General features: G+C 39.7%; 2 protein-coding genes, 1 long non-coding RNA gene, 2 other non-coding genes and 2 pseudogenes across 7 annotated transcripts; 4 read left to right on the top strand and 3 right to left on the bottom strand.

Annotated features, from left to right (window-relative positions):
- Window positions 1-64, top strand: part of LOC118627878 — a 1801-nt pseudogene extending 1737 nt beyond the window's left edge.
- Window positions 65-18127: 18063 nt separating this feature from the next.
- On the bottom strand, window positions 18128-22119 carry LOC118627939. The gene is made up of 3 exons (XR_004959229.1): window positions 22075-22119; window positions 20219-20320; window positions 18128-18210 (listed from the first exon to the last, which is right to left on the bottom strand). It is a non-coding gene; the product is annotated as an uncharacterized LOC118627939 (long non-coding RNA).
- A 2178-nt stretch (window positions 22120-24297) lies between these two features.
- Window positions 24298-112401, bottom strand: LOC118627938 (prolylcarboxypeptidase). 2 transcript variants are annotated; one of them, XM_036258503.1, is made up of 9 exons: window positions 112210-112401; window positions 76272-76412; window positions 71578-71679; window positions 68743-68924; window positions 67894-68051; window positions 66810-66982; window positions 56798-56962; window positions 55623-55810; window positions 24298-24343 (listed from the first exon to the last, which is right to left on the bottom strand). In XM_036258503.1, the coding sequence occupies exons 1-9, from the start codon at window positions 112384-112386 to the stop codon at window positions 24313-24315; spliced, it is 1317 nt and encodes a 438-aa protein (XP_036114396.1). In that variant the 5' UTR covers window positions 112387-112401; the 3' UTR covers window positions 24298-24312. The 2 variants fall into 2 exon arrangements, with proteins under 2 accessions (XP_036114396.1, XP_036114395.1); XM_036258502.1 differs by lacking the exon at window positions 24298-24343 and adding an exon at window positions 43223-43904.
- On the top strand, window positions 40309-40439 carry LOC118629183. Its single transcript, XR_004959420.1, has one exon. It is a non-coding gene; the product is annotated as a small nucleolar RNA SNORA48 (small nucleolar RNA).
- Window positions 74708-74811, bottom strand: LOC118629101. The gene has a single exon (XR_004959351.1). It is a non-coding gene; the product is annotated as a U6 spliceosomal RNA (small nuclear RNA).
- Window positions 91062-91477, top strand: LOC118627721 (annotated as a pseudogene).
- Window positions 112402-113644: 1243 nt separating the features above from the next.
- DDIAS (DNA damage induced apoptosis suppressor) lies at window positions 113645-137433 on the top strand. 2 transcript variants are annotated; one of them, XM_036258500.1, is made up of 7 exons: window positions 113686-113754; window positions 116065-116128; window positions 118162-118256; window positions 127228-127356; window positions 132651-132812; window positions 133795-133912; window positions 134831-137433. In XM_036258500.1, the coding sequence occupies exons 3-7, from the start codon at window positions 118237-118239 to the stop codon at window positions 137411-137413; spliced, it is 3012 nt and encodes a 1003-aa protein (XP_036114393.1). In that variant the 5' UTR covers window positions 113686-113754; window positions 116065-116128; window positions 118162-118236; the 3' UTR covers window positions 137414-137433. The 2 variants fall into 2 exon arrangements, with proteins under 2 accessions (XP_036114394.1, XP_036114393.1); XM_036258501.1 differs by lacking the exon at window positions 116065-116128 and having other exon boundaries at window positions 113645-113754.
- The last annotated feature ends 6746 nt before the right edge of the window (window positions 137434-144179 follow it).

Raw genomic sequence — 144179 nt, 5'->3', positions numbered from 1 at the left:
CTACCTCCCGCCATAAAAAACAAACAAACTCATGTGCAAGAGAGAGGGACCTGACTCAGACTGACATCCTCTGCTTCCTGTCCCCCACTGATGCCCCACCATTGTCCCCCTTTCCTGGCATTTTTGGGGGCTTAGGAGCTTAAACCTCTGCTTGTACAGGTGTGCCTCAGAAACACCCCAGAATTCCTATTTCCTTGGTCTATGACTCTGCTAAAGAAGTTGGCCTGCACTGGTGGTTTTGGGGGCGGGGCACTGCTTGGATGTTTTAGTTTAGCTTCTAAGATTTTTACTGTGAAAACCATTTGGAAGAGGTAGGAAAATGTTCTTGCATGTAAGGGTTAGGTTTTAAATCAGCCATACACTGGGTTGGAAGCTAGACAGGGAAGCTATCTCAAGTTGTTTAATTTCTCCTAACTTCATTGCCCACATTGACTAATGCCAATAATCATACCTAGCTCACGGGTTAACCCATTGTGAGGGTTAATGAAAGTATGTACATTTGGGGCTAGGCTCCCTCAGGAGCGCTTGTTTCCTCTCCCTGTTGGTGGGTGGGCTAATGATTTCTGTGACTGGGCATCTGGTTGAGAGGAGGGAATTTCTAAGTCCCTTCTCTGCCGACCCAGCCAAATTCTGTCTAACCTCCTAGTGAACCTCAGCACCTAAGAGGAAATTTCACCCTCTCACACACCCTGGAAGATCCCATCCCTAGTGCAGGATCTGTATCCTCCAGTCCCAGAAGGCAGCATCCAAAGACCCTGAACTCGCCTCCTCCCATGAACACATTGAATTCACACCTGCAGACAGTGCAGCTCCTACACAACAAACAAAGAGAGAAACCACATAGAAACAGGCAAGAGAAATGGAGAAACGACAGTATAGAAATTCCATCCCTACAGCACCAACGTGCAGTAGAAACGGATCCCGGTAGGGCCCTCACTAAGACTTGCCCATTCTGAGTCCAAAAAAAGTGATTTAGCCCTGGCCAGTTTGGCTCAGCAATTAGAGCATCGGCCTGCAGACCAAAGAGTCACAGGTTTGATTCCAGTCAAGGGCACATACCTCAGTTGCAGTTTGGTCACAGCCCCAGTTGGGGTTATGCAGGAGGCAACCAATCGATGTGTCTCTCTCATTGATGCTTCTCATTGATGCTTCTCTCTCTCTCTCTCTCTCTCTCTCTCTCTCTCTCTCTCTCTCCCTCTCTCCCTCCCTCCCCACCACCACTACACTCTACCTGAAGATAAATGGAAAAATATCCTCAGGCGAGGATTTTTTTTAATGTGATTTAAAGAGCACCTAGATTATAAGAGAAGAAAATCCATGTACTAACCCTGGAGCATTTGCCAATGGGAGAGGAACTGTGGGAAGACCCTCAGGCATCAGAGGCACCAGAGAGCATCATTTGTTGCACTCCCTGTCCACCCGATTGCACAGGCAGGAGCACAATTCAGGTACTCTAGCTGGCCCATTAGTACACCCCAAGTCCCATGCCCACAACGGCACTATAGCTTGCCCCCAAGATTCTCTGTAGCCCATGCCCTCTCTAGGCACAGCTCTGGGCCCCAGGGACTTCCTATGGCCCTTGCTCTCCCCTAGGACTCTGGGTGGCTCATAGCCACTCCAGCTTCAGCTCCGGAACCCAGTATGGCTTTGGCCTGCTACTGCCAGCAGTCCATGCCAGCCCCAACTACTGCTCCTGTCCTGTGCAGCTTATCTCCTGAACTTCCCACAGACCATGCCCACTTCAGCTTCAGGCCCAGGCTCTGGCATGGCTTGCCCTTAGCACTCCCACCAGCTCCAGCTGCAGCTTCAACCAGCTTGCCAAGGTGGCTCTGTACAACATGCCCCAAAGTCTCCATATGACCCATGCCAGCTCCAGCTCCAGTGGTCCAAAGACTACTGGTACATGCAGTCTACAAAGGGGAAGCTATTACACAAGGCTACTCTAAGACCAGGAGTGGTTGCTGTTTTGCCTAATTCATAGACACATACACAGAGAAACAGCCAAAATGAGGAAACAGAGAAATATGTTCCAAGCAAAAGAACAAGACAAAAATCCAGAAAAGAACTAAATGAAACAGAGACAAGCAATGTAACAGATAAAGAATTCAAAACACTAGTTATAAAAATGCTCTTTGAACTTGTAAAAAGAATTGATAAACACAATGAGAACTTCAACAAAGACATAAAGATACATACATACATACACAGAAATTATTTATTTATTAACTTTTTCATTTAAAAATTTTGTGCCATAGTTGACCATGTATAACTGAAATTACCTAAAGTGAAACCATGGACAAGGGGGACTACTATAGTTCTCATTTGTTGCACACTATGTGATAGGTACAATTTATTTTTACAATGGGGAAAAGATATTAATGAAGATAAAGTATCTTCATTAAATAGTATTGGGAAAGCTTTTGTGCACTGAAGAAAACCATCAACAAGACAAAAAAGCAACGTATGAATAGGAAAAGATATTTAAAAATGACATATCCAATAGGGGTTAATATCCAAAATACTTAAACTCAACATAAAAAAAAAAAATCTAATTTAAAATGGGCAGAGGACCTGCACAGACATTTCTCCAAAGGAAACATACAGATGGCCAACAGACACATTAAAAGATGCTCACCCTCACTAATCATTAAGGAAATGCAAATCAAAACTACAATGAGATATCACCTCACATATGTCAGAATGCTATTATCAAAAAGACAACAAATGGGCAGAGGACCTAAATAGACACCTCTCCAAACAGGACATACAAATGGCTAAGAGACATGAAAAAATGCTCAGCATCACTAATCATCAGAGAGATGCAAATTAAAACAACTATAAGGTATCACCTCACACCTGTCAGAAAGGCCACCATCAACAAATCATCAAACAACAAGTGCTGGCGAGGGTGTGGAGAAAAGGGGACTCTATGTCGGCCTGCGGTCCGGAGAGACCCGGGTTCGGTTCCCGCTGAGGGCACGTACTTCGGTTGCAGTTTGTCCCCGGCCCTGGTTGGTCGTGCGGGTGGCAGCCACTCGATGTGTCCCTTCACGTCGATGTTTCTCACTCTCTCTCCCTTCCTCTCTATCTGTACAAAAAATGGAAAAATATTCTCGGGTGAGGATAAAAAAAAAAAAAAAAGGGGGACTCTAGTACACTGTTGGTGGGAATGCAGACTGGTGCAGCCACTATGGAAAACACTATGGTGTTACCTCAAAAAATTAAAAATTGAATTGCCATTTGACCCAGTGATCTCACTTCTAGGAATACACAGAAACCTGATGCACCAATCAGAAAGAATATACGTACCCCTATGGTCATAGCAGCACTACTTACAATCACTAAGATCTGGAAACAGCCTGTGTCCATCAATAGATGAATGGATAAAAAATCTGTGGTACATATACACAATGGAACAGTATGCAGCTATAAGAAAGAGAGATCTCTTATCCTTTGAGATGACATGGAGGGACCTGGAGAATATTATCCTAAGAAAAACAAGCCAATCAGAGAAAGACAAATACCACATGATCTCACTTATTTGTGGAATATAATGAACAAAATAAGCTGAGGAACAAAATAGACCCAGAGACGTGGAAGTAGGGTTCAGACTGACAAACCTCAGAAGAGGGGATTGGTGGGGGAGGAGGGAAGAGATAAACCACAGAGCTTATATGCATGTATGCATAACCATGGACATGGACAACAAAGTTGGGGATGGGATGGGGCGGGATCAGGAGGAGGGTGTCAATGGGGGGAAAAGGAGCAACATCTGTAACAAAAAAATTAATAAAAAAATTTAAAAATTAAATTAAATTTTAAAAAGACAACAAATAACAAGTGCTAGTGAGGATGGGAGAAAAGGAACCCTCATGTACTGTTGCTGAGATTATAAATTGGTGTAGCCACTATGGAAAATAGTATGATGATTACTAAATAAATAAAAATAAAAGTACTATATGATCCAGCAATTCCATTTGTGGATATGCATTTGAAGAAAAGAAAAACAATAATTTAAAAAGACATATGCCCCCTATGTTCATTGCAGTATTGTTTATAATAGCCAAGACATGGAAGCAATTAGGTGTCCTTCAATAGATGAATGGATAAGGATGTGGTGTGTGTGTATATATAATGGAATATTACTCAGCCAAAAAAAGAATGAAATCATGCCTTTTGTGACAACATGAATGGACCTAGAGAGTATTACATTATGTGAAATAAGTTGGACAGAGAAAGGTAAATACCATATGATTATACTTATATGTAGAACCTAAAAAACAAAACAAATGAACAAACAAAATGAAACAAAAACAAACTCATAGAAAGAAAATAATTGATGTTTGACAGAGGAGAGTGAGGGTGGAAGGATAAATAGAAAAAAGGGAGGGGATTAAAAAGTACAAGCTTTCAAGTATAAAATAAGTCACAGGCCCTGGGCAGGTAGTTAACTTTGTTCAAGTGTCGTTCTGATACACCAGGGTTGTGATTTTAATCCCCAGTCAAGTTACATAGAACAATCAACCAATGAATATATAAATAAACACTAAACAAATCTATGCTTCTCTCTCTCTCAAATCGATAAACTTAAAAAAAGTCACAATGATGTAATGTACAGCATAGGGAATACAGTCAATAATATTATAATAACTGTGTATAATGACAGATGATTACTAGACTTATAGTGATCACTTCATAAAGCAAATAAATGTTGAATTACTATGTTTTACACCTGAAACCAATATTTTATTTAAACTATAATTTAAAATAAATTTATAAAAACATTAAAAAATATATTTTATAAAGGGAAATAACTCAGATGTGAGGCTTAACATAGCTTCATAATTAACGTCTATGATAATTTATCTGCAACTATACCAATTTACATTCCACCAATCACCTACCAGGGTTCCCTTTTCTCCACACCATCACCAATACTTGTTATCTCTTGCCTTTTTTGTTGTTGTTGTTGTTAATCCTCACCTGAGGGTATTTTCTCCATTGATTTTTTAGAGAGAGGAAGGGGGGTGAGAGAAACATCGATGTGAGAGAGGCACATTGATTGCCTCCCCTACATGCCCTGACCAGGGCCAGGGATTAAACATGCAACCCAAGTGCATGCCCTTGACCAGGAATCAAACCCTGTGTGTGGGACAATGCTCTAACCACTGAGAACACTGGCCAGGGCTCTTGTTTTTTTTATTATAGCAATCCTTACAGATACGAGGTGATATCTCATTGTGGTTTTTATCTGCATTTTCTTGATGATTAATGATGTTGTGCACCCTTTCATATACCTGTTGGCTATTTGTATGTCTGAAAAAATGTATATTCATATCCTTTGCCCATTTTTTTTTTAATCTTTATTGTTGGATGTAAAATGTATTACAGATGTTCCACATTTTTCCCCAATTGACCCCCCCCACTCCTTCCCCCCCCCCACCTTTTCCCACACTATTGTCTGTGTCCATTGGTTATGCATATAAGTTCTTTGGTTTATTTCTTCCCACCCCCCAACCCCTTTCCCTTTGAGGTTTGTCAGTCTAGCAATGAATTTGTACTTCTTAATCTCTTCACCTTTTTCACCCATTAACCCAACCCCCCTCCTAACTGGCAACCAACAAAATGTTCTCTGTATCTATGAGAATGTTTCTGTTCTACCTGTTTATTTTGTTTGTAGATTCCATTGTTGATAGATATGTATTCATTGCCATTTTGTTTGTTCATATATTTTATCTTTTTCTTATATGTAGAACCTAAAAAACAAACCCTTCATCATTTCATATAATAACAGTTTGGTAGTGATGAAATCCTTTAACTTTTTCTTGTTTGGGAAAGTTTTTATATGGCCATCAATTCTAAATGACAGCTTTGCAGGATAGAGTAATCTTGGTTGTAGGTTCTTCCTTTTCATCACTCTGAATATTTCTTGCCACTCCCTCTGGCCTGCAAAGTTTCTTTTGAGAAATCAGCTGACAGCCTAATGGGAACTCCCTTGTAGGTAACTAGCTGCCTTTCGCTTGCTGCTTTTAAGATTCTCTCTTTGTCTTGAACCTTTTGCATTTTGATGATGATGTGTCTTGGTGTGGGCCTCTTGGGGTTCATCTTATTTGGGACTCTCTGTGCTTCCTGTACTTGTATGTCTGTTTCCTTCACCAAGTCAGGAAAGTTTTCTACCATTATTGTTTCAAACAGGTTTTCGATTTCTTGTTGTCTCTCTTCTCCTTCTGGCACCCCCAAGATGCGAATGTTGGCACACTTGAAGTTGTCCCAAAGGCTCCTTACACTTTCCTCATTTTTTTGGATCCTTTTTTCTTTTTGCTGTTCTGATTGGGCATTTTTTGCTTCCTTATATTCCAAATTGATGGTTTGCTCCTTGGATTTACATACTCTATTATTGAAGCTGTGTAGATTATTCTTTATTTTAGTTAATGCCTCCTTCAATTCTAACTGTGCATCCATGATTTCTAACTGGTACTTTTTTATGCTCTTGATGCCCTCCCTAAGTTCACAGAGGTTCTCACTAAATTCATTGAGCATCCTTATAAGCAGTATTTTGAACTCAGCATCTGTTAAGTTGCTTATCTCCATTTTGCTTAGTTCTTTTCTTGGGGTTTTGTTCTGTTTTTTAATTTGGGACCTGTTTCTTTGTCTCCTCATTTTGGCTGCCTCCCTGTGTTTTTTTCAGTGTAGTACTTAACGAGAGGTATGGGGCTCGCTGAGACCAGATGCTGCTAGTTTGAAAGAATTTAGGAAAAATCTGAAGCAGGATCCAAGACAGGCCAATCCTATGGTTAAACAAGTGGCAACAGCTTGGGTGGGCTTGAAAGTTGGGTGGGGCGGGGCAGGGCCTCAGGGAGTCACAAGGGCGGGGCTACCAGTGTGAGCCAGGTTGCTGGAGTCCCAGATATGGCGACTGTCTGCCACCCCAGGGAAGGGCTCACCAAAGGAACAAAGGCCTCTTACAGCACGTTTGTCCCTGAGAAAGCCCCCTCTCCAGCCCTCGCTCCAGTGCCAAACAGCTCAGTTCTTCCCTGTGTGTCTCTGGTGCCCCTAAACTGCCTCCCCTCCAAGTTTAGAGGGAAAGAGTCCGATAAGTCAGTGTGCGGGCCCTTTAAGGAGCTGCCTGGGGCTCCAGCCAGGTCAGCTTCCCTGAGCCTCAGTTCCCGCTGGTTTTTCCAGCCAGAAGTTATGGGGACTTCTCTTCCTGGCACTGGAACCCTGAACAGGGCACCTCGTGTGGGACGGGGACCCCTCAGTCCTCAGGAAGTACCTTCCCAGCCGGGGTATCCTCCTGATTTTTATCCGCCACACTTGGGTGTGGGACCAGCCCGTCGCGCTGCCACCTCCTCAGCCTTATGGCCGCTGCTGACCCTCGCGCCCCCCCCCCTCCTACCAGTCTGGATGTGGCTGCTGCTTTAATTCCGTAGTTGTAGGACTTCCTTTCAGAATGATTTCAGGTGGTTTTGAATGATGGTTGTTCTGTAGTTTAGTTGTAACTTTGATGTGGTTGTGGGAGGACACGATATCGCGTTTACCTACTCCACCATCTTGACCGGAAGTCCTTTGCCCATTTTTAATGAATTATTTGGTGTTTTGCTATTAAGTTGTATGACTTTCTTATATTTTTTGGATATTAACCCCTTTTCAGACATATACTTTATAAATAGTTTTCTCCCACTTAGTAGGTTGTCTTTTCATTTTGTTGATTGTTTCCTTTGCTGTGCAGAATCTTTTTAGTTTGATACAATCCCATTTGTCTATTTTACTTTTGTTGTCACATCATAAAGAATCATTGCCAATGATTCTTTCCCCCTATCTTTTTTCCTAGGAGTTTTATAGTTTCAGATTTTACATTTAAGTCTTTAATACATTTTCAATTGATTTTTGTGTACAGGATAAGATAGAGATCCAATTTCAACTTTTACATGTGAATATGCAGTTTCCCAACACAATTTATTAAAAAAGACTATTCTTTTCCCATTGTGTACTCATGGCACCTTTGTCAACAATTAGTTGACCATATGTTCGTGGGTTCTGGGCTCTATATTCCATTCCATTGGTCTATGTGTCTATTTTCATGCAAGTACCATACTCTTTTGAATACCATAGCTTTGTAATATAGTTTAAAATCAGAATGTGTGATGCTTTCAGCTTTGTACTTCTTTCTCAAGATTGCTTTCGCTATTAAGAATTTTTTTGTGATTCTGTAGGAATTTTAGGATTTTTTTTTCTATTTCTAAAATTAAAATAATGTCACTTGATTCATAATACAAACTACAGTAAATCTATAAATCACTTTGGGTAGTGTGGACACTTTGACAATATTAATTCTTCCAATCCATGAACTCAGGGATATCTTTTTATTTATTTGTAGCTTCTGCTATTCCTTACATCAATGTTTTATAGTTTTCAGTCTACAGAAATTTCACCTCCTTGGTTAAATGTATTCTTAAGTAGCTATTTTTGATGCAATTGAAAATGGTTTTTTTTTTTTTTTTTTTTTACTTCGGGAGACAAAGAGGATGAGTAAATTCATCAAGGTCAAACCACTAATAAATGGAGGAACTATTATTTAACACTGGTTCTAACAGACACCTAAATCCATGCTTTCTATTAAAATGCCATTGCTTTATAGCAAATCAATGACAAACATGTACATCTTCCTCCAAAACTTCATTCTGGCAAACTCTTTACTGTTTTTACTAGGTCTAAGTCTTTGATAACCCCTAAGAAGAGGGAAGACTTACAAAAACATATATAATTTTATTAACATCAGAACCAATTTCACTACAAAATACAGGCATCCTAAAAGTTTCTCTTGAATAGCTGTAGCCTAATGAATCCCAATGAAGATCCTCTCACCAGGGTAAGTTTTCAAAAGGACAGGGAAGTGGATGTGTTGGCTGAACACCTGAGTCTTGTAGGCCCAATTAAAGCAGGCTAACTCACGTGGCAACTTGAGACTTTTTCCAAAGCCCTTTTGTGTATAGGACTCCCCAGCTTACATCCCAGTACAAAATTAAGCCTTTTTAAAAGGGAAAAGAGTATTACCCACTTCTATTTTTCTAAAAATGGTCCCAACAGAATAAAAGGGGGACAGTAGCCCTCACCAATTTGGCTCAGTGGTTAGAGTGCTGGCCCTCAGACCAAAGAGTCACGGGTTCGATTCTGGTCAAGGGCACATACCTCAGTTGCAGTTCGGTCCTTGACCCTGATCAGGGTTGTACAGGAGGCAGCCAATCGATGTCTCTCTCTTACATTGATGTCTCTCTCTCTCTCTCTCCTTCTCTCTCTCTCTCTCTCTCCTTCTCTCTCTCTCCCTCTCACTTACTCTCTCTCCCTCCCTCCCTTCCTCTCTCCCACTGTGTCTGAAAATAAATGGAAAAATATCCTCAGGTGAGGATTTTAAAATAAATTAACAAAAGGGGGGACCATGAAAGTGATTACACTGATCTAATTACTTGCGGGCCAGTATCACCAAGTACCTGAAGGAGCCCACAGAATGGCCTGACATAGACACATAAAATACAGCCAGGAAACAATTGGGACCTAAGCCACAAGGCAAAAACTGACTCCTCTCCACATAAAGAGCTGTTTGATGAGCATTTGTGGTTACTTTCAGTTAGGTCCCACCACCTCCCCAAAGGAAGTTGCAGCCCTTTTTTTCCTAGCTTTACTGATATGTAATTGATATTAAAACACCTGTGTAAGTTTAAGGTGTATAATGTGTCTAATTGATATGCTTACATCTAACAAAATAATTGCCACCATAGTATTAGCCAAAACCTCTATTCTGTCATGTTATTACCATTTCTTTTTTATAGTGAGAACTTTCAGGATCTACTCTTTTAGTAATGTTCAATTATAATCACTATGCTGTACATTAGATTCCCAGGACTTTTTCATTTTTTTAAATATGTTTCATTGATTTTAGAGAGAGAAGGAGGCAGGGAGAGAGAGTGAGAGCAAGAGAGAGAGAGAAACATTGATGTGAGGAAGAAACTGGGGATCTAGCCCACAACCCAGGCATCTGCCCTGACCAGTCATGTGCCCTGATCATGGATCAAACCGGCAACCCTTCAGTGTATGGGACCATAGTCAACCAACTGAGCCACACTGGCCAAGGCAGAACTGGTTAATCATACAACTAGAATAGAGGTGTATACTTTTTTTAAACCCTCATCCAAGGATATTTTTTCCACTTATGTTTAGATAGAAGGGAAGGAGGGAGAAAGAGAGAGAAATATCAATGTGAGAGAGACACATTGACTGGTTGCCACCGGCATGACCCCGACTAGGGCCAGAGACAAACTGCAACTGAGGTACATGCCCTTAGCCAAAATTGAACCTACGACTCTCTGGTCCGCGGGCCAATGCTCTAACAGCTGAGCCAAACTGGCCAGGGCTAGAAGTTTATACTTTTTGATCACTATCTCCCCATGTCCCAAGTACCCAGTCCCTGGTAACCACCACTCTATTCTCTGTTTCAATGAGTCCAACTTTTTACGTTTCCACATGTACATGATGTCATACAGTATTTCTCTTTCTCTCTGTCTTGGTTCACTCAGCATAATGCCCTCAAGGTTTACAAGTTATTGCAAATGGCAGGACTTTCTTCTTTCTCATGGCTAAATAATATTCCACTGTATGTATATAGTTGTTTTGTTTTGTTTTTTATCCATTCATCCATAGACATCCACTAAGGTTGTTTTCAGGTCTTAGCTATTGCAAAGAATGGTATAATGAACATGGGGGTGCTAATATACTGTCAAGATCTTGTTTTCCTTTCTTTTGAATATTTACATGGTAGTAGGACTGTTGAATTGTTAACAGTAGACATTACACATATGAATAATATTTCAGGGGCTACAGAGCATCAGCATCCAAACAATGTACGTCATAAACTTTCACCTGATCTTTATAACCACAGACTAAGGCAAATGTTAAAATTCCCACGGTAGCAGAAGATGGTTTGACTTTGGATAGTGGGCACACAGTGCAATATATGGCTCTTGTATTGTAGAAATGTACACAGAAACCTATACGACCCTATTAACCAATGTCACTCTAATAAATTTTTTAAAACCTCCCACATTAAATATGAGGGAAATGAAATTCAGAGAGATGAGTCCACCTGACCAAACATTCAAAATAGCACGTAGGAAGAAAGGAGTCACAAATCTGAAGATTCTTTACACTATACCACACGACAGCTATGTTGTTAATATAGCAGCAAAAGGATGAAATGAAAGATGAGCTCTAAAAAGCAACATTCAGTGAGGTTCAGCAAACAATTTAGTTTCCTGAATCCAGACCATTTGGCCTGGGTTTCAAAATCCAGACCATGAAGTTTCCTCTCCCAGTGGGCAAGTCCTACCCTGTGTTCCTCACCACTACCTTCCCGACCTGGAAAGCTCTAGTCCTACTTCAATTCCTGTTGCTGCCTTATCCCAGGATCATCACTGCCTGTTTTCCAGATAAAAATCTCTGCCCCCTGATATCAAGTAGGATCAAATCCGACTTCCTAGGTTTTTGGCCGTGTCCGTCAGGCACCAGGCTGACAGCTTAACTTCCTCTAGCTCCAGACCTGGCTAAGTCCAACTCCCTCCACTTCTCCAGAGCCTGGCATTAAGGTTCTGCACCTTCTAGCAGAGGCAGAGTGGGGTAGGCAATGATCATAGGCTTAGGAGTCAGGTAGACAGACCTGGGTTTGAATCCCATTATATAAACTGGGCAAGTTATTTCAGTGCTATAAACTTCTATTTTCTTTTCTGCCAGTGATGAATGATACTATGTACCTTGAGAGGAATCAGCAGAGTGTGTTCAAGGTCATCACTCTCATTTATATTTAATCAAAATTCTTCCTAATGTTATTTAAGGATGCCTTGGGTGGTTTGGCTCACTGGTTGGAGCGTCAGTCTGCGGACCAAAGAGTCTCGGGTTCAATTCCGGTCAAGGGAGCAAGGAATGGTGGATTGGAGTAAGCCCATGGTGATGTCCAAATTGATTGTGGAGACCAGGGACCAATCCTTTTGTATCCTCATATCACGTATTTGAGTAAGTAGACTCAGATTAAAGGAACAGAACTACGTAGACACTGTTACCTTCCCCAGGGTCCAAACAAAATTTGGACCAGTTTACTGAGTAAACTTGAGAGTGGCCACCCATTCCCGGACAGGAATATTATTAGCTCTGGATGAACTTGACTAAGAAAATGAATTCAATCAGTTTTCGGACACCTGTACAAGCAGGATGTGCCAGGGTGTCTTCACTTTATTTTTCTGATGCCACCGTTGGGGGAAAGACAGATAATAAGAACTAACAATAATTTGCACTTACGAGGGATGGAGAACAGGAAGTTTAGATGCAACTGCCTCACCTGTCAGAGCGTGTAGCTGAAGATGATGAACACCTGAGAGCATGTGGATTTCAACTGTTTCACAGAGGAACCCGTCAGAGTAAATGGACTTAGTAGGTTGTTTCATGAAGCAGACAGTAGCAGAGCTCGTGTGGCTGGAGTGAGGATATGAGGTCTGAAAGGCTACCTGCTCAACCTCTCCTTGTCCCCTGCAGTTGGTAGGGGTGGGAGAAAGGGAGCAGGCAGGGAGAAAGATGGGAAAAAGATGAGGAGTTTGTGGTTCATAAAGAAAAACCACAATGCTGCAGAGCACTGGGGATTTGATATTCTTTCAGGGTTTTATATGTCAAAACAATGGAGAACGAGAATGATCAGGAATGAACAATAGCTGGCTGCCAGGATCCTCGTTAACCATGGTGATTATCTCCCGGCCAAAGTCAACAGGCAGCATACTGATAAGAGACACATCAGTTCTCCTGTTCAATTCATTTAGAGCTTTTTTTTTTTTTTTTTTAATGTGGAAGCCAATTTATTCAGACTTGCAGGTTTCTAGTCAGCAAAGGGGCATTTGTTCCTCATCCCTCATCCTCTCTGACTTCTCTGAACCAGAGGAAAAGGTGCCAAACCAGCTGGTCAGAAAGGTCTGAGTTCACGCAGAGCCTTCTTTCAAAAGCTTTGGAAGCGGGAGCCTGTGTAAGTGCATTCACCTGTGGCCAAGCATCCTCAGGGGCCCCCTGGCACCACACCCAGTTCTGGGCAGCTGCTTCCCAGCTACAGTGGCTGCCAACCCTCACACTAGAGAGAGAAAAATACACCACTGCTATTTAACACGTGTCAAAAAATTCAGACTCCACTTGTCCTGAACACAGCCAGACTCAAAAAAATCAACCACCAGTCGGAGGACAAGAGGACGTGAATGAGAGCCAAGGTGCCTGTGACCCGCTTGTGGGGAAGAGGACAGGAATGTAACAGAATGTTTCGCCACTCCTTTCCTGTCCTAGAACTACATAGGAAGGCCGAGTCTTCCATGTGTGTCTCTCTGAGAAAGAAAAGCTGGCTGAGGGTCTCCATTCCACCCCACAATGGTATGTATGCCTTCTGAAACTTACTTGATTCTTCTAAAACCTGGTTCCTTCATCTGTAGAAGGAGGATAGTATGAACACCGGCTTTGGGGTTTTGGTGAAGGTCAACTAAGATATGGGATGAGCTTTTTGAACTATAAAGCACTATATATGTATGTAATTATTAAGAGTATCTAAAGGCTTTCTGGAGATGATCTGGTTCTGAGTGTGTTAATCATTTTACCATCTTGTTTCTGCTCCTTCTGTGTATGACTCTGTTTACCCAGCCTGACTGGAGTCAGTGACTTCAGCACTGCCTGGGGCGACAGCTTCATTAGATCCCCACACAAGGTACAGCACAAGGCTTTACAGGTCGATAGGCTGGGGTCCAGTGCTGCCTGCCTCTTACCAGCTTAGTGACTCTGATTCAATATGTACCTCAAACTTTCTGTGCCCTTCGTTTCTGTGTAACATAGCGCTAATGGCACACTTTCAAGTAGTTCAATTGACTCACTCTCATAGTATTAAGTAAAGAGAAGTATAATCTTGCTTACCAAAGTTCCTAAAACAAAACATCTAGAAATTAGTATACCTGTAATAGGGATGCATATTTAACATCTACATTTTATATATTTTTTTAATCCTCACCCGAGGACATTTTTTGCACTTATCTTCAGATAGAGCAGGAGGGAGAGAGGGAGGAAGAGAGAGAGAGAGAGCAACATCGATGTGAGAGAGACACATCGAGTGGCTGCCACCTACACAACCCCAACTGGTGCCGGGGGAAAACTGCAACCGCGGTACGTGCCCTTAACAGGAACCAAACCCAGGACTCTGGTCCTTGGGCTGATGCTCCAGCCGCTGAGCCAAACCGGCCAGGGCTCATATTTTTTTAATTGCTCCAATCTTCCCCAAAATTCACCTAGTACATAGAAGGAAACCAATAAATAGTCGTTGAATTTTCATTGCACGTGACCGCAGTGGGTCCTCCTAAAGACCCAATTTTTCTTGAAGAAAAGTCCCAGGTACATTCCCAACTGGACTCTAAGCTCCACGAGGGGTAGAGATTGCCTGCCTCAGTCACAGTTCTGTCTTCAGTTCCAAGCACGATGCCTACTGCCTTTGGGTGCCAGGTAAACAGCAGCTGAATGGATACATGAATAAATGAGTAGTGAGTGATGAAATAAAGATCCCACAGCGCAGGCCCAAAACGCCACTGTCATCTCCAGAACACCTCCCTGTACTTTTCTGAGGAAGGCTTAGAGCTGTTCATTTCTTTTCCCAGTGCCGAGTTGGCAGACAGAAACTGCTAGCTACATTCCCCGGGCCCAGCTGGCTGGACTTGGGTTTGGGGAGAAGGAGAAGGGCAACTGTAGATTACTGTTCCAGCAAAGTGAGCAACACTTGCTTCCGCGAAGAAAATATCTTCTTTATTCACCTTCACTTCAACTCAGAAGAGCTCCCCACCAGCCAGCTTTGTCCCCGGACTCTTTCTCTTCAATCTCAGGAAGCCAGGAGCCAGACCCCACTCCCTCTTTTCTGGTGTGTGGTCTGAGTTTCAATTCTGTCTGGCAGACAGTATGGAGGACTCCAGGTCAGCAGGGTCATCAGAATGCTAAGAGGAAATCTGATTGATGAGCAAGTGTCAGAAGGAATGAATGGGAGCCTTAATTAATGACTTCTGCCCTGTTTCAAAGAAAGGTTCCCTAACACCCAGTTCTCGCTTTTCTCTGAAATTTAAAAAAAAAAAAATTGGGGTGGGGTGAGGAACTGAGGAAGAAAAGGAGGGAAAAACACCCCTATAATCCAAAGTTTTCTAAACAACATAAAGGAGACTTCAAAGACAGACATGGTCAGTTTTTTATGTGAGACCGGTTCAGTGATTCTCTCCTCTCTTTGTTTCCATGGACAGCTAGGCTCCATTCCAAAGCTAAAAAATAAAAGGCCACATTGTTCTGAGGGGAGCTCGCTTTTACAAGAAATTTCCTCCTCACCACTGGGACAAATTAACTGCCTCGGCCCTGGGTGCTCGGCGAGTGTTCTTGGTAGCGCCGGCCGGCAGGCAGGCCAGCCGCCCACTAGTGCTCTGCTCGCTCTCGCCAGAAAACAAGCCCACCCAGCAGGCGTGGAAAATGGACAGGTGTGTTGAGAGAGCCCAAGGTAGCGTAACACGTATGTTAACAGAAGTCTGATCAGGTTCATGTGCAACAAAGAGGCAGCAGTAGGTTACAGAAGCATCCCTGGAAGAGGAGGTGCCACACTGAGGCTTACATCCAGTAGTATTAGTGTGTAAGTCAGCATTTTATATGGCACGTGTCTGGCTATGGAGCTGGACCGTACCCCAGAATAGGAAGAGGAAAGGTTCCAATCACAGCTCAGGGGATCCCGGAAACTCTGCTCCTGGAATCCGCTCCTACACAGTGGATCTCACACTATCTATGTCCAGGGATTGCTGAGGCAGCGATACAATGAGGTAACAGGTACAATTCTCATACAGGACTTGGCACTCAGAAGTTAATCAATGACAGTTTAGAAAGGGGGTAGGGAACTTGACTCTTCCTGGAGGCCCTTCCAGCCTAGTGAGAACAACAAACATGAAAAACAAGTAATTACATTGTCTTAGTAAGTTCTAGCTATAACAAATTAGCATAGAATGAGTGTTTTATAAACAACAGAAATTGACTTCCCACAGTTCTGGGGGCTGAAAGTCCAAGATCAGCAAGCCAGCAGTCAGAATCCAGTGAGGGTGCCACACTTACGAAATAATTACCTCCCAAAAGCCCCTCCTAATACCAGCACATTGAGGCTGAGGACTCCAACATATGAACTGGGGTAGTAGGACACAGACATTAAGTTGATTGCACAGCCCTGGACAGTTTGGCTCCGCAGTTAGAGCATCGGCACGCAGAACAAAGGGTCTCAGGTTCGATTCCTGGTCAGGGGCACGTACCTGGGTTGAAGGTTCTCCAGCATGGTTGGCGTCGTGTGGGAGGCAACCAATCCATGTGTCTCTCTCACACCCATATTTCTCTTTCTCTCACACTCTTTCTCCCTCCCTTCCACTCTAGAAATCAATGGAAAAATATCCTTGGGTGAGGATTAACAACAACAAAAATTGATGGCACATTGTACTATTCCAAATATTACAAAGGGTGTGCATGAAATCTTGGGTACAAAATATAAGTATAAAGTATAGCCTAGAAAATAGAGTAACACTCAAGGAGAAGTTTCAGCTCAGGTTTAACAGAGGCCACATTTAATCTGAGTGTTGAAAATTGAAAGAAGCGGGAGGATGATCCAAGGAGAGGGCAGTGAAATCCCAACTGCTACTAGGGGCAGTATGAGTAGAGATTCAGTAGCAGGTGAGAGAGACATCAGGATGACAAAAGCAGCAAAAGTTGGCAATAGATTGGACATGGGTTGAGGGCAGAGGAAGAAGTCAAAGATGACTGAGGGTGGGCTTGGTGGCAGGAAGATGGCAATGCTCCAAATCAATCTCCCAGGGACCAAGGCAGGGTTGTTCATTCAAAGCACAGGTGAAAAAGCAGATTGAGTGGCTCTATAAAGCCAATCCCATAGGGTACATAGATGCCCACATGCTTCTGGAAGTGATGAGCCAGAGGGAGGACACCTGACTGGCTTTGGCCTGCCAGCCTCAAATTATAGCAGACCCCCTCTGCAGTTCCATCACTTTTAAGAATTACTCTTGAAACTCTCATCAGATGTTCCTCTAGCAACCGTGTCAAGCAGGTGAGCACACTTGCTGTCAGTTTAAAGATCAGAAAGCTGGAACAATGAGTAGCCTTTTACTGAAAAATTACAGGTTTATTTTAATTAACTTAATTGACCTAACTGATTGTGTTTGCATTCGGTTCCAGGAATTCAAGTTGCTGAATTTTGTGAAAACACCGGAAACAAGTAAGTCAAATTGTCTTCCGCCCTGGTCAGGTTCAGTTGGTTAGAGTGTCATCCCCATACACCAAGGTTGTGGGTTCAATATCCAGTCAGGGCACATACAAGAAACAACCAATCACTCTGGCCAGTTTGGCTCAGCGGTTAGAGCGTCGGCCTGCGGTCTGGAGAGACCCGGGTTCGGTTCCCGCTAGGGGCATGTACCTCAGTTGCAGTTTGTCCCCGGCCCTGGTTGGTCGTGCGGGTGGCAGCCACTCGATGTGTCCCTTTCACGTCGATGTTTCTCTCTCTCTCTCTCTCCCTCCTGCTCTATCTGGACAAAGAATGAAAAAGTGTCCTCAGGTGAGGATAAAAAAAAAAAAAAGAAACAACCAATGAATGCATAACTAAGTGGAACAACAAATAGATATTCTCTCTCTCTTCCACTCTTTCTCTAAAAATCAACCAATCGATCAATAAACAAATAAGTAAATTTGCATTATTACAAAAGAATCATTGTTCAATGACAAATCTACATAAAGTTAATATACAAAATTACTTTTTACAAATAGCTTTTCTTTACCTTTTGTACTTATTTTTTTAACTAGTAAATACATGCACATAGTAAAAAGAAAAAGTTCTAAAGCAAATCTACCTGTCCCCTAGCCACCCCCATTTAACCCCTCTAGAGGTCACTACCAATTTCTTGTGTATCCTTAAAAAGAATATATTGTCTTAAAAATATATATTCTACACACAAAAGCTTGTTTATATTTACATAAGTGATATTATACTACACGCACAATTCTGGTCCTATTTTTTCCCCACTTAGAAATTTATCTTGGACATCATTCCAGATCAGTAGAGACAGAGTTATTTCTTTTTCACCATTTTACCTTTACCAAAAAAAAAAAAAAAAAAGCTTTATTAAATATTCTGCTATATGGATCACTGTATAGGTTATAAAATAAAGTCCAAGAAGTGGGATTTCATGAAAAGATGATATGTACATTTTTACTTTTTATAATTATTGCTAAATTGCTCTCTGGTTAACATTTCTATTAGCAATATATGAAAGTGGTTCATTTCCCTGACCCTCACCAATGCAATGGCTTCTCAAACATTTTCATCTTTGCCGGTCTGGTAGGTAAAAATTATATCTTATGAGTGAGGCTGATAATTTTTTTATATAATGAATATTCACTTATATTTCCTTATCTATAAATTATCTATCCTGATTATATATCTTTTTCTTAGTGAATTATAGATATTTTTATACACTTATTATGTGCCAAGCACTGTTCTAAGTGTTACATAAATTAACTCTTTTTGTCATAATAACACCGTAAGGCAAGTCCTAGCATCCTCATTTTCTTAAATGAGGAAGCAAGCTCAGAAAGGAATAGTAATTTGCCAGTGTCACACAACCACAGGGTCAGAGTGTCTTTTTGAACACTGGCGGTCTGGCTCCAGACCGCAAGTGTTAGCTACCATCATGCAGTACAGCTTCTTAGCAGCATACCCTTCTTTATGTCGCCCATGAACGATGTAGCACTAGAGGAAAGAGGCACAAATGAACATTTAACCCAGTGGGGAGACTAAAAGAGGAAGAATAGTCCTGGCCCAGTGGTTTAGAAGGTTGGAGCATCATCCCATACAACAAAAGATTGTGGGTTTGGTTCCAGATCAGGGCACATATGAAGGTTGTGGGTTTGATCCTGGGTTGGGGCTTTACAGGAGGCAACTTATTGAGGTTTCTCACATCGATGCTTCTATCTGTGCCTTCTTCTCTCTCTAAAAAAAAAAAAAAAAAAAAAAATCTATAAAAATATACCCTCGGGTGAGGATTAAAAAATAAATAAATAATTTTAAAAGAAGAAGAATAGAACTACTTAGAACAAAAACGGTGCTTCCCTTTGTGCTCTGTCAAAAAAAAAAAGTGAGAAATTGGTAAATCGGTTTAGAGATCAGCCTGTTGCCACCTCACAGCCAGTGGGTCCTCAGGCCCAGGGTGGCTTGCTGTGTCTTACAGTCCCTTGGGGAATGCCGATGAAAGGACTTGTTTGTGCAGCTATGTCAGCAGGGGTCTGGGGCCACTGGAGCCTCTGTCTTTTGGAGGATGTACTCCTGTAAGCTGCTCTCACTCTGCCTTTCTCATCCCTCCATTCTCCCCAATCCACTATCGCCAGTGCATGTTCATTTAAAGAAGAAAAGAAAGAATTGAGAGCTTTAATTTCCATAGGACGTAGAATGGTGAGATGTGAGGGTGATCTGGCTGCGACATCTGTCACCCCATTGATCACCAGGGTTGATTCAGCTGATCTGGCTGGATAGGCGGGTGTCCCCTCTTCCCTCACCGATCTGTCGCTCCCCAAGCTGCGTGCTGGGTGGAAGAGGACGACCTTCCCCCCAGAGAAGAAGACCGGTCTTAGGTCAAGGGTATAGGAGTAGCTGTGCTCCCCTGCTAGAACCTCCAAACAAGCTCTCAAGGATGTAGAATTTTGAAGAAATCACTGAATCCCGACCAAGAACAATCTTTCACTTGCCCAAGACTGGGAAATCAAGGCCCCAAAGATGAAGTGACTCAGAGAGCCATTTGAACCCAAGGCTGCATCCTCCTACACCTCCCCCAGATGCCAGTCTTTACCCCTGAACTCTTAAGGGCGAGAAGGAACCACAGAGCCTAGGCCCTCCACATCCACCATGGACCCACACCCCGGAGCCACAAGCCAGAAACCCCACGGAGGCTCACCGGGAGCCCAGCCCCCGACACCCGCCAGTAGGGGAGTCTCCTTAGTTGCTGAAGATAACTGCAGTGAATAAAATAGACAAAAATCCCTGTTTTTGTGTATCCTATTAGGGTCGAGCAATTTGACGGTGTGAGGCACCACCAGGGCACCTCACCTGTATTACTCAATACTTTTGCTCAGTTACTTCCTTTGGTTGATCTGGTCACCAGGGACATCTGGTTCTGAAGAACATCTGAAGTCTTCAAAGAGCACACACCTGTAGTTAAGGAAGAACTTCTTCAGCCGCCTGGCAAGAGAAATGGGTGTTAAATTCACTCGTGCCTGGGACCCTGTCAACTCTACAAGAGGCAGCAGAAGCAGGTATCTCTTTGAGGACATCTGTCTCCTCTCCCCACATGCTGGCCCTGTAAATCTCTTTCCCAAGGATGTGCAGCTGGCCAGATGGATCCCAGGCATCCAGGAAGGGCTCAGCTGAGATGCCACCTGTCCCTGGATGATATCAGTGACTCTCTCTGGAGCGGGGACCAGACCCATGGAGCCTGAGGTGCTGCTTGGACTTGATGTCTCTGAGTCGGGTGTGCGTGTTGTTTTGTATTTGGTTGTGTTGTTTTTTAAGAGGCAGAGCATGGCTTTCCTCTGCGGCAGAGGTGATATATGAGAAAATCAACATGTTCCAGAGGCTGAGAATTATTTTCAGATAAAGAAACTCCAAGGCCGACTGCAGTTTGTAAATTGTTCATACAACTGCTTATTATTTTTTCTCTATCTGTACCATTTACATTTTTACGATATGTATATTTATATCTATTTAAAACATAAGGGAAAAAATAAGAGATGAGCACTTCAGTCAGTTGCATGGGAGATCCTGGCATGTCTAGCGTACAAATCTCTGTCCTTCAATTAACTTCATTAGTGGCAGCAGCAAGTGACGATGTAGACTGTGCCTGCCAATGAATTACAGCTTTTCAAAAACTCAATTGGGGTGAAAATGGAAAATCTTAAAGGTTTGATGTTCTGGTTCTTCTTAGTAAATTTCTATCAAAATCATTTAGAAATTCTAACTTGTAGTATTGTATTGTTTGTAAACCACAGAAGATGTACCTAGTTTATACTTTAGAATTTTTCATTCCAGGATTTTAAAGTCTTTTCGATGTATTTACAGCTATCTTTATAGCTTCTTTGTGGAGAGATAATAAAAATAAAAGTAATTCTTTGATGAGAAAAAAGAAAAGAAAAGAAAACAAGAAGTAATTCACGCAGCTCCTTTCCACATGAGCCAGACCTCAAATCTTTGCCCTTAGCTCCTACCTTGGTACTTTTTATACTGTTGGGGAAATATAATTAAAACAAAATCTCTTCCCAACCCAAACACTTCTCTATAAAGGTTGAAGAGAAAGAAAACCATTTTAGTATTGAATAAGCATGAAATCGGACTGTGATGCACATCATAAGCAATCCCTAAGACATAACAAAGACAGAAGGAAATCTCATATAGCTGCTATGAGCTGAATATTTTCCCTTCAAAATTCTTAATTGAGGTTGTACTTCAGCACCTCAGAATGTGACTGTATTTGGAGCTAGGGCCTTTACAAAGGCGATTAAGCTCAAATACAGCCATTAGGGAGGGCCCCAATTCCTCTGACTGGAAGCCTTACAAGAAGAGGAAATGTGGACACAAACAGCTACTAGGGATGCCTGTGCACAGAGGGAAAGGCATATGAAGTCAGGGGCGACCTCAGAAGAAACCAAACCTGTTTATACCTTGATCTTGAATTTCTAGCCTCCAAAACTGTTAAAAACTAAATTTCCATTGCTTAAGCCACCAAATCTGTGTTATTTTGTTATTGGTTTGTTTAGCAAACCGATAGCCAAGCAGATGTACTCCATTTCATACCTGTTCTCACAATAACTAGTCCTCAGGTAAGAAGACCTGAGGGTACCATTTGACACAAATAGTTCATCCTAGATTCATCTAATAATTCTTAGTATCTAGAGCAACATAATACAGACCCTTAGAGATGTCTCAACATTGGGCCAAGCACCAGGATCTTCTCCTCTAACCCCTTCAAGATTGGCTTCCTCTGCAATGCCTTCCACGGGGCTTGTCCTGGGCCTAGAAGCAGATGAGGAGTACAGAACTTCCACCATCTGTCCATGCCAAAATAAGAAAGGGACACAGAAGAACTTCCTTAAGCACCATGGCTGGATACTACCTGCCTCCTCACTCTCCTTCTCCTCGCAGCAGGGAGTGAGGGCCCTAGAGAGAATTCTAGGTAGTTTATGTTTGAGTCAAACTGAGATGAGTCGTGTTGACTCCAGCTCTACAGATGCTGCCAAAGGACACTGCCTCCTTAATATGCACAGTATCCAGGCAGTGAGCTGCAAGATAGGATCCTGCTTATTCAGATACAGGTGTAAGGCCTTTATTGTCTCCAGAGAGATCTTGGAAGTGAATATTAGTCTGGGTGTCAGAAGACCTAAGTTCAAGTCCAAGCTTTGGTGTTCACCAACTATGTGACAAGCTCTTTCATCTCTCGGGGCCTCGGTTTCCTTAACTGTGAGATTAGGGAATAGGATTTAGATTATAAGGGCAAATACAAATTAAAAATAAGTGACTCTCCAAAATTAAATCCACATATATATGATCAACTAATTTATGACAGAGGGACCAAGAATACATAATGGGGAAAGGACAGTATCCAAAAAAATATGTTACAAAAACTGAGCAGCTACATGCAAAAGAATAAAACTTGACCACTATTTTATAGCGTACACAAAAATTTACCTAAAATAACAAAACTTCTAGAAGAAAGCATAAGTGATCATTTCTTTGACATAGGTCTTAGCCATAATTTTTTAAACCTGACACCAAAAGCAAAAGCAACAAAAACAAACACTAAAAAGCTTCTGCAAAACAAAAGAAATCATTTAAAAAAAGAAAAATAAAAGAAGAGTGAACTTACTGAATGGGAGTAAATATTGGAAAATCATATATCTGATTAGGAATAATATCCAAAATATATGAAGAACTCAGGTAGCTTGGACAATCACAAAGGTTTGAGAGATAACTAATAGCTAGGAATCAGACTGAACAATAAGGATCAAATCCTTCACAAAATCATTTCATCAAGACTGGAAGAGGTAGCTATTTTATCTAATGAACAAAAACCAACATAGACAGCCAAGAAAACAAATGAAAATATATGACTATGTTCAAAATAAAAATAAAATAAAATAAAACTTCAAATGAAATGGAGATAGGTGATTAACCTGATAAAGATTTCAAAATAATGGTCATAAAAATTATCACCAAGTCAGGAAACAATGCATGAAAAAAGTGAGAATTCCCCAAAAAACATGAAAAATATAAGAAAGTACCATACAGAAATTACAGAGCTAAAGAATATGATAACTGAACTAAAAAATTTCATGGAGAGGTTCAATAGTAGACTAAATCAAGCAGAAGAAAGATTCCGCAAACTTAATGACAGGGCAGTGAAATTCATGCAATCAGAGGAACAAAAAGAAAAAAAAAATGAAAAACTAGCTTAAGGGACTTATGGTACATTATAAGAGAACTACACACATTGTAGAGATCCTTGAAGGAGAAGAGAGACTGAAAGGGGCAGAAAGCCTATTCAAAGAAATAATGAGGAAAGAAACATACATCCAGATCCAGAGAGTACTGAATAAAATAAATCAAGCCCTGGCAGGGTGGCTCCATTGTTGGAGTATCATCCCATGCACCAAAGGTTGTGGGTTCTATTCCCAGTCAAGATGCATACCTAGGTTGCTAGTTTGATCCCCAGTTGGGGCATGTATGGAAGGCAACTGATATTTCTCTCTCACAGTGATGTCTCTTTCTCTCCCCAACCCCTCTCTAAAATCAATAAACATTTCTTTGGGTGAGGATTAAAAAGTAATAGTATAATAAATCAATTAATTAAAAGAGACCCACACCAAGACACATTATAAATTGTCAAAAGTTAAAAACAAGAAGAGACTCTTAAAAGCAGCAAAAGAAAAGCAACTCATTACATAATAGGGAACCCTCACCTCTACCCTCAAGACCATCAGCAGATTTTTCAGCAAAAACTGCAGGCCAGGAAGGAGTGACATTCAATGTTCTGAAAGAAAAACCTGCCAACCAAAATACTCTACCTGGTAAAGCAGTCCTTCAGAATTTAGAGAAATAAGAGTTTACTGGAAAAGCAAAAACCATTGGAGTTCATCACCAGTAGACCAGACTTACAAGAAATGCTCAAGGAAATTCTTTAGGCTGAAATAAAATTTAAAAAATGCTAATTAGTACAATAAAAATGTATAAAATTTAGTAATAAAAATAAATATAAGCCCTGGCCGGGTAGCTCAGTTTGTTAGAGCATTGTCCCGATAAGCCAAGGTTGCAGATTCAGTCCCCAGTCAGGGTACATACAAGAAGCAAGCAATGAATGAATCAATAGATGGAACAACAAACTGATGTTTCTCTCTCTCTCTCAAATCAATCAATGAAAAATAAATAAATATATAGTTAAATTCAGAATACTTACATTGTAATGGTGATGGGTAAATCACTTACAACTCTCATATGAAGATTAAAACACAAAAGCATTAAAATAACGTTAAGTACAATAGTTTGTTAATGGATACACAATGTAAAACATATAACTGTGACATTGAAAATATATAAAAATGTAGGGCTTTTGTGTGCCTTTGAAGTTGTTATCAGCTTAAACTGGACTGTTATAGATATGTAATGTTTTATATAAGCCTGATGGGTACCACAAAACAAAAACCTATAAGAGATACTCAAATAATAAAGAGAAAAAAGAAATCAAAACATACCACAATAGAAAATTATCAAATTACAAAGGAAGAGAAAAAAGGAACAAAGTAATTATAAAACAGCCAAAAAACAATTAATAGTGGCAGTAGTATGCCCATGCTTATCAATAATTACTTTAAACATAAAAGGACTATGCTCTCCAATCAAAAAACCTGGAGAGTATTATGCTAAGTGAAATAAGTCAGTCAGAGAAAGACAAATATCATATGATCTCACTAATATGTGGAATCTAATTAACAAAATAAACTGATAAATAAAATGGAACCAGAAGCATGAATACATGGAACAGACTGGCCAGTGCCCAAGGGGAGGAGGGTGGCAGGTGACTGGATAAAGAAGGTGAAGGAAATAGCTAAAGAACATATATACACATCCCATGGACATGGAAGGAAAGGTGGGGGAGGGTAGAGGTGAGCAAAGGAGTGGGGGGAGGGGGACTCCTGCAATAATGTCAACATTAAAAAAGTTTCTTAAAAGGCATAAAGTGGATGAATGAATAAAACAATACCAACTTTTAATTAGGGAGCATTTTCTTTTTAGTCTGTATTTCAGTCTAGAAAAAAAAATGAGTAAAACAAACTGCATTGTTAAAAAGATGATAGTGAAATATTGTCTAAAGTTAGCATCACGTGAACTGAATTGTTTGTCTAGACTACATGTATTACGAATCTACATGGAAAGTTCACAGCAAAACCATGTGCATATCATTCCACTGTAAAGCGACTTCAAAAAATATGGGAACACAGTTATTTTTGCACAATTCTTTTTGTTTGTGAGTGTGTGTGCTGTCATTCATCAACAACAGCTTTTTTATTTCCTCAAGGAGTGTTGGTCATTTGTAAGCCTTCATTACCTCGAAGTAAAATGATTAAAAATATTTATCCTATTACAATAGGCTATATCTTTTTAACAACTCATTGAAAAAACAAAACTTGCTTTAGAGATGATTTTATACTAATTTACATTTTTTCCAAGCTGTAGTGCTTTAAGAACATTACTTAAAAATCAAAATAAACATGGTTTACATTTTTTTAAAGAAAATTTTAAAATAATCTAACTTTAACATCAAGGAACCAGAAAAAAAGGACAAACTAAGCCCAAAGTTAATAATAAAGAAAGGAAATAACCAAAGAATAGAGCAGAAAAAAATGAAACAAATTAAAAAGACAATAGAGCCCTGGCCAGTTTGGCTCAGTGGTTAGAGCATCAGCCTGTAGACCAAAGAGTCGCGGGTTCAATTCCAGTCAAGGGAACGTACATGTTGCTGTTCGGTCCCCAGCCCCAGTTGGGGTCATGTAGGAGGCAACCAATTAATATCTCTCTCTCACATCAAGGTTTCTCTCCCTCTCCCCCCCTCCTACCCTATCTGAAGATTAATGGAAAATAATGTCCTCAGGTGAGGATTAAAAAAAAAAAGGACAATAGAAAATATCAGTGAAACTAAGAGTTGGGTTTTGTTTTTTTTAGGATCAACAAAATTGACAACCCTTTAGCTTAAATTACCCAAAAAATAAAGAAAATACTGCCCAGCCAGTGTGGCTCAGTGGTTGAGTGTTGACCCCATGCACCAAGGGGTCTCCGTTTCAATTCCTGGCCAGGGCATATGCCCAGGTGGTGGGCCCAGTCCCCAGTGGGGAGCATGCAGGAGGCGGCCAATCAATGTTCTCTCTCATTGATGTTTCTGTCTCTCTCTCCTTCTCCCTTCCTCTCTCTGTAACATCAGTAAAGAAAAAAAAAAATTTTAAAGAGAGAAAAGACAAATAAATAAAATTATAAATGAAAGAGGAAACATTACATCTAATACCACAAATACAAAGTATCATAAGAGAGTATTATGAACAATTCTATACCAAAATTGTACAAATCAGAAGAAATGATTACATTACAAAAACATACAATCTACCAAGACTAAATTATAAATAAATAGAAAATATAAATGAACCAATTACTACTAAAGAGATTAAAAGATTAATCAAAAACCTCCTGACAAAGAAAAGTCTAGGACCAGATGGATTCACTGGTCCTAGACTTTTCTTTGTCAGGAGGTTTTTGACAAGCAAAGAATTAACACCAATTCTTCTCAAACTCTTCCAAAAATAGAAGAGGAGAGCACACTTTCAAATTAATTTTACAAGGCCAGTATTACCCTAATACCACAACCAAACGAGGACAATACAAGAAAAGGAAATAACAATCCAATATTGCTGATGAACTTAGGTGCAAAAATTCTCTGCAAAATATTAGCAAACCAAATTCAACAATATATTAACAGGACCATTCACCATGATCAAGTTGGATTTATCCCTGGGATGCAAGGATGGTTCAACATATGTAACTCAATCAATGTGAGATATAACATTATCAAAATGAAGGATAAAACTCATATAATTATCTCAATAGATACATAAAAAGCATTTGATAATTTTCAACATTCACTCATGATACAAATGCTCAACAAAATGGATGTGGAGGGAACAAACTTCAACATGAGAAATGTCATATATGACAAGCCCACAACTAACAGAACTCAATGGTGAAAAGCTAAAAGCATTTCCTTTAAGATCAGGAACAACTCAAGGATTCCCACTTTCACCACTTTTATTCCACAGAGTTTCTGAAGTCCTAGCCAGAGCAATTAGGCAAGAAAAAAATAAAAGACATACAAATTAGAAAGAAAAAAGCAAAACTTCCTCTGTTTGCTGATGATATGATATTATATATAGTAAAACCCTTAGAAATCCACCAAAAAACTGTTAGAACTAATCATTCATTTCATTGAAGGATATAAACTCAACCTACATAAATCAGTTTGTTTCTTTATACTAACAATGAACTACAGAAAGAGTAATTAAGAAAACTATCCCATTTACAATAGCATATTAAAAATATTTAGGAATAAATTTAACCATAAAATTCAAAGACCTATACACTGATCTATATTAAAAAAGAAAAAAAAACTTTAGACACAAATATATTAAAAAGATATTCCATGCTCATGAACTGGAAGAATATTGTTTAAATGTCTGTACTGTTCAAAGCAATCTACAGGATGTAATCCCTATCAAAATTCCAATGGCATTTTTCACAGAAATAGAAAAAACAATCCTAAAATGTGCATGAAACCACAGAAGACTTTAAATAACCAAAACATTTTTTAAAAGAACAATTGAAGGTGTCACACATCCTAATTTTAAACTATATCATGAAGTTACAATAATCCAAACAGTATGGTACTCGCATAAAAACAAATATATTGACCAATAAAACAGAATAAAGAGCTCAGAAATAAACCTAAACATTGATGGTAAACTGCTCTTCAATAAAGCTGCCATGGGGCAAGGATAATTTTTTGATAAATGGTGCTGGAGAAACTGGATATCCACATGCAAAAGAATAAAATTGGATCCCTATTTTACACCATACACTAAAATAAACTTAAAATACATTAGAAACTGAAAAGTAAGTCCTGAAATGGTAGAACTTCTAGAAAAAAAACATAGGGAAAATGTTTCTTGAAATTGACCTTGGCAATAATTTCTTTGATGTGACAACAAAAGCAAAAGTGACAAAAGCAAACATAAACAAGTGGGACTACATCAAACTAAAAAGCTTCTTTCTGCACAGCAAAGGAAACAATCCACAAAATGAAAAGGCAAAGTATGGAATGAGAGAAAATATATGTAAATCATAGGACTGATAAAGGCTTAATATTGAAAAATATATAAGAAACTCCTACAACTCAACAGCAAAAAAACAAACAAAAAACAAACAAAAAAAAAACAATTTATAAATGGTCAAAAGACCTGAATAGACATTTCTATAAAGGAGAAAATATTTAAAGATCATGATATTGAGTTCAATGAAAACACAAGCCATAGAGATATGATGCTTGCACCCTTTCTCAACAACAGTTCCTACAGTAAAATCCTACAGAAAATATTTTGAATGATTAAAAAAAATTTTTTTTAACTTGGTGCAGAGCTAGGATTGTTTCTGGATGCAATGGAGGAAAGCTAATTCATTACACACAATAGGTACTTTAAGCACTGGGGCATAAATGCTTTCCTGAAATACATAAGACAAATAGCCTGAGAAGAGAGAAGGGTCAAGGGAATAAGACTCTACTTGAGTACAGCGGGGTCTTATTCCCACACCATGTCAGGCTTGGGACATGAAGAGCTGAAAGTTCCATTTACTAAAACAAACCAAAACAAAAAAACAACAGCCCACCCCCACCCCAACCCCTCCGTGTGTAGAAAGTTCTACCACATCTAGACTGCTATTTCTTGTCCTTCCTGCTCAGTCTGCTTGGATATCCCGCAGCAGAATCATTCCTCAAGTCCCAAAACCAAGTTTCCATTTTCCATTCCCCTAAATCCCTTTTCTACCCTCAGTTGATTGGACTTGATTCTGGAGATGACAGAAAGTTCGTGTTTTGTATCCATCTATTCAAGGGCAAGTCTATGTAGCTGTATCTCTGAACTCTCACACAGTGCCTACCACACTCTTACATAATGAGTGATAATTAGGAATGCATTTATGATGATGATGGCTAAACAAAATGGGACTTTTTAAAACAAGAAAATGACTTAAGATTTGTATTTTAAAAAAATTACAGTGGCTGTCGTGTGCAAAATCTCCTGTGGCAGGTTTTCTCAGCCACAGCACTCTTAATATTTGAACTAGATAATTCTTGGTTGTGGGAACTAGCCTGTGCTTTGTAGGATGTTTAGCAGGATCCTTGGCCCCTACCCACCAAGTTCCAGTAGCACTCCCCTCCCCGATTATGACATCCAAATATGTGGCTCCAGACATTAGCAACATTCTCTGGGAAGCAAAATTGCCCCCAGATGAGAACCACTATCCTAGAGGGAAAAAGAGATAATGATCTGTCAGCCCATTCACTGATAATGTTATAGAAAAAAGAAGGAAGTACACTCACATTAATGAAAATATCTACTGTGTGCTGAGACTTCACATATGGTTTCATATTTTAAAGAGGGATGTGGAATAAGAGAGCCCCATTCCCACACCAATTGCCCCTGAAATCTCTTCAGGGTTACCTGAGGTCAAGCTCCCTCCCAAATGATTAAACCCTAGAACAGACACCATTGCTTTCCCTGGCCCCACTTGAGTGCAGTGAAGTCATATTCCCACGCCATGTCAATGAGGAGTGTTTGACACTGCTCCACGGATATTAATCTAAGTTATTCTAGGGAGGCCTCAAAATCACTTTCCAGTTAGTTCCAAGGGGGGATACAGCAGAGGTTCTTTGACATAAGCTGGTCAAACTCCAGGACTTGGGTGTCTTCTTCCTTATTCCAAGCCCTCAGTCACCCTTGGGGAGCCTCTCCCTGGGGACTGTGCAACAGCTGAGCTAAAATCTGAAAGCGGGAGCTGGTTGGTTTTCCTGGTGAGGTCCAGCTCAGAGGCCCTGGCAGGTGCCTCCACATTCACCCAGCAGCCTAGGGACTTGGTTTGCTCTTCTCTGCTCCCACCAACACCCGCTGGTTGCTGCTGGTATTAATAACATAAACAGCAGGAGGCTTTGCACCAGAATCGGGGCTGTCTGGATAATTATCTAGTGGCCAAGGACCAGTCAGTAAATTACTCTGTGACCTGGGAATGCAGCAGGTTACCGCCATCACTCAGGCCTGCTCACTTTATTGCTCTCCCCTCCTGCTGCACAGACACTTATTTATCTCGTTTACATTCAGAGCATTGATTTTATGCCTTTTTGTTTTCCATCTTAGAGGTGAGAAGTAGCCCCTTTGGGGAGAACAGTTCTCAGGTCAGTAGGATGGCTGTACTGATATGTGGAGGGGAAATATTGGAGATTTTGTTTTCTGCAATCATTTCGTGTGTACTCAACACATCAGCACCTGCTCTCTGTGGCACTCCCAAATGTATTTCAATCTTTCTATACCAGTTGTCACACTTTCTAGTAAACTGCCTCTATATGTAACCTTCATATTGGGAAAAGGGAGGTCAGAGAGAAAAAATATATATGTATCATCACTCCCACCTCACACACTACACTTCAGCTAACTCAAATGGGAATAGCACATTCAAGGTGATTTTCCCAAGTGCAGTATCTGTCCTGGGGCATTTGCAGCAACTGTTCCCTTTACCTAGAGTACTCTTTGCCTGCCCCTTCATCACACTCTTAGCCATCTTTCAGATCTTATCTTCGGTGTCACTCCCCTCCCAGAAAGCTTTTTCTCACCCATCCAGAATATAGTTGAATTACTCATGTCCCTTCTGAGCTGCCATAGCATGCTATTCTTTATAACTCCAATTTATTGAAATTACCTGTTCTCTTCCCCTTCCTGTCTTTTAGATTGTGAACTCAGTGAGAACAAGAACGAACATGCTGGCCTGTTCTAGGCCCCCATTTAAAGTAGCCAATGAAAGTGAATAAATAGACATAGGAAGATATTCCCTAACTCTACCCCCAGGCAAACCTGATTCCCAGCTTCAGCTCAGCTAACTCACATATCCAACACCACTCTCCGAAGAGAGAGGTCACAGAGGTTCCCAGTGGGGATCTTACAGCTTCAGCTAAGGACTTTATTTTCAATTCCCTGGAATTACTCACTACATCTCTCCCTCTTTTGAATTCACAAATTTCCATAAGTGCACCTGAAGATAATTCTGGACCTCTCATTTAATGTTCACTTTAGCTCCAAAATTCATCTAAAAAACAAATATTCTTGGCTCCGCTGATTAAACTACTTTGTAACCTTGATTAAGACATGTATATGCATTCAGCCTTGATTTGCTCTTGCATACAATGAGTTCATTTTCTCTCAAGTGCCTTCCCTCCTGAAAGTTTTCTGATTCTAAAATTTGAAGTACATTTTGTGATTCTCCACAACAGAGATGACAATAGTTCCCACTTTGATGCAAAACCCCTTTTGACAAATGGGTAAAAACCAAATAATTAATGAAAATAAATAATTTACCTACTTTTTCCATAAAGGTGTAGTGTGAGAGATTATAATCTGGCCCCTACTTACTCCTCCAACTGCCCCACTCTGCCATGGATCACCAACTGCTTCTAGTTCCTCTCTGCACATTTTCTAGCCAATGTGCTTTCACCTCTGCGGTGCCATCTGCCTAGACTACCCTTTTTCCTCGGTATAGCTGGCAAACTTCTAATTCTGTCTTGAAACCCAGCTATAGTTTGTTCCTCTGGGAAGTCTTCCTTGACAAGATGCAGCACGGTTCAATGGCTAAGAGTTCAGACTGTAATGTCAGACAGACCTGGGACTCACCACTTACCAGCTATGGTTCTGCGGAAAAGTGACATAACTGATCAGACCGAGCCTCAGTCTTCTCACCAGTTAAATGGGTATGAAAGCTCCTACCTCATAGGGCAATAGGGATTGAATGAGGTAATGCAAGAAAAGAATTTGGCTCAGCTCGTGGCAAATGATAAGCACTGTATAAGGTTTTGCCATTATTATTAGTGACCCGAAGTTAGTATTAATCACTTCTGATACACATTGGTAAAGCTGAATTGTACATGCTTGTCTCTCCTACAAGACTGTGACCCCTCCTTCAAGTTCATACCTGTTTCCCCAAACCGTGCATGATGCTCTGCACAGTAACAAACGTTTTGTTGAGTGACGCTGAATTATATGTTTAGAAATCAATCCTTTAAATAAAGTGAGATAAAATAAAAAGTGTGCACCATGGTATCAGATGTCCTAGGTTGGCAGTTTCACATTCATGCTCCCATTTTCACTTTGGTTCTCGCGGTGAATTCATGTGGCAGATATTATCATCCCAAGTTCACAAATGAGAGAACAGACTCGGGGATTTCATTTTGGCCCAAAGTCACAGAGCCAGTTCCAGAACCCATATCAGTATCACTTTCCTCCCCTCTTCTGCTTCCCTTGCCCACTTCCTTCCCACCTCAGCTCCAAAAAAGGAGTAGCAAGGCCCCTCTCTAAAAAATGCAGGTGTAAGATTTTAAGCTTCCACACGTGATCCCTCACCCAGCACCCAGTGAAATCGGGCACAGGCACGGGGCCCTTCTCCTAGATGCCGTTCCCACTGGTGGCCTCGCCCGGCTTCTCCTCATGCTGAGAAAGCACGCATGCGCTGTGTGTTTTGCTCTCAGCATTCAGAGGAGACGCTGGTTTCTGCGAGTGCCTGGGGCTCCTCCAGGCTTTTCCTGTGCTTTTGTGCAGCTGAGAAGATGAAGCAAGGGTATCAAAATCTGCAAATAGTCCCTACCTCTGGAGACAGGCATTTACTAGAAGAAAGAATGAACCAATGGCTTCCCAGAGCATTGTTCAGCCACATTGGAGAAAGGATTAAGCAGATACATTCAGCTATTCTAACAGATTTTCTTTAAACCATGAATACGCCTCTCACACTCACTCAGATAATCACATTAGTTTTGTCATTAAAAGATCCCTTTTATAGAAAGTACCTAAACCGCTTAAACCACCCAGAGAGGTTGCATACATTATCAAACACCAAGACAAACAAAAGGGATTTTCTGTTCCACATCTCAGTTTTCCTTATTCCTTAAAAAATTGGGGAATTGAGGTAGAAATGAGCTTGCAAATGGACAGGGGCAGGACAGCAATTCTCACTCCTTCTTTCCCTGGGCTGTCCCTCCACAGTTGGAACTGGGAAGAGAGAAAAACTCCTTCAGCATGGGGGCCAACGGGAAACAAAAGACAGATGAAGAGACCGGGGCAAGGAGCTGGTAGAAAAAGTGGGCTTGCCCCTCAGCCACAGGAAATTTCGTTTAGAACCAAGGAGGAGCAGAAAAGCACAGGATTTGGGATCAGACATCTGCCACTGATTAGATCTGTGGCCATGGCTGGGGGTGAAAAAGAGTTACTCCTTTTCTCTTGGCCTCATGATCCTGCTTTATAAAATGGAGATATTACCTGCCTGGCCGCCTGCCCAGGGTTGTTGAGGAGCTGAAATGAGAAAGACAGGCAGCAGAGTTCTGAGGTCTATAAGGTATGATGTAAGCATTAGAGAGGTTTCCTTTGGCTCTTTTTATGATCCCCTCTCCCCCAATAATAGGAGCTATGTCTGTTGTTGTTTTTTTCCACAGTAACATGATTGCTGCCTAACCCTGAGTACAATGGGCACTTAATAATTTTTTTATTTTTTACTTTTTTTCTTTTCCTTTATTGATTTTAGAGAGAAAGGAAGGGAGAGGGGGAGAGAGAGAGAAACATCGATGAGAGAGAACATTGATTGGCTGCCTCCTACCTGCCCCCCACTACGGATTGGGCCCACAACCCTGGGCATGTGTCCTGACCAGGAATTAAACCAGCAACCTCTTGATGCATGGGTTGATGCTCAGCCATGAGCCACATCGGCTGGGCCATAATTTTTTTAATAAGTAGTGCTTTTATTGCCTTTCTCACTAAGCATCAGCCACCCTGAAAACTCTTTGCCCTTCAAGTCTCAGTTCAAACGTTATTTCTCCTTAAAGTCTTCCTCAGACCTTCAGGATGGGTTCATCACTTCTGCTTTTGTGCTGACATGGCATCCTGAGCGCTGCACAAATTCTTAGCCCAGTGTATTTGATCTGACATTGTGATCATCTCTCATTAAAACTGAGCTCTGACAAACTGAGCTTGTCTTTTTATTCTTATTACTTTACCCTGTACCTGCATAGAATTGCCAGTCAATAAATATTGGGGTTATTTGGCCCAAGGAAGAGAAATGCAAGAAGTCAATTAAGAGCAAGTCTCCAAAATAAAGGCTATTACATTTTAGAGAGGAGGGTGTCTGGACTACAATGTTTAGACTGCTGTTGTGTGTTTTAGACTGTAAGACTATTGGGTGAATTAAATTAATAATCAATTTTTCATCTCCTTTGCAAGGTAAACCTTGAGGAAAGGGCCTTAAGTTATGATAGAGATTTAGGTTAGATATCAACACTATCACCACTGTAGGCTACATAATTCTTTGTTGTGGGAGTTTGGCTGTCCTGTATTGTAGGATGCTTAGCAGAATCTCTGGTGTCTACTCCTTTGATGTCAGCAGCAACTACCCTCTTCCCAGAGTTGTGATAAATAATGTCTCCTGACATTGCCAAATGTCCCCAGCTGGGCAAAAGTGCTGCCAGTTGAAAACCACTGGCTTAAACTTAGAGTCAGCTCCTGCAAGTGAGGGCTTTGTGACATCAGTAAAGGAGACAAAAGAGATGGTGGAAATCTGCCCATGAGTTCCTTAAATACAAAGCAGATGGATATTTTGCTAGTTTATCGTGTACCGTGCGAGCTGAAGGTTAGGTACATGGACTCAGTGAACTAACATCATGGTAACATCTGAAATGTCTTCTGTCAGCTGTAAGGGAGATTTCTGAAACAAGAATAATTCAGTGGCCTTTGTTGATAAGAGAAGGAGACCATTTACCAAATCATCTGGCTACTTCACTGTATTGCACTCATTCTAGACTCTAGAATCTAGAGTATTGTCTGCCTTCAATGTCATAGTACTCTGCATATCACCTGAGCAAAAGGTTTCATTTAGAGTTGAATATCTTGGTGTTATTGATTCCTGGTTTTCTGTTAACCTTTCTTTGGCTATTTACCTCAGATTTCAAAAGCTATAAAACAAAGAATGGCTAACACCACTCCCCCAAAGCCACCAAGGAAGTTTGGTAACAAATGCAAACATCTTTGTGCTTGAAGCACCTGTCTCGGCTCTGCCTCCACAGAGCTGGTGAGCTATAGCTGGTCCAATAGTGCACTCGCGGGCCAAGTAGGATGATTGTAAATTCAAGTATCTGAGCTTCTTTTTTTCAAACTGGTGCTTCATTTCTGTTATAACATATTCATTCTTTGTTTCCTATTCAGCTATCTACTATAGCAAGTCAACTATCTGGAAACATTGTGGCTACCAGTATTCATCCAGACAGTAAAATCCATTTCTAGATTAAGTCAGATCAGCTTAATCTACACACACACACACCCAGTGGTATACTTCATTAGTTCATTATAGAATAATGGTTATGCTTTGGTGTGATGACTTTCTTCTCTACTGAAGGACCATATAAGGATGAATACAGTGAAATTTAGCAGTATGAGCTGAGAAGTTGAAGACCGCATTCATTATATTACACTTTTCCTCTTTCTGAGGTTCTTTCGAGAAGTTCCTGTCTGGGCTTCTCCAGGCTGACTGGTCTGGTTTTATCTTACACACAGAGTGAACTGTTTAACCGACTTCGCTTTCCTCTTTGCAGATGGCTGCTAGAAAGCTTAGAGCCAAATCTTCTTGGCCCCTATCTTCAGAAAATACATGAAACTCCACAGCAGCATTTCCAGTGGGTATTTAGCAGAGCACCAGCTCCTCAAGTGTTGCTGAAAAAAGGGTTGCAAATCAAATAAATTTGGAAAATGTCATGTTCTTGTTGATTCACAATGCACATGGCATATCTAAATTTTGAGAGGTTCTTTAATAAAGATACCTGTTTAAATTTATTTCAACCATGTTCAAACCTTTTGATCTTATACCCCCTTTTTTATGTAACACCCACTAACATCTGGCCTTCCTAGCATTCTGCGGAACCTATTTGATAAATGCTGCTTCCTGGTTTGCATTCCTAGACCCGTGTTACATCTCGACCCCTTTTAAATATCTTCTTATGCTGTGTTGAATTTATATCTTCAATTGCCTGAGATCCTTTCAGAACCAGATGTGACAAAACTTTTCAAATGAATAATAGATAAACATGTTAGCTCTATGACCTTGGGCAAGTGACTTCCACACTCCAGGCCTGTTTCTTGCTAAAGATGTTAGCCATGTTAAACACACATGTAAAACTAAGTGATCCCAGGATTGCTTTCCAGCGCTGCTGTTGTAAGCTTCTATCCTCCCAGCTCCATTACTAGACAGCAAAATCTATTGGAACCAGCCCCTTCTTTGACCCCTTGCATTGAAAAATACCTATACAGCAGTGGTTCTCAACCTTCCTATTGCCACGACCCTTTAATCCAGTTCCTCATGTTGTGGTGACCCCCAACCATAAAATTATTTTCGTTGCTACTTTGTAACTGTAATTTTGCTACTGTTATGTCTTAGGTGACCCCTGTGAAAGGGGTTGAGAACCGCTGCTCTAGAGAAACCCATTCACTTCATTGGCTATTTCCAGTCAGTGTTCTCTTCTCACCTAACCTAAAGGCAGAGTTACATTCAGCCCCCTTAGGAAAACTGCCAGGCTTACAGAGTGGGAGAGGGAGCCAGGGACATGCCGTTGAAGTGAGAGAAAATCAGTAAGTCCAAGTTCTAGAGGTTCTGAGTCCTAGGAAACTCCCTTTCCAAACTCAGGGAAGCCCAGTGGAGGTCACATGAGCAGAGAGAGCGATGGATGGAAAACTCGGCCTTTCCACCCTGAAATGCATCAGTTTGTGTAAACCTGCTGAGAACTCATTGCCAGGCCCCATGCTGGATGCTGATTAACTACAAGGAATAAGACACAGTCCCTGCTCTGAGAGAGCTTGGTCTTCCTGAGAAGAAGGTAAGAACCCTTAGCAAAACATTACAATTTGGAGTAAGTGTACTAAATCAGGAAGCATTTAAGGTACTGGAAATACAGAAATGAATAAGACAGACAATCTCTACCTTGAAGTTCACATTCTAGCTGACATGGTAGGTGTAAATCTTGTTCTGTTAGAGCATAGATAAGGAAGCCACTCCCTTTAGGGAAGCTAAGTACATCTTTTTTGTTTTTAATTTTTTTTTTCTTTATTGATTATAGAAGAGAGAGGGAGAGGGAGAGATAGAAACATCGATGAGTGAGAACATTGATTGGCCGCCCCTACATGCCCCCCACTGGGGATTTGGCCCACGACCTGGGTATGTGCCCTGACTGGGAATCGAACTGGCGACCTCTTGGTGCATGGGTAGACGCTCAACCACTGAGCTGCACCAGCTGGGCAGTAAATCGTCACAGGGGAAGTAATCAAGTTGATCTGGGCTTTGAAACACACACAGAAGTTTGCCAGTGAAAACACTGAAGGGTAGTGCTGACAGAGGGGTGGTATTTGATAGGCAGTTTGGTGTGGCTGAGCAGGATGTTAGAAAAGTGAACGGCAGCAGTAAGAGTGGGAAATGAGTGCAGAGAAGTAGATCCCAATTTAAACAATAGCTATACTGAGGAGCAGGTGGCAGGTAGTCATTGGAGTCATATGTGCTACAGTTGTAGGGGAATTAGGATGTTTGGGGATTTCTTAAAAAATGTATCATAGTAGGTACAATATCATAGCAGCTGATGAAGTATGTTTCCTGAGCACAAGATCCTTGAACTCACATTCCATGCTTTATTATCTATTTACCATGGCTTTCCAGCCTAAACTGGGTTCCAGATCTTTACATCCGACAGACCTACTTGACAGCTAGCTCCAGTTGTTTCAAAAGTGCATGAAACTCAGCAAAATAAAACTAAACCGAACTCATAATCTTCCTGCCAAACCTGGACATAATCTGGTGCTACCACCATCTATTCAAGTGCATACACCAGAAATTATCATCTTTGACACCTGCCCAACTCATATCTCATATAGGACCCATCACCAAATCCCACTGACATTCCTTACTAAATCTCCCTCAAATTCATCCACTTCACATTCTCACCTCTACTGCCCTAGCCAAAGTTGTCCCTTCTCTTACCTGGACAACTGCAACAGTGGTCTCCTACATCACATACTTGTCCCCGACACTGTACACTCCACTCTGGCCAGAGTAATTTTGTTTTGTTTTTTTTTTAGGTTATTACAACGTTGTTGACTATACTTTCTATGCTGCACATTATATCCCCATGATTTATTTTATAACTGGAAATTTATATCTTTTATTCCCCTTCACATTTTCACCCTCCTTTCCATACCCCTAAGACTGGAGACCATAAAATTCCAACACGAAAACACAGTCAATAAACTCTTTGACATAGATCTTAGAAAAATATTTTTTGGATCTATCTCTCCAGGCAAGGCCAACAAAAGTAAAAATAAACAAATAGGACTACATCAAAAAAAAGCTTTCCACAGCAAGAAAAATGATCAAAGGCAACCCAGTGAATGGGAGAAGATATTTCCAAATGATGTATCCAATTAGGGGTTAATATTCAAAATATATAAAGAACTCACATAACTCAACATTTTAAAATCCAATTAAAATGGGCAGAGGACCTGAAGAGACATTTTTCCAGAACAATCTCTTTTTAAATAAAAATCTGTTCATGTCACTCCCAATTAAGGACCATCAATTTCTTATAATGACTCCTTACCATGGTCTACTTGAATGAGCTTTTTCCTGCCACATGTCCAAATTCATATTATGTCACTTTCTCTCTGGTCATCTGCAATCCCATTATGGTGGCCTTTCAGTTCCTGGAATATGCTACACTCAGGGCTTTTGCACCTGCTGTTTTCTCCACTTTTCTTCCTAGTACAGCTCCCATTTATCATTTGAATAACAGCTAAATATCACATCTCAAAAAAAGGAATCTTATTCCCACAGACTAACTCAGATTTCCTGGCAAATGCCCTAAGAGCCCCCACTCTTCATAGCATGTATAATTATACCAACTAATTGTATAATTTGACATTTCATATCTTTTCCCAGGAGAATATAAACCTTATTAGGACAGATGCAGTCAAACCTTGGTTCACGACCAAGTTGTTTATGGTGGGGGGCGGAGGCTGTGATAATGTCTCAGTTATCAAACAAAACTTCCGTTCTCTACCCAATGACCCTTTCATGTATTATTAGTCATGTGTTTCTCAGACAACAAACGAAGGAGAGAATGTGCAAGTATGAGTCAGTTTACCACTAAAACTCCTGTTGTTACATCTCAGGAAATTGTGCTGTGAATATGTTCATGGTTTTTTCTTTTGTTGCCATTTATTATTAAATACATATAGTAAGTCACCATGGTTCCTAAGAAGGTTAGTGATAGCAGCAAAGTAAAAAGGAAAGTTATAAGAACAACGATAGAGCTTAAAAATAATAATAATTGCAAAATAAAAGAGATGTTTGTATGCCTGATCTGGCTACCAAGTATGGCATGATGAAATTGATGATTAGCACAATTTTAGAACATAAAGAGGCCATCAAGAGTACTGATCGTGCTAAGAGTGTGAACGTGTTCACAAAACGGTGATCAAAGGCGACTGAGAAAGGTTAAAACACGGAATCATTTGGTGGTCTGAAACAGATCAATTCAATTTACATTATTTCTAATGGGAAAAAGTGATTCGGTTTTTAAACAAATCGCTTCTTGAACAGTCTTCCAGAACAAATTAAGTTCAAGAATCTAGGTTCCACTGTACTGTGTTTGCTGTTTTACCATTGCATTTTCCAGGTTCTGAACAATGATATATGCTTGTAGCTCTGTAAGTAAGAGTAGGATAAACCCCTGGCAATGGGCAAGGAGACACTTGATTGTTGGTCTTATATCAGTCAGGGGCAAAGCAGACTAGTCCTCATCCTAGCTTGAGGTTTCTATTGGTGGCCAGAGCCGTTTCATGCCTGGGACACATAAAAAAAAAAAAAAGTTGGAAAAGCTGCATTCTTGATGACCATTTTAGAGTGTTACTATGCATGTTTATAGATTTAAAAAACCCAACTATTTAACTTTGCGTAACCCATTATTTTCCAAACTGGCTTTAACTATGGATCTTTCTACTACATAAGTCATTGGCATTTGTTGGATGCCTGTGTTCCCAGAAACACTGCAATACATACCGTGTTGCCTGAACTTCTCTCCTTTCATCCCAAATAGTGTCTCTGATGCCATGTTTTTATGACCTTGTCCCTTTCTAACCACCTGAGAGTTGCGGGCTTGTGAGGTGGTACAGCCTCTGGGAGCTGAGGACACCACTTGGGGAAGACATCATGGGGCCAGAAGCCGAGAAGGAGAAACTGGTCTGCAGGGAGACTGAAGCAGCAATGGGAAGAGAAACACTCGGCCTGGCGCCAGGGCTCCCATACTCAAGTGGGATCAGGCTGGACAACAGGAGAGAGGTGAACTGAAGGGACAATACCCTGTCTGAAGAAAATGAAATTCAGAATTCTTTCAACTAGGAGTTTTCAAAGTGTGATCCCTCAGGATCACCTGGAAAACTGTTAGAAATGCAACTTCCCAAGACCTACCCTAAGACTTACTTATTACAAACTGTGGGGTGGGGCTCAGCAATCAAAGTTTTAATGAGCCCGTCAGGTCATTCTGATGCACATGCACACTCCAGACTGCCAGCCAAACTATAGACACCCAAGGAACAAATCTCCCCCACAGGCTGGAAACTGGTGACCTCTGTTCAAAGCAAGAGAGAGAGATATAGTAGTCATGACTTTTCATGACTTTCAAGACCCCAGTTCCTCATGGTCCCTGATTACCTAAGTCCTAGAGCTATTCCTGCATTTCAATAAATTCCCTCTTTTGCTTAAACTGGTTCAGTGAGGTTTTGTTTCTTCAATCCAAACAAAGATTAAGCTACACCAGTAAAATAAAAATAACAACAAATCAACCAACCTGAGATCCAACTCAAGGCCTGGATCTGCCAAAAATGAGCTGTGAGGCCCTACACCACAATGCCATCACCTACAAATGATGGGCTTGGACTAGGTATCTGAGGTGCCTTCGCTAATACGCTAGAGTAGACATTGGATAATCTCCTCTGGATCATCTCTTGACTATAGAGAACCCCTAAGAAAGATCCCTAATTTTCCTTAGTTTTACCCATTGACTCTAGGTAGTTAAGAGTACCAAAAACAAAATAAAAACCACCCCAACTCTCTTTGTCTTTCTTTCCTGGTCTTTCAAAAGCATTGTCTATTAATTAGAGGGATGCTTTAAGCAAGGTTTATTTGATGTTCTAATTCTTTTTCAATTTAAAAATAAATTTCAGCATATTATAATTAGGCTAACTTTAATTAAGGTTGTCATCTGTCATGAAATGAACACAGAAAATAAACATGCACATTAGACCAAATTATGCTTGCAGAAGAAGTCTTCTTTTGGCAATTATTTTCCTTACAAAAAATATGCGATTCATCCAAAGAATACGAAACAAAGCGGCAAAGTATTTTAAATATTTTAAAGAAGTAAAAAGGTTTCAAGGAAAATGTCCTAAAATCAATAGTACCCTAAAATAAATAGTAAGAATATCCTCTATTAAGCTTCAAAACCCTGCATTATATAACTTCTTAGTTGACAAAGAAGAAAAACTAGAAACTAGTGTTGTTTTGACCCTTAAATTCCCACACCAGCAGACTTTTCTCTGATGTTGAAATGAAAATGGTGACCAAATGCTTTGATGGACAACTCATTACAATGAGAACTGAAGGCTTCTGAAACCAGACAAAGATTTTTCTGTATCTCCCAGATGCCAGGGAAAATAAGGGAAATATTTCAGTCTCTCACCTAAGAATTAACTTTACATATGCACTTTAAAAAATATAAGTACTTCAGATTATTGCGATCAAGGTACAGTTTTTTTAAAGCAAAAAATGTTCTGAAGGCAGGGTGAAGAAAACAATTTTTTGAGAGAAAACAAAAAGAAACAAGGGGGAAGAAATCCTTCAACAGAGTAGAAATTGTGTCTCTCCCTGGGTCCCTGAAAGGTTTTGATCCAACCCTATTTGTTATCCTAGAAAAGCTCTTCTGAAGAAAGGTTTCAGTGTAAGAACTGCTTGAAAGAAGCCAACCCTTTGGAAACAGGAACGGCTCGGCCATTTATTAATGTCAAATATGCTGCCCGCATGAATTAGTCAGCTTGTCTTTTGGAAGCCATACAGAAAAGTTCTCGTGCACCTGCCTCTTAGTGTCTTGACACTTCTGGCTTTGATGACAGCAGTAACCACCACCAGAAAATACGTTTTAAAAAAAATGCTGAGCATAACTACATTCTATCTTCTGAATAGTTGATTCATCCATTTTTAAAGGCTTCTTACTGAAGTATCATCAGTGACCACAGCATATAAAAGCTTGTTCTCATGTTAAAGAAAGCAAAACAGAGTCATTTTCCTAAACTGGCAAAATGGAACCAAATTACCACAAAACTGACCTTAGAAACAAAGAGAAATGAAGCAGAAAAAAGCCAGATTTCTTACTGGCAGTACCACAGTGGCAAATATCCCAGAACTAAGAAAAGCTGCCAAGTAGAAAAGAGAAAATTAAAGGACTTTCCAAAAACTTTCCAAGCCCAGTGCATACAGCATTCCCCACAGCTGGAGTAAGCTTCAGGAGCAACACACAGGTATAAGGTCCAGCCTTATTCTTTATTTACAGCACAGCTCAAAGTCTGTAAATCAAGTACAAAAGAAACGGCTCCTATATCCTGGATTGGCATCGGACATCCTTCCTATCAGCTGCAATTACATCCTTTTTATCTATCCTCTGCTTTTCCTTTGGGGAGGGAAGGGATGGGGAATGACAAATGAGCCAAAGAAACTTGTCTCAAAAGCAAGAGAAATCTCTGCTTGCAGAGAAACAAAGGAAGTGACTCTCCCTCTTGTGAAAGGCAGTCAGGAACTCTGCTCCAGTTAGGAGGGCCACTGGTGGAGAGGGAAAGCTGTCACAAACAGATTCTTCCTGGAAGTGGTGCAAAGATGGAAAGAATCTGGGGTGCAGGATGGCTGTTGTCACCACCATCATTCTCTCTTCTATCTCGACCTTCGCCCCACCAAATCTAATGATAAACAAGGAAAAGTAATTATGTGTAGAAAACCAAGTAAATGGGAATGTGGGTGGAATGAACATAAAAGACACTGAAAACGATCAGACGTTGCTCAGTGCTTCTTTGTCAGACTGGCATAGAAATCTCTGATCCACTTCTTCATGTGTCTAACTTCCATGGAGCGGGCTAACAGCACAGACATGGGATCAAAGGCATTGTTGGCTCGGAGATCTAGATGATGGGCCCCCTCTGCGATGTTGATGGCAACCAAAGTGTCGGTTATGTTCTTGGTTACTCCACCTCCTGACCAGGGATCTAGGTCACCATTGCTAAGTGAGGGGAAAATAGAAAAAATAAGATTGTTAGTTTTTCATATCTATATCCAGATAAGATAGGCGAAAGCTATTTTATGCATAACATCTAAAATTATAAGCTTATAAACTGGGGGATTTGATCTGAGACCTAATCTGTCATATAGAAATGTGATTCATAGTGGAATTTTACAATATTTCTGCAACCAAGTACAAGAAGTAGGACCCAAGTGTGAAGGTGGTACCCCATAAATCAATCCAGATTGTACTGGAAATTGTACTAAATTCCATCCCCAGCCTCATCACTAAAGAGCTATATGACCTTCCTTGTCTGTAAAAGAAAGATAAACAGGCTGACCTCATCAGGTCGTTGCATGGGTTAAACCAGATGGTGCATGTGAATGTATTTAATAAGTACAAGTGTCAGGCACATAGCAGCCCATTAATGCCGGTTTCCTTCTTTCCTAGGATCCAACTATCAAAGTGATTTAAAAAAAACAAACAAAAAAAAACTCTCATATCAGAAATGCTAATTATCGCTTAGCTCTTTTAAAAAAAAACTCATTTTTCATACAATACTTCCCTTGTAGTACTGTGGGAAATAGGGTGACAGAACCGAAAAAAATTCCTCCAAATCCAAACCATAAAATATGGTCATTACTCAAAGATTCCCCATTTTATATTAGCTTTAGAGTTAAGGAAATGCTATTAGGTTATTTTTCTTGGCTGGTTCACACAACACATTTCTGAATGATGTAAACAGGATCAGTCATTGAAACAGGCTATTTAATTTAGCTGAGTAAAATCCAATACAATCACAGACAGCATTCTTAATAATATTTAACAGCTTTTTTTTCTTTTTTCCTCTCCCGAGGACATTTTTCCATTTTTGTTTAGGTAGAGTGGGAGGGAGAGAGAGGAACAGAAAGAGAGAGAGAAACATCGACGTGAAAGGGACACATCGAGTGGCTGCCTCCCACACGACCCCAATTGGGGCCGGGGACAAACCGCATCTGAGGTACGTGCCCTTAGCGGGAACTGAACCCGGGTCTCTCTGGACTGCAGGCCGACGCTCTAACCACTGAGCAAAACCAGGCAGGGCTATTTAACAGCTTTGCTGTGATATATTTCACCACAAAACTTACCCATTTAAAATGTACAATTCAATGGTTTTTAGTAGATTCAGAGTTTTGCAACCTTAACCACAATTTTAGAGCATTTTCATCATCCCATACTCATTGGCAGCCAATAATCCCCATTCCCCTCTCCCAAACCCCCTCACCTCAGCCACAGGCAACCACTAATCTACTTTTTTGTATCTATAGATTTGCCTAATCTGGACATTTCATATAAGTGGAATTATATAATAGGTGGTCTTTTGTGATTGGCTTCTTTCACTGTGGCATAATGTTTTCAGGTTTCATCCATGTCATAGTATATATCAGTACCTTATTCCTTTTTATTGCCAAATAATATTCCATTGTATGACTATGTCACATTTTATGTATCCATTCATCAGACGTACATTTGTGTTGTTTCCACTTTTTTTCTATTATGCATATTGCTCCTAAGAACATTCATGTGCAAGTTTCTGCATGAATGCGTGTTTTCATTTCTCTTGGGTATAGAGCTAAAAATGGAATTTCTGGTATACATGGTGACATAACCTTGTGAAGAACTGCCAAGCTGTTTTCCAAAGTGGCTGCACGATTTTACATTTCCCACTAGCAACATATGAGTGTTCCAATTCTTCAATATCCTCACCAACACTTATTATCTTTTTGTTTTTACTTTTTTTAAAAAAAAATCCTCACCTGAGGATATTTTTCCATTTATCTTCAGATAGAGTGGGAGGGAGGGTGGGAGAGAGATAAAGAGAGAGAGAGAGACATGATGTGAGAGATATACATCAACTGGTTGCCTCCCTCACAACCCTGACCAGGGCCGGGGATAAACCGTAACCGAGGTACATGCCCTTGATCAGAATTGAACCCACAACTCTTTGGTCCGCGACTGCTGAGCCAAACCGGCCAGGGCTGTTTTTACATTTTTTAAATTTAAGTACAATTGGCATACAATATTATATTAGTTATATTAGTTTCAGATGTACAATATAGCAATTCAACATTTATATACCTTACAATCTAATCACCCCCCTAATTCTAGTAATCATCTGTCACTGTGCTAATTTATCTCAGTAGTACTGACTATATTTCCCTTCACCTTTTTACCCATCCCCCCATCCTCTCATTACAGCTACTTATGTGGGTTTGAAATGAATCTTATTGTGGCTTTGATTCACATTTCCCAAATGATTGATGGTATTGAGCTTTTTTGTGTGTGCTGATTGGACTGTATAGCTTCTTTGGGGAAAAAAAAAAAATTCAGATCTGTGCCCATCTTTAAACTGGGCCATCAATTAAATAATTTGATCCATTTTGAGTTAATTTTTTGGTATGGTATGAAATAGGGATCCAACTTCATTCTTTTGTATGTGAATATCCAGTATTCCCAGCATTATTTCTTTAAAAAACTATTCTGGGCATTCTTGTCTGAAAATCAATTGACCATACATATAAAAGTTGACTTCTGGACTGTCAATTCTCTTCCACTGAACTATATATGTCTATCTTTATACCAGCATCACAATGTATTAATTACAGTAGCTTTATAACAAATAGAAACCAAGAAGTATGAGTTCAAAATCAGGAAATGTGAGTTCTTCAAATGTGGTCTTCCTTTTCTAGATTGTTTTGGCTATTCTGGGTCCCCTGAATTTTTATATAAATTTTCATATGAGCTTGTCAGTTTCTGTTAAAATAAAAAAACAGCTGGGATTTTTATAAGGATTAAAATGAATCTGTAGATGAGTTCATGTAGTACTGACATCTTAACAATAATATTACCTCTTCCGAAACAAGTACATGAGATGTCTTTCCATTTATTTAAATTTTAAATTTCTTCCAACGTTTTGTAGTTTTCAATGTATATATATGTCACACTTCTTCTGTTAAGCTTAAGTTTTCATTCTTGACGTTATTGTAAATAAAATTGTCCCCTGGTATTATTAACTCCACACATGTATAGACTGGTTTAGAGCTTACAAGCCTTTCACATTTGACTATAACAATACTGTGAGGCAGGTTTAATTATAATTATTTTGTAGGTGAGAAAATTAACACCCAAATCATTCAGCTAGCAATGGCAAATATGATATAGAAACTCAGGTCTTATAGCCCTAGTCCAATGCTCGATTCTACACTACATTACATTTCATGGGCACATGACTGCTGTTGGAAATCAACAGCACATACCCTCTTGACTCCTGTGGTGCAGAGTAAAAAGAGCATGAGCTTTGGGATCAGAAACACCTGAGTTCCAATCCCAAATCAGCCTCTCATCTTCCTAATCTTATGGAAGCTTAGATTTCTCAAGATAAAATAGGGACCAAAATACCTGGATTTAAGTACCTGGCTCATGACATTATAGGTATTAGTTCACTTTCCCCATATATGACACCTCTTAGAAAATCTTTATCTACAGATCACTTGAAATAACAGAACACTTTTATGTATGTTCTTTCATCTCTGTTAATGGCAACCTTGTCCCTGTTGCTCAGGCCAAAAAGTTTGGTGTCACTCTTTAATCTTCTATTTCTTTCTCATCCAATCTGTCAACAAATCTTGTCAGCTACTTATTCACATATAACCAGAATTTGAACATCTCACCAAATTCACCGCCCCACCCTGATCACGTCACCACCATCTCTAGCCTGGAGAGCCTTTTACTGACCTTCCTCAGCTGTTCTTGTCTCCTTGCTATCAGTAGAGCAGCAATTTGATCCTATTAAAACCTGAATCAGATTATGTCACTCCTTTGCTCAAAATATTCCAAGTTTTCCCATCTCATTCAGAGTACAAATGAGCCTGGCTGATGTGACTCAGTGGATTGAGCATTGTCCCATAGACTGAGAGGTCCCAGTTAGATTCCCAGTCAGGGCACATGCCCGGGCTGTGGGTTCGATCCCGGATGGGAGAGGGGGGTGCACAGGAGGCGGCCGGTCAATGTTTCTCTCTCACATTGATGTTTCTATTTCTCTCTGCCTTCCTCTCTCTCTAAAAAAAGCAATGAAAAATATTTATAAAAAACAAAACCAAAAACCAAAATCCCTACTAGGGACCTCCAAGATCTACATGATCTGGGCCCTCTGCTGACTCCTGCTACTCTCTCTCCCTTATTAACTACACAAGCCACACTGACCTCCTTACTGTACCTAGAGAACATGCTGGGGACATTTATTTCTCAAGGCGTTTGCCCTTGCTAACTCTTCTTTGTGGAGTGTTCTTACCCCACCAAACTCATAACTATCTAGGTCCTCTCTCCAGATCAATTCCCAAAAGTCACCCCTTGGTTAAGTCTTCCTTGGTCACTCTCATTGAAAATTTCACACCTGCCTCCCCTACATCCTCCAACATTTCATAGCCCTCTTCCCTGGTTTATTTCTTCTCCTTAGCACTTATATCCTAACACATTTATAGGTACTACCTTTTTTATTATCTATCTCTCAAACCAGAACTACCCAAGGGCAGAAAATTTTGCCCACTTTGTTTATTATAGTAGCTTTAGCACCTGGCACATGGTAGGAGCCATACAAATATTTACTGAATAAATGAAATAAGAATGTAAATGTCTAGCTGTCTTTGGGCAGATACCAAATGCCCTACCCAAAAGAGATTGATAAATACATGTATGCAAGGTCAGGAACATGTAAATCATCAGATCTATACCCTTAATAGGCACATGATTTTGAATAAGTCACCTGACCTCAATTCCCACATTTATTAACCCCCCAAAATTTTTAAAGATAATACCCCTCCCTCACAATGATATTGTGGGGTCCAAGTTAAATAATATATGTGAAAGGTATAAACTGTAAAATACCACATAAATGAGCAGTATTATAATTATTATCATATTCTGTGAGCATGAGAAGTGTTAATACTTCTGAGAGGTAAATGAATCATGAAAGGGATGTGAAAGCATTTCTCATAGAAATTGGGTCAGAAAGCTACTGCAATAATGTTTTCTAGGCAAATGTACAAATTTAATGAAAAAATATGCAGTTAGGTACATTAAATTTATGTGTGTTTGAAATGCAAGTTTAAATTCCCACCACAAATTCTTATCATACTTTTCTTTAAAAGAAAAAATTCTATTGCAACTTAATAACATCAAGTTATTAAGGTCAATCCAAAAATGTACTTTTTTGGTTTTATTAAAAACAAAAGGCAAAACTCACGTGCAAAACAGGACCCTTAGTTTTCGACTACCAAATATATTTTTTAAGTAAATTACACAAGGGGTTAGATTCTCTTAAGTGAACAAATAGCCTTTATCATTATTCCAATTTCACAGGACCAACCCGATTAGGAAACTCTCCATTATTTGCAAAACAAAAAAGCCATCCTAACAGCCACATAATAAGCAAACTGCATTTGATTTAAAAGGTCATCTGAATCAGCCTAGTGACTTAGCAACAGTGTTTGGAGTTGCTGAGAGACCTAAGATGCACATGGACTTGAATTTCTTGGTCCTAGACATGTGAAAGCTAAACCAGTCACTGGGAAATTTATTTTAAAAAAAAAAGTTATAATGGCTTTCAGAGAGAATCTAGATGCCCTGATAAATTTTCCAATTGTGAGCCTCACTTAATTGCTGGCAACAATTAATTTGCCTGAAAAATGATGTTAAACTAATCAGCTTCTCAGGAATTCCCTTTCAGATTATACTTAAATAACTGAGAATGACCACTGGGGTAAGATAATTTCTTACCATTTAGGGTTGGGGGAAAAATTAATCCTAACAAAACCACTATGGAAAAAAATCTGCTGAAATGAAACTATTAATAGCTACTATTTTTTAAGTCCTCATTCATTCACCAAATGTTTACTGAGTGCCTACTCTGTGCCAGGCACTGACTGGGCACAGGGGAGTCAGCAGTGAACAGATAAAAATCTCTGCCCTCACAGTGCTCCCTTCCATAACAGTCTGTCTACTGTCTCTCTGGCTTTAAAGCCCAAGCAGCAAATCTCTAATCCAAAAATTACAGACTGAACTTTCCAAACAGAAAAGCAGTCATGCTTAGATCTGTGTGAGGCAACCTAAGGAGAGAAGCATGAATATAAAGATATTTTCACATGGTTCCTTGGATATTTTCTCACTCATCAACCAGAAATGTTTTCTAGCTGGTAGCTACTAAGTACATAGAGGCTGCTCCTTTACTTTGGGGATGTGCTTTCTTCAGAAAAACAGGAGAATTCTGAATTTTTACATTGAATTTTTCACCTTGCAACATATGGAAAAATATTTATTTTCAAAGAAAAGAAAAATATACCAGCATCTTCACACAGCCCTGCCTTTATTTTATATTTTTTATCCTCACCCAAGGACACTTTTGCATTTATCCTCAGACAGAGTGGGAGAAAGAGAGGGAAGAAGAGAAAGAGAGAAACATCTATGTGAGAGAGACACATCGAGTGGTTGCCACCCACACGACCCCAACTAGGGCCGGGGACAAACTGCAACCGAGGTACGTGCCCTTAGCAGGAACCGAACCTGGATCTCTCTGGTCTGCGGGCCGACGCCAAACCTTCCGGTGCCACACAGTCCTGCCTTTAAACTTTCACATGCCTCTGAAGCCTTCCTGAGCTTTGTATTTCATTCCTGATCCTCATCAGCACACTCACTTCCTGCACATTCATTATGTGCCAGTCACTGTAGCAGGTGCTAAAGGCACAGAGATGATTAAGACAATCTCTGCCATTAAGAAGTTCACAATCTCATGGGGGCAGAAAGTCCTTTCTTATGCTGAACTGTTAGAAAATCTTATCATATACTGAACTAAAATTTTTTAAGGCTGAACTGTAATTTCCACCTATGTGTTTCAGTTCTATTCCTCAAACTTTTCTCATAAAAATCTGTACCCCTCCCAGTGTGGTGATGACAATGATGATGATTGTTAGTTTGATGGTCTCAGGAAAATAATTTAAGAGGGCAAATAGAGCCCTAGCCAGTTTGGCTCAGTGGTTACAGCGTCGGCCTGCGGTCCAGAGAGACCCGGGTTCATTCCCACTAAGGGCACGTACCTTGGTTGCGGTTTGTCCCCAGCCCTGGTTGGGTCGTGCGGGAGGCAGCCACTCGATCTCCCCCCCCCCCCGTTTCTCTCTCTCTCTCTCTCTAAAAAATCAATAAAAACATTTTTTTTTAAGTATTTCACCTTTTATTTTCAGTAGGTACCCTGATGGGTGAGAAGCCCAGTAAGATAGATTGCAAAGTGGGCAGTGCTATGGGCCTAAACCCAGGGAGAGATCCTTCTGTCAGAACTGCATTCCTTACTCCTAATAGCTATTTGACCATGTCCCAAAAGCCAAATTTGACTCTTGTTTATAAGAGCTTATAAAAGAATGACATTTCCAATTTACACAATAGCTCCAGGTTAAGAGGTATGTATGGGTATCTCTCTACTATTTCCATATAGATTTGGGGAAATTGTTTGATTAACTGGTTACTATTCTTAATAGCTGACAACCTGATGTACAAGCCCAAACTTGAAAATTTTGAAGGCACAATCAAATATACATAGAGTCTACTCCAATAACTCCAGTGAACCAATACCAAACATGTCACGATAGGAGCAGTGTAACGTAGAAGAGCAAACAGGATTTTTGTGGTCAAACAGGCCAAGGTTGAAATCTGGCTTTATTAGTAACTAAAACAAAGCTAGATGAACTTTGGCAAGGGACTGAACACAGTGACCCTCACTTTCCTCCTCAGTAAAAAGGAACGGTAACAACTACTCCCAGGATTGTTGTGAGGGGTTAATTTTAGGTAATAAATCTAAAGGGCCTCATATGTGCCTGGAACAGAACACAATGGACATTTCAAAAGTGTTTGTTGAATAAATACTAAAAATTTTTTATTACCACTAATAACAATAGTAACAAAAGTATGAAAATTGAGAACAAATGATGCTTCATTTTGTTTTGAGTTTTTTTTTAATATTTTAATTTTGTTGCTGTGTTGTTTGTTAGTGAACACACAATATGGGAGGACATATTTTCCAATGATATATCTGATAAGGGGTTAATTTCCAAAATATATAAACAATTCATACAATTCAACAAGAGGAAAACAAACAATCCAATTAAAAATGGGCAAAGGACCTGAATAGGTACTTCTCCAAAGAGGACATACAGATGGCCAGAAGACACATGAAAAAATACTCAACATCACTAATCATCAGAGAGATGCAAATTAAAACCACAATGAAGTATCACCTCACCCCTGCCAGAATGGCTACAACAAATAAATGATGACAGGAATGTGGAGAAAAGGGAACCCTCGTACACTGCTAGTGGGAATGCAGACTGGTGCAGCCACTATGGAAAACAGTATGGAATTTCCTCAAAAAATTAAAAAAACGAAACTGCCATTTGACCCAGCAATCCCACTTCTGGGAATATATCCTAAGAATCCCAAAACACCAATCAGAAAGAATATATGCACCCCTGTGTTCATAGCAGCATTATTTACAATAGCTAAGATCTGGAAACAGCCCAAGTGTCCATCAATAGATAAGTGGATTAAAAGGCTGTGGTACATTTATACAATGGAATACTATGCAGCTGTAAGGAAGAAGGAGCTCTTACCCTGAGAGACAGTATGGAAGGACCCAGAGAGCAGAGCATTATGCTAAGCAAAATAAGCCAGTCAGAGAAAGACAAATATCACATGATCTCATATGTGAAATGTAATGAACAAAATAAACTGATGAACCAAATAGGACCATAGACATGGAAACATGGTACTCAGAGGGTACCATGACAGATCTCAGAGGGAAGATGGGAATAAGGGCAGACAGAGTTAATCACAAAACTTTCATGCATATATGCATAGCCCATGGGCACAGACAATAGACATGTGAAAACTGGGGTGGGGTGGGAGACGGGTGAAAGGGGGCAAAGGGGAGAAAATGGGGGACATCTGTAATATTCTCAACAATAAAATTAATTTTTAAAAAATCATCTCTCTAGCCCTGGCCAGTTTGGCTCAGCAGTTATAGCATCAGCCCATGGACCAATGAGTCGTGGGTTCAGTTCCGGTCAAGGGCACATACCTCGGATGCAGTTCATCCCCAGCCCTGGTCAGGTCATACAGGAAGCATCCCGTTGGATGTGTCTCTCTCACATTGATGTTTCTCTCTCTCTCCCTTCCTTCCTTTCTCTCCCTCCTTCCCTCCCACTCTATCTGAAGAAAAATAGAAAAAAATATCCTTAGGTAAGGATTTAAAAAAATAAAATAAAAATTTGAATGTGCATAAATAATAATAAATGGTGCCTATCCTTTAAAAAAAATCTCTCACTTCTGGTCAAGATGGCGGCATAGGTAAATGCGGTATCGCGTCCTCCCACAACCACATCAAAGTTACAACTAAACTACCGAACAACCATCATTCAAAACCGCCTGAAATCAAGCTAAATGGAAGTCCTAGAAGCAAGGAATTAAAGCAGCAGCCACATCCAGACTGGTAGGAGGGGCGGAGGCGCGAAGGGCAGTGGTGAAACGGCTGGTCCCACACCCATGGGTGGCAGATAAAAATCAGGAGGATACCTTAGCTGGGAAGGTCCTTCCTGAGGACTGAGGGGTCCCCGTCCCACACCAGGTGCCCCGCTCAGGGTTCCAGTGCCAGGAAGAGAAGTCCCCATAACTTCTGGCTAGAAAAACCAGCGGAAACTGAGGCTCAGGGAAGCTGATGCGGCTGGAGCCCCAGGCAGTTCCTTAAAGGGCCCGCGCACAAACTTACTGGACTCTCTCCTGCTAAGCTTGGAGGGGAGGCAGCTTAGGGGCACCAGAGACATACAGGGAAGAACTGAGCTGTTTGGCACTGGAGCGAGGGCTGGACAGGGGGCTTTCTCCGGGACAAACCTGCTGTCAGAGGCCTTTGTTCCTTTGGTGAGCCCTTCCCTGGGGCGGCAGACAGCCACCATATCTGGGACTCCAGCAACCTGGCTCACACTGGTAGCCCCGCCCTAGTGACTCGATGAGGCCCCGCCCCACCCAATTTTCAGGCCCACCCAAGCTGTTGCCAGTTGCTTAACCAGAGGATTGGCCCGTCTTGGATCCTGCTTCAGAAAAGAACTAAGCGAAATGGAGATAAGCAACCTAACAGATGCTGAGTTCAAAATACTGCTTATAAGGATGCTCAATGAATTCAGTGAGAACCTCAGTGAACTTAGTGAGGGCCTCAAGAGCATAAAAAAGGACCAGTCAGAAATGATGGATGCACAGTCAGAAAAGAAGGAGGCATTAACTGAAATAAAGAATAATTTACACAGATTCAGTAGTAGAGTACGTAAATCCAAGAAGCAAACCATCGATTTGGAATATAAGGAAGCAAAAAACGCCCAATCAGAACAGCAAAAAGAAAAAAGAATCCAAAAAAATGAGGATAGTGTAAGGAGCCTCTGGGATAACTTCAAGCGTACCAACATTCACATCTTGGGGGTGCCAGAAGGAGAAGACAAGAACAAGAAATTGAAAACCTGTTTGAAACAATAATGGCAGAAAACTTTCCTGACTGGGTGAAGGAAACAGACATACAAGTCCAGGAAGCACAGAGAGTCCCAAATAAGATGAACCCCAAGAGGCCCACACCAAGACACATCATCATCAAAATGCAAAAGGTTCAAGACAAAGAGAGAATCTTAAAAGCAGCAAGAGAAAGGCAGCTAGTTACCTACAAGGGAGTTCCCATTCGGCTGTCAGCTGATTTCTCAAAAGAAACTTTGCAGGCCAGAAGGGAGTGGCAAGAAATATTCAGAGTAATGAAAACCAAGAACCTACAACCAAGATTACTCTATCTTGCAAAGCTGTCATTTAGAATCGATGGCCATATAAAGACTTTCCCATACAAGCAAAAGTTAAAGGAGTTCATCACTACCAAACCGTTATATGAAATGTTGAAGGGTCTTTTTGAAGAAAAAGATAAAATATATGAACAAACAAAATGGCAATGAATACATATCTATCAACAATGGAATCTACAAACGAAATGAACAGGTAGAACAGAAACATTCTCATAGATACAGAGAACATTTTGTTGGTTGCCAGATGGGAGGGAGGTTGGGGCAATGGGTGAAAAAGGAGAAGGGATTAAGAAGTACAAATTCATTGCTAGACTGACAAACCTCAAAGGGAAAGGGGTTGGGGGGGTGGGAAGAAATAAACCAAAGACTTTATATGCATAACCAATGGACACAGACAATAGTGTGGGAAAAGGCGGGAGGGGGGCGGGAGTGGGGAGGAGGGGGTTAATGGGGGGAAAATGAGGAACATCTGTAATACATTCTACATTCAACAATAAAGATTTTTAAAAAAAATAAATCAATCAATAAAGAAAAAATTTAAAAAATAAATAAATAAAAAGCATCTCTCTTCTCTGCATCTTCTGTCTTTCTTTTTTATGACGTTTATTTGAGCCAAACTGATGACATGCCTGGAAGCAAGATCTCAAATCCTCCCAGCATCCTCTGTCTTTCAAGTAATAGGAAAACAGGATACCACTGATTGTAGTCTATATTATTTATTGTCAGTTATTTTTCCTGGTTCTATTTTCTCAAGCTATTCTACAAATGTCTCCATCAACCAAAGTTTTTCTTTGGACAAGCAAACACTCACCTGAAAATGATGTTCGAGTGGGAACTGATGTTTTTGCCTCCATACATAGTGGTGATCCAGGTGGGCCTTGGTTTCACACCCCACTGTCTATAACAATCATTTGAAAAATCTTTCAAGTCCCATGCGTGAGGTTCAAACATGTCATCAATACCATTGGTACAAAAGGGCATGACAATTTCTGTGCAGGCCTGAGAAAGCAAACCAGAAGAGTCTAGTAAAAAAGTAAGGCACAACGAAGTTAAAAAAAATTGTCCAAGGCTGTACAGCTAGTAAGCAGCAAAGCCAGGGTTTGAACTCAGGCAGTCTGGCTTCAGAGCTGCTGCTCTTTACCTCTGTGCCATACCACTTCTCATTGCTCCTGGAAAGGCTCAGTTGAGAAATCACAGACCTTAAGAGCTGTATAGTCCTTCTTTGTAAACTATTTTTTTTCTTTCTTTTTTTTTTTATCCTCACCTGAGGACATTTTTGCATTTATCTTCAGATAGGGTGGGAGGGAGAGAGGAAGGGAGAGAGAAACATCGATGTGAGAGAGACACATCGAGTGGTTGCCACCCACACGACCCCAACCAGGGCCGGGGACAAACCGCAACCTAGGTATATGCCCTTAGTGGAAACCGAACCCGGGTCTCTCCAGACCATAGGCTGACACTCCAACCGCTGAGCCAAACCGGCCAGGGTGTAAACTATTTTCTTTCACATTATCCGATTGAATCCTCAAAACAACTCTGGAAGGAAAGTATTCTTATTCTTGCTTATTTTCTTTGTACAGATGAAGAACAAAGTCTTAGAGAGAATCAAGTTAGACTCCCCTTCTTTTATGTGTCCATAAAATGTTTCCTTTATAGGACTTATCAAGATCTATTGTAATAGTAGTTCTTTTTCAACAAGCTACATTTGATGGTAAGATCATGTTTTATTTATCTTTGTATCTTTGGAGCCTAGCAGGGTGCCTGGCCCATGGGGAAGTACTCAGAATATATTTGGTGGTGATTAAATACATGGATGGATGGATGGATGGATGGATGGATGGATGGATGGATGGATGAAGAAATTTATCCATGGTTTCAGACCATATTGAGATCCAGGTTAAGTGACAAAATCTTGTGAACTCTCTGTTACAGCACAATCATATCAGTGAAAAGTAAGTTCCACTTGGAGAAATTATGCACACTTACCTGATAGCTCCAGCCCATGGATCCCAGACTGCTAGTTGATGTCTCTGACATATTCAAGCATTTCGCCTGGCCTGAATAATTGTAATATACATTCAGAGCACTGAAAATATTCTGCAGTAACTCTGTATCAGATACATTGGGATTTTTGAAATGCTGGCACACCACCTGTCATTTTAGAGAGATAAAAAGAAGAGTCAGAATATAAATATAAATTATAGCGTAATAAAACAAAAAAGACATATGACTTTGATTTTATCATAAAAGAATCTTAAGCATTTAACTTGCACTACTCAACAATTTCTATCTTTTGAGTATAATCCCCTTCACAAATGAATAAACCTTTTAAGTTACTCCCCAAACTATAGAAGTAAACCAAAGTCATTTGCATAGCATGCAAAGTCCTCTTCACCTACTACTCTAACTTCAACTGCTGTGGTCTGCTCCAGCTTAGCAAAACCATTTCCAGCCCACCAAGCTTTTTCCTTCCTCTTTGCCTTTGCACACCAGAAATGCCCTTCTCCCACTCTCCAACTCCACTAATGCCTGGTACACACCAACTCATCTTCCACAATACTCAGCTCAAGTAACACCTCCCCTATGAGGCCATCATTGCCTATGCCCCTAAGTCCCTTCTAATGCCTCACTACGCCCCATGCCTTTTCTGTCAGAGTCCCTGTAACGCTGTACAGCACTCATTTGATTCCAGAACGTCTCCCTCACCACTTACTTAAGCAAGATATCTAGTAACTAGATGCTTGCTGAATGAACAACTACCTTTTTACAAAAAAACAAAATGTATAAAATTTCTTATGGAAAAACTACACCAAGCTCCAATGTCTGTGGTGTGATAAGAAGATCAGGCAGCTCCCCAGCTCCCAAATACTCCCTTCACTGGACTATAATCAGTACCTGTAATTCCAGTACTAAAAATCAAAGACAATCCTCAGGGACTGACTAGACAGGGGCATGGGAAACTTTCGGGTGTATGTAAATATCCCATGTCTTCATAGGGGTCTGGTTTACACAACATACAGTGCACTTACAATTTGTACCTTTTACTGTAGGTAAATTTTACCTTTAAAAAAATATCACGCCCTGGCCGGTTTGGCTCAGCAGTTAGAGCGTCAGTCAGCCTGCGGTCCACAGAGACCCGGGTTCGATTCCCGCTCAGGGCATGTACCTTGGCTGCAGTTTGTCCCCGGCCCTGGTTGGGTCGTGTGGGTGGCGGCCACTCGATGTGTCCCTTTCACATCGATGTTTCTCTCTCTTCCTCTCTCTCCTTCCCGCTCTATCTGAGTGAAAAATGGAAAAATGTCCTCGGGTGAGGATAAAAAAAAAAAAAAAAAAAAAAAATCACAAACAAATACTGAACTCAGTTAATGATGTTAAAGCTGATTTAGGAAGTGTATTGGTATGCAACTTATTTTGAAATGCATTTAATAAGATAAAAAGAAGGATAGATAGAAAGATGGATAGGTGAATATATATATATGATATATCAAATATAGCAAAATATTATTTATAGAATTTAGATGGTTTATGGGTGTTTACTGTCCAATTATTTCAATTTTTCTGTGTTTGAAATTTTTCACAATAAAATGTTGAGGGGAAATCACAGGCAATGGACTCATAGCTGAATAACAACAATAGCTATTGACTGAACCATGGTTTACAATCATTACATCACTTAATCCTCAAACAATCCTATCAGATGTGTTATCGTCCACTATTTTATATGAAGAAACTGATTCTCAGTTTAAATAACTTTATTCAAGGTCATCCAGCTAGTAAATGGTTGGACCTAGATTCAACACCAGGTCTCTCTGGTTATGAAATGTACATCTTATCCATTATGCTACACAGCTTATGCTGTATCCCCTGTAAAACTGCAAATAGCCCCAATGGCAAGGAAAACACATTAAATGTTCATCCTCTATTAACACCTTCACATGAATTCAGCGAGGTGGTCCTTTCTCATTTCATATGGAAAAGATCTATATAACAAGCAAGTTCTAACAGAGAGAGAGAGAGAGAGAGATTAGCCCAGAAAAGAAGCCTGGGGGAAAAAAGAACTCAGTTACCCCACTTTAGAGAGGGTTTCTGGGCAGCAAGAGCAGCCAGGCCTGAGCAGGAGATATGCTCCCAGTCAGGGAAGGAGGACACCGAGAATTTTGCAAGTAAACACAGCCTCTCAGCACAGTTCTGCCTAGGGCCGGCTTCCAGCAACACTTTCCTGAAAAAAAGGGAAACTCCAAAGACAGAGAAAATGGATCATGGAAAAAATTAAATGCCTCTCCCCAAAAGTATTCAGCACAACAATATTTCTATGTAATGTTAAATGATATTTTGTGTGTGTGTGTGGGGGGGGGTTCATAGTCCATTTTAGGAAATGTATTAGCAAATATGAACAGTTTTCTTGTCTACAGGATTTCTTAGAGCCTTTAACATGCTTAACTTCAATGTGACTTTCCAAAAGGGAGATGGAGTATGCATTATTCTCAATATGCTTTTGGAAATACTGAGTGTGAGAAAAGTCAGAAATTAAGATGTCCAAATAACTGGATATACTGTACCTTAAAAAAGTAACTGTGCGTCCATATACCAGAGTTTAAGGTGCACATAAGAAAACAGGCTTGTGCTAAACTGAGAGCCTCACAAACCTACCAAGCCTAACGCAACAAGAAAATGTAAGTTGAAGGAAAAAAAGACAAAACAGTATTTTACTATTCTGACAACTCTCAATTATTCATGGCAAGTCAAAAAATACCTAAATGTATAGCACTTTTCCTAGAAAATATTCCTAAGACATACGCCAATCAGAAATAACCAAGAAAATAAGGAAATCAAGAACTTATCACAGAATTTATTAAACTACCTATTCCCAACAGTTGTTCAGCATTCTTTCCTGTACGTGGACACCGTGGATTCAGCTCTTTCAAAATGCAGTACAAAACTACAAAGTAAACACATGGAATGCAGAGAAGAGCATTATGTTCAAGCACAGCATGGTAGATGAGGCAGGGTGACAATGCAAGCTGGGCAGGGGGAACAGGGGGTACTGATGTGCAGCAAAAAGTGGTCTCAAATTCTGGAAAAGAACAGTAGCAAGTGAGTGTGACTCACATGTTGGCATCAGATCCCCTCTTCTCAGTGCTAGAACACTGGGCCTCTGTCAAGCGAAGAAAAGGAGTCCCCATGAATAGCCATCTCTGCAAACAGCAGTCACTGTCACTCCTTAAAAGACACAAGCATGGCTGGGGACCGGCACCGGTTGACAATACTTGGGTTTCGGCAGCCCCATTTACACAAATAGAGAGATCATGGTCAGAAACTTGGCCTTTGATGACAGAAATTTTATGTCCAGATTAAGGGCAATCCTGGGCTCACTGTCCTCTGTAAGGCCAGAGCACCCTTGGAGTACTGGGTTCAGTTCTGAGCACCATACTTGAAGAATGACACTGACCAATGTAAGAAAATCTAGAGGGGAGCAATCAGGATGGGGAACTATGGACTAGTTGAAGAAACCTTACAACTGGTCATATGTATCAATCCCAATCTTTCATTATTACAAATAAGGCTACAATAAATATACTTGGGGCTAAATATTTACATATATCCTTAATTGTTTTTTGGGTTTTTTGTTTTTTTTTTTTGATAAATTCTTAGAGGAAGTACTGGTTCAAAGGAAATAAACATTTGTAAGGCCTTTGCAACATCCTATCAAACTGCCCGATAGAAAGAATTTTACTAATATGCTAGGTAGAAAGCCAGAAAAATATCACTTAAATTTTTTTTGCAAGCCCTGGCCAGTTTGGCTCAGCAATTAGAGCGTTGGCCTGCGGTCAGGAGAGACCCGGGTTCAGTTCCCGCTAAGGGCATGGACCTCAGTTGCAGTTTGTCCCCGGCTCTGGATGGGTCATACAGGTGGCAACGACTCGATGTGTCCCTTTCATGTCAATGTTTTTCTCTCTCTCTCCCTCCCTCCCTCCCACTCTGTCTGAAAAAAAAAAAGGAAAAATGTCCTCGAGTGAAGATAAAAAAAAAAATTTTTTTTTTGCAAAATATTTGCAAATTTACTAATGGAATTTTGTTATTTTAGGTGGTTCAAAAGTTCCTTGCTAACTCAAAGAGACTATAAGTATCAAAAACACAATCTCTACATATCTCTATGCATGTCCTTAACAATTTTGTTAGCAAAGAATAAATAAAGCTTTCCAAAAAATACTGAAGTCATACCAGCAAAACCTCAGCACTAACCCCATACTTATTCAAAGACTGTAGTAATTCAAAAGAAAATATTCAAGCAGTTTTATTTTTTTTTAATCCTCACTTGAGGATATTTTTCCATTTATCTTCAGATAGACTGGAGGAGAGAGAGGGAGAGAGAAGGAAGAGGGGGGGAGAGGGAGAGAGGGAGAGAGAGAGAGAGAGAGAGAGAGAGAGAGAGAGAGAGAGAGAGAGAGATGGGAGAGAGACACATGGATTGGTTGCCTCCCACTCAACTCAACCAGGGCTGGGGACTGAACTGCATGCCCTTGACTGGAATCAAACCAGAGATTCTTTGGTGCACAGGCTAACGCTCTAACCACCGTGCCAAACCAGCCAGGGCTATACACTTTTATTAAAAATCTGTAGGATGCACAAAACACTTACATAAATGTTAAGTTGAATCCTATAAAATTGCCATGTTAATAAGTCAAACACAAATATTGGCATATTTCGTTCAACCTCATGTAATACTTCAGCTTAAGCATAATAATTTGCAGATATTACCCACTTGAGGAGGGTAAGCACTTAGTCTGTGGATTGTTTTACTTGGGGGCTGTGATCTAATCAGACAACAAGGAAAGAGTCCCTGCCAACCACTTCCATCCAAAATACTCAACATGAAAGTAGACTCTGTACTATATACTTTATTTTGTGGACACTAACACAGTGTCTTCTAAACACTCTCCACATGAGGCACTGCATAAGGCTATAATTCACTGATATGGGGGAAGTTCAGGCTGCTAGCACAACTACTGAATGTTCCTTAAGGTCAGGTACTTTCCCTACAATGATCCAGGGAGAAATATATAATGATAGTCCCTATTTCACAGAGGAAGAAACAAGCTCAGAATTAAAAAACTGTGAATACAGGTTCTGAACCCAGACTTTGGCCACAAAGTCCTGGTATAACAATCTGTCTCCCTGATATTATATAATAACAATAATAGTTATTGCTATTTTATTTTTTTCATTTTTTTTTGTTATTGCTATTTTATAACTAGCATTAATTTAGTGCTTACTATATACCCGGCCCTATTAAATCTTCATAATGACCCTAATAAGCATTACAATTATTATTATCCCCATTTTGCAGATGAGGAAACTAAAATACACAGTGGTTAAGAGAAGTGCCCAAAGCCACACAGTCAGGAAGTAGCAGAGCTGGGTGAGATTCAAATACAGACTCAATCTGAAGCTTCCATGTACAACTACTACAGTACACATACTCAACTTTAAAGTTATAGTGTATGAGGCAATAACAACACAAACAGTGCCTAAATATGCCTATAATCTCATGCTTATTTATTTATATTTATTTGTTAATTACAATATTATTATAGTTGACATTCAATATTATTTTATATTAGTTTCAGGTGTACAGCACAGTGGTTAAATATTTATATAATTTAGGAAATGATTACTCCCACCTGGCACCATGCACAGTTATTACAATATTATTGATTATATTCCCTATGATGTACTTTACATTCACATGACTGTTTTCATGCTTAATTTTTATACAAATTTCTTGTATTCTTAGACTGTCTTTTTATTTTTCTAGGTTTATTTGTTTTAGGTAAAAATTTAGAAGGGATTCTGTGGCACTATAAAATCATAAAACTTTTTTATTATGCTATAGTAATAAGGAAACTGTAAAACAGTAGTGTGAGACTCAAAAATCACATGAAATGGACAGACTTAATTCACTTTCTATTGCCTAGAACAAAGGTAAACATTCAGAGAAAACTTGTTTAAGCATTGGAAGTCCATTTTAATAATTGTGGTTTTTAAGAGTGTAGAAATTGGGGAGATACAGAACATTCTAAACTTAGTACCAAACTAATCAGCTCTGAACCCAAATGCCTAGGTTCTGCCCTTTGAGCCCATGAACACCAGAGAAAGTAAAGATAATGATTGGCTTAAAAGCTTTAAGTGTCCCCTACCTCTAAGGATAAGCATTTGAATAAGAGAGAGAGAGAGAAAAAAAAAAATAGGGCACAGAAAATTTTTAAAAGAGGAAGGAAAGAAGTTAGGTTTAAAAAAAAAAGACCAATCTCCTCTGAGAGTGTATGGTCCATCCACATTAGAGAAGGGATTAAGCAGATACATTCAGCTTTTCTAACAGATTTTCATTCTCTAAGGCTTCAATACCCCTCTCACACTCACTCAGATAATCACATTAGTTTTGTCATTAAAAGCTCCCTTTTCATAGAATGCACCTAAACCGCTTAAACCACCCAGAGAGGTCGAATACATTATTAAACACCAAAACAAACGGAAGAGATTTTCCATTTTATGTCTTATTATTTCACAATATTATCTGCATGCTCAGAAGGCTAAGCTAAAAGATTTGGTAAGTTATTAGCTAAAAAAAAAAAAAATGATTCCAAAATAAACAAACTCTGTAGTACCCTTTAAAACTGCTCTTTAAGCTGAAAAGAGACCCAGTAGTTTTATGCTGACAGAGCAGTCAAATGACAGAGGGGTTTTCTATTTCCCTTTTCTCTTCTTCCTTGTGTTCTATCAGCCAAATCCATGATTATTTCTGCATGAATGTTGTAGCTTCTGTTAACAGTAAACAAAGCAAATGGAGTCTAAGTGTGCAAAGTCCAAAGACAAATTAAAAAGAATGATATTTGAGTTGACACAGAGAATGGCATTCAGTTGCTGCCTATGGATCTTTCAGAACTGTACAAGGTCCAGACAGAACTGGAAATCACCTGCTTTTTCCCATAACCCAACTATTACTTATTATCTCACCATCCTAAGCCTGAGTGGGATATAAAACTGAAACATAAACACAACAGTGCGGTAGTTACAAGAGAGAAAGGAGTTGGTGGGGTAGCAAAGGATAAAGGGGCCAAATATATGATGTAAAAGATTATTTGATTTTGGGTGGTGGGCACACAATGCAATATACAGGTTATGTATCATAGAAATGTACACTTGAAACCTATATAATCTTATTAATCAATGTCACTCCAATAAATTTAATTTAAAAAATAAAATGAAAGTTTTAAAGGCAAAAAAAAAAGAAAAAGACTGCTGTTTGTCAGCCCTTTAAAAAGGAGGAAGTGTATCAGAGGGAGGAGGAGTCCTGGTTAAATGGAACTATCCAAGTGAAAGACTGGTCCCCAACTGGGTAATGTTCCAGGGATTAGTGGGTTGGGAGAACAGAGAGGGGGTCAAGAAAGGAGAAATAGAATGAACAGTGAAAGAAAGTGATCTGAAGCTAAAGGTTTGGGAGGGAGACATGTAGTGGAAAAATTCTGAAATCAGATGGGATGAAACTGAAGACAGATGTAGTCAATCAAAGTTTCTCAAGCAAGAAGCAAAGAGGTTATTTTTGGTGGGGAACAAACAAGAAACAGGATCATAAATGTTTCATAAGCAATAAAGAATTCCTTAATATGTCAAAAGGAAGGATAAAGTCAGTAAGAAATAACTGAAGAAAATGACAAGAACTAGGCCTGGATAAAAAAAAATTTTTAAAGTAAAAGGTGATTGTGGGACAAACACAAAGTTATATTGGCTTAAAAATAAACTTTTATAAAGTATCTTTACAAAGGATAAAAGAGGGATTTGCTAAATCAGAAATAGATGACAGAATATTTGAGATATACTCCAATCATTCTGCGTGATTAAGAGAGAAAACATGAAATATTTATTTACATTTAAGATTCAATAGAAAAATAACCCAAAAGGAACATTAAAGAAATAGGGGGAAAACCAAAGTTAGACTGTTCACTGTTCTAAATCATAAACAAACAAATACTAAAAAGTATATTCTAGCTTTTTTTATAAATCATGGTTGGCAAACTACAGCACCCAGGCCAAATCCAACCCACTGTTTGTTTTTTTGGGGTTTTTAAAAATGTTTTTATTGATTTTTTTTAAGGGAGAGAGAGATAGAAGCACCAATGTGAGAGAGAAATATGGATTGACTGCCTCCTGTCACGCCCCTACTGGGGATTGAGCCCATAACCTGGACATGTGCCCTGACCAGGAATCAAATCAGAACCTCTCAGTCCATGGCATGACACTCAATCCACTGAGCCACATCAGCCAGATCCATTGCCTGTTTTATAAATACAGTATTATTGGAACACAGTCATCATTTATATATCGTCTGTGGCTACTTTCTGCTACTTCTTGATACACCTGCAGACTTCAGTAACTGACAGAAACCATATGGCTGACAAAGCCTAAAATATTTACTATCTAGTGCTTTACAGGTAAAGTTTGCCAAACCCTGTTCGAAATAACAAGAGAATATCCCATGTTTTTACCATCTGACAATTCATTTGTTCTTCAGGTGGGCATGAAGATGCAGATGTAATTCTCATTTTGTATAGAGTACAGAATTAAATCTGATAGTTGTCACACTGTAGCAAGCAATCCACCCAAGGATTCTCCTAATCCAGTGCAATGTAGTAGATCATGGGCTCTGAACAACAGCAGACCTGAGTTCAAATCCCATATCCACTGCCCTCTTTGTTGAGCTTAAATTTCCTCTCCATAAAACTGGGATTATACTACTTTTTCTCACAATATTTTTGTGGGGATTAAATTAGATAGTGTATATGAAAGTGCTTTGTAAATAATAAAACAGTGTAAAAGGATAAGGTATTATTAGCATATAGACTTACATGGAAACTACTTGGTTCAGATTTAGTCTTTCTCATTATTTTGATTCATGTTTTCTTAATATGAGAGACCTGCTCTTTTAAATAACTTTGTATTATCAAAATTCAGTTTAATTCAATATATGGCCTTGTTCCATTTGGGTTACAAAGTTCTAAGCAAAGTGTACATTTAATAGTTCAAAGGGACAGTTATATTAAGAGTGCTTTTGAAACCCGGTTCTCATATTACCAATTCTATTTACATTTCCAGCACTCATTCTAGCTGTAGAGTCAGTCATATTCTCTAAACTTAATAACCATCAAGTTGGCTAGCCTTTGTTCTTAAAATTAAGAGGAATGTTCTTTACAAAGAAATGTTTTACAAAGAACACCTACAATAACAAATTTTCGTATAAAAGAACCCTAAATTTTATGGTGTAATGTGCCTTTACACTTTTCATAGTGTTTTCACATGCAATATTATCTGGTCCTCAGCACAGCCCTATGAAGAACATAAGTATCATTATCCCATTCTGCAGAGGCAGACATGGAGGCTCAGGAAGGAGAGAGCCTTGCCCAAGATCACACTGGTAAAGGGGAGTTCTGGATCAAGGATCCAGAGACACCCCTCTTTCAATTCCACCTTGCTGCATGTGGATCACTCTTTTATGATGTATGTAGCGTTAGAATACATAAACAGTTGACTGAATCCTAGTGCTATGATATCAGCTGCCACTCATTATACTCTGACCATGTATTACATAGCTCTACGTGTCTCACATACATCACAAAGGTTAAATAAGTTGAATATGGAAAGTGCACAGCACAAGACTTGACACATAGTAATTATTCCATTAACAGTCAACTATTTCTAATTCATATAACTCTATAATCTATGCATTTTATCTTTATTATTCAAATGAAGAAACTGAGGTTTGGAAAAGTTAGATAACATGTCCAAGTTTGAGTAACCAGAAAGTGACAGAAGCCAGAATTCCTGCCCAGATTTGACTAACTCCAGAGCCCCTCTGTCACTGGGATTTCCTCTGATGCTGAAAGGCAGAGAATGCACACACACACAAATGATTAAAAGTGATGAAAGAACATTTTCCTGTTACCTTGATTGGCCAAGCAGGCAAAGGCTGTAAAAAGTTAGACTCGTAAGGGTAGTCCACCATTGCAAGATTCACCCAGGTTTCGGCGATCCAATCTTTCAAATGCTGAACATCCTGAGAATTTTTTAATGATGTACATAAGTGAAGGGCTTCAGAAACCAAATTCAAGCCAGTACCTGAGTACAAAAGTACAATGTTGAAATCTAAAAAGCACTGTTCAACATAAGTTTTTATAGATCCGTCACTTGATATTTTAGAAAATGCAATTTCTGTACCATTTCTCCAAGAATACTTTTTCAACATCAGTAAGTTATTTTTCGAGCAACTGGATAATCCCATGATAAACAAGTTGCCCACGCTCATGGAATTTACCAAAACTGCGTATTCTGAATTATTCCCTGTTTTAAATATACGATTGAAATAAATAAATAAAGAAGTGGAACACTATAGAGCAATGAGAAGGCACAAACTGCAACTAAATAAAATAAATGGATGTGTGACAAACACAACATTGAGCAAAAGACAGCAGACACAAAAAACACACTATGCAATTCCAATAACTAAAAAATTCAAGAGCAAGCAAAATTTATCTATGGTTTTAAAAGTCAAGATAGTGATTAGCCAGGGAAATTCAAAGGCAGTGACTAGAAAGAACACAAGGAACTTCTGAGAGGATTTCTTGCTCTAGATGCTAATTACAGTACTTTGTGAAAACTCATCAAGCTATGTATTTTTTTTTTTTTTAGATAGAGAAGAAGGGAGAGAGATAGAAACATCAATGAGAGAGAAACATCAATCAGCTGTGTCTTGCACACCTCATACTGAGGATCAAGCCCGCAATCTGGGCATGCGCCCTGACTGGGAGTTGAAACGGCGACCTCTTGGTACAAGGGATGACACCTGATCCACTGATCCACACTGGTCAGGCATGGTATAGTCATGCTTTGTGTACTTTTCCGGATGTTATATTCAAATATGTATATTATACTTAAATAAAAAGTTTATAGAAAAAGTGGGAAATGTTAAATTTAACAAGTGAAAGGTTAAAAAAAAAAAGCATGATTCCATTCTCTGAATTAAAACTTACTGTTTCTTGTGAGTCGATGAATGGCATCCCAGGACTTGCGGATGCTCTTTGAACAATTTGGGCTACTTCTCCTAAAATCTGCAGTTACAATTTCCATAAATACACCACAAGGTACCATATCCTCAAACTGCCAGATAGGGGCAGAGGCTGCAAGAGCTCTAAATGGTAATAAAACAAGGAAAGAGAAAAGGGGGAAAAATGTAACTCATTAAATTCAAGGTTTTTGGTATGTTTTGTTTTGAGGGTTTTTTGTTTGTTTTTTTATGTTTTCTTTATTGATTTTAGAGAAAGAAGAAGGATAAGAGAGAAACATCTATAACAGAGAACACCGATTGGCTGCCTCCTGCATGCCCCCCACTGGGGACTAGACCCACAACCTGGGTTGTATCCTGATTGGGAATCAAACCAGTGACCTCTCGGTGCATGGGTCGACTCTCAACCACTGAGCCACAATGGCCTGGCTGTATGTTTTGTTTTTAATCATTACCCAAGGACATGCTGAAAGAGAGGGAGAGAGAAAGAGGAACAGGGAAACACTAATGTATGATGTTGCCTTCTGCAAGCTCCCTGACTGGGGATCAAACCCACAACCCTAACAGGGAATAGAACCGGCAACCTTTTGGTGCACAGAACAATGCTCAACCAACTGAGCCACTCCAGCTGGGCCAAATTCAAGTTTTAAAATTGAAATTGATATTGAACAAAAACAGTGAGAAAAATAACAGCTATAAATGAGATAGAAACTAGAAATCTCAGTACAATAGAATGGTATATGTTTTACCCAAAACAAATCTCTGTGTGCCTTTACAACCACTAAGAAGTGTTTATATCCAAAATAAATGCATTTACCCAACCACCATATGAGGGTATTTCATCCTGAACCAGGCTGCAAGCATGCCACCATAAGAGCCCCCCACAGCAATGAAAGGTTGATTTTTAGCTGCTGGGATTGTCTTCTTCAAGTGTTTGATTAACTCTGCAAAATCAGCCAGAGCTTGTTCTGATGTCAGAAAATTCATGTGTCTAGAATCCTAAAGAAAAATAACAAGAGAACATGGGTATAAATGTGCACATAATAGCAGCTTAGGCATAGCATAGATCCAGAAAAAAAGCCAGAGTCAGATAAGCTTTTCTCCAAATAGAATTTCTGGGCAATTGAGTGAAAACGCCTAGTCGAAGCCATAGCAATGCGATTTAAAGTGATTTTAAGTCTGTGGAAAGGACATAATGTATTTAGCATTCAAATATAATTTCTATTAAATACTATTTACCAAACATCTTGTTGAAGTTATAGAAACAACAGAAATAAACTACAAATAATATTTAACAGCAAATGTGATGGAATACAATACTAAGCTTAGCAGACCACTGCTGTCCTATAACTTTTATTTCAAATCTTCAAACATTTAAAATGGCTACCAAATAGACAAAGGTAAACTAAATCCTGTGGAAAACTGAAGTAAGAATCATTAGTAAAAATAAAATTCATTCTTCTTTATCAGAAAAATTATTATGTCTGGTATACCCACAACTGAAACAAATTAACCTGCCTATTCTAAACAACAACAAAATTAGAGTTTAACAAAAAAACAAAAACCAAACAAACAAAAAAAACATATGGAGCAACTATTTTCAGGTATTTGTGTTTCAGCAACACAAGACATTGCTACCTCAGAGAAGGATACTCAAAGTAAGTTCCATGACCACCTAGCTCTCCGCCTAGGGACAACTGTCTCACTGCAATGTAGGGAGGTGAAGCTCAAACAGAATCTTGCTAAGTCAGAGGGATCTGAGTCAGAGAAACTAATGAGGTGTCTCCCTTTAAAAGCCAAAGCCCAATTTCTGTCCCTCTGAACCTGGGTTGGACTTAGTGACTTGCTTCTAACAAACAGAATGTGACAGAAGTAATACGTGACTTCCAATGTTAGGTCATGAAAAGCACCATAGTTTCACCTTGCTCTCTTGGATTGCCAACTTTGAGGGAAGCTAGTCGCCATGTCATGAGGCCACTCAAGTAGGCCTTTGGAGAAACCTAGGGGAGACAAACTGAAGCCTCTTGCTAACTGCCAGTACCAGTTTGTCACTCATGCGGATCATCATTACTACAGCACTAGCTGACATCTTAACTTCACGAGACCCCCTGAAACAGAACCACCTAGCTGAGCCACTCTTGATTTCTTACCCACAGGAAATGTGAGATAATAAATGTTTATTGTTGTTTTAAGCCACTAAGGTTTGAGGCAAATTGGTACACAGCAATAGATAAATGATATAGCTGTCTACCTATATTAGGCTATCCTATTTGACCTTCACGCTTTGGTATCACCACTCTGTTTGACTCCTTTCATCATTTGGCACATTCAGAATTACACAGTTCCCATCTTTCTTATATATGTTACCTATTCTTTTAGCCTTCTGACTTCTTACCTCCCTTCTCATTGTCTGTCGCTATTCTTTATTTTGTTTTCATGGCACTAAATATACCTGTGTAAATTTTTTTTCCAATCCTTGCATAATATTTGTAATATCTCACAGGCAACTGATAAATTCTATGAGCACACAAAGAGAAAAAATATATCAAAGAGGGCCCTTAGCTCCAATTTGCTAACAAAGTATGAAACATAGAGACCTAAGAGAGGAGGTTATATTTCTACCTGCAACAAGCTGACTACTTCCCAATGGTTTCAGGACCCGTCAACTCCCAGTTAGATCATTATGCAAAATAATAAGCTAAAAAACAGAGTTTCCCATGCAGCCCAACAAATATCAACAAATTGTTCTGCTTTTCATTTATAACACAAAGACTTTATTTATAATACAAGATACTAAAACCTCTGAAAGCAAAAATAAAAAACTCCTTTCAAAACCAACAGCTGAGTAATATAATTGACCCTGAGTTCTTCTAACTCAAGAGTTTCCTAAAAGCATGGTATGTGTATACTGAGGGTATATATGATCTTAGGTACTACACAAACATTTTTAATTTAATACTTGTTTTAATATAACTTAGAAAAACATAACTAGTACATAAAGCTCTTGTTAAGACAGTACTACATTTGAAAAGTGAGCTGTATAAAAAATATATATTAAGTGAATAATAATACGGATGGCAAAATCATGTAGCCAGAATCACATGGATATTACAGGAATGACTCAGTTGAGGGAAAAGTATGCTGGTTTATTAGGTGTGGAGTCAATGACCAAGGCCAAAGTTCCTTGTGAGAACAGGAAAGGCCAAAAGGTAATCCAAGTGGCCAGTTGGCCTCATTGAATCATAAAGATCGTTTGTCCTTATTTTACTGAAAAACACCTTATTAAACAAACATTTTATTTCTCATTATGTTTTTTCCAGTGGTAGATCCAATTATTTAAGTGTATAATTTGCTGACATTTTTGAAACAATAAAACACAGTCTCTGCAGCCATATATAAAGGTTTGCCTGGGGAAGCCTAGCCTCACACACTGAGTTCAAGACTGGTCAACAATAGACATGATAATAATATGGTTTTTAAAAGTCTTAATCTATTTAAATTGTACATAAACGTGAAAGATTAAATACAAATTATTAAAATTTCAGGCAGTTCAAGTTAAAGTTATCATTTCTTTCTTACAGTGGTACCAAAATGAAAAACTGTTCTACAATTTTAAAAAATTTTCAAACTTAAAAGTAAAAAGTATACTTACCTTGAATGAGTTGGCACCAAAGGGTAGAGACTGTCCATAATATCTGTGTTCAGCAAATACCAACATAGCTTTCAATTCCTCAGCCACATCCCACATGAACCCCTAGAAAGAATTTACAAATTCAGAAGATAAAATCAGGATATGAAAAAAGTCATTAAACCTTTCTCCAACTCATATGAAACAGATTAAATCAGACCAAAAAGAGCTCTCTGGTCCTGGCCGGTTTGGCTCAGCAGTTAGAGCATCAGCCTGCAGACCAGAGAGCCCCAGGTTCGGTTACCGCTAAGGGCACGTACCTTGGTTGCAGTTTGTCCCCGCCCTGGTTGGGGTCATGTGGGTGGCAATCACTCGATGTGTCTTTCTCACATCGATATTTCTCTCTCTCTCTTCCCCCCTCTCTCCCTCCTGCTTTATCTGAAGATAAATGCAAAAATGTCCTCAGGTGAGGATAAAAAAAAAAAGAGCTCTCTGAGAACTGCCTAATTTTTATTTGTTCTACAGATAAATGATAGAACTGCTATTTCTCTATTGTGCATCCATCTCATACTATATTAAAGTGAAACAAAAGTCAGCCCAAGTTGCTCAACTACGACTCATTCGACTCTCCTTATTCTGACACTCTAGCCATAGAATCAACATTATGTCTAAAATAGTCTTCAAATTGTACTGTGTGTCAAACAGTTTAAGAAAGGGCTAAGGATGTCTAAGTTCACTGCCTACTCACGGACATTTAAACATAAAAGAGAAAACAGTACAAATAAGCATGGTGGACTCATTTGAAGTTTTATTTTGTTTGTGTTGTTTTGTTTTTTTTAATCCTCACCCAAGGACATTTTTTGCATTTATCTTCAGATAGAGTGGGAGGGAGAGAGTGGGGGAAGAGAGAGAGAGAAACATTGATGTGAGAGAGACACATCGACTGGTTGCCACCCACACAACCCCAGCCAGGGCCGGGGACAAATTGCAACCAAGGTAGTTTCTGCTCTTAGCGGAAACCAAACCCGGGACTTTCTGGTCGCGGGCCGATGCTCTAACCGCTGAGCAAACCAGCCAGGGCTCATTTGGGTTTTATACTCATCTTATTTACTTGAAAATAAATAGTAACCAGCAATAGCTAATATTGAGTACTTACAATGTGTCAGGCACTGTTCTAAACACTTTATATGTATCAATTCACTCAAGTTTCACAACAACCTAAGAGATATGCATTTTGATTATTCCCATTTTACAGACAAGGTCACTGAGGCACAAGAGCTTTTTTTGTTTGTTTTCTTTATTGGTTTTTTAGAGAGAGGAAGGGAGAGGGAGAGACAAATAGAAACATCGATGACAGAAAACATCGACTGGCCGCCTCCTGCATGCCCCTCACTGGGAATCAGGCCCACAATTTGGGCATGTGTCCTGACTGGGAATCAAACCAGTGACCTCTTGGTGCATGGGTTGATGCTCAATCACTGAGCCACACTGGCTGGATGAGGCACAAGAGTTTAAATAACCTGCCACAGTCACAGAGCCAGAAAGCTGCAGCACCAAATTCAATCATGGGCTGTCCGGCTCCAGAGCACAATCACCAAATATTGTAAGGCATTCTTATGTCTACACATAATGCTGGTTCCCAATCAATCACTGCATTGTTTCACTTATATCAGTGGTGTCCTCATAATCCTTCTCTTTTTTTGGGGGGTGGGGGGCACATGCTCCTAGTGGGAACCGAACCCAGGACTCTCTGGTCCACAGGACAACGCTCCAACCGCTAAGCCAAACTGGCCAGGGCTTCATAATCTTTCCAACAAAGCAGTCTAGGCAGCCAACATCAACTGATTAGATTTAAATTTAGTATACATTAAAACTATTTGTCATTCCTACTGCAGAGTTTTGCTTTTTAATGAGCTTCTGCTCCCTAACAAGGACTAAAAAATCTCTAAAAGTCTTCATTTGTTTTGATCAATAAATGACAATTGAAAGAGTTCTATGCATGTGAAGATGGAGAATTTAACCTGGTATCTGTCATGATTTCAAGAACTCCACTTCTCCTCTTAACACCCTGCTCATTCCCTGCTATTTCCTAAAGATCCTGTAACACCCAGCTCAAGTATGCCATCCTCTGCCTGCTGCACCCTGGCAGTGCTGATCTCTTCCTCCTCCCAACACTACTGCACTAGGTACAGATTTCTATTACTGTGCTGCAATATTTGCATGTGTCTTACCCTACCAGACTGAGTTTCTTAAGGGCAGGAACCATCCACCAAAACAGCCAACTTCTGTGGAGTTGACCCCAGGCTTTGAGAGAAAGCAATTTAATTAAACTGATTCACACTGTAATGAGTGATTATTTGCCTCAATGTCCAGCATATTTTTATTTTTCAAAAGCAGTCCATGTAGTATGTTAACATGAGTAAAATTATATGCTAGCATTGCTCGAGGAGCCTGATTCTTATTTAGTCCTCACAATAACTCTATAGACATTATTACTACATCCATTTAACAGATGAGAAAACTGAGGCACAGAATAAGAAACTTGCCTAAAGTCACGCAGCATAGCGGCAAATCAAAATTCAAACCTTATCAGTCCAGCTGAAGTCTTTACTCTTGACTACTATGATATACTGTCTCTCAATAGCTAAATGTCCAGAATATGTAAATATGCAACTGAAACATTTTAGTAAGTAAAGGAAGGTGTGTAGGGCTGGAAAGGGAGCAGTATCTATCTTTCCAGGATCTGGCTCTAGTCAGTTCTCTGGAACTGTACCTACACTATCTTATTCCTTTCTACCACTTCGGAGGTCAGAGATTGTCTGCCAAGCCTTCAGTTATACCGCAGCGCCAGTGAGAACAGTGGGGGCTGGGGGAGGCAGGAACAGCTGCCTGCCTATGATAAAGAAGAACAGGATCTGGGGAAATAACTGGACAGGAGAAGCTGCCTGTGGCCTTGGCATAAAAGGAAAGTTATACAAGAAAAAGAAAGGGGGACAAGGCAGACTTGGTTGTTTTACAGAAGACCAGAGCAAGAATCTGACAGAAAATAAGTTCTGACTTCATTTGTCTCTAATCTAAGAAAAATAGACATCATAAAATCTCATTTCTCAGGGAATTATTTTATTTTCAAATAACATACTTATATTCTTAAAAAAAAAATATGGAATGCTTCATGAATTTGAGTGTCATCCTTGCGCAGGGGCCATGCTAATCTCTGTATCGTTTCAATTTTAGTATATGTGCTGCCGAAGCGAGCACCATACTTATATTCTTAACATTCCTAAGGAAATAATCAGAAATGTGGCATGCAAAAACACAGTATAACTGGGTTCATATCTTTGCTTTCAATTCAGTTCAGTTCAACATTTACTGAGACCTCCTGAATACCAGGCACCATGCCAGACATTAGCAGTGGAGAAAATATGATTCAGTCCCCACTTTAAGGTAATTCACAGACTAGATTTTTGGTAGAAAGTTTATATATTTTTTTTATCAGAGCTCTGACACATTAAAAATAAAAATTTCTTCCTTTCTAAATTGTGTTAATAAATTTAAGTATTATTATAAAAGATAATAGAAAACATAGTAAGGAAAGCAAGCTAACAACTATACCATTTTCACTCTTATACATGTAAGAAAAATAGTAAAACAGTAAAGCTAAATTAAAATATAGTTACAACTTCACCTTTTCCATTCCTATTTGACAATTAAACTTCCATTTTTTTATTTGCTTTGACCAGATTTTATTCATTCATTCATTTAACAAATATTTATTGAGCATCTGCTGTATGCCTAGCAGCATAGGCTCTGAGCACATAATACTGAACAAACATACAAAATTTTACACCTTTGTATTTACATTACAGAGACCATAATAAATATTAAATAATTATATGCCATAACATTCTTATTCCCACTGTCCTCATATCCTTGTTCTCTCTAGAAAAAAGCTGGGATTTTTGAAAAGTCTTTTAAGCCTGGCCGGTGTGGCTCAGTGGTTGATCGTCGACTCATGCAGCAAGGGGTCACCGGTTCGATTCCCAGTCAGGGCACATTCCCAGGTTGTAGGCCAAATCCCCAGTGGGGGGCATGCAGGAGGCGGCCAATCAATGTTCTCTCTCATTAATGTTTCTATCTCTCTCTCCCTCTCCCTTCCTTTCTCTCTAAAATCAATAAAAGGAAAACAAAAATCTCTTTTTAATCTTTTAAAATTCAATTGTCCAAATATAATATTTCATTATTTTCATGTGTAATTCTTCAAGGAAACATTCAGGTTTACTGGATATCTGTATTTATTCTTTTGTGAAATGCCTAGTCATGTTTTTGTTGTTGTTGTTTTACTATTGAGTTTATCTTCTTATTTTTTTAAAGAACTTCTCAATTAAGTATAATTAATAACAAGCCCGGTCGGTGTGGCTCAGTGGTTGAGCATCGACCCACAAACCAAGAGGTCACAGGTTCTATTCCTGGTCAGGGCACATGCCCAGGTTGTGGGCTAATCCCCAGTGGGGGGCATGCAGGAGGCCGCTGGTTGATGTTCTCTCTCACAGATGTTTCTATCTTTCTCTCCTTTCCTCTCTCTCTAAAACAATAAAATAAAATAAAAATAAATTTTTTAAAGTATAGTAACAATTGGTCATATATACTGCAAAATATTTTTCCAGTTTTTCATGATAAAAGACAAATAGAACATAGGAACTTCACAAATCTGCACATACCGTATTATTGCAAAACCAGATAATGTCCCCTTCGTTACCAGTGTAGAAAAGTATTGATCCACCCTCTTTTTTCCAGTGTTGATCAGCTATTAGGTACCGCTGATTAAAATGTTTATCATTCTTAAATCCAAAATGATCAACCTATGCCAAAACAAAACAGACAAGATATATTTCAAAGGGAAGTAATTAAATGGGATCAACAAAATGTAATTAAATTTGTTCTTCCATTAAAATCAACCTATGCTACAAAAATCACAAAAATAAACTTCATTTGATTTTATTGTTAGTAGCAGTATTGATACCATTATTTTCTTTATATTATAAGATAAAACAAAATTATTTTCTTTATATTTCCAGATAAAGCAACGTTACTGGTAGTCAAGATTTTCAGTATAAGAGACAAGATACAATTATAAAATCATGTAGCTACTTTAAACATAATGATGATAAAATTGAATTGGAAATACTGATGTGAACACATTAATTTTTTTTAAGTTTTTATTGAATTTACTGGGGTGATATCGATTAATAAAATTATATAGGTTTCAAGTGTACAATCCTATATCTTCTGTACATCGTATTATGTGTTCACCACCCAAAGTCAAGTCTCCTTTAATCTCCACTTATTATCCCCCATTTACCCTCTTCTACCTTCCCCCTCCCCCTTTCCCTCTGAAAATCACCATACTGTTGTTTGTGTCTATAAGTTTATACCCCCACCCTGTCACCCCATTTAATCCCTTTACCTTTTACACCCAGCCCCCTTACTCCCTCCCCTCTGTTTCTATTTTGTGAACCCATTAATTTTTAAAATAGAAACCTCTCACTATATGAATTTTCATTATCCAAACTTTCAATATCAAAATTCAGAAACTAAACAGACCACTGAAAAGTTCTATAAACATTGTCACCCCAGTAATATTTGGCATTTCAAAGGCCAGTATTCTTGTGTTTAATATTATTTCCCACTAAAAGGAACTAAGGCTTATTAATGCCATGTCTGACCAATATTTGGGACAAGAAAGCCACTAGATAAAGCTATGCATCTTGCTTTTCAAGGAAATAAGAAAGTGCTCAAAAATTAATGGAGGTTTGTCTAGCAGACATAGGAAGCAGCTGTAAGACATTATCACTGAGTGAAGTTTTAATAAATTGAATATTAAACAAATTGAACATAAAAATAATTTTAATTGATTAAGATATTCAATTAGTGAAAATATTTTCCATAAGGATATCAAAAAAGAGAAAGCAAGAAAAATATTCATTTGCCACCATTTAAGGTGTCTATTAAACCAACTCCTTTGGAATTAGGAATAAAAAGAGTAAAAAACTCAACATTTAACCTGCCTTCTCTACAGAATTGTATTTTAGGATACCTAATATTCCCAGTTGATGAAAAAGAGCTGTTTAATCAAATGTCACTTATTGTAGAAGGAATGATGGAATTAGAAAAACGATAGTTTTATAAACCCTAATGAAGTTACTGATCCAGGAAAAAAATACCAAATGGTGTTAAAAGCATTAGGAGAATGGATGATAGGGAAATGAACATTCATATTAGTGCCAAAGTAATATCATAGAGAATGCTCTCTTTTCACAAAGAGAAAATATAATTTCATAATGGAAGGATCAGGCTATCATCACCATCATCTAGTGACCAAAGTTAGCATCACTAACAGGGAGGTAGGCAGGGGTTATGTATCTCTTTACATGGTACAAAACAAAGCACAAATAATCTATGATGACAAAATATTCAACTGTATCTTAGTCCAGCCTTTAGATCTAATTTCCAGTTGTCAGGAAATATACAGAGTACAAGAACAAGCTGAAGACACTCTGAAGAGGCAATCAGACAAATCCAAAGGTGGGAATTTTACAAGATAATGGCAAAGCAATGTCACTAAAAGAGGACTATTTAATTTAAAAAAAAAAATGCACCCCTGTGTTCAGTGCAACGTTATTTACAACAGCCAAATATGGAAGCAACCCAAGTGCCCATCAATAGACAACTGGATAAAAAAGTGGTAACATGAACATATAATGGAATATTACTCAGCCATAAAAAAGTAAAATTTTACTCTTTGTGCAGCATGGATGGATCTAGAGGGTAATATGCTAAGTGAAATAAGTCAGAGAGAAAGACAAATACCATATGATTTAACTTATATGTGGAATTTAAAGAACATCAAAAAAATAGACTCATAGTTACAGAGAACAGACTGATGAGAGTAGGGGGTTTGGGGTGCCAGGTGAAAAAGGTGAAGGGATTAAAAAGTACTAATTGGAAAAAAACCCTGGCCTGTGTGGCTCAGTGGATTGAGGATGGTCCCATGGACTGAGAGGTCCCAGCTTGATTCCCAGTAGGGCACATGCCCCGGTTATGGGCTTGATCCTCAGTGGCGGGCATGCAGAGGGCAGCCACTCCATGTTTCTCACATAGATGTTTCTATCTCTTAAATAAATAAATAAAAAGTACTAACTGGTAGTTACAAAACAGACACAGGGAAGTGCAGTACAGTATGTGGAATATGATCCATAATATTGTAAAAACTCTGTATGGTGCTTGGTGGGTACCTGAAATAGCAGAGGGATCATTGTGTAAAGTATGACTGTCTCACCACTATGCTATACATCTGAAACTAATACAAAATAGTGTTGAAAGTAAACTGCCACTAAAAAATAAAATTAAATTAAATTTTTTTTTTAAAAAGTCCTAACATCCACATCAAAGTTACAACTAAACTACTGAACAACCATCATTCAATACCGCCTGAAATCAAGCTGATGGAAGTCCTACAACTACGGAATTAAAACAGCAGCCACTTCGAGACTGGTAGGAGGGGCGGAGGCGGAAGGGCTGGTCCCACACCCACGTGTGGCAGATAAAAATCAGGAGGATTCCTCGGCTGGGAAGGTCCTCCCTGAACACTGAGGGGTCCCCCTCCCACCCCAGACACCCCGCTCAGGGTTCCAGTGCCAGGAAGAGAAGTCCCCATAACTTTTGACTGGAAAAACCAGTGGGAACTGAGGCTCAGGGAGGCTGAAGTGGCTGGAGTCCCAGGCAGCTCCTCTTAAAGGACCCACACACAGACTTATCGGACTCACTCCCTCTAAGCTTGGAGGGGACGCAGCTTGAGGGGCGCCAGAGACATACAGGGAAGAACTGAGCTGTTTGGCACTGGAGCGAGGGCTGGAGAGGGGGCTTTCTCCAGGACAGACGTGCCATCAGAGGCCTTTGTTCCTTTGGTGAGCCCTTCCCTGGGGTGGTAGACAGTCACCATATCTGGGACTCAGCAACCTGGCTCACACTGGTAGCCCCACCCTGGTGACTCCCTGAGGCCCCGCCCCACCCAACTTTCAGGACCACCCAAGCTGGTGCCAGTTGCTTAACCATAGGATTGGCATGTCTTGGATCCTGCTTCAGGTTTTCCTAAATTCTTTCAAACAAACAGCATTTGGTCTCAGCTAGCTCCATACCTCTTGTTAAGTAATACATAGAAACAAACACAGGGAGGCGGCCAAAATAAGGAGACAAAGAAATAGGTCCCAAATGAAAGAACAGAACAAAACCCCAAGAAAAGAACTAAGCAAAATGAAGATAAGCAACCTAACAGATGCTGAGTTCAAAATGCTGCTTATAAGGATGCTCAATGAACTTAGTGAGAACCTCAGTGAACTCAGTGAGGGCCTCAAGAGCATAAAAAAGGACCAGTCAGAAATGAAGGAGGCACTAACTGAAATAAAGAATAATTTACATAGATTCAATAGTAGAGTACATAAATCCAAGAAGCAAACCATTGATTTGGAATATAAGGAAGCAAAAAATACCCAATCAGAACAGCAAAAAGAAAAAAGAATCCAAAAAATGAGAGTGTAAGCAGCCTCTGGGACAACTTCAAGCGTGCTAACATTCGCATCTTGGAGGTGCCAGAAGGAGAAGAGCAAGAACAAGAAATCGAAAACCTGTTTGAAACAATAATGGCAGAAAACTTCCCTAACTTGGTGAAGGAAACAGACATACAAGTCCAGGAAGCACAGAGAGTCCCAAATAAGATGAACCCCAAGAGGCCCACACCAAGACACATCATCTTCAAAATGCAAAAGGTTCAAGACAAAGAGAGAATCTTAAAAGCAGCAAGAGAAAGGCAGCTAGTTACCTACAAGGGAGTTCCCATTCGGCTGTCAGCTGATTTCTCAAAAGAAACTTTGCAGGCCAGAAGGGAGTGGCAAGAAATATTCAGAGTAATGAAAACCAAGAACCTACAACCAAGATTACTCTGTCTTGCAAAGCTGTCATTTAGAATCGATGGCCATATAACGACTTTCCCAGACAAGCAAAAGTTAAAGGAGTTCATCACTACCAAACCGTTATATGAAATGTTGAAGGGTCTTTTTGAAGAAAAAGATAAAACATATGAACAAACAAAATGGCAATGAATACACATCTATCGACAATTGAATCTACAAACAAAATGAACAGGCAGAACAGAAACATTCTCACAGATACAGAGAACATTTAGTTGTTTGACAGATGGGAGGGAGGTTGGGGGAATGGGTGAAAAAGGTGAAGGGATTAAGAAGTACAAATTGGTTGCTAGACTGACAAACCTTAAAGGGAAGGGGGTTGGGGGATGGGAAAAAAATAAACCAAAGAACTTATATGCATAACCAATGGACACAGACAACAGTGTGGGAAAAGGCAGGAGGGGGGCGGAAGTGGGGAGGAGGGGGTCAATGGGGGAAAAATGAGGAACATCTGTAATACATTCAACAATAAAGATAAAAAAAAAAAAAAGTCCTGGCCAGTTTGCCTTAGTGGTTAGAGTGACGACCTTCAGACTGAAGGGTCTCAGATTCGATTCCGGTCAAGGGCATGTACCTGGGTTGCAGATTCGATTCCCACCCCAGTCAGGGTCATTGAATGGCAACCAATCAATGTGTCTCTCTCACATCCATGTTTCTCTTTCTCTCTCTCCCTCCCTTCCTTCAACTCTCTCTAAATTCAATGGAAAAATATACTCAGGTGAGGATTAACAAAAATAAATATACATACATACATACATACATAAATGAAAATAAAAATTTAAAAAGAGAATGTATGATCTACCCAAGGAAGCATATCATATTTAGCTGAGTGATCCAGAGAAACTTGAAACAAACAGCGTTATCCTAGCAAATGACTCTCTTTGTTGTCACTTAAATTGTTTTCTATAATTGCTAGAGATAAACTGCAATCAAATGATAGTATCTTCTGTTAGTTGTGCCCACAGGGAATTGTTTGATCATAGTGAAATTATCCAAAAGGTAAATTTGCTCATTTTTACTGCCTCAGTGGAAACAGGCATTAGACCACTGACCGGGGCTAGAATGATGGCAAGTATTGTTTCCAGGTGAGGGAGCTCTTCTCTAAACAGGACTGAGCAACTAACTCTAAGCCCCAGCCTCTGTGGCTAACAACGAAGCAGGAAAGGAAGAACCTGCTCTGCACACTTCCTCGTAGCATTATTCTCAGGCTTACCAGCTTCAACGTGTCGGAGTCATAATTTTGCAGTTCAGATGTCACTAATTCATATTTGATGATCATTTAGGTAGAGCTAGGCTGATATATCTATTTTTTTAGGTTTGCTGGGCAAATTATGATGTAAACAAGATTACAAGAGAAGTGTTTAAATTACTTAAGAGAACAAATTGCTTTTAAGTACTTAAAAAAAAAAAAGGATTTTTTAGAATATATAAAATTTAAGGAACATAATAACCAGAAGCAATGCATGAGATATTCCAGGTTGTAACCTGGTCCAAATAAAGAAGATATAAATAAAAATTTAGAGATAATTAGGGTACTTTCAATATGGAGCAGGTATCAGATGATAGTAAGGACTTATTAATTTTTGTTAGAAATGATCATATTTTGACTACATAAAAAAAATTTTATTTTTACAGCTGTGCATAGAAGAATTTAGAGCTAGAATGTTATGTTGTCTACAATTCACTTGAAAACATTTCAGCATAAAAAAGTAAAATGAATTTGAAGAAAAAATTTTAATGTATACTGAAAGAGGGAAAACACTGGATACTGTGACTTTACAAGACAGATAACATAAAATGTCAAAAATGATAAAAATGACAACGTTAAGTTTAAACTAAACTTTAAATATATTTTTGAGGGTTTTTTTTTCTCCTTTGCTTAATAAACTCACCATTTACAATATAATTATCAAATCTTATAACATAGTAAGATTCAAGTACAACTACCTAAATCTACAGTTACTCCACAGTACAGAGTTCCACTGAGCCTTTAGGATCATGGGGGTTGAATTCCCCAGTGTTCGTGGGGACAGGAATGAGAATGCAGTGTCTGGTCTAGAGTAGACATAAGGTGATCCAAATGATGCTCAAGCCTTCCTGAGGCAGGAGTTGGTTCTGACCTAAACCAGACCCTGGGAGATTTCCTGGGCCATTCTAAAACAGATTCCTGTACCCAGCGACATCTACACACACACACACACACACACACACACACACACACACACGTCATGTTCATATCATGGGTCTCCATATCCAAGTTTCTCAAAACTACATCTAACTGCATACTTCTCAATGTCCATGATCAATGCCATATATGGTCCTAAAATATAAGCTATTCTAATGTAAACATTGCCTAACTTCAAGAAAATAAGTAGTTTGTATTGGGCAGGTAAATAATAATTATGTCCATGTACTAAAAATCCCTTCCATTATATATGTTCATTCACTCAATCATTCATTCAACAAGCATCTATTAAATGAACCAAGTACTTGTTCTGGGCTAATAAGCTAAGCAACAGGATAAAGAGTTGGCTGAGCCACAACCATCTAACTTAAACTAATTCAACTAGACCCACTCAGCCTAAACTAAAAGAGAGCAAGAGAGACATACATACATACATAAATACATAAAATAAAATTTAAAAAAGAGAATGTATGATCTACCTAAGGAAACAAATTATCTTTAGCTGAGTAATGCAGAGAAAGTCGAAAGATAAAGGACAGAGGACAGACAGTGCTTCCACCTGCTTCCATTCAAAGAGTACAGTGGCTCTCCAGGTGAGGTCCCTGGAGTAACAGCCTCACCTGAGGACCTGTTAGAAATGCAAATCCTCTGGCTGAATCCCAGATCTACTGAATCAGAAACTGTGGGAGTAGAATTCCAGAATGTGTAGTTTAACAAGCCCTCCAGGCGATTCTGATGTACACCTAAAGTACTGAGAACCACCAAGTTAGCATAAGCCCCCACATGAGATAGGAATTCACTATTCCTTGTCTTGATCTAGGTTTGAGAATACATCTCATACTGTAAGTATCTTACCATGATGAGACTCTGATGTTTAAATTACCACAAAACATTGCCCCCAAATGCAAGCCGCCTGCATCATTTAAAGTTCAGTAGGAAAAAACATGATATTTTCAACAAGGTTTGAAAAAAGATTGGCTGTGCTGGATTTAAAGAAAGGAAGTACATGGCTGTCTAACAAGATGCCTTCCTGTGGGATTTTCAAGAATAATTTTGCCATAGTGATTTTCATCTTTCCCATTGACTTTATAAGCTAGCCTTCTTGTAAAATGAGATATGGCTGAATCCCTAAAAGCAGCCCACACATTTAAATAATCCAGATTTCAAATTCAAAAACATAGGTATGTGTTTGTATATATCATGTTAAACGTATATGGCAAAGAAATTCTTGCCAGAGGAAAAGCTTCCATTTAGAAAAACAAGGGCCACAAGAACTTCAGAACCAGAGAAAGTCACACTTCCTTTTGTGGACACTCACAAGGCACTCCTGCTCCTGGTGATCATCCCTAATAATTATTTAGGTTAAGGGGATGGGGTAGGAACCCTGGTATGGTAGAAAGAAAGCAGGTTTGAGAGTTAACAGACGTGACCTTAAGTCTCTACTGTGATGCCTCGTGTAAGTCACTTAACCTCTGAGCCCTGGTGTCCTCCTATATAAAATAAGGATAATAACACATAATTCAAAAGATTGCTGTGAAGATTAGAGAAAATGTACCTTAAGTACCAGGTATAATTCCTGTTATATAATTACTGCTGTATAACTGTTAGTTCTCTCCATCCCTTTTGAACACCAATCCTAAGCATAGAGTACTTAGATGGGATAAGAGAAGTGGAGAGATGATGATGTTCTTCATAGAATTAACAGGAAATACCCTAAAATGTCAAAATCTCCTATTTTTTAGTGCTTTGCCTAAATATTAAACTGCTAGAAGCAGGCAAAAATATCCTTTGAAAAACATTTACAAAATTTTCTTAATTCCTTCCTATCACCAAGGATAAAACTTCCAGCTACATAAATGTAGCTTTCTATCCCTATTGATTTAGCACACTAGGGGCATTGTGCCCTCTGCTGTTGAGAACTGGGAACTACATACCACTTCCAGCTTTGTACTCCTGAACAGTTTTATAAATCACAACATGAAAGGGCACAATGAACTTAGAAACTATTTGATCTGTGTTGTTCAACTGAAAAAACTGGGCTCAAAGGTCAAATGTCTTGGTCACAAGTCAGAAGCAGAGCTTAACTTAATTATTTTTGTAATTTGGTTTATGGACATAACTAAAATAAATAGATCTATAAAAGCAACACAGGCATGACCTCAAAAAGGAAACACACCACTAGTCACACTAAGAGAGGTGTCCCTCCTTCACCTTGTAGAGGAGAAAGAGATCTGTGAGATGAGTAAACAAGGTACAAAAAGAACTTTCTTTAAATAAAGTTTATTGTGATGAAAATAACTATTTGGACTTTAAAACTCAAAAATGAAGTTCACATCCAAAAAAGCATGTAAGAACATTACATCTAGTAGACACAGTTTGGGTGGCAATTTGGAAGCAGTGGAGTAGGGGAGGACAGAGTGCCTACTACGTGCCTGGCACCATGCTGGTGCTTTCCATAGAATACTTCATCCTCCCAATCACCCTCTGGGGGCACCTACATTATGCCAGTGTTACAATAAGGATGTTGAAACTCAAAGAGGTCAGATAACTTGCCCAAGGTTACATAACTAACAAATAAAAATCAAATACAATTATTTTTCATGTGCTTTTATCCTTTACCCAATCCTACCTCCAACAAAACCCAGTCTGATCTTATCAGTATAACATACTATTGCAGACTACAAAGTTCAAACTTTGTCAGGGAACACTAGGGTATCTTTCTACTAAGTCTGCAGAATGAAGAACATATCCCCCAGCCATTTATTAACAGTTACACTGAAGAATAAATAGAGGATCGCTGTTTTCACTGACCTGACTCAATAATTATTACTATACCACTATTTTTAACTCATTTAATTGGGCCACAGATTTTTTCTTTTATCCTCACCTGAGGACATTTTTCCATTTTTTGTTCAGATAAAGTGAGAGGGAGGGAGAGGAAGAGAAACATCAACGTGAAGGGGACACATCAAGTGGCTGCAACCCGCACAACCCAACCAGAGCCGGGGACAAACTGCAACCGAGGTACACACCCTTGGTGGGAACAGAACCCGGGTCTCTCTGGACCGCAGGCCGACGCTCTAAACCCTGAGCCAAACTGGTCAGGGCAAGTTTTTTATTTTTTTAATTGGGCCACAGATTTTTTTAAAAACAGAATCACACTGACTCTTACTAGCCTTTAGTTTTAGAAAATTCAGTATTAGTTTCATCTATGCACACACTGAATGATAATAGTTAACTGAAATTTTACTAAAGATATGAAAAGTAGCTCCAGCTGGTGTGGCTCAGTTGGTGGGTATCATCCTTTGTGGTGAAAAGTTGCCAGTTTGATTCCCGATCAGAGCACATGCCTAAGCTGTGGGCTCGATCCCTAGTACAGGGCATGCAGGAAGGAGGCAGCTGATTAATGTTTCACTCTCACATTGATGTTTCTCTATCTCCTTCTCCCTTCCTCTCTGTCTACAAAAAATAATTTTAAAAATCTTTTTAAAAAAGGTATTAAAAGTGCCCTGGCTGGTTTGGCTCAGCAGTTAGAGCGTTGGCCCGCGGACCAGAGAGTCCCAGTTCAGTTACTACTAAGGGCACCTACCTCGGTTGCAGTTTGTCCCCTGTCCCGGTTGGGGTCGTGTGGGTGGCAACCACTCGATGTGTCTCTCTCACATGGATGTTTCTCTCTCTCTTCCCCCCCCCCCCCGCTCTATCTGAAGATAGATGCATCTTTTTTAATCCTCGGGTGAGGATAAAAAAAAAAAAAGCTATGAAAAGTATACAGGAAAAAAAAAAAAATGGACTCACGCCTCCAATAAATCAAAGCACCATGGAGGAGGGTGTTCTGGTTTTTAATTCTAATCTACAGATGCTAAAATAAGACTTCCATTTGATATGTGTCCTATATTAATTCTGGAACTGGCATTACATTGTTAGAGTTCTTAAATGTAGAGACTGATATTGTTTCTGGGTTAGCTTGATCTCCCTGAAAGAGTGAACATTTTCATGCTGAAAGGACATAAGTTCTCAAAGAAGGAACCATAGCCTGGAAGGAGAGTGAGGTTTAGGTAGGCCCTAACCTATTGCTGGAGAGGGGTAGATGTCTAACAAGTGGAGTCCTAGTAAGTTAAGTTGTCCTTCACACCGTAGTAGCCCCAGAGCTAAGACAAGATGGGAGAGCTAGCCATATCTTATGAGCCAGATCATGGATGATTCCCATTTATTTCCACCTCATACGTCAGTGCCATTAAAAGTCCTGCTTAAATGTTTACCTTTGTTTATCTCTACTATGAAGATATCAGGAAGAACTGGAGACTAAATCTGACTTAAAGAATTAAAAGGAAAACAGTATTCCTTGAGGACAGTGTGGTGGTGAGAAGGGAAATGATCCCAAGTTCCCTAAGACAAAAGTGAATATAAAAAGAATTTTCCTTTCCTTCCCACAGGGAGGCTCTCTTCATCGCCAACCTTAGCAGGTCTAGTTTCCATTTTAACAAGAAGGGTGAGAGTTTCTACAGAGGTGCCCTTCAAATGAATTCACCGTTCTATTTAATAAAACAGTGCTCTTCTTCACACATTTCATACACACCTCTGTCCTATTAGCCAGGAGAGAGGATGATATTCCCTCCTTCTATACTTTTTTGGTAACCTGCCCCTAACCTTAAAAAGGAGACTCTTACTTAAAGAGAAATAACCAAAGGGAAAGGAAGAAAAGGAGAGACTTGGAAGGGTCCACCATGGAAAATGTTTGGCTAAGTCTAGCCTCCTACACCTATAAATGGATCATTAGAAAGGCAAGAACACAACAGCTAACACAGTGCTTCTATACAACACAGATACTTTATAAATAATTATTCAATAAATGCAGTTCAAATCTTCTAAATCAGTGGTTCCCCACATTTCTTTTGTTAAAATTTTCATAGACGTGTTCTATTTTATTAGCCAGTTCTTGAGAAAAAAATATATATGAGAAGCTATTAAAAATTCAACACTAGTATAAATTAATATCACACAATGGAATCAAATTACATTTAAAAACGTAGTTGGGCCCAGCCGGTATGGCTCAGTGGTTGAGCGTCGACCCATGCACCAAAAGGTCACTGGTTCAATTACCGGTCACGGCACATGCCCAGGTTGTGGGCCCCATCCCCAGTGGGGGACATGCAGGAGGCGGCCAATTGATGTTCTCTCTCATCAATGTTTCTATCTCTTTCTCACTCTCCCTTCTTCTCTCTCTAAAATCAATACAGAAAACTTATTAATAAAAAATTGTACTTGGCAAGAAAATGGATTCAAACACCCTCTCCTATAGCTGTGCAGTGCTCACTAACCCCTTTTCCCTGACCAAAGACTAGGGGCTCCAAAAAGGGAATCACATTCTAATTTACCAAAAGTCTATGAAATCAAGATACTCTCTGCTTTACTGCTACAGCAGAGGTGGAAATACCCTAACCTTGAGAACAGCAAAAATGTTCCAGTAAATCAAGAAATAACATTTTGTCAAATAAAAATTAAGTGTTTCATCAGATAAAGATCCTGGCATCATCTGCTGGCTAAACAACTCTGGAAAGCACCACATGATCAAAAACTCCCAATGGTTTCAGGAAGTTTGTGCCACCAGAACTACCTGGTCACAGCTTAAGCTCTCATGTTAGAGATAAAGTGCTGCTAGGATTATGAAACACATAAATTTTACATCATGTTTCACCATCAGAGGGCGCTGTAGTATAAGAAGTAAAGTGGGAGAGACTATTTAGCTTCATAACATTTTAAGACAGGAAAGGAACTTAGATCTCCAGTCTAAACTCTTAAATGAAAAAACTGAGATCCAGAAATTCCAATTATTTTAAATCTTTATTTTTTAAATAAAGATATATTCACATCATTTAAATATGGCATTCATTATCCTTTTTTTTTTCAATCCTCACCTGAGGATATTTTTTCTATTTTATCTTCAGATAGAGTGGGTGGGGGGGAAGTATTGACATGAGAGAGGCACATCGATTGGTTGCCTCCCACATGACTCCGACCAGGGCCTGGGATGAATCGCAACCAAGGTATGTGCCCTTGGCCAAAATCGAACTCGCAACTCATTGGTCTGCGGGCAGATGCTCTACCACTGAGCCAAACCAGCCAGGCTCATCATTGTTTTTAAATTTTTTTCTTTATTGATTTTTAGAGAGAGGAAGGGAGAGGGAGAGGGAGAGAGATAGAAACATCAACCACTGAGCCACACCAGCTGGACTCATCATCCTTTTTAAAGTCAGATATTAAAATTTATGCTGTTAGAAATCATGGCGGTTACCCTTGCAGGGGAAAAGTGACTCTAAAAGAGGGGGGCGGGGATTCTGGAATCAGGATACTGTAGTTTTCTATATGTATAATAAGATAATTAACAAATAGCTTGGTTAATATTTAAGATTTCCTTTAAGGTATATTTTATAAGATTTATTTTATAATGTACATGATATTTACATTTATATTTCACTATAGTTATCTGTACATTATATTACACCAAATCACATCTACATTAAATATTTCTTTTCATTTAAAATTATGTATTACGTACTCTTAAATGACAGGCATTAAGGAAAGAGAACTAAGATACCATTCCATCTCTCAAGTTTTGAATCTAACAAACATGTACAATTGCATGATGGTGTGGTTAAGGTCTATGTACAAAGTGCTACGGGAGCTTAGCAGAGGAGGTTTTCATCCTGCCTAAGGAAATCATGGAAGGCTGCACCAAGGAGGTGACATCTGAGCTGAACCTTGATGAGTAACAAGAATTTTTTCAGAGATAGAAGAGCATTTTAAGCAAAGGGAGCATGATGAATGGTGCAGAACAAACATATTCAGGATCTATTGTTGTTTTATGACAGCAGGTATATAGTTTATGAGGGTAAGATTAGATTCATCACACTGCCACTAGATGTAGTTATGAAACTCTTCCTATAAAGAGAAACCTAACTGAAATCTGAACATGCCTCTCTAAACTAGCAGTGAATAAAATCAGTCCAATAGAAATAGAGTCTTAATGAGGCTGAGACTTCAGTCTGTTTTATCCATTGCTAAACCCCCAGAGACTAGAATAATATCTGGCAAATAGAATATTAGTGAATATGCAGAGAGCAAATGAATGTATGCATATATCTTCACTCTGCAATTGGTATAAAAATAGCCCAAACCCAGCTTCAAAGAACAGCATGCCTCAAAGCAATGAGACTGGAGATCAAAGTTCCCAAGATTGAGTTTGTGCAGGTTCTTTTATTGCATGGGTCTGTTACCGACTTTGGAAGAGTTGCAGAATGCTGTAGTTGGATATGCCTTTTGCCCAGTGGCAAATCACATGCCTGAGGGAGAATCCAAGCATAAAATCTAAAAACAGTTTCTAACAGTTTGGCCTTATCCAGGCTGCTGAAGAAGCAGGAACTGCATGCCCTCTGCTAGAGGTAGAAATAAGAAGATAAATAACTACAAATTAATACAGAAAAAAGGCCAGAATCTGGGTGGAGGGTCAGGGAAGGGCTAATCAGCATTTTTACTGAAGTATATAACCTGAAATATACCTGATCTTATGACAGAATTAGTCACAGTTTTTAAGGCTAAGAAGGAATTAAAGCTGTGGCTCTCAGCCAGTGCATAGTTATTTAACTTAAATTACAGCCTCCTGTAAAATCTATCACAACAGCGCATTCAGCAGCATACTTGAGTTCAGTAAACCTAAATGTGCTACAAAATGTTGATTTGATCAATATATAAAATATATTTTTTCTTTTTTTTTTTATCCTCACCCGAGGACATTTTTTCCATTTTTTTGTTCAGGTAGAGTGGGAGGGAGAGAGAGGAAGAGAGCGAGAGAAACATCGACGTGAAAGGGACACATCGAGTGGCTGCCACCCGCACAACCAGCCAGGGCCAGGGACAAACTGCAACCAAGGTACATGCCCTTAGCGGGAACCGAACCCGGGTCTCTCAGGACCGCAGGCTGATGCTCTAACCGCTGAGCCAAACCGGCCAGGGCAAAATATATTTTTTCAACAACAGAGTTTTATGAATAAGGAAAACACATGGGAAAGGTACAATGCCCAAGGGCAATGAATGATTAGAGGGAATAGTTGAGACTACAGGTGAGATGGGGGTTTCGTGATTCAGAGATTCTGAGGCGGCAGGAGGGAATGGGGTGCACAGCACAGATGGAGGGATTTGACTTGGACAGGCTGTTCTGTGGAGACTCACGTAGAGAAAGAGATGATAAAGAAAGGGAGAAAGAGCTCTTTTCCTCCTTGGTTGCATGAAGATCAAGTTCCATCATGAATGACACAATAACTATCCAGACCAGGAGGTTCATAACCAACAGACTACTTCAGCAGAAACAAATGGTCATTGATGTCCTTCACCCTGGGAATGCAACAGTACCCAAGACAGAAATTCGGGAAAAACTAGCCAAATTGTATAAGACCACACCAGATGTCACCTTTGTGTTTGGATTCAGAACCCATTTTGGTGGTGGCAAGACAACTGGCTTTGGCACGATTTATGATTCCTTGGATCATGCAAAGAAAGATGAACCCAGCACAGACTTGCAAGACGTGGCCTCTATGAGAAGAAGGCCTCCAAGAAAGAGAGGAAGGAACGCAAGAACAGAATGAAGAAAGTCAAGGGGACTGCAAAGGCCAGTGCTGGTGATGCAAAAAGTGAGCTGGAGATTGGACCACAGAAGGATTAAAGATTCTTCAGTGACTTTATCTGTGGTGATTGAGCAGATTTTTCATGAGAAGATTAATAAACTAAACTTTTATGTGTCTGGTTATTTGAAATAAAAAAGAAAGGGAGAAAGAGTAATCAGAAGACTACTGAAAAGTTCAGGTGAGAGATGATAGCAAGACTAATAAATAAGCAGACAGTTTCAAACCCAATTCTCTCTTCAATTGCTACATGTATCACACATAAACAGTGTTCACTTTCCAAATCATCATATACCCTGGAAAGATCACAATGAAAAAGGAGGATCCAATGTGTGACATCAGCAGAATTCACATAACAGCTATCAACAAAATAAGTCTTCTGAACAGCTGTAACCACCACTACTGCCATTGTAACTGCTTCTGCACTGACACTGATTGTGGCATTTTAAGAATAAGAGCCCACTGAACTGGTGAGAGTTCCAAGACCATCAGGTCCTCCCCAGCATTTAATGGAAGTTAACAAAGTAGATTCTATTTCCACCCTTTCCTTCAAATACTATTTAAAGAAACTGTACAAAGTGAGAATATAATAGTTCTCAAACTTTAGCTCCTGCTTCCCTCTGGTGAGACAAGACATCAGGATCACAATCTTGACCTAGTTAAATTAATAAACTATTTTTTTAACACAGACAACAGTGTGGGAAAAGGCAGGAGGAGGGTGGGAGTGGGGAGGAGGGGGCCAATGGGAGAAAAATGAGGAACATCTGTAATACATTCAACAATAAAGATTTAAAAAAGGAAAATAAAATTAAATTAAATTAAAAATAAACTATTTTTTAAAGTATTACATACAAACAAGATATTACAACATAATGCTAAAATGCATCTCCTCCTTTCGCACGGAGGATCTGCTATGACTCACACTGGCAGCACCGCAGAAACAAAACTTGCAGCATTCTCTTTTTAGAGACTGCTTTTAAAGAATTATTCTTATTCTACTGATACCTGGTTTTAAAGGCTTTAAGTGTTCTGAAAAATTAAACTTGACAGAATCCCCATATGAAGAGCATCCACAAAAGGAAGCAACTGAAAAAAGGTAGCTGCCTAAGCTTTTTCCTCTTGGGGAACTCCAACATTAAATTTTCGGTTATGTTTCACTATACAAAGGCCTCTAGAGACATTTTATCATCAACTTAAAAATATACTCTAAAGACTACTCATTGTTTTCAGCATTCATCCGGTCTGAATGATAGGGCACCATAAAAAAGATAAAGGTGGGGAAAAGGATATCCTCAGCTAAAACCAAAAAGCTCAGAACAAAGACAGCAAGTTCAAACAGGACCAAGTTGCTTCTCTGATTATTTTCAGGTGCTTTTGCCACCTCATCACCATCCTGTATAGCAACTTCCCAGAGTTAATAGGATGTACAGAGAAATGACCGTCAGTGATTCAAATTATTCATTCACTTATTCAAATATTTCTTGAGTGCCTACCTTGGGATAAATGCTAGAGATACAACAGTGAACAAGCTGAATTTAGTCACTGCCCTCCCAGTGCTATAGTCTAATGAAAGAAACAGACAACAAACAAACAAATACACAAATAAAGAAACACTTATAAACTGTAACTGTGTAGGTTTGATTCTGACAGAAAATAATAGATTAAGCCTTTAATCTCCACAGCCTTCTAATTAGGTACATCAACTATGGAAAAAGGTCCAGGGCATGTCATTCAAGGACACTTGCTACATGAAGCATTCCTTGGCCTTTCTGCCTTCTTGGTGCTTTTAGTTCTATTATAGCGTTTTCTAAATGGTGGGGCAAAAGTAGGTTTACAATTGGAAGTATGCAAAGCAGTTTATTCTTGTACTATTATTATTTTCCATACAAACCACTGTAAGCCTACTTTTGCCCACCTTGTATAGCTTTGCACTAGTTATCTGTCTATCTATATGTAGATAGATATAGATATATAGACATATACATAGTATACCTACTATACTATTATAAACCCCAACACTAGCAACCCCATATAAGATGTTAGAATCTATTGGTCAAACCGTGTGTATTACTCCCATCTGCCTCTGAATAATGTAAGGGCTGCACTAAGGACTATAATGTATAGTCCCTCATTTATTTGTGCTTCACAGAACCCTATGAAGTGGAGAGGCTGCATTTTTCCCACCATGCCATACTTCCTCCCCTTTCCTGTTCATGTCTGAACCCCCACAGCACAAAGCACAATGGGCACAGGACTTGTTCCATCAAACATTTGAGGTGACCTGAGTATAAATGAGGTGTAAGATGACACCAGTGAGACTCTTACTTTTCTACCAGGTGTGTGAGCCTCAGGAAATGTGTACAAACCCTAAAATTATCAAGTTACAAGCCAACTCAACATTGAAAGGGTAAAAGAGTGTTACACCCATACGTGACTATGATTGTTATTGATTCTCCTTCACAAGGGCAAGGCCCTTTCATCTTCCCACCACTTCTCAAGTGCCTAAGGCATGTGCCGGCTACACTGGATACAAGGACAAAAGGCGCAGTCTTTGCTCTCACAGAGGCCAGTCTAGTGGAGGCAAACAAGCAAAGAAACTTTCCACACAAAGGATGCACACTGTGAATTCCGGTAAGCACAGGGTGTTTGCTATGGCAGCAAAGAGGGGATATAACCCAATTAGCTGCTGGTACAAGAGGATGCAGTGAAGGCAAAATCAGAGGAGCTAGTAATGCTATACCAGAAACCTGCCCACCTCTCTTCCAACTTCATCTTCTACCACTTGCCCCTACTTCATAATTCAGAAATGCTCTGGACATAATATGCTTTCTCAAATCTCCAGGCTGATGAATGTCCCCCTGCCTAGAATATCCTCCTCCCATGTCATTAATGAAAACTCCTGCTTCATCCTCCATCCATCCACGTGTTCACTCAAACACTGTCCCCTCAATAAAGCATTCAAAGACAAGCCCAAGCCCAGAAGGAAGTGCTCCTTCTCCAGTAGAAATACCCAGTTTTGCAGCCTGACAGTTCTAGGTTAAAATTCTGATTATGCCACTTTCAAGTTAGGTGAATTCCAGTACATTTTTTTACACCTCTAAACCTCAGTTGTGTCATCTGTAAAAAGAGGCTACTAATATTTTCCTTACAAGGTTGCCAGGATTCAAGGAAGTATGTGTACAAATCCCTGAACATAGTAAAGGCTCAAAAGTTATTGAATTATACCAAATATCCTCTGATGATTAATCAATTTTACCTTGTGGTATTAAAAACACACACTCAGCCCTGGCCGGTTTGACTCAGCAGTTAGAGTGTCAGCCTGTGGTCCAGAGAGACCCAGGTTCGGTTCCCGCTAAGGGCATGTACCTCGGTTGCAGTTTGTCCCCGGCCCTGGTTGGTCATGCAGGTGGCAGCCACTCGATGTGTCTCTTTCATGTCAATGTTTCTCTCTCTCTCTCTCCTCCTCTCTCTCCCTCCCACTCTATCTGAACAAAAAAAAAAAAAAAAAAGGAAAAATGTCCTCGGGTGAGAATTAAAACAAAAACAAAAAAAAAACACACTCACAAAAGTTTATTATAACCATATGGACATTTTCACAACACTTGGCATATGATCCTAGGGAACTTAAAAAAACAGTTTGATGATACATTTTCCCCCAGATATAATACTCTTCTCATTAAGGCAGTAAAAATAACATAAGGAAGCCTTTATGTAAAGGATCTTCTTTAAAGAAAACGAGCTGTCAAAAATAGTGAAACCAAGAAAAGTTTTGTCTCAAAGGCTCACTTCATTTAAAACTAAAAATTAAAAAAAAAAAAAACAATGGAAAATAAACAGCACACTCTGTGGAAAATTAGGAGTAGAAATAGTCTGCCTTAAGATAATATTGTATGTTTACAGTAATTGAAATTTTTTAAAATAATTTTTAAAATATATTTTGCCCACATTACTCACTATAAAACTATAAACTTTAAAACTATAATCCAGGCCCTGGCCGGTTTGGTTCAGCGGTTAGAGCGTCGGCCTGCGGTCCAGAGAGACCCGGGTTCGGTTCCCGCTAAGGGCCCGTACCTCGGTTGCAGTTTTTCCCTGGCCCTGGTTGGGTCGTGCAGGTGGCAGCCACTCAATGTGTCCCTTTCACGTCGATGTTTCTCTCTCTCTCTCTCTCTCTCTTTTTCTCTCTCTTTCTCTCTCTTCCTCTCTCTACCTCCCACTCTACCTGAACAAAAAATGGAAAATGTCCTCGGGTGAGGATAAAAAAAAATAAAAATAAAACTATAATCCAGGCAGCTTACAATGAGAGGTATTCCTAAGTGATGTTTTCATCCCATAGCCTAGTACCTCTTAGAGCTCCCCAATTTAAAATAGCCTTTTTTGTTCATCCTCAAAATAAATGAGTATTAAAGAAGAAATAAATATTCTCCTTTACAGTATCCTGTTTTGCTCGTTAGTGTTTAGAAATATAGTCCAAGTGAGGAAACCTCAATTATAAGCCCTGCTACTATTATAAGCACATAAACACCAAGAACGAAAACAAAACAGGGAATAAATAAAGAGAAAATGGATGTATATTATTCTCATTTGCCCTTGCCAAAAAAAAAACAAAAAAGCTCTCAGAAAGGAATGATTTAACTACCAAGGGGAAATCTATGACTGCTAAGAGATACCCAAGTCCATTCTCCCCAAAACAGAATCATCTTCCTACAATAGGAAGTAGTTTTACCATGCAATTCTCCCTCCTCTGAACTCTCGTGCTATGTACCTCTCTTGCAATATTTTACAACTCACCCTGCAGTAAAGATTTGTTTCCAGGACTTACTTCTCCATTACAGGAGAAACATTCATCTTTGTAAGGCCTGTACAGTCTAAATTAGTGTTATATAAATGGAGGTAGTGATCCATTAGTGAGTTATAAACTGAATTTAATGGGTCACAGTCTTCCCCTGTGGTTATATTAATTCTGGTATATATGCTTCTACTTGAGAAATAACTAACTGTTAAATCACATACCAAGATGTAATTACAGTTCAGGCAGCAAGAACCATTTCACAAAGCATAGCACAGTTAACAGCCAAATAAGAATGTACGGACAATAAATACTAGGGAACCTCAGAAAAGGATAGCTCATGCTAGGCTGGGGGGTCAGTGGGAAAGGTTTCCTGAGGAGGTGGAGTTTAAGCAGGGCTCACTAAAGCCTGGAATGGAAAAGAGGAGAGGAAAAACCATTGTGCCAGGTGGTCTAGACTGAAGCTGAAAGAACAGAGGCAGTGAATAAGTTACTGTAATAGTTTAGCTTGGAATTATATGGGCCTATATAAGGTAGTAACCGCAGGAATATAAAGGAAGGAACAGCAATTAGGAAGGAATCATGAAAAGGTCTTGGTGAATGACTGGATTTTGGTGTAGAGGTAAAGGTGAGGAAAACAGATGATTCCAAAGCACTCTATCCTGGGTAACTAAGAGGAGACAGTGCCATTAACAGTTGTCAACCAATGGTCACTGGCACCAACCCAATGCCAGTAGGAATCTCCAATTTGGGATGCAGAGAAGGAAACTTTATTCAGTGCAAACAGCTCAATTTGGTTATAGCACGGCTGTAAGAACAGCATCGCTCTGAGGACACCCTGGGGCAAGGCCTCTCTGGCTAAACAGCTCTGCTCAGCTTGCTCTGCTCCACTCTGCCCTACACCACTTTGTTCTAGTGAGCTATCTTCAGTGTTTCAACTCCAGCTGAGGAAACACAGTGGAAAGGGAAAGTACACTCCCAGGGGGGAGCTGACTTATATAAACAGTCCCCACCCCTGGTCCCTGATTGGTTCATCCTCATGCAAATAAGGACTCCATATCCCTGCAGTTTGATTGATCCAAAAGGCACTGTCCTGAGTGGTCAGAATGGAGCTGCTCTGGTTTGTCAGTGAAGATGCTGATGGGGATACAGCTGCATAGCTCTCATTAGGTTAAGAACTTAAGACTCTGGGTACTGTGGCTCAGCAGCTGGAGCATTGGCCCTCAGACCAAAGAGTCACGAGTTCAATCCAGTCGAGGGCACGTACCTTGGTTGTAGTTAGATTCCCCAGCCCTGATCGGGATCATGCGGGAGGCAGCCAATCAATGTATCTTTCTCACATTGATGTTTCTCTCTCTCTCTCCCCCTCCCACTCTATCTAAAAATAATTGGAAAAATATCCTCCTGTGGGGATTAAAAAAAAACAAAAAAAACTTCAGTACTATTGGTTGAAATACAATTCCAGGAACTCCTTTACGGGTTGGCTCAGATGGCAGGAATACAGTGCAGGCAGGCAGTTTGGTGCATGCTTCTCCCTGAAGTACGGTTTGTGTGAGAAGCCCCTGTATTAGAAATAGCTGCTAGGCTCTGCTTGTTTTGTTGTTGTTGTTGTTGTTTGTTTTTTCAAGAGAGGAAGGAAGAGAGAGAAAGAAAAACATTGATGTGAGAGAGAAAAAACCAATCGACTGCCTCCTGCATCAAGCCAGAAACCCAGGCATGTGCCCTGACCGGGAATTGAACTGGCAACCTCTTGGTAAATCTCAGCCACTCCAGCCAGGGCTAGGTTCTGCTTTTAGGTTTGAACCCAGTCAGTCGGTCACCAGGAGCTCTTCTTAGCAGGCATCTTCTTTCTCAGGGCCATAGAGTAATGTGAAAAAAAATCAGAAAAGTTTTAGAAGGGAGTATTATATAATAACAATATTTGTTATAAAAGTTTAACTTGCTTTTAACACCTATACCTCTGAGTTGCACTTAGGTATCTATATCAGGGATCCTAAGCAGTAAAAGCAGCATGCTATTCTTTTTGTTGTTGTTGATGTTTTCTCATAAGAGAACATTTACTTATAAAATCACAGAGGTAGAAGAAGTAATCATAGAAGAAATGGGCTCAGAAAACAAGTTATAGAGGCAAAGGAAGGGCCCTTGGAGCTTAGAAGTGAGAAGGTAAAGGTGACGTGCTTGGGGGAATGGAGAGGCAGAGGGAGAGGGGAAAGGTTTGGGCATGCTCCAGGGAGGGAAAGCATCCTGAGTCCTACATCCTAAGGGTTTTAAGAGTGGAGATTTTAGAAGAGGTCCTAGGGGAAGATCTTAATTAAATATTCAGCAGCTTTCCAAGTGTGTCTTTTCAGGGTAAGGTCGCCACTGATTGATTGGTTGAGTCAGGGCAGGGGGCCAGGACATTATTCAATGCAGAGGGTCCTGAGGTCAGCTATGGTGTCACTTGTCTAGTTTTGCTGCTCTTCTAGGCCAGGAGCTGAAATACTACTGAGGCCAAGATGTTATCTCTAGGGAGGAATGGTCAGGGGGTCCAAACCACATGACCAACAATATGCTAGGGGAGGAAAGGTCACCCTGGGGATGAGGACCCATACTACAATTGTCCATTGCTAGGCACCCAGGGTTTTCTACCCTGGTGACCTTAAGGCACTTACTACCTATAAGAACCAAGGCTAATACTTAAACAATTCTTAAAATAGTTACATACCAGTTGGCATATACCTACCACAGCAGTGATACCTGCCCCCTCTACATGCCCACCTGTCCTGCTGCTCCAGTCCCTTCTCCAGACCTCCAGAGCTAAAGAACCAAACTAAGGCACAGCAGGAGGCCTCAGCTCTAACACCAGCTTCTGTTCTGACTGGGTAGTACCTATGCCATATTGGTAGTACTGGGCAAAATATAATAAAAGCAAGTGCTAACGGCATTCAGAAGAGGGAGTAATCACTTCAGCATGGTCCAGTTATTCAAACAGATGGGTGTGGTCCCAGCACTCAGGCTACCCACAGTCTAATGGGCATACCAACATATAAACAAATCACTGTAATCCAGAGTAGTAGCTTAGAAGTTTCCATAAAGTGCAATGGGAAGCACAAAGGGGATAGAAGTCAATTACCCAACATGTGGGAGAGAAGCAAAGAAGACCCATAAAGTTTCACTGAGCAATAAAGGATGAACAGGAGTTTTCCAGGCAGAGAAAGGAGGAAGACAAACCATTCCAAGCAGAGAGATACCAGCACTGTATGAACCACATCCGAGTATAATGTGTATAAAACAATGAATGCCCAATGTGTAATGCCTTATATATTATAACAATATATACTAAATATTAGATTTTTTTTCTAGCAGATTCACTTCTCTGATTGTTTTCAACGGCTGATCTTAAAATTCATTTGTACTGTCTAAGCCTACACTAGCTGAGCAAGGGATGGGGCAGTCAAAATACACTGAGAGGCATGGGGTCAGTCGTTTGGAATTTAAGAATAAAGCACATGGAATCTACAAATCAACTAGACTTGCCTACACTTGTTAGATGTGTGTAAGCAAAGATGGAGGAAAGACAGTGAATGAATTAGAGTGTGAAGTAGAAGCAAAAGAAAAACAGAACCACACCACTTTTCCAGTTAATTAAAAAAAAAAAAAAAAAAAGATTCCTGAATGGGGATGTTTCTTTTTATTTTATTGAATTTATTGGGATGACATTTGTTAATAAAATTATATAGGTTTCAGGTAGAGGGGGTCATTTCTTAACAGAAAGAAAACAAGGAAGCACTAACCAGGCCACTCACCTTGAAAATCAAAGAAGTATATAAAGAATAAAACTTTACAGACAGATCCAGAGAAAAGAGTAAACAGATGTATATATTTGGCTGGGGCGTGAAGTGGAGAACCAGATCACCTGGAAACAGAGACTACAGATAAATGACTATAAATTATATATTAATAAAATGTTAATAAAAGTTATAGACTTTGACTGCAAAAAGCCCTCCTGGAAATGTTTAAAAACCATAATCCATACTTTATGGCAAGTAACCCCCCTGGCATCTCAGCCAACACCCATCTCACCATGTTACACTCACACTTCAGAGGTGGACTAAAGCACTGGAGGCATGTAAGTAACAGCAATAGGCTCTTTGCATCTAATGTCTGCGATAAGACAGGACATGACAGGCAGTGTCATTCCACCATCTCAGCTCCACATGAACAGAGGTTGGCACTGTGGCCTCCCAGATCCACACTTGAGTGAGACCCAAGGCTGCTGTCCTTGAGATCACAAAGAGGTGCTTGGCAAATATGAATTCCTTCTTTTTTAAAGTGTGGTCATTTTCTAGACATTAGACTACATAAAAAGGCAAACAGAGTGCCTGTTCTAGTTTGTTGGAGCTGCACTGGTCGTTGTCATTAACACCAACTATTCAAGGGAAAAGAAGCATCAGACAGCAAAGAGTCATCACCACTGCTTTGCAAAATTATTGTATGAGCTGCTCCTGTAAAGGAAAAGGCCATCACTGCTCAGGAAGTGACAGAGGTTTCCGACAGTTTTAACAGACAGTGTCTGCAGCATGACCCATGGTTCAAACTGTATAAAAATAAAAATTCACTGACAAATAATAACAAGTACTTCCTCACTTTCCTATCTTCTGAATCAGAGCCATTGTTTGGATTGTAGTTCCTTGTTTAAATTAGGTCATTAAATCACAGTGATGCTGGCCAAACATACTAGTTATACACCATTAGGAAAACTTATCAAAATGCAAATCGTGTCAAGACTTAAACACACACATACACTTTTGCAATAATAAAATTTAATCAGTACCAAGGGGATCTTTCAAAAACTGTTTTTCCTCCTGAAAATCACAAATGTTCTGTGATACAGTAAAAAGAGAAGGGTTTTCAAAGAGAGATCTGAGTTTGAGTGCCAATTCTGCCATCTATTAGAGCTATTTAAACTTGAACAAGTTGCTTGTTTTCTTATATGTACAATGAGAAAAGTAATAACTATCCCAGACGGGTCTTGTGATGATGACAATGGCTAATACATGCATGCAAGTGCCCGGCAAGGGCCGGGAAGTGAGAGCTTGACGTATCACTAATATATTTTTATAGCATATTATAAGCATACACCTCCTAAATGTGAAACCACTGCCAAACACACATACAAACACACAGTAATGTTATACATTTAATATTGCCACTTACAAGGAAGAAATCATGATATAAAATTTTAATAATCTGTTCCCAGGGTTCACTTGAAAAACCATGACCTCATGCCCTGGCGGTTTTGCTCAGTGATTAGAGCATGGGCCCGTGGACCAATGAGTTGTGGGTTTGATTCAGGTCAAGGGCACATACCTCGGTTGTGATTCATCCCTGGCTCTGGTTGGGGTCATGCAAGAGGCAGCCACTCGATGTGTCCCTCTCACATTGATGTTTCCCTTTCTCTCCCTCCCTCCCTCCCTCCCTCCCTCCCTCCCTCTTACTCTATCTGAACAAAAATGAAAAAATGTCCTTGAGTGAAGATAAAAAAAAGAAAAGAAAAATCATGACCTCGAAAAGTCAAATTTTTAAAAAAATTTGCCACCCTGACTGGTGTGGCTCAATGGGTTGGGCATCATCCCATGCACCAAACAGTTGCTGGTTCAATTCTTGGTCAGGGCACATGACCAGGTTGGGGCTCAATCCTTGATCAATGTCTTGATGTTTCTCTCTTTCTCTCTCTCTCTCTCCCTTCTTCTCTCTCCAAAAATCAATTTAAAAAAATAAAACTAAAAATTTAAAAATGCGCAGCTATCTTGAAACTGTTGACAGAGCAGAGACTTGGTGACAGGGAGGGCCTCTTATACACCAAATAGGACATGGCCTGGTATGTGATATGTTCTTCTTTTGACTTTCTACCCAGCTACCAGTCACCAGTGCTGTGACAGTGCCAATATACCTCTAGTACACATTCATCGCTGTTTAAATTACATAGCTCTGAGGAAAGATACATACTGAACAAATTAAAAAGTGATTGCTTTTCAGGTTATACTATAAAGCCACTGTAATCAAAACAGCCTGGTACTGGCATAAGAACAAGCATATAGACCAGTGGAACAGAACAGAGAACCCAGAAATGGACCCAAGGCAATAAGCTCAATTAATATTTGACAAAGGTGGCAAGAGCATACAGTGGAGTAAGGACAGCCTCTTTAATAAATGGTGCTGGGAAAATTGGGACAGCTACATGCAGAAAAATGAAACTAGACCATCAACTTACACCCTACACAAGAATAAACTCAAAATGGATAAAAGACTTAAATGTGACTCATGAATCCATAAAAATCCTAGAAGAAACTATAGGCAACAAAGTTTCAGACATCATACGCAGCAGAATTTTCACTGATACATCACCTAAGGCAACAGAAACACAGGAGAAAATGAACACATGGGACTATATCAAACTCAAAAGCTTCTGCACAGAGAAAGATACAATCATCAAAACAGAAAGGCAACCCACTGTATGGAGAGCATAATTGCCAATGATATATCAGATAAGCGGTTAATTTCCAATATATATATAGAGTACTCATACAACTCAACAAAAGGAAGACAAAGAACCCAATTAAAAAATGGGCAGAGGAACTAAATAGACACCTCTCTAAACAGGACATACAAATGGCCAAGAGACATATGAAGAAATGCTCATCACCACTAATCATCAGAGAGATGCAAATTAAAACAACAATGAGGTATCACCTCACACCTGTCAGAATGGCCGCCATCAACAAATCATCAAACAAGTGTTGGCGAAGGTGTGGAGAAAAGGTGGACTCTAGTACACTGCTGGTGCGAATGCAAACTGGTGCAGCCTCTATGGAAAACAATATGGTGTTACCTCAAAAAATTAAAAATTGAACTGCCATTTGACCCAGTGATCCCACTTCTAGGAATATACCCTAAGAAGCCTGAAACACCAATCAGAAAGAATATATGTACCCCCATGTTTGTAGCAGCACTATTTACAATAGCTAAGATCTGGAAACAGCCCAAATGTGCATCAGTAAACGAATGGATAAAAAAGCTGTGGTACATATACAATGGAGTACTATGCAGCTGTAAGAAAGAAAGATCTCTTATCCTTTGAGATGACATGGAGGGACCTGGAAAGTATCATCCTAAGCAAAACAAGCCAAACAGAGAAAGACAAGTATCATATGATCTCACTTCTTTGTGGAATATAATGAACATAATAGTCTGAGGAATGGGGTAGTCCCAGAGATGTGGAAGTGGGGTACAGACTGACAATCCCCAGAAGAGGGGGTGGTGGGGAAGAGATAAACCACAGAACTTATATGCATGTATGCATGAACAACGGGCATGGACAACAAAGCTGGGAACAGGGCGGGGAGGGAGGGAGTGGGGAAATCAGTGGGGGAAAAAGGAGAAACATCTGTAACAAAAATAAATTAATTAATTTAAAAAACGTAATTGTTTTGGCTATCTTATTTATAATGAATTTAAAAATAATTTGTGATAATACTGATCACTTCATATGCCGAAGATTATAAATCCACATCTCAAGGGACTACTTATTTTTCTCTTAGATGGCAGAATATCATTATAATCATGGTTCAACAACCAGGTTTATCACCAAAGAATTTAAAGAGATTAGCTTAGCCCTGACTGGTTTGGCTCAGCGGTAGAGTGTCAGCCCGTAGACCAAAGAGCCTCAGATTCGATTCCAGTCAAGGGCACATACCTTGGTTGCAGTTTGTTCCCAGCCCTGGTCAGGGTCATGCAGGAGGCAATCAGTCGATGTGTCTCTCTCACATCAATATTTCTCTCTCCCCCCCCCCCCCCCCCACTCTATCTGAAGATATTTGAGAAAATATCCTCCGGTGAAGATTAAAAATAAGTAAAAGAGATTAGCTTAAATTTTCAGTCTAATATCCTTTAAAATAACTGAAGAATAGTACTATTATTCTAAATATGCTGTTAAAAATGAGACCAATATCCAGGCTTTTAAAGAAAACAAAATACCTAGAAACAGTCCATTGGACTTGATTCCCTAATCCAGGGGCTGGCAGACTTTCAAAAACAGAGTGCCAAACAGGTGACCTCTGTCCCTTTGAATTAGTGAACAGGAGGGGGACATGTAAGGACCTCTGCAAGTAGAGTGAAAAATGAATATATGGCAGAGACTAGTCCATGCAGCACAGATTAGGGACATTTACATAAACTCTCATTTAACTTATTCCAAGTCAAATTTTGTACACAGACTGTTGGGAATGCTTACAATGAAGGACGTGCTAAAGGAATTAAGGTAAACTACACTGAGCACCAAGCTTAAGGGGACAGAGTTCTCATGTAGTAACCTCACTCCTGCCTCACCAATTTAGTCTCCTCCCTTACTCCCTTGGAGAGTGCCTTTTTGTGATCATCAATGGCGGTCCCATGCCTCCTCATCTCTGACCCACTGCCTCAGTCTTACTGACCTCCTTCCAGTTTCTCCAACATGAGCTGCTCTTTCCTAACTTAGGATCTTGTACATGATATACCCTCTACCTGGGCAGAAATGTCAATAATGTCCCTTCTCCTGGCTAACTCCTGCTCAGCCTTCTGGTTTCTGCTTTAACACCATTGCTGCCTAACAGGCTCCCTAATACCCAGAACTGAAGACTCCAATGTAGATCCCACCACAAACTACTTCCTTAAAGCACATCACACTTGTAACTACTTGTCACTATCCTCTTTCCCACTAAATTGTAATCTTCGTGAGGCTTATCTTTGTTTTCCACTTATCCCCAGCTATCAACACAGTGTATGGTACATAGGAAGAGTTTAATAAATATGTATTAAATAAATATATAACTATGTGCTTTTCTATATAAATGTATGATATAATTTCTGCTGTAATAGAGTGATATTTAATTGTATCACATAACCAAATTGCAGAACATCTCAGAGAAAGCTCCTGAAGAAATCTGACAAACAAATCTGTCTTTTACTAAACGTATATGGGTAGTTCTGACAATATGAACAGCAAGAAAGAGAGAACATCATGACTTCTCCAGTTGCAGGACCACAGGGCAACTTGGAACTGACACATACATAATAGACAGAAAGGATTTACAAATATATGTAGTTAACTGGCCTCTGCAAATGAATATCCAAAATCACAAAAACAACTGCCTTTACTTTTGCTAATATATATGGGCAATACACAATTACCACAGAAGTAGTCTTTAGGAGACATTTTCCCTAATGTGTTCATTCTTCACCATTCCCTTAGCCCTCACGCATATACAAACAAACAAACAAACAAAAACCAAAAATAAAACAGGAATAGCTGCACTCCCTCCCATGACTCTCTGTAGATATTTGTGAGAAGAGTAAGCACAGACAAGTAGCCACAGCTTCCAGATCATGAAAATAAGAGAATAAGAAAAAGCAGAACTGTTTTTATTTATGTGACATTCTTCCTTATTCCCCTAAAGGATTTTAGAGAGTAGGGAATCAAGTTTTCATATTCTTCTCCTCCCTACACACACACACACACACACACACACACACACACACCCTCTTCCTTACTTCAATGTGTAGGGAAGCAAGAAAAGGAAGAGGGGAAAAGATATAGATTTGACAAACATTCGTGAAGATGATATTCTTAAGTAAGTGTGCTGTGGAGGGGTATAGATACTTACAAAAGATTTTAACATAAGGCTAGAGTAAGACCCGTGTCAAAAGGGAAGTACAAAAAAAGAGCTTACTAACCACTTACTTTCCAGGGGATTAAGAAATGGCCCCAAGAGGGGAGCATTTGAGCTCTAGCTCCCTGAAATATGTTGTCAGTTTGGCTCAAATAAATTCATAAAAAAAAAGGAATGGCCCCAGGAAGCAGTGTCTGAGATGGGATTAATAAAGAAGGGAAGGGCATGAGACAGGCATTCCAGGCAAAGGGAACAATGGGGGCTAAAGCACAGAAAAAACAAAGAAAGGGACATGTGTGCAGAATAGATTAGCAAACTGAAAAGGTGGTTTGGGGCCACAGGTTGGAAGGTCTTGAATACTGCCAGAGTTTGTTCTTAATAAAGCAAACAATGAGGAATCGTTGCAGGTTCTGAGCGGAAGAATGGATTGGCAAGAGGAGAGCTGATTAATGTGACCCATGGAGACTGCAATGGACTGGGAACTGCAGATAGCAAGGAGGAGCAGTCAAGACTCTTCAAGTTCAGGAAGACAGTGATAGAGGCCACAACAAAGGGTAAAGGCCATACAAGTGAAAATAACAGATATACTCTGAGGCCAGAATCAATCCAACTTGGTATCTACAAGGAGAATGGCAGAAATAAGAGCCAAAAATAACTGACATTTCAAGCTTTGGGGACATTTCTTCTCCCTTTCTTCTTCTTCTTTTTTTTAATCCTCACCTGAGGACACTTTTCCATATTTTGTTCAGACAGAGTGGGAGGGAGAGAGAGAGGGAGAGAGAAACATCGACGTGAAAGGGACACATCGAGTGGCCACCACACGCATGACCCAACCAGGGCCAGAGACAAACTGCAACTGAGGTACGTGCCCTTAGCGGGAACGCTCCAACTGCCAAGCCAAACTGGCCAGGGCTCTTCTCCCTTTCTGATCCAGTGTTCCTTCCTGAGATAAAGCCTTTTCACCCACCATATCCCATTTTTACACACACACATCACCTTGCTTACTGAGGTCTTGATTAAAACACAACACAGCCCAGCCAGTGTGGCTCAGTGGTTGAGTGTCAACCCATGCACCAAGAGGTTGCCAGTTCAATTCCCAGCCAGGGCATATGCCTGGACTGTGGGCCAAATCCCCAGTGTGGGGACATGCAGGAGGTGGCCAATCAGTGTTTTCTCTCACTGATGCTTCTATCTCTGTCTCCCTCTCCCTTCCTCTCTCTCTAAAATCAATAAACAACAACAACAACAACAAAACACTTGGTGCCTCAGTGTCTCCATCTATAAATTGAGGATAGCAGTTCATAAGGTCACTGTGAGAATGAGCAAACAGGTGTAAAGAGTTTAGGACACTGCCTAGTACATAGAAGAGCTCAATAAATGATTATTATGATTACTCTTAGAGAAATGGGTCAAAGTGCATGAGAGAGAGACAAAGAGACAGAAATAGAGAGAGAAATCTGTAACTATGAATTTGGGAATGATCTGCAAAGCAGCCTTGAGATGCCCCCATGAGCCTTTATCTGTGAAAAGCAGACAGATAAGAGGGGTTGGAGACAGGAAAATACATGCTCTGGTACTATTTAGGTGACCTTAATTGCTCCCCCTCTGGAAACCTTTCTTTTACTTCCTCTCCCCTTCTTTTCCTCTTTCATCCAGTAAAACCTTAGGTTGAAATGAAGTGGAAAAGAACATTGTCCTTTTTCCCCTCTCCATCTCCACTCAAGAGTTCTTCATCCTTGCCCCCATCAGTGTATGGAAGACAACAACATAAAATAATTATGAAAAAGATGCAAAGCAGCCATGGCTGGGAAGCAAAAGAGGAACGAAAGTTGTCCAGGCATTTACCGAGAGTCATGGCACTAGGTGATGCAGTCTGGTCTGAAGGCCTACTTCTAAATGTTGCCCATACTGCCTCTGTGAGCCACAACAGGTGAACTGTTTCTTTAATAACATTTTAAAAATGGATTATAAAATGAGATAGGTTCATTATACAGAAAATTACAGAAAAGTATTAAGAATAAAATAAAACCTCACCCAGTTAATATTTTAGTATATTTTCTTCTACTGTTTCTCTGTTCAGCTATAAACATACTTGAAAACATATTTGACCCTCTCAAGTGGCAGCTAATTTTTCTCTCAAACCTTTCCCACTGCTGGGCCTAAAAGTGAGAATAGGTTATTCTCCTTGTTCTGAATTCTGCCCCCACCTCCCTGACTCACTGCACTTAAATATTATGTCATTAAACTATGCTACTTCACTATCCCTCTTGCTACAATCATCTAGTGTCCCCTGGTTCACTTTCGCTCATTCCATGTTGATTTTAGCTCCTTGTTCACTGTCACTCCAACATACTTTCAAAATTCTTGGTGAATTCAATATCCTAGCCCCTTAGTTCCCTTTTATCCTGTCCTCCATTGACCTTGTATTCCACCTACCTAAGTCACCAACCCATGGTTGAACCCAGATCTTGTCACTCCTAGTAACTGCAATTCCGCCATAAACTCAATATCAAACCTCATCTTTTCACCTCACTCTGTTACTACGATGCCTCCAATCTTTCAACCTCATATAACCCACCTTTTCCCTGTCCCTTACCTCAACCTCATGCCCCTCTTTACTTGGCTTAAATTCCATGGTCCATTAGCATAATCATTCCCTTGCATATACCCCTCTGTCCCTATGTCTCTCTCACTTTGTTTTAGTCATTTGGCAAAAAAAGAAAAAAAGAGAGCAATGAGCAATGTTGGTTAAAAACACCTCTCTGCAGCCCTGGCAGGTTTGGGTCAGTGATTAGAGTGTCGGCCCGTAGACCAATGAATCCTGGGTTTGATCCCCATCAAGGGTACATACCTCAGCTGGGGTTCATCCTGGCCCTGGTCAGGGTTGTGCAGGAGGCAGCCAATTGATGTGTCTCTCTCATATCAATGTTTCTCTCTCTCTCTCTACCCCCCTCTCTCCCTCCTACTCTGTCTGAAGATAAATGCAAAAAATGTCTTCAAATGAGGATAAAAAATTAAAAAAAAATAACTAGGACTTTTTTTTGAAATTATGAACCAGAAGATGAAAAATTTTTATAAATCCAATAATATACAGATTACCAAAGCAGATTTTTCCTTTTTGATGAACAATTAACCAATACTTACAAGGCATAGTTAAGATTTTTAAAATAAAAATCTGTGTCAATTTTGTATCCTTTATTTTAAAAGAGATAGGTAAAACAATTATTTGTAATTACTGAATGACAGTTTTATTAATAAATTCCTTTATTTATCATATGCTTCAATGTATGTATACGTCAGGTCAGTGAACTATGATGATGATAAGAGCAAGAAAACATTAAGTAAACTAGCCTCACTTCAGGAATATTTTTTTAAGCAATCTGCAAGTTGCTGCTGTATATATGCCAATACTTTATAAATCTATCAGTGCTTTTCCATATTTTTCAGATACAAGTTTGAGGATGTGTTATAGGAATGGTCAACAAACACAATGTAAGGTCCTCCCAGATGTAATCATCTCTGCCTCCCTACGATCAAGCCCCACCCAGATATATAAAAGGAATTTGATGAATTCTGTGTAGGTGGATGGGTGGGTGGATAAGTGAATAATTGAGTTTGTTGCTCCTTCTAGGCACTCCAAAGTCAATACTTTTTGTCTCCCACACTGTGATTAGATGCAGCAATATAACCTGTTCTGGACAATAAATTGTGAAAAGAAGTGATGTGTCATTTTCAGACTGGAGCATTTATACACTGGCAAAAATCCTTCCAGGTTCTTTTTCCACTGCTCAATGACTATGAGAGCATTCTCCAAAAGAATGTAATGAGATGAGCAGAATCCTCTGCTCATCCCAATGAAAACACAGTATGAGTCATACATTTTTATTGGGTTAAGTCATAAAAATTTTGGATTTTTGTTACAGCGATATATTCTGACTTAAACAAGCAAGGTAATGACATTTAGTCTATAAGCAGAATAAAAAATACAAAACAAAATTAAAAAAAACAAGATAAAATATTTACCATTTATTGTTTATAAGGGATATAAACTGTGCTAAATAAGCACTTTATACATATAAGCTCATTTCACAACAAATGGGTAGAATGGGTAGTATAATATTTCCATTCTAATTATAAAAATGGAAGCTCAGATTAATTTGTCTAAAGTTACTCAGGTAGTGGTAAAAACAGAATTTGTTCTCAAACTTGTATGGTATTCAAGCTCTATCAAATTCCTGACCCTCCATAATTTAGATAAAGGTCAAATTCTCATTTCTAAGAGGTGGACTATATGACTTCCAAGACCCCTTCTGACAATGATCCTGTGAGCAAAAATAGAACTCAGTTCAGAATTCATATAATATCTGTGATAGTGTACTCCAGGTCTAAGAAGAAGGCAATCAATAAATAAACCAATAATAAGAGGAGAAGAGGCCCTGGTCATTTTGGCTCAGCAGTTGGAGCATCAGACTGTGGACCAGAGAGTCCTGGGTTCGGTTTCCGCTAGGGGCACGTACCAAAAATAAAAAAATAAGAGAAGAGGAGGAGGAGGAGAAAGAGCAATAGGCTCTTCCAACAGGCCTGACATAGATACATTTTACTAGCCATCAGGGCCACTGTGACAAGAACAGAAAGGGAACCTACAATAGAAATTGAAAGCAGAACTGTATCAAGCCCACTGATACTGCCTCACAGCAGACAAGGAAGGAACTGTTAAGAGGCCTATAGGAGTCAGTGGCCATGCACTCAATGCTGGGCCAAGTTGCAGAGTTCTAACATAAACACTGGTCAGTGGTTAAAATAGAAAGAGCTGGGTACAGATGACTGATCATTAGGTTTATAGAAAAGGTGTTTCCACAACTGTCGTGCATTTGGACCAATCTGAAACATATAATACTATGGAGAGTGTTTTTTTAAGACAGAAAGGGGAAGGAACCAGCAGTTACTCTTTGAAGTTCCTTAAGTTCCTACCATGTTCCAGGCACTGTGTATGTGAGTTCATGTGTTAATCCTCACAACCTTGGTAGATGTAATGGTTTTACATGTCAACTTGGCTGGGCCTCGGTGTCCAGATATTTGGTGAAACATTCTGGATGTTTCTGTGAAGGTGCTTTTATGGATGGAATTAACATTTCAATCAGTGGACTTTTTGAGTAAAGCAGATTTATCTTCCATGTTGCAGGTGGGATTCATCCAATCAGGCAATTGCCCAAATATCACAAAAGGACTGTTCTATCCTGAGCAAGAAAGAATTCTGCAAGCATACCACCTTTGGACTCAAACTGCAGCTCTTCCCTGGGTCTCCAGCCTGTGGGTTTACCCTGCAAATTTTGGACTTTCCAAGCCTTCACAATCATATGAGCCAGTTCCTTAAAATAAATCAATCTCTTTTTATGGAGATACACACACATACACAATTAGTTCTGTTTCTCTAGAGAACCCTAATATAGTAGATATTGCTCTGTACTTCACCATTCAGGAAGATGACAGCCTGAAAGGACCCATTCTCTTTCCGCACAATATCACACAGTAAAATGCCCTCAGGACTCACAACCTAGCAAAGAGGTGGAGGGTAGTGAGAAACAGGGAAACCTTGTAACCACAAGCCACATATCCCAAGGAGTCCTTACAACACTAGGATCATACATGTACCCAGAGCCTTGATGTACCCAAGTGATGAACTATTCTTCGTCTGGTCTCCTCATTCAGTTATTTTGGATAAAAAAGTAAAATATTCCTATTAAATCAACAACATTTGAAGACTTTGAAAGAAGAAGCAGGGGCTACATACATGTTCAGTCTTACAAAGAATAGGGAAGGTTAAAAACTCTTAACATATGGGCTACAAAATCAACTTTGAGCTGAGCATAAGATGACAAGCTGGCGTTTTAGGTTAAATATTAGATATCATTGAATAAGACACTGAAAATTTGTATTTAAGGGCAGCTTTGGGACAAAGGATTACTGCTACAGCAGAGTAGGGGCATTAATACTTTGGATTTGTGGGGAGGTCAAGGGAATTTGAATTAGAACATCCCCTGAGAGCAGAAGGGCTGAAAGCGACTGCCTTCGTCATAGAATAGTGTGGAGTCAGGATTGATAGTAAATTGTTAGTGGGAGAAGAGATTTTAAACAGAACTAGGACTTGGGGCCACCCTCTGGAAAATGTGATCCAAAGACTGGAAAAGTCCTAGGCATTAGGGGTCTGAAATTCCAGGTGGGCTCCAGCCTGGGGTCCTGTCAGTTGGACGGGAGACCGCGAAGCCCCAGTCCTTTCCCCCCAACCCCCACACAGCCTTACCTTCTGTTTAAGGTAGTGAATCGAGTACTTCGAGTACTTTGTGACTGCAGAGGGGCGGGATGTGAACTTGGTTGACAAGTGCAGGTTGCTGAGGGCCCTGAGTGCTGGCGGTACCGGGATGGCGACCCCGGGCATCAGGAAAGCCAGGAGTAGAAGCAGGAGGACGAGGAGCCCCATAACTCAGGCTGGTGTCTGCAGTGCGGGTGGAAGGTAGACCGACAGATGCACGAAGCCAGAGCCGCGCCCACCCCGAAGCCCCGCCCACCTCAAGTTGGCTCCTCCCCGGGGGGACCAAAAGTCCACCTGCCCCTCAGCAAGCCTGCCAAAACCCAGGTCACCCAAGCCACGCCGCTCCCGCCCCCGTGCCAGAGGGCACCACCACATTTCCTTTTCCTCTTGTGCCATCTCCATTTTAGAGTCCACACTCCAAATCTGCCCTCATCATCCCAGGGCCCCATATTACCTGATCGCGGAATCCCATTCTTAGTTATATGGCCCCCTTTCCGCCCAATCACCCTTTATTCTCGCCCTAATCGTCACCTCCAAACCCTACCCTGTCCGTCTTACTTCCACTGCCACACCCCTTGCCCTCTGCAAGTCCTATATACTGTGGTAACAATAGCTACCGTGACAATTTACTGATCGTTCACTACATGTCACTACATCACTGGGCATAATGCACACACATCATCTCCAACAACCATCACAGAAATCTTGTCGTGTGTATGACTGTTGTTCCCAATTACATAAGAGGAAACAGGTTCAGACAAGTGTGGGGCTCGCCGTGGGTCAACTCAGAAGTGGAGCAGGGCTTCTCAGACAGCCCCGCCTCGCTCCCTGACTCCACCTCCATATGTAAATCAACCACCTTCTATGGTACTCAGTCCGTCGGTCAACCCGCACCTCCGTGTTACCCACACAACGCATTCCTTGATAGAGGTCGCGAGAGGCCCAGGTAGCCCCGGAATCCAGCTTGGTCCAGGTCCCTTTTTCCGTTCACGCCCCTCTCTTCCCCGCAGCACGCTTCAGCCCCGTGTCTCTCTCGGCCTCCCTCCTCCCGCTGCCACCCCCTTTCCGTCCCCGCCCCCGGGCCGTGCCGACTCCTCGGGAGATTCCCCGCCCGTCTTCACCGCTCCGCCAACCCCCTTCTTCACCCAGCTTTCACCCGCCCTCCAGTCGCCAAGCTGAAGCCCGGTCGGAGGGGCGCTCCCACCCCTTCCCGAATCCCTAGGTCCAGCTGGCTTTGTCTGCCCACAAACTTTGCAGACAGTACCACTGCTCAACTGGTCGGGGAAACACTCATCAAACCTGCATTTCCACCCAGTTTGACGAAAATGGTCGTTCCCAAACGTTCACAGCATATCCTGCTTAATCTCCGCCCTCGGCGGCGCCTTCTTCTGATTGGCTCTGAGTAACCACGGCCGGCGCGTCACTTCCGGCGGAGAGGGACGCGGAAGATTCGATCGGAGGGCGCTGGGCTTATGGCTGCGTCCTGCTTGCCTGCTTTAGAGTGTTGCCCGGGCAGGTCCCGGTCCTCTGCCTCGGGTGAGTAGCCTGGGGAAGAGGTTCTCCGGGAGGGCGAGGGCCGGAAACTCCTAACGAAGCCCTTAACGTTATTATGGATGAGGCTCAGACGTGCTTTGTTATTTTTTCAGGAGTTAGCCTGTTCTATCAAAGGTCATTTTAGTTTTAGACAGTGCTCTTGCAATCGCCGGCGTTTATTGAGCGTTTGCTGTGTTATCGAGCTAGACACGGATGAGCGTCTGGAACTGGAAATACAGAAGGGAAAAGGTACTACTCCAGTTTTTGAGGTGCTCGGAGATACATATTCAGCTGGCTGCTATACCGAAATAATATCTGCTGAGAAGGGATCTTTTCCAAACTGCTTTGATGGCCCAGAGGGAAAAGTGATTAACTGAGCGGTGTGCTCAAACCAGAAACTGGAAAGTTTTGTAGATTCCTTCCTTATCGCTCACCTCTAGCCATTCACTATGACAATAGCCTCCCAGCTGGTTCTCCTTCCAAGCCAGTTAACCACATTGCCAGACTGATAAAGCTCAAATCTAATCAGGGCACTCCCGATGTAAAACCTTTCTATCGCTCCTAGTATTTTCCCTCAGATGTAAGTCTGAACTCCTTAACATAGGTTACAGGGCCCTTCTTGCCTGGCCTTTGCTTACCTCTCCAGCTTTGTTTTTCACCACTCCGTCCCTAGGTACCAGCCATACAGAATGTCTGTATGAGTTCCTCAGATGCACCATCCTCCTTCACGTTCAGTTATTCATTTTGCAGATACTTTTTTAAGTCCTTCCCTCGTCTGTGCCAAGAACTTCTAGGTACTGGGATTACAATGGTTAACAAGGTAGATTCTTGTCCTAATGGAATTTCAACCTTTTATGGATGAATGTAAGAGGAATAACAAAGGAACCTATTTGAATTAAGTTGACCTAAGATGGTCTCTCTGAGAAGTTGGCCCTTAAATTGAGGCCTAAGAGATGAGAATGATCCAGCCATTCAACAGAGGAAAGGAAGAACATTCCAGCCTGAATGGGTTGTGCAAAGGCCCTGAGGCAGGAAAGAATTTGGCTTCTTCATGTTCAATGACCAAAGAATAGACCAGTGTTTCTGGAACATATTCAGAAAGAACAGTTGTATGAGATGGGTCTACAGGGATCAGCAGGGACCAGACCACTTACTTAGGGGGCTAATGCAGCAACATAAGCAGGAGATAATAGTCGTTTGCATTAAGGTGGTGGTGGAATATGGGGGAAGAGGGATTGATAATTTTTAGATATAGAAATAGGCTCAAGAAATAGACCTACGGGGGGTAATGTGGGACTTGAGGAAAACAGGAATGAAGAATGATTCCTAGCTATCTGGTCTGTTATTGATGGAGAATGGTGCCATTTACTGAAATGGAGAAAATTATTAGTAGATGTTTGAGAGGAAACTAAGAATTCAGGTTTTTTTATCTATTAAACCTTGAGATATCTATGAGACATCCAAATACAGTTGGCCCTTAAGTAAGTAGTTGAGATACGGAAGTCTGGAGCTTGCAAATATTGTGTGCACCTTTGTGTCACTTCATTGGCAATTATACATTGCCTTAGCCAATGGATTATACATTCCTTGAATACAATGGCCTGTTTTTTTCTGTCTGTAACCCTGTCCCTTTCCCCATCTCTAGAATAGTACTTTGCCTATCATAAATGCAGTGGGCAAACTGTGTTGTACTCACTGAGATTTTCCTGGGTAATGTTTCAAAACTATTTTTCACCAATATTTCTCCAGTTAAAAGAGGTTTTGTTTCGCCCTGGCTGGTGCTCAGTGGTTAGAGCGTCAGCCCTCGGACTGGAGAGTCCCGGGTTTGGTTCCCGCTAAGGGCACTTACCTCGGTTGCAGTTTGTCCCCAGCCCCCAGTTGGGATTGCGTGGGTGGCGGCCAGTCGATGTGTTTCTCTCACATGGATGTTTCTCGCCTCACCCCTCTCCCTCTCGCTGTATCTGAAGATAAATGCAAAAAATATCCTCGGGTAAGGATAAAAAAAAAAAAAGAGGTTTTGTTTCTTTGTTTTTTGTTTATTTAATTTTCTGTCTCCTGCCTACCTCTCTCTCCCCTCTCTAGAATTTTCATATAAGGTTAGTAAATCATTTCTCAGGGGCTTGTTATGACTGCCTTTAGAAAAATTAGACAAAGTATGTGCCCTTGAAGAAGACCATAAGGTAACACCTTAATTCCTGTTTTTATTCTATAGCTAGGTGTTTATTCTATTTTATGTGATTGCTTCCTTCTGATCCCTTTGAAAATAGTTGTAAATTATTATTTGTAAAGCTATCAGACCCCTTACTCTCTCAGGTGTGACCCCACCCCACCGTCACAGGACCCAGAGCTGATTTGATATGACTTCCAACTTTCTCAGGTAGGAACCTAATTCTACACTCAAAGGACAAAGAGCTGATGTTACAGGGCCCCCTATTCTCTCAGGGAGGGAGCACTCCCCACACTCACAGGATCCAGAGATGATGTCAAAAGACCCTATACTTTCTCAGGTGGTCCCACATTCCACACTAAATAAACCCAGAGCTGATGTGTGATCCCCAACTCTTTCATGAGGGAACTCACCCCACACTCACAGGACTCAGAGCTGATATGACAGACTCCCTACTCTCTCAGTTTGGACCCTTCCCAACACTCAGAGAACCCAGAGCTGATGTGACAGGACCATTTGTACTCTCAGAGTGGAAGACCTGCACACAGATGCACACCGCCAGGAAATACTCTTCCCTGCTGCCATCTGGTGTACTTCTTGGGACTAGCACCTATTTACTAGGCATCTGCTCTTACCATTTTGCAAGGACACTTTGAAAGCACCTTACCTCATCCCTAGCTCAGAATGTCTTATGTGCTCATGTTTCCTTTCTGTCTCTGATCCTCTCCTGCATGTGGGGGTCTCTGATTCTCTCATGTATGTGTTCCCATACATATGTGTGTTTTATTTGGTTATTTTCTGTTGCTGATCTGTTTCATATCTGTTTGGTTATTAAACCAGGAAATAGAACCTTGAGGTTAGAGGGAAGGTTGTTCTTTCCCCACATAAGCAAGTGATCAGACATTTCATAGGAGGTAAATTTTGGGAATACATCAATATCACTATTTCCTGAAATAAAGATTTAACAATTTAACTAAACTAACTTATTCTCAGGACTGATTTTATCAGTGAAATATGGAACGAACTACTAATTTAGCTTGTGGATATAAAACTTTTATTTAGTTTCAAAGGTGGGAATAAAGAGGGTCAAAGTTTTGTGCTTGGCATGTTGATTTTAAGTTGATTTTTAAGAAACGAAAGGTGAGAAAGAACCTATGATTCTCATTTCATTTCTTCCTGAGACATTTAGTTGGGAAACCCTGGTTTAGGAAGAGAACTTGATCATAATCACCTTAGCTTTAGAAATTCAGACTCCCAAGCAAGAGTTTGCTGACCTCCTTATCTTGCTCCCCACTCCATATGCTATTGTTTTAAAGATCACCTAAGAAAAAGTAACCTGCTGTGTATGCTGCACTTTTTTTTTTAAGAGAGAGAGAGAGAAAGATCAGTATGAGAGAGAAACATCGATCTGTTTTCTCCTGCATGCCCCCCACTGGGGATCAAGCCCACAACCCAGGCGTGTGCCCTGACTTGAAATTGAACCAGGACCTTTCAGTCCATGGGACGACGCTCAATCCACTGATCTACACTGGCTGGGCTATGCTGCACTTTTTTTAAAATATGATTTTATTGATTTCTTTAGAGAGAGAGGGAAAGGGAGAGAGATAGAAACATCATTGTGAGACACATTGATTGGCTGCCTCCTGCATGCCCCCCATCGGGGATGGAGCCCACAACCTGGGCATGAGCCTTTCCAGGAATCTAACCAGGACCTCTCAGTTCATGGGATAACCTCAGTCCACTGAGCGACACCAGCCAGGCTATGATGCACTTTTTTTTTTATCCTCACCTGAGGACATTTTTCCATTTTTTGTTCAGATAGAGTGGGAGGGAGAGAGAGGGAGAAACATGGACATGAAAGGGACACATCGAGTGGCTACCACCCGCACAACCCAACCAGGGCCGGGAACAAACCGCAACCGAGGTACGCGCCCTTAGCGGGGTCTCTCCGAACTTCAGGTCGACGCTCTAACCGCTGAGCCAAACTGGCCAGGGCTATGCTGCACTTTTTAAACATTACCTGCATAGTACTCATTTCACCTAAAGTCTAAGACCCTGTTCCCCCATTTTCCAAGATGCCCTATATACCCAATATTACCTCATTGTCTTTGCTATGCATTTGTATGCAAATTCCCCTTCGTTGAATTTCTTCTGTTAATCTGATTGTGTTCATTTGATTATTAGCCCAACTGTTAGAACTTACAAGATGTGAGGAAAATAATTAATGTTATTACTCCCCACAGCACTGATGAACTGGCCATGTGAAATTAATGGCAGGAACACTGCTAATTTCTGGAAACTGCTGCAGCTGAGAGATCATGAACATCTGTCAGCAAAGGTAAACATTTTTGTTCACTCTGTCAGCCTTCCTGGTCTAGTGTGAATTTAGAAGTGCTGCAAGTTCTTTTGGTAGAATTTAGAAGAGCTGCAAGTTCTTTTCTTCTCTTACATTTCTTGGACTTCGAGAGTCATGAGGTGTTTTTTGTTTGTTTGTTTGTTTGTTTGTTTGTTTGAGTCATGGGTCTGTTTACATTGTGAAGATCTGTTTCAGCTTCTGCATCTGGCAACTGGGGTTCATTGTCTGGCTCTAGCTCCAGAGCCTGGCTATGGGATCTTGGTTACAGATCTGGGTTCTGTCTCCACAGTCTGTGGTCTGGTGTCTGGAGTCTCTTTGGGTGTGGCTGTATGTCCTGGGTCCACAGATAAACAGGCAAGGAGAAACCTGGAGGCAAATTTTCTCTCCTGGCTCCAGCCATGGTGTGAAGGGCAGAGGGTGTCTTGGGATGAATGGGCCTGGAGAGTCCTTGACCTGAATTCTGCATCTCAGCTCTAGCCAGATTGTGGAGGCCAAAGGGGTTGCCTGGTGAAAGGGGCACAACCTGGAGGCAAATACTTCATCCTGACTCCAGCCCATCATGTGATGGGCAGAGGGGTGCCTGGGGTCAAGGTTGAGAAGAGACCTGGAGTCAAATTCTTCATCTCAGATTTAGCCTAGCCTGTGATAGACAGTGGAGCCAGGCTGCTTGGGGAAAAGGGCAAAGAGAGACCTAAATGCAATTGCTCCATCCAGTTCCAGCCAGCCTGTGAGGGGGAGTGGGAGTGCCTGGAGTAAGGAGCAGTGTGTGATTTGGAGGCAATTTCTCCATCCTGTCTCTGGCCTGTGTTTGAGGATCAGAGGGGATGTCTAGGGTAAGCAGTGCACTTAGCTGGCTGGAGTTCTGTGAGCACTTTCTCCACTCTGTTTTCACATGATGAGCATTTTTCTTGACCATTTTCCCCTGGGACATGTCTTCTGGGCACAGTTTAAGTGAGCACTTCTGGAGGGACCACCTGTGGTGAGCACATCCTGTGGACCAGCTCCCTAGGGACATGTTCTTTGGCCCAAATTTATTTATTTTTATCCTCACCCGAGGACATTTTTCCATTTTTTGTTCAGATAGAGTCGGGAGGGAGAGAGAAATAGAAGCATCAACGTGAAAGGGTCATATCGAGTGGTTGCCACCTGCACGACCCAACCAGGGCCAGGGACAAACTGCAAACTGCAAAAATGCCCTTAGTGGGAACCAAACCCAGGACTCTCTAGACCGCAGGATAGCGCTCTTCTGCTGAGCCAAACCGGGCAGGGCTTTGGCCCAAATATAAGTGAGAACTTCCAGTGCAGCCACTTCTTATGAGCACAGCTTCCAGGCTGGTTTCCCAGGAATACACCCCCCTGGCCCAAATAGAGCACTTCCTGTGGGACCACTTTTTGTGAGCACTGCCTCTGGACCAGATCTGGGAGTGTGCTACTTCCGGTCCCAGTTTACCTGAGTATGAAACAAGAGGAACACGTGAGCGTCCTGCTGCCACCTGTGGACATTTGGTTGCTTCTGTTCTGAGAGAACTCACTCTTCGGAAGCTGTCCCAGGAGGCGCCACCATGGGAGGAAAAGATGAGGAGATACTTCCCTTGTGCAAGGACTGTTCAGGGAGGTTTGGTCTTCAGAGGACCCAGCGAAGAAAGGGCTTGGTGTGGAAAATTGTCAGGTTTTCAGTTAATTTTAGTGTTGTTTTACATGTGGCTTCACAGCAGTGTGCAAGGTCAGGGCTGGTCCTTGGCTGAGGGTGGTGGAGAAACCTGGGTGCAAGTTCTCTATTCCAGCTTTAGCCAGTGTTTGAAATTCTGTCAGAATTTCCTCAGTGTTTAAGGCTGGATATTATTTAACTGTATAATATATATATTAACATTTTGTTTATCCATTCATCATTGGGCACTTGGTTTTCTTTTGGTTATTGTGAATCATGTTGCTGTGGATATTAGTGTACACATAACTGTTCGGGTACTATTTGAAATGTTTTGGGTATGTACCCTGAAGTAGAATTGCTGGATTATACATCATATCTGTTTCAGTTTTTGAGGACTCTCCATACTGTTTTCCACAGCAGCTGCACCATTTTGCTTTATTTTTTTATATGGAAGAATAATCAAAAGAACCCAATTAAAAAATGGGCAGAGGAACTAAATAGACACCTCTCCAAACAGGACATACAGATGGCTAAGAGACATATGAAGAAATGCTCAACATCACTAATCATCAGAGAGATGCAAATTAAAACAACAATGGGGTATCACCTCACACCTGTCAGAATGGCCGCCATCAACAAATCATCAAACAACAAGTGTTGGCGAGGGTGTGGAGAAAAGGGGACTCTAGTACGCTGCTGGTGGGAATGCAGACTGGTGCAGCCACTATGGAAAACAATATAGCGTTACCTCAAAAAATTAAAAATTGAACTGCCATTTGACCCAGTGATCCCACTTCTAGGAATATACCCTAAGAAGCCTGAAACACCAATCAGAAAGAATATATGTACCCCCATGTTCATAGCAGCACTATTTACAATAGCTAAGATCTGGAAGTAGCTCAAATGTCGATCAGTAGACAAATGGATAAAAAAGTGGTGGTACATATACACAATGGAGTACTATGCAGCTATAAGAAAGATCTATCCTTTGAGATGTCATGGAGGGACTTGGAAAGTATCATCCTAAGTGAAACAAGCCAAACAGAGAAAGACAAGTATCATATGATCTCACTTATTTGTGGAATATAATGAACATAACAGTCTGAGGAACAGGGTAGTCCCAAGACGTGGAAGTGGGGTACAGACTGACAATCCCCAGAATGGGGGGTGGGGAGAGAGATAAACCACAGAACTTATATGCATGTATGCATGAACATGGACATGGACCACCAAGCTGGGGACAGGGTGGAGAGGGAGAGGGAGAGGGGAATCAGTGGGGGGAAAAGAAACATCTGTAACAAAAATTAATTAATTAGTTAAAAATGAAAGAAAGAAAAGAAAGAGAGAGAGAAAGATCATTCATTTTATGGATTGATCACATGTATTTATTCATTCATGTGTTGATGGACACTTGAATACTTTCTTCCTTTTGGTTATTGTGAACAGTTCTGCTATGAATATTCGTGGATAAGTTTAGTTTAACACCACTTTTCAATATTTCCAGGTATATACATGCTTAGAAATGGAGTCGTTGAACTCTGTGGTAATTTTTTAAGGAAATGCCAAACTACTGTACACACAGGCTATACCATTTTACATTCACACAAGATGCTTAAGGGTTCTAATTTCTCTGTATCATTGTCAACATTTGCTATTTTTATTTTTATTGTTTTAAATATGTTTTTATTGCCCGGCTGGTGTAGCTCAGTGGTTGAACGTCTACCCATACACCAAGAGGTCGCTGGTTCGATTCCCGGTAAGGGCACATGCCCAGGTTGTGGTCCCAATCCCCAGTGGGGGGCATGCAGGAGGCAGCCAATCCATGTTTTCTCTCATCAATGTTTCTGTTTCTCCCTCTCTAAAATCAGTAAAGAAAAAAATATTTGTTAATATGTTTTTATTGATTTGAGAGAGAGAGAGAGAGAGAGAGAGAGAGAGAGAGAGAGAGAGGAAGGGAGGGGGAGAGAAATATCAATTAGATGCCTCCTGCCTGCCCCCTACTGGGGATGGAGCCTGAAACTCAGAAATGTGCCCTGATGAGGAACCAAACCAGCAACTTCTTTGTGCATGAGACTATGCCCAACTAACTGAGCCACACCGGCCAAGACAACATTTGTTCATTTTAGTTTTCTTGATTGTAGCCATTATAGTCTGTGAAGAGGGTATCACATCATGATTTTAATTTGCACTTACATCATGACTGGTGTCGAACATCTTTTCTTGTGCTTGTTTACCATTTGTATGTCTTCTCTGGAGAAGGGACTATTCAAGTTCATTTTTTAAAATTTAGTTGTTTGTCTTTTTGTTGGTGAGTTGTAAAAGTTCTTTGTATGTTCTGGATAACAGTCTTATCGGAGATCTAATGTGTAATTATTTTCTTCCATTCTGTGGGCTCTATTTTTCCTCTCTGTTTAACTTCTTTTGATACATAAAAGTTGTTAATCTTGAAAAAAAAATTACATTTATTTATTATTTATTTATTTTTCATGGCTTATGCTTGGTGATGTGAAGAAACCATTGGTAAATCCTAGGTCATGAAGGTTATCCCTGTTTTCTTTGAGAGTTTATGCCTTTATCTTCTAAATATAAGCCTTTTGTTTATTTGAGTTAATTATTGAATGTGATGTGAGGCAAAGGTCTAATTTGAATTGCAGGTGGGTAGTCAGTCGATTAGCACCGTTTGTTGAAAAGACCCTTCTTTATTTTATTTATTGTTGTCAGCCCTTGTCAAACATCAAATGATTGATTCATTGGTTTATTTCTGTGTTCTCAACTAAGTTTCATTTATCTATATGTTTAGTCATGAGTCACATACCTTCATGTTTCATCATCAAGATCAGTTTATGAGTCTGGAGTTCTCTCATATCTACAGTTGTTTTGAAAAATTGTGCAGATTCTGACTTGCTGTGATGAAGATGTTGACCAGACTGGCTCTATTCTCCAGCCATTAATGAATTGAAGCTAAAACCCTTAGGTGGCTGAGCAATGTGGTTCTCTTCTTTGAAGATCTTGTACCTGTTCTCTTTCCTACCCCCTGAACTGGAAAACCACTTACTGTCATAATTCAGGTCATTCTTGTCAATACTCTATCACCACATTTGTTGATTTAATTATCCAAAACTATAGTGTTGCCCTGTATTCCCAATAAAGGGTGAACACCAACATCCAAAAATAAATAAAAAAAAACTGCTTGCTGTTTCTATTACAGATTGTGGCATGATCAAGCTACCTTTGACCAGAATGTTAACTGATTTGAGAAGTTCATCATAAGGACCCTTTGGTTATGGAAAGTAAAGCAAATACCCACACATTTTCATGGGTGTGGGGGCTGAGAAACAAAAGTCATATTTCGGCTCTGAGAATCTAGGGTGTATTTATTTATTATTATTGTTATCATTATTATTATTTTTAATCCTCACCCAAAGAAACATTTTTTGATTTGGGGTGGGGGCATCGATGTGAAAGAGAAGCATTGATCGGCTGCCTCCTGCATGCCCCCTATTAGGGATCAAGCCCACAACCCAGGCATGTGCCCTGACCAGGAATCAAACCACAACCTCTTGTCCATGGGATGATGTTCAGTCCACTGAGCCACAGCGGCCAGGCTGATCTTATCTTTTTTTTCTGTATTGATTTCAGAGAGAGAGGAAGGGAGAGGGAGAGAGAGATAGAAACATCAATGAGAGAAAACATCGATTGGCCGCCTCCTGCGTGTCCCCCATTGGGGATTTGGCCCACAACCTGGGTATGTGCCCTGACTGGGAATCGAACCAGCAGCTTTTTGGTGCATGGGTCAATGCTCAGTCACTGAGTCACACTGGCCAGGCTCTTATCTTTATTAGTAACTGTTTTCCACTTTTGTTCTTGCTTTTCCAGTTTCTTCAGATGGAATTGTAGATCTTCTTTCCTAGTTTATGCATGTAAAATTTTCCATTTACCAATCCTTTAACTGTATCCTATAAATATTGATATGTTGTGTTTTAATTTTCATATCAGTTCAAAATATTTTGTAAATTTTCTTGTATTTGGTCTTTGACCCATGAGTTATTTTAAAAGGTATAGTTTTATTACCAGATAAATAGGGTTTAACTCAATATTTATTGTTATATAGTTCTAATTTACAGTAATTTTATTAATATGAGAGAATATACTCTGTATAAGTCACATTTTTAAAAATTAATGGCCTTGTTAATACTCCAGACTATGGTTTATCTCAGTGAATCTGTCATGTGTACTTGAGAAGACTGTATTCTTCAGTTACTAGATGGAGTGCTCTATAAACATAATTAAAGTGGTTTATACTGCTATTGAGATCTTCTGTGTCCTATTGACTTTTTGTCTAGCTGTTTGACCAATTGCTCAAAGAGAGTTGTTAAAATCTATTATCAAAAAAGTATCTTTAATTCTCTCAATTTTTGATTTATACATATTGAGGCTCTGTAATTAAGCACATAGACATTGATAATAGTAATCTCTTCCTGAATAATGCTCTTATTGTTATAAAATGTAATCTGTGCTAATACTCCTTTATTAAGACCTATTTTATCTGACATTGTTGTAGCCACTCCAGTCTTCTTATGCTTCCTATTGGCATTTCATGTTTATTCCATCCACTTACTTTAAACCAATTCTTGATATTTTAAGTGTGGTTCCTATAGCAGCATATGGTTCAGTGTTGCCTTTACCCATTTGCCAATCTCTTTTAATTTGAGTACTGAAACCAATCATGGTTCATTGATATACTTGAATTGAGTACTGCTGTTTTCTTACTTTATCTCCTCTGGGTTTTTTTTTTTTTTTTCTATTTCTATTTTCTCTCCTTTATTTTGGGGAATATTTCTAATATTCCTTCTTAATTTTATTGGCTTTTTTGATAAGTGTGTGTGTGTATATATTTTTTTGGTTCCTTTGGGGATTACAATATACATACTAACCTTTCAGTCTGCTATAATTTTGTTTAGCATTCTCTATAGTAAAGATCTGGTAGTAACATATGCTCTAATTTTGTTTTTTATTTTTAAATCCTCACCCAAGGATACGTTTTTAAATTTTTATCTTCTGATTTGCGGGGGGAGATACAATGATTACTGCTAACACATTGCCACAAACTAGGCACACAAATTTGCCATTGACTTCAACAAATAAAAGTATCATTTGTCGCCCTGGCCAGTTTGGCTCAGCGGTTAGAGCGTCGACCTGCGGTCCTGAGAGACCCGGGTTCGGTTCCCGCTAAAGGCGCGTACCTCGGTTGCAGTTTGTCCCCGGCCCTGGTCGGTCATGCGGGTGGCAGCCACTCGATGTGTTCCTTTCACATAGATGTTTCTCTCTCTCTCTCTCTGTTCCTATCTCTCCCTCCCACTCTACCTGAACAAAAAAATGGGAAAATATCCTCGGGTGAGGATAAAAAAATATATATATATCATTTGTCCATTTCTCTTGGGAAAATCAACACTCTGCAACAACTTTCCTTTGTAGTTACCATTTGTAGGATGTCACGTCACTTAAGTTTTAATAACTAGTTATTAATGTCATGAATGTAAAATTGGAACTTTGAACTTTTAGTCAGAAGCCATGGTTGGTCTTTCTAAAACAAGCTTTTTTTGTTGTTTGTTTATATTTTTCTAATCTTACCATTAAAAAGCAAGTCATGCTTTAGACACAGTCTTTATTATTTTAGTCACTGTGTCTTCATTGTGCTCCTAGAATTAGATATAGTCCATATTCTCATATAAAATGAACCATCAACTCAGTTGAATTAATTGTATGAGATTTTTAAATCTAAATTTGAGCCATTCTGACCAGACTGACCCAGTTGACTTCAGACCTTCTGAGGCCATATGAACTTATTAAATGTTACTGGTTTCTCAGGACTGCTTTGTCTTTACTTCCCAGAGTTCATTGAAGTTCATACTTTGTAAGTTTAACCATTTCAAAGACATTAAGAAAATATACTTAGTACAGAAAAATTACTTGCTCTAACAGCAGTACAGACCACAGCCTCCTGTCAGAAATGTCACTGATTAGATGCAGGCAGAGTGCACATACACTGATATTAATTTCCCTCTCAATTTTACAGAAATACAAAGACTACTGTTAAAAAAGAATCAATCTACTAAAAACATTGGATTCAAGAAATTATCTTACATTGTATTTTTATACTTTTCATGGCATAACATTGAATTTAAAAGATCTAAGTTTTTTTTTGGAACCAATGGCATATTTTGTTTGTTGAAAAGAAACTAAGAATATTATGAACTTTAATCCAAATTATGGTAGTAAGGGTTCAATTTCTCTTTTCCTACCTGATCATGTTTTAATTATGTGAGAGGAAGTCTCTACAAACTCTGCCCCCCCACCACCACCACCAAAAAAAAAAAAAAAAAGTGAATAATAGAAGTTGAGGGAAAAAATTTTTAAATGGGTATCTGACTTAAAATATCCAGATAGAACTAGATCAAATATCTAATAAATATAACAAAGTTATTATGATAGATGAACAAAGCATTCCAAATATCTAATTTAAGCAGCAAAGGGGGAAAATTGGAACCCCTAAGCATACCTTAAGAATTCTTTGAGGAGTTGGCATCAAATCAACACATATTTCATCGATGTGTCTCTTTCACATTGATGTTTTTCTCTGTCTGTCTCTCTCCCCCTCTCTCTCCCCCTCCCTCCCTTTTACTCTCTAAAATTCAATGGAAAAAAAGTATATCCTTGGATGAGGATTTTTAAAAAAAGTAGAACATTGTTGCTTTATTGTTCTAATTCTGTGATGTTTTATGTACTGATCTTAAACCATTTGGAACTCTCCTTTCACCATGTATCATTTGGTTTTTCGGTTTGCAAAACAGGAATTGTCTTTTTTTCTTTAAGCTATGTAAAAATGTGTACACACAGTAGAGTTATTTTTTTAGCTTAAAAAGGACCATTTTTCACCAATTTAGGTTCTTTATAAGAGTCATGTAAGTTCATCTAAGTTCCTTTTATTAATGGTAGAAACAAGTTCTGTGTAGCTTTTCTTATAAAGATGTGAAAAACTAAATGACTCTTTTTCTGAATTGTTGAGAATGGAATATTTCTTCACAAACAAAATGTTTGTTTGAACTATTCTTTTTAAATCTTACTTCCTTTCTATTAATACTTTCAATTGAGCATGAAAAGAAAATTATTTTTCCAGTACATTGACATTTACTAGAAGAGACATCTGTTGGCTTTGCAGTGGAGGTTAAGAGGTTTTCCTCAGAAATTATGCACCTACAATGAAAGATTTCTGTTACCTACCCCAGTGACTGTTTTGTTTTGCAGGCCACAGTGTGAGCACATGAATAGAAGAAGAAAATTCCTTCTTGCCTCTGTTCTTGCTCTCCAAAATTCAAGTTTTATATATCCTTCATGTCAAAAGTGCTTCTCTCGGATAATCTTCGTCTCCAAAAGGTAAAAGTAAAGCCTATAAACACGAGAGAGGAAATACAAGTCAGTTGCAAGCCAATTCAGGAAACAGAAACTCCCCACTTCCATTTTCCCACTGATACAACACAGCAAGTTTATGACAGAGGGATTCCATACTCAGCCCTTGCAAAAGATTTTATTTAGAGACACCAAAGAGCAAAAAGGTTACTGCCTAAAGATTTTCTTTAAACTCCAAATTCTTAGTGATAGCAACCATAATAGGTATTTAGTATTTTATGGGGTTAACTTTTTTCTTTTTATTTTAACGTCCAAGATTTAGAGCAGTGGTGGTTTGCAAATTACATTCTGCAGAGCCTTAGGGCTCTGTGCGTCTAGAGGGAGATGGGAGTTGAGCAGGAATAGTGGACAGTGCTGACAGGTGGATGGGCTCTGGGTCCCCACTTAGGTTCCAGCAAGAGCTCCATTCTCATCCTTCTATTAGGGTTACAAGATTTCATTTGAAAAGGTTCTGTGATGTAAGTAAAGATGTAGACACACAGATATACAAATATAAAAAATAGATGTATGGAAAGATTTTGATTGTTCATATAAGATTATCATATTCACATACATAAGTGTGTATATACCTATTGTACATATATGTGAATCTAATACTCTTCACATAAAGAACCAAATTAACTTTATTTTCATATATATGTATTGTGTATACTCTCCCAAAAATTATGAGCAAGGGAGGGGACTTATTTATCCAGATAAGCTATCTACCTAGCCCAAACAGATGTGAATTTCCCATCTAGGTTATTTAATGGGACCCACAGTTTCTTTAGTCTAGAAATCTGTCTCTGATACGCAGAACTTTCTTTTCCTGTCTTAAAATGTGAATCATGGCTCAGACTATCCACCTATCCTCTCTTCTATCCTTTCCACCAACCCCAACCACCCAAAAAGGTTGTATCATTTACTTAAACAAGTCAGATTGAATTTCACACACATCAATCATAGTTTTCTCCTTTTGAGGGAAAGTGGTATGTAAAGCCTTAAAGATATTTTTTTTTTAAGTTTTTTTCAATCACATTTACATTCAGTTTACATTTTATATTAGTTTACATTTTATATTAGTTTTAGAGTTTCAAGTGTACAGCATAGTGGTTAGATAATCATGAACTTTACTTCCCCTTGATATTTCCAGTACCCATCTGGCACCATACAGAGTTATTACAATATCATTGATTATATTCTTTATGCTGTACTTTATATCCCTGTGACTGTTTTGTAACTACCAATTTGTGCTTCTTAATCTCATCCCTTTTCAGGCAGTCTCCCAACCACACAGCCCCTCTAGCTACCATCAGTCTGTTATCTGTATCTATAAGTCTTACTCTGTTTTGTTGGTTCATTTATATTGTTTTAGATTCCACATGTAAGTGAAATAGTATGGTATTTGTCTTTCTCTGCCTGATTTATTTCGCTTAGCATAATAGCCTCTAGGTCTATCCTTGCTGTCACAAATGGTAAGATTTCATCATTCTTTTTTTATGGCCAAGTAGTAGTCCATTATACAGCATGGGCAAAGTAGGTTTATGGTTGTAAGTACACAAACAGTTTATTCTTGTACTATAATTTATTAATTATTGTACTACTTGTATTATAACTGTAAACCTACTTTTGTCTACCATATATATATACCACAGTTTTTTCATCCATTCATCTATTGATGGGCACTAGGGTTGCTTCCATTTTTTAAAAACATATTTTTTTATTACATTGTATACATTCAATTTAATATGGGATTATAAATTTGGAAAGGACATTGTGTAATCATTTACTGTAGGTATTCTTAACCTGGGAACTGTGACTAGGCTATTGATATACATGAATACTTCAGTCCCACATAACCACCACACATAAAGTATCATGTGTGGTGGTTATGTGTGCATTTTTCTGGGAGAGAGCACATTGCTTTCATTGGATTTTCAAAGAATTTCAAGACCAAGGCAACTAAGAGTCACTAATCTCACCACTTCTACTTCAGGGATATATATAAGTACACTAGAAAAATAAATAAGACACTATTTTAACTGGTATCCAAAAACAGTAGCAAATTTCAGGTATAATTTTAGACAAGTCTTTTCAGAGGCTTTTTGAGATCAAAACTATTTTCATTATTCTAAGGCATTATTTCCCTTTTTACTGTCATTCGCTTACAGTACATAATGGAGTTTTTAGTTTTCGAGAGACAACATGACGTGGTATCACATCAGATTGAGTGGGAAAGGAGATACAAGAATTCAACAGTCTTTATTAAACCAAACATTAAAGAGATTTGCAAAATATAACAGTGCCACTCTTCTCACTAATTTCTTTTTTGAAACATATATTTATATTCTATAAAACTATGTTCTTTTGGTTAACCATGCAATGGGTTTGTTATTTTTAATGTAATTAATAAATACTTTTTAGATTTATTTAATTTTTCTTTCATTTAATTTCTCATAGTCAGTTTAAAATATAAGTAGATATTACATAAGCAAAATCTCTGGTTTTCTGAATAATTTTTTAAGCATGTAAAGTTTGAAAACTACAATTCCATAATGAATGACATTTGGGAAATGGGGTTGGTTCTAGAAGTTAAATCTGGGGATTATAATTTGAATGTGTTGTCTCTACCCTTGCCTCCCAAACCATGGTTAGGGGAACAGCTGAATCAGTATCACCTGGGAGCTTGTTAGAAATACAGGATGTTGGCCCAGCCAGTGTGGCTCAGTGGTTGAGCATCGACTCATGTACCAAGAGGTCGCTGGTTTGATTCCTGGTCAGGGAACATGCCCAGGTTGTGGGCCAAATCCCCAGTGGAGGGCAGGCAGGAGGCAGCCAATCAATGTTCTCTCTCATCGATGTTTCTCTCTCTCTCTCTCTCTCTCTCTCTCTCCCTCTCCCTCTCTGTCTAAAAATCAATAAAATAAAATAAAAAATTTTTCAAAAGAAATACAGGATCTTGGGCATTGACCCAGACTTGTTGAATCAGAATCTTCAGTTTAACAAGATCCCCAGGTGCATATTAAAGTTCAAGCTCTGATACACATAACTCTATACCAACATTCATTTATTTCAATCCAGCCTTATTCCCAAAGGATTAAAAAATATATATTCATAATTGTCTTCATTATACATATATTGTATAAAACTACATGTAATTTAGTGTTTGTATGCATTCATGCTAATAAACCTAGTTTTTGTTAGGCTATCATTGATACTCTGTTTACAAGATAGTTCATTATTAACCATATTGTTCTTATAGTTATCATAAGACATCATGCAAGAAAAAACTGTAGGCTAGAAATCCAAAGCCTTGGATTTGGGTCATAAAAATGACCCAAACTTTGTCACCTTGGGCAAAAATTCACCCCAGTTGTCTCATATATAAATGGGAATAAATGGCCTTGTTTACCTGTCAGAGTGAAATAATGTATAATGCAAACATTTATAAACTTCAAAATGCTGATGCCTATTAACTATTCTAAGATTTGCTAAGAATTTTGCATGACTTGAATGCATTATTAATATATAACTTTTAAAGAGGTTGTATTTATGGCCAAACTACAACACAACTCCAGATTTGGGTAAGATTACATGAATGTGTTGGCACAAACCCATCTTCAGTGTAGCAGATAATAATAATAATAATAACAATAATAATAAGTAGCACAAATCTAATTATGAATCAATAACCTTTATGAAAAATTAATCTGTTGAAAGTGGTCACCTTGGTAGCTGTGGAGTTTCGGCTCCCCCTAGTGGCTCTCTGGCAGCAGGCAAAATTTTACAGTTATCTTCATTTTCTCTATGCTTTTTTAAGCTAGATCGATTTTCAACCGATATACCATAAGAATTTCTAAAACATACCTGACTATTTAGTCAGGGGCACTAACTTCTTTTTCTTTAGATTGTCAAATAAAAAAATGACAACAGCCAACACAAGAGCCATCTGGTGTGAATGAATCAAAATTATACCTTTTTTTTTTGTCAGATAGGCAAAATATATCTTTTTTGGTATGCTGCAGGATTTTAGTGATTGGTTTAAGTGTGCCATGAGATGAAAAAGGTTGACAATCATTGAGCAACACACACACAAAAAAACAAAGTCCTAAGATTAACCATTACTGTAAGATGTTTTAATTGGTCAGTTAAGAATGTAAGTTGTAAGACCTGATTGCAAAGAACTAGAAAGGAGGGAAACAGTAAAAGTGACAATAATCATCACAATTTTTAATATATAAGAAAGAAGCAGACTATTATTAATTGGCAAGATCTGCAGTAGATCTTTACTTTTTTTTCTTATACTTTGTCTCCTTTTATCCTTTTTCAGTTCTGAATTTTACAGATGAGGAAATCAAGGTTTAAGGGATTTAGTAATTCTGCCAAGACAAGATATTTAGAACATGACAATAAAGTTAACACTCAATACATAGTTTTTGACCAGAAAGACCTTGGCCGTAATTACACATTGCCTTAAAAACAAGTTAAATAAGATGTTTTGTACATACTTTTTGTAATCTGATAAATTCTTAGCATATTTCAGTGAATTAAAGAAAGTAAAGTTATTTTTATAATGGTGGAAAAAATGTAACTGGATTCTCTATATAAATTTTAATTAACTGTTTCAAGATTATTTATTATGTTTTAATAGAAAATAGACATTAATTTTCAGGTCTTCTGTTGGTGTGGTATTTACTTCATTATATTTAGTTTGCACACCTTCAACCCCAGTCTTTAATGTGCCTCACTTTGTGATGATTTAGCTACCCAGTAAGAGCATAAGAACACCCCTCCCCCCCACACACACATAGTTTCCCTTCACTTTTCTGTCAGTTCAGTGCTACTCATTCAAATCAGTGAAGGCAGCTGTTATGAGTAAAGAAATTCAAAAGAGATTGATCTGAAATAGTTTAATAAGAATGTAAGTTGTGTAGGAATTTTTTTTTTTATCCCCACCTGAGGACATTTTTTCATATTTTGTTCAGATAGCGTGGGAGGGAGAGAGAGAGAGAGAGAAACATCGACGTGAAAGGGACACATTGAGTTGGCTGCCACCCGCACGACCCAACCAGGGCCGGGGACAAACTGCAACCGAGGTACATGCCCTTAGCGGGAACCGAACCCAGGTCTCTCGGGACCGCAGGCCGACGACGCTCTAACTGCTGAGCCAAACCAGCCAGGGCCAAAATATTATTTTTAATTTTTACTTTTCCAGATTTGTTTCTCATTCTATGAAAAAAATTAGTGAGCACTTCTATACTTTTTTTCTTCCACTTTTCCAGGTCTAATTGTCCAAAATGTGGTTCTACTGGTGAATCTGAAAATGCCAGTTACAGATATAAACTTTCCATAAAAGTTGCAGAATCAAACAAATTATTTGGCATTACTGTTTTTGGAAGCTGCTTAGATGCATTTTTTGGTCTTACAGCCACTGATTTGCACAGGTAAGATTATCTAAAGCATTTTTTTCCTAGCTACTCCTTTGGTGTATTAATAGGATTTGAAGATATGTGTTCTTAAAGTAACAAGCATTTAGTAAAAAGACCGCTCAACCTCAGATCGTCAGTTTCTTTAAAAGATAATCAAGAAATAGATGTTCCGCCCTGGCCGGTTTGGCTCAGTGGTTGGAGAGCCAGCCTGTGGACCAGAGAGTCCCGGGTTTGGTCCCTGCTAGGGGCACGTACCAAAAAAAAAATAAAAAATAAGAAATAGATGTTCCTTTCCTGGATACGTATTGTGATCATATTAAACCAGGCTCCTTTTATTCAGGCCAACTAAACTGTAATTAGAATATTAATTTTTAAAACTCTAATACTAAAGTTAGAGAACACAGAATAAGAAAGTAAAATTGTTTCAAATTGAGATTTATACTCAAGTGGCTAATGTTCCTTGAGGCAGAAGCTGCCATTTGTGCGAGTATTTGTACACCAGAAGTTGAAATTTTGTTATTTCTTTCACTTGCATTACACTTCACCTGCATAGTTTGACCTATTATGATGTTGTCCTGAGAATGCAAGGGGAGAGATATATATAAACAGTCTTCTACCCTCCTCCCCTAATCCCTGAACAGAAGAAATGTCTATCTCCTCCTTGTTGAGAGCAAACTCATTTGAAGAAAGAATAGCAGAGGGATCACAGCCAGGTTTGCCAGGGAAGAGGAAAGACTTCCCTCTGCTTTGAGGAGAAGGGCTAGAGATCCCACCACTACTTCCACTGCTACTTTTAAAATAATTGCTGGGCCTGATTATGCATCTGCCTTATTCACACTTGATCAGTTGTTTTTATCTAAGCTATGGGAAACAAGAGGGAACAAAATGCCTAACTCAGAAAGTCCATGCTGCATTCTCAAACTAATTGTATCTTCTGACTTTATGGAACTTAAAATGTCAAAGTTTATCTCTTTACACTTTTTTCCCCCCATTCAAGGTACATGCAGGATCCTAAGGAAATTCCAGCAACACTAGATAGTCATGCAACTCAGAACCTATTAACTAAAGCGGTTGAAACTTGTTTTGTTGGACAGCGCTTTATTTTTGGAGTGACGGTAATTAAGACTAGCTTGCTTTCTTCTATCGGTTGTTAACATTTCCACTGTAATGAAATTATTTGAATTCTCTAAATAGTTTTTAGGAGTCATAAATGTGAGAGAACTTTAGACTGTACAAAAATAGGCTACAGGTGATCTGTTAAAACACCATGTGTGACAACTTCTTCTTTCAAAAGTCAAAAGAGCCTAGTTTAAATGCTTTCAAGAGCTTTAAAAATCTAACTTTACATAATTCAGAAGTGTTAAGTATTTGCTTATCTGCATATTGATAACTTTAAGAATAGATTAAGAAGGATGGTCTTAAATAATTATAAAAGTGACAATAGATGTTAAAAAGAATGTACTGACTTTAAAGGCATAATCGTTTTCTCTGTGCTACCTGTGCTAAAGGTAACAATTGGAAATTTTATCCACATTGGAATTGGGTTTTAAAAACAGGAAGAGAGCAATCTCTAACTGAACAGTGAAAAAGACCCAAAGGGAAGGGAAGGTCAGGAGCTACAGAGCTTTTCTTTGTTAATACCTTAGTTATTTATTTAAAAAAAAAAAAATTTGAGAACATTCCCTTAAGCACTCAAAGTTTATGGAAGCTAATGACAAATATAATAGCTCTCATTTATTGAGCAACTACTATTTGCTAAGCATTGCAGTTTTCCATGTGTTACTGTAAATACAATAATCCTGTATTTTTTTAATCTCTATTTTATCAGTGAGAAAACTGAGGCTCAGAAAGATTAAATACCTTGTTCAAAGTCACAACATTAGTAAATGTTAGAACCAGGATGTGAATACAAGTCTCTTTACTTCGAGGTTTACTTCTCTTACTTATACTACTTATTTTAAAATCTCTGTTTCACATTCTAGTCAAAGGAAGAATGTTTTATTCTCATTTAAATTCATTGACTTCTTTCACAGAATTTTGAAAACCAACACGGGCAAGGTTCAGATTCCAATAACTTCTTAGAACAGTGCCCTGGCCACAGGAGAGAAATTAAAGAGCTAGTAGCGTGCCAGATTATCCTGCCAGACCCGGATGTTGCAGGCTTCACTGTCATTGACTATTTCCGGCAGCTTCTGCGGTCATCTGATTTTAGGAAACATCATGGCAACTCCCAGACACCTAATAGCCACTTACTGGCTTTAGAACACTCAGGTGGTGATCTCAGCAGTATATGTGGCATTGACAGCAGTTCCTGTCTTTTTGAGTCCCATGGCAGGGGTAATTTTTTAATATTTTGGCAGCCATCACTTGAACTCAATTCCATTGTTTCACAACTAACAGATGATAATGATTTTTCAGCTTCAGAACAAAGCAAGGCCGTTGATACTCTTCACCCAAACAGAAAGTCCATTTCCTTGGCAGAGGCCACTGGTTCCAGTGGTTACCATGATGCCGTTCAGTGTTCATGGAGCCTTGTTTCATACATGGATAAAAAGAGCACAGCACAAAAGGTGGGTGAAGAACTTGACTTCCCAGCTAATCAGCCAAGTATAGTTCACAGCAGCCATCATGAACTTGGAGTTACTGATTCTAATTCATTCCCCTTGGAAATGGAAGAGCCCTGTGAGCCAAGTAATACAAAATCCTTCCACAGTGCAGTGGAAATTAAAAAGAGGTATTCCCAGTGTGAGCTAACATATCATCAGCATCATGATGTCAATAATCCCCTGAGCCTTCAGGAAAGATCTACGTGTTGTCCACCTACATTACTCCAACCTGAAGAAATAGCTGGTGGTCCCCAGAATTATGACCCCAACATTTGGGATGACCTGCCACTCTCTGAAAGCTTAAACGCATTTATGGCAGTTATCGAAAGTGAGATTGCTATAACCCAGACAGATGCCAGCAGTAGGAAGCGTCATCTAGGTGATGGCATCGATAAATTACATGCAGACCACAACAGTGTATCTGTGACTCCCCAGAGACCTAATGGAGCCTTGCATACACCACTTATAGCTTTAAGATCATCACAAGCAATAGTCAAAGCAAACTCTGGCAAAGGTAGCTTCCTTTCCAACCGTGAAGCAAATCCAACTCCTAGTGTTCAGAAAGAGTCAAAACCAGATAACACAGCAGAGGCTGTCTCTATAAGTAGAAATGAAAGAGATATGTTTGAATGTTTTCTATCAAATGCTTATTCATCAGCTCTGCTTCCATCTTCAAAAAGTTTAGGAACAACCCCTACTCTCAGGAGGTCTACCAGAATTCCACCACGTAGGGCTGCGATTTTACATATGCACAATACTTCAGAGAGTGACCATTCTTGTCTTAATATCAAATGTTTTAATGGATGTGGACAAAAATCGCTTTTGGAAATGAGTGAAAAGTTGACAACTTTGTGTTCCAGGAGGTATAATGATGTTTCTGGCCTTGGCAACTTAGAAAATAAACAAGATGGTAGGTGGCCAAAGAACCAAGGTGACAGTCTTACAATTTGCAGGAAACTTAACTATTCCTTAGAAGCTCTTTGCAGTAGTCCAAATAGAAGTACAAATACATTGGAAAAAATGCCTTATAGACATACCAATTTAACACAGAATAATTTTCCTGGTCATGAAGGTAGCTACAATGCTTCTGCTGATCTCTTTGATGATAGTCCTAAAGAAATGGACATGGCGACAGAAACCACCAAAAAATCACAGGATATTTTGTTACAGTGGGGAAAGCCTTTGGCAGAAAGTCATCATATAGAATCTGATTTTTCATTGAGATCACCTTCTGAAAACTCCAGGCAATCTTCACAAAAAGTATTCTTGCAAAACATGTCTGCCTCCATGTATCCAAAAACACGCTCTTCACCACATATTTCATCAGATTTAGAAAGTGATTTTGAAGACAGCCAAGACTTTGTTCCATGTTCACAGTCAACTCCTATTGCAGGATTCCACCAAACAAGAATTCATGGGATGAAAGGAGCTTTCAAGAAATTACCTGCCTTTTATTCAGCTCTTGATACTAACTATAAAAAAGCAAGGATTTCCTCTGAAAATGAGGCACAGCAAGCCACTCCTAGGTGTCTAAAAAATATAAAACCACCCAGCCAGAAAAGCCCTGTTATGCCTGCTATTACACAACCAGAGGTTTTCAACAGCTATCCTGTTGCTGAGTGCCTTGAATCTGACATTGATGAATGGGTCCCTCCTAGCACAAAAAAAGCATTTCTTTCAGATGTGCTTGGATCCCAAGCCATGGGTCTAAGAAAATGCCTTGCTGCCTGTAATTCTAATCAAAATGTGTTACGGAGAAAGAAACTGAAACATGTCAAACAAAGAACCAATAAACCTTTAATTAAGAAGGAGTTACATTTACAGAATACACTTACAGCGGTGGTTACAAACCAGAAAACTCCTAACTGTAACAGTACACGCTCAGGCTGGATTTCCAAAGACTCAGTTGGTTCTTGTCCGGAAGTCAGATGTTGCCTTTCATTTTCAGAAAATTGGCCACCTTCAGTGCCTGAAACTCAAAGTGCTTGGTCTCCTGAATTGTTTTCATAAAATGTCATCTGAAGCCAGTGGTTGAACCTTTAACAGTAAGTATGTTTGGAAACTTGCCTCCACTGGCATGGAAAGCATTCTTACCATTTTGAACACTTGAAGAGACACAAATAGAAAAGAGATGCTATTATGCCTGTTAAAATGTTTGTAAAGCAATTGTTTTTCTGTTTTATCCTGAACACTCTGATTCAGATAATTTGGCACTTGATATTTTTTATTGTACTTTAGTAATATTGTTGGTTTTGCTTGTTAAAATTATTTATTGAACTCACATGAACATTCAGAAATAAAGCCTTCATAAAACAGAACTTAAAATTCTTATTAATTTTTCAGCTCAGCTCAGAAAATGCCTGTTGTGTATTAGGCCAAACTACTGTGTCAAGTTTGTGATAACAAGCTACAGGATCACTGATGTCAACAGATTTTATTCTACTGGGTAAGACAGGCAGTTTCTTTCTTTTTTTTTTTTATCCTCACCCAAGGACATTTTTCCCTTTTTTGTTCAGGTAGAGTGGGAGGGAGAGAGAGGAACATCGATGTGAAAGGAACACATCAAGTGGCTGCCACCCGCACAACCGACCAGGGCTGGGGACAAACTGCAACCAAGGTACATGCCCTTAGCGGGAACCGAACCCGGGTCTCTTAGGACTGCAGGCCGACGCTCTAACCGCTGAGCCAAACCGGCCAGGGCGAGACAGGCAGTTTCACTACAGTGCAGCAAATGCAATGAAAGAGATTTTTAATGGGTATTACAGACATTTATGTTGCTATGGGACTGTGATGAAGAAGCAGTTAACCCCGCAGGATCTGAGCTGAGGATAAGAAGAAAGGTCAGTAAGAACTGACTAGGGTTAAAAGTGAAACTGTCACTATTTTATTTAATAAATATTCACTATATGTTTACTACGTTCAGGTGCTGGGAACACAGAGATAAAAGCCAAGGCCCTGGCCAGTTTGGCTCACTGGTCCAGAGACAAGCCAAGCCCCTTCCCTCAAGAAAGTCATGGTCTAATAGAGTAAACAAACAATTGGTATCTGATAAGTTCTGTGATTGGAGATAAGCTTGAAGTACTGATAGGAATAGGACTCAGGAGCAGTTTCTAGACACACAGGTCCTTAGCAGTGCATCCGCTAACCCGTTAGCTGTGAAGCCTTTGCTGTCTCTGTTCAGCTCCCTTTGCCACTCCCCTCAACAGCTAGACCAAATCTTCATTCTCTTCATGCCACCAACCCGCTAATACTCTTCTTGCCTCCTCCTTCATGGAGAAGATGGAGATCACCTGGTATTTCCTTAGCTTCCCATGCCCACACCTACTCACTTGTCTGTGTCTCTACTCACCTCAGCTTCTTTTCTCTATCTCAGAAAATGCTGCACACCTTCTGTTTAGTGCTGATCTTTCTAGTATTTGGCTGTTAATCAATTTTACCCATCTTTACCTTCTCACTCTATTGTTGCTCTCCCTCTCCCCAACTTTGTGTTTTGAAAATTTACAAACAAAGAAGAGATGAAAGACTAGAACAGTACATTGGTATAGCATCTACACATACCACTTAGATTCAGTTATGTTTAACGTTTTGCCTTATGCATATGTGTGTATTTGCTTTCAATATATCTGTAGATCTATTTCGGTGTGCTTTTTTTTTTCCTTTTTTCTTTTTTTTTTCTTTTATTGATTATAGAGAGAGAGGAAGTGAAAGGGGGAGAGAGAGAGAAACATCAATGAGAGAGAACATCGATTGACTGCCTCATGCATGCCCCCCACTGGGGATCAGGCCCACAACCTGGGCATGTGTCCTGACCTGAAATCAAACCTGTGACCTCTTGGTGCATGGGTCAATGCTCAATCACTGAGCCACACTGACTGGACTCTACTTCATTTTTGCTGAACCATTTGAATTTAAGCTGCATATAGGACATTTCATCCCTAAATACTTCAACATAAATTTTCTTAAAATAAAGACTTTAACTACATAACTATTACACTATTATTATCACACCAAAGAATAATAACAGTAATTCTCCATACCTAATATTCAGCTCGTATTCAGATATTTCTACTTGTTTCTAAATTGTCTTATAATTGTAGTTGATGTTTATCCAGGATTTTGTTGAGGTTTGTCCATGGTATATGGTTATGTCTCCAGTCTTTTTTTTTCTAGAATTCTTATCCTCTGCCACATTAACTTTATGAAAAATTTAGACCACTGTTTTATAGAATGTCGTACATTTTAGATTTATTTTTTTTTTTAATCTTTATTGTTGAATGTATTACAGATGTTCCTCATTTTCCCCCATTGACCCTCTTCTCCCCACTCCCACCCCCCTCCCGCCTTTTCCCACACTATTGTCTGTGTCCATTGGTTATGCATATAAGTTCTTTGGTTTATTTCTTCCCACGCCCCTACCCCTTTCCCTTTGAGGTTTGTCAGTCTAGCAATGAATTTGTACTTCTTAATCCCCTCACCTTTTTCACCCATTCCCCCAACCCCCCTCCCATCCGGCAACCAACAAAATGTTCTCTGTATCTATGAGAATGTTTCTGCTCTGCCTGTTCATTTTGTCTGTAGATTCCATTGTTGATAGATATGTATTCATTGCCATTTTGTTTCTTCATATATTTTATCTTTTTCTTCAAAAAGACCCTTCATCATTTCATACACTAACAGTTTGGTGGTGATGAACTCCTTTAACTTTTTCTTGTCTGGGAAACTCTTTATATGGCCATCGATTCTAAATGACAGCTTTGCAGGATAGAGTAATCTTGGTTGTAGGTTCTTACTTTTTCATCACTCTGAATATTTCTTGCCACTCCCTTCTGGCCTGCAAAGTTTCTTTTGAGAAATCAGCTGACAGCCTAATGGGAACTCCCTTGTAGGTAACTAGCTGCCTTTCTCTTGCTGCTTTTAAGATTCTCTCTTTGTCTTGAACCTTTTGCATTTTGAAGATGATGTATCTTGGTGTGGGCCTCTTGGGGTTCATCTTGTTTGGGACTCTCTGTGCTTCCTGGACTTGTATGTCTGTTTCCTTCACCAAGTTAGGGAAGTTTTCTGCCATTATTGTTTCAAACAGGTTTTCGATTTCTTGTTCTCTCTCTTCTCCTTCTGGCACCCCCAAGATGTGACTGTTGGCATGCTTGAAGTTGTCCCAGAGGCTCCTTACACTATCCTCATTTTTTGGGATTCTTTTTTCTTTTTGCTGTTCTGATTGGACATTTTTTGCTTCCTTATATTCAAAATTGATGGTTTGCTTCTTGGATTTACGTACTCTACTATTGAATCTGTGTAAAATATTCTTTATTTCAGTTAATGCCTCCTTCATTTCTGACTGTGCATCCATCATTTCTGACTGGTCCTTTTTTATGCTCTTGAGGCCCTCACTAAGTTCACTGAGGTTCTCACTGAGTTCATTGAGCATCCTTATAAGCAGTATTTTGAACTTAGCATCTGTTAGGTTGCTTATCTCCATTTCGCTTAGTTCTCCTCCTGGGGTTTTGTTCTGTTCTTTCATCTGGGACCTGTTACTTTGTCTCCTCATTTTGGCTGCCTCCCTGTGTTTGTTTCTGTGTATTACTTAATGAGCAGTATGGGGCTAGCTGAGACCAGATGCTGCTCGTTTGAAAGAATTTAGGAAAACCTGAAGCAGGATCCAAGACACACCAATCCTATGGTTAAGTAACTGGCACCAGCTTGGTTGGGCCTGAAAGTTGGGTGGGGCGGGGCCTCAGGGAATCACCAGGGCGGGGCTACCAGTGTGAGCCAGGTTGCTGGAGTCCCAGATATGGTGACTGCCGCCCCAGGGAAGGGCTCACCAAAGGAACAAAGGCCTCTGACAGCAGGTTTGTCTTGGAGAAAGCCCCCTGTCCAGCCCTCGCTCCAGTGCCAAACAGCTCAGTTTTTCCCTGTGTGTCTCTGGCGTCCCTCGAGCTGCCTCCCCTCCAAGCTTAGAGGGAGAGAGTTCGATAAGTCTGTGTGCGGGCCCTTTAAGGAGCTGCCTGAGGCTCCAGCTGCGTCAGCTTCCCTGAGCCTCAGTTCCCGCTGGTTTTTCCAGCCAGAAGTTATGGGGACTTCTCCTCCTGGCACTGGAACCCTGAGCGGGGCACCTGGTGTGGGACGGGGACCCCCTCAGTCCTCAGGGAGGACCTTCCCAGCCGAGGTATCCTGATTTTTATCCGCCACACATGGGTGTGGCGCCAGCCGTCATGCCTCCGCCCCTCCTACCAGTCTGGATGTGGCTGCTGCTTTAATTCTGTAGTTGTAGGACTTCCATCAGCTTGATTTCAGGCGGTTTTGAATGATGGTTGTTCTGTAGTTTAGTTGTAACTTTGATGTGGTGGTGGGAGGACGCGATACCGCTTTTACCTACACCGCCATCTTGACCGGAAGTCCTAGATTTATTTATTTGCTTCATTCTCATGTCTTTCTGTCCCCCAGTATTTCCTGTAAATACAGTGTTGCCCATCAGACCTCTCCATGGTAAAGGTACATATGTTTTTACTTTTTAAAACTCAAGAGTCAGTATTATACTTTCCTACCAGTAGTGTTGAATGAGTTTTCTTTTCCTTCTATCACTATGTACTCAATCATTTTTTTCAATGATTTACAGTCTGTTATACTTGTTTTTCTTTTTAATGCTCCGTGTAATACTCCCTGCTACCTCCCTGCTAGTACTCTTGTTCATAGCCAGTCTACTTTTAAAAATACTGTCAACTTACCCTGGCCTGTGTTCCTCAGTGGTTAGAGCATCAGCCCAAGCACTGAAGGGTCACAGGTTCAATTCCCAGTCAATGGCATGTACCTGGGTTGCCAGTTTGATCCCCAGCCCTGGTCAGGGTGTGTGGGTGAAGCAGCCAATCAATGTGTTTCTCTCACAGTGATGTCTCTCACCTCTCTTTCTCTCTCTCTCCCTCACCCCTTCTTCTCTCCCTCCCTTCCACTCTCTCTAAAACTCAATGAAAAAAATATCCTTGGGTGAGGATTAACAAAATATAAATAAATACAAAATACTGTCAACTTAAGCACCATTCACTATTCAACCTGCTGCCATGTGTTTTCTCTCCCCCACCTTTAGTGGCTACAGTATCAGTGGTTTTCTAACTCTCAAATCCAATGGATTTGCCATTGTTTTATTTCTGCGCTTCCTCTTTGTTCAAAATACCATTCTCGTGGTTTCTGGTTTCTTAATTTCTGCTCAGCGTTGATCAGGGCTGCCTACAAGGAAAATATTTTTTTGCAGGGCCCTTGTGTATGTGTAAACAATTTTATTTTAAAATCTATTATAAAATGTATAGGCCCAAGTAAGGTAAAGTGGTTTGTCAATGAAGAAATACAATAATGGATAGAGAAAATGTGCATGTTTCTTGTCCAATCAGTGCATGTGAAGATTTTTTATAGTATACAGGCACCATCTCTTCCTCAAGCCCTGGAAATAGTCTCAGGTTCTTTATTGTCAAATGTGCCATTTCAGGCTAATTTCATCTCCCCCACTGCAATTAGAGTAGTAATGCTGTTACTGCTTATAATGCCGTGAGTCTTAAGGACCTGTTTGTCTTGAACCATATAGATCTTGCGTCTATAGTTCCCTAACACCATTTTTTGTAATGCTGGTTACATCATTATTCATTATGTATTTGTTATGCCTGTGAATACTGGCTTTCAGTGACTCTCTCAAAGGTTGTTACGGTGCTTCATTGATAATTACCAAAAATGCATGTCTTACCCAGAGTGTGCAGGAAAATGTGGATAGTAATTTGTTTTCTGGTCATATAATATTTACCATTTGGGCTTTTGTAGTATAAACATGGAACACATATTCCAACCATGTCTTCTCCTGAATGTTTTAAGCTGTAATTACTGTATTCCTGGCCACACTCGGGAAGAAAGGCAAGAGGCCCTTGGGTTGAGCAAGAAGGGTGGTTTTATTTATGCAGGGAATGTCCATTTCTTCATTAGCATGTTTTAAGCCTAATCCTGGATAGAACAGTCTCTATCAATTGGAAAACAGAGAGGAGTTGGCTTTGTGGAACAACAGTCTTGAAAGGCCTCAGATAGGTCTAGCCCAACCCAAGGTGCATAATCTGCTAAGAGGGGTAGGGTGACCCTGGTGCAGATGGACAGGGTAAAGAACACTGCCACCATCCTCACAAGCCTGGGGTCTACAGACCAGAGGCAGTATCATAAATGGAACAAAGAAAAGTGGGAGCAAGTGAACACCCCCCCACACACACACGCACACACATACAATACAATCTCAAAGGTCCGTGGTGACCTCTGGTAGTCTAGAAACCTGATTTTATCTTGTGATCAATGTGATAGTCGCCTAAAAGCAAGTCAGCACCATTCTGGCAGCCTAATCTCATACTGTTGTGTGAAAGAAATCTTGCTCAGCTAGTGGGAATGGTGACTCTTCAGACCCAGGGTAATTTTATAGGCACAAGACCCAGAGCTCCCCAGGACACTTGGTTCACACCAAGCATGGGTCAAAGGAGAGAAATGACACCTATTTCAGGCACCAAAGTGAGACTTAAATCTCAAGGGACACTTCTGGCAACCAGGTCCCACATGGGAGAAAATCCAAGCTCAGGGTATCTTAGTGCCAGGACTGGAGGAGGATTTACAGAACCTTGAAGACACAAGTATCCCTGAAGTGTGGGGCAGGATCCCTGCTTACTCAGGTGTCAGGTACTCTCTATTCTCCCCCCTTGTTATCCTTGACTGCCTCCTTTTTTGCCTGCCTTTTAAAAGATAGTGGCTTAACCTAGTGTTCTAT

This window comes from Molossus molossus, unplaced genomic scaffold (genome assembly GCF_014108415.1).
Source record: "Molossus molossus isolate mMolMol1 unplaced genomic scaffold, mMolMol1.p scaffold_m16_p_13, whole genome shotgun sequence".
NCBI classification, from domain to species: domain Eukaryota; kingdom Metazoa; phylum Chordata; class Mammalia; order Chiroptera; family Molossidae; genus Molossus; species Molossus molossus.
This window is presented reverse-complemented; position numbering and strand designations above follow the sequence as displayed.

What these genes read in the sequence shown, in the direction of transcription:
- LOC118627938 (XM_036258502.1), bottom strand. Translation starts at nt 112,386, where the DNA reads ATGGGGCTCCTCGTCCTCCTGCTTCTACTCCTGGCTTTCCTGATGCCC. An exon ending in TACCCTCATATGGTGGTTGG is followed by an intron (nt 68,052 to 68,742) that starts GTAAATGCATTT and finishes ATTACCATTTAG; the next exon opens with AGCTCTTGCAGCCTCTGCCC. An exon ending in TCATCGACTCACAAGAAACA is followed by an intron (nt 66,983 to 67,893) that starts GTAAGTTTTAAT and finishes TTTTGTACTCAG; the next exon opens with GTACTGGCTTGAATTTGGTT.
- DDIAS (XM_036258501.1), top strand. Translation starts at nt 118,237, where the DNA reads ATGAACATCTGTCAGCAAAG. An exon ending in ACAGCCACTGATTTGCACAG is followed by an intron (nt 132,813 to 133,794) that starts GTAAGATTATCT and finishes CCCCCATTCAAG; the next exon opens with GTACATGCAGGATCCTAAGG. An exon ending in GCTTTATTTTTGGAGTGACG is followed by an intron (nt 133,913 to 134,830) that starts GTAATTAAGACT and finishes CTTCTTTCACAG; the next exon opens with AATTTTGAAAACCAACACGG.